Source organism: Aristolochia californica, unplaced genomic scaffold (genome assembly GCF_029961685.1).
Source record: "Aristolochia californica isolate CCGP_79_NKW_82.1479 unplaced genomic scaffold, dmAriCali1.0.hap1 SCAF_9, whole genome shotgun sequence".
NCBI lineage: Eukaryota > Viridiplantae > Streptophyta > Magnoliopsida > Piperales > Aristolochiaceae > Aristolochia > Aristolochia californica.
This window is the reverse complement of record NW_027182290.1, coordinates 1,660,710-1,777,020: the sequence shown is the minus strand read 5'-3', so window position 1 is coordinate 1,777,020 and position 116,311 is coordinate 1,660,710. Positions and strand designations below refer to the sequence as shown.

General features: G+C 40.5%; 19 protein-coding genes, 1 non-coding gene and 3 pseudogenes across 23 annotated transcripts in view; 15 read left to right on the top strand and 8 right to left on the bottom strand.

Annotated features, from left to right (window-relative positions):
* The first annotated feature begins 2,535 nt into the window (after positions 1-2,535).
* Positions 2,536-4,036, top strand: LOC137941788 (uncharacterized). Its single transcript, XM_068787368.1, has one exon. The coding sequence runs from the start codon at positions 2,595-2,597 to the stop codon at positions 3,843-3,845; it is 1,251 nt and encodes a 416-aa protein (XP_068643469.1). The 5' UTR covers positions 2,536-2,594; the 3' UTR covers positions 3,846-4,036.
* Positions 4,037-9,090: 5,054 nt separating this feature from the next.
* Positions 9,091-11,351, top strand: LOC137941221 (protein SOSEKI 2). Its single transcript, XM_068786536.1, has 5 exons — positions 9,091-9,580; positions 9,706-9,775; positions 9,963-10,075; positions 10,172-10,850; positions 10,959-11,351. Exons 1-5 carry the CDS (start codon positions 9,397-9,399, stop codon positions 11,068-11,070), a joined length of 1,158 nt encoding a protein of 385 aa, XP_068642637.1. The 5' UTR covers positions 9,091-9,396; the 3' UTR covers positions 11,071-11,351.
* Positions 11,352-12,094: 743 nt separating this feature from the next.
* LOC137941816 (protein DOWNSTREAM OF FLC-like) lies at positions 12,095-13,270 on the top strand. Its single transcript, XM_068787402.1, has 2 exons — positions 12,095-12,307; positions 12,797-13,270. Exons 1-2 carry the CDS (start codon positions 12,157-12,159, stop codon positions 13,120-13,122), a joined length of 477 nt encoding a protein of 158 aa, XP_068643503.1. The 5' UTR covers positions 12,095-12,156; the 3' UTR covers positions 13,123-13,270.
* Positions 13,271-17,948: 4,678 nt separating this feature from the next.
* LOC137941576 (2,3-bisphosphoglycerate-dependent phosphoglycerate mutase 1-like) lies at positions 17,949-21,948 on the top strand. The gene is made up of 9 exons (XM_068787044.1): positions 17,949-18,229; positions 18,940-19,208; positions 19,496-19,719; positions 19,805-19,923; positions 20,045-20,201; positions 20,583-20,684; positions 20,771-20,890; positions 21,441-21,521; positions 21,617-21,948. The coding sequence occupies exons 2-8, from the start codon at positions 18,941-18,943 to the stop codon at positions 21,483-21,485; spliced, it is 1,035 nt and encodes a 344-aa protein (XP_068643145.1). The 5' UTR covers positions 17,949-18,229; position 18,940; the 3' UTR covers positions 21,486-21,521; positions 21,617-21,948.
* A 1,464-nt stretch (positions 21,949-23,412) lies between these two features.
* Positions 23,413-26,828, top strand: LOC137940148 (type I inositol polyphosphate 5-phosphatase 5-like). Its single transcript, XM_068785086.1, has 10 exons — positions 23,413-23,472; positions 23,666-23,741; positions 23,895-24,038; positions 24,882-24,969; positions 25,060-25,164; positions 25,269-25,818; positions 25,898-26,091; positions 26,190-26,298; positions 26,401-26,549; positions 26,630-26,828. The coding sequence occupies exons 1-10, from the start codon at positions 23,413-23,415 to the stop codon at positions 26,826-26,828; spliced, it is 1,674 nt and encodes a 557-aa protein (XP_068641187.1).
* An 833-nt stretch (positions 26,829-27,661) lies between these two features.
* LOC137940146 (ETHYLENE INSENSITIVE 3-like 1 protein) lies at positions 27,662-28,544 on the bottom strand (annotated as a pseudogene).
* A 337-nt stretch (positions 28,545-28,881) lies between these two features.
* On the top strand, positions 28,882-28,955 carry TRNAI-AAU (transfer RNA isoleucine (anticodon AAU)). Its single transcript has one exon. It is a non-coding gene; the product is annotated as a tRNA-Ile (tRNA).
* Positions 28,956-29,224: 269 nt separating this feature from the next.
* On the bottom strand, positions 29,225-38,686 carry LOC137940145 (peroxidase N1-like). The gene is made up of 6 exons (XM_068785083.1): positions 38,663-38,686; positions 31,046-31,317; positions 30,874-30,998; positions 30,020-30,369; positions 29,734-29,896; positions 29,225-29,646 (listed from the first exon to the last, which is right to left on the bottom strand). Exons 1-6 carry the CDS (start codon positions 38,684-38,686, stop codon positions 29,225-29,227), a joined length of 1,356 nt encoding a protein of 451 aa, XP_068641184.1.
* Positions 35,905-38,618, top strand: LOC137941471 (uncharacterized). The gene is made up of 3 exons (XM_068786905.1): positions 35,905-36,026; positions 37,067-37,377; positions 37,828-38,618. Exons 1-3 carry the CDS (start codon positions 35,905-35,907, stop codon positions 38,616-38,618), a joined length of 1,224 nt encoding a protein of 407 aa, XP_068643006.1.
* A 4,922-nt stretch (positions 38,687-43,608) lies between the features above and the next one.
* Positions 43,609-47,925, bottom strand: LOC137941704 (uncharacterized). 2 transcript variants are annotated; one of them, XM_068787231.1, is made up of 6 exons: positions 47,711-47,925; positions 45,303-45,396; positions 44,964-45,140; positions 44,778-44,876; positions 44,443-44,685; positions 43,609-44,198 (listed from the first exon to the last, which is right to left on the bottom strand). In XM_068787231.1, exons 2-6 carry the CDS (start codon positions 45,375-45,377, stop codon positions 43,725-43,727), a joined length of 1,068 nt encoding a protein of 355 aa, XP_068643332.1. In that variant the 5' UTR covers positions 45,378-45,396; positions 47,711-47,925; the 3' UTR covers positions 43,609-43,724. The 2 variants fall into 2 exon arrangements, with proteins under 2 accessions (XP_068643332.1, XP_068643333.1); XM_068787232.1 differs by lacking the exon at positions 47,711-47,925 and adding an exon at positions 47,551-47,702.
* A 660-nt stretch (positions 47,926-48,585) lies between these two features.
* LOC137940104 (probable helicase MAGATAMA 3) lies at positions 48,586-59,845 on the bottom strand. Of its 3 annotated transcripts, XM_068785026.1 has the most exons (12): positions 59,764-59,845; positions 58,488-58,605; positions 56,870-58,392; positions 55,796-55,984; positions 54,106-54,201; positions 53,842-54,010; positions 53,599-53,731; positions 51,742-53,514; positions 50,573-51,624; positions 49,422-50,061; positions 49,108-49,240; positions 48,586-48,913 (listed from the first exon to the last, which is right to left on the bottom strand). In XM_068785026.1, the coding sequence occupies exons 3-9, from the start codon at positions 58,227-58,229 to the stop codon at positions 51,235-51,237; spliced, it is 4,110 nt and encodes a 1,369-aa protein (XP_068641127.1). In that variant the 5' UTR covers positions 58,230-58,392; positions 58,488-58,605; positions 59,764-59,845; the 3' UTR covers positions 48,586-48,913; positions 49,108-49,240; positions 49,422-50,061; positions 50,573-51,234. The 3 variants fall into 3 exon arrangements, with proteins under 3 accessions (XP_068641127.1, XP_068641125.1, XP_068641126.1); XM_068785024.1 differs by lacking the exon at positions 49,422-50,061; XM_068785025.1 differs by lacking the exon at positions 49,422-50,061 and having other exon boundaries at positions 56,870-58,301.
* A 2,326-nt stretch (positions 59,846-62,171) lies between these two features.
* LOC137941145 (glycerol-3-phosphate acyltransferase 9-like) lies at positions 62,172-67,367 on the top strand (annotated as a pseudogene).
* A 19-nt stretch (positions 67,368-67,386) lies between these two features.
* On the top strand, positions 67,387-68,197 carry LOC137941146 (pollen receptor-like kinase 5). Its single transcript, XM_068786435.1, has one exon. The coding sequence runs from the start codon at positions 67,391-67,393 to the stop codon at positions 68,081-68,083; it is 693 nt and encodes a 230-aa protein (XP_068642536.1). The 5' UTR covers positions 67,387-67,390; the 3' UTR covers positions 68,084-68,197.
* Positions 68,198-68,248: 51 nt separating this feature from the next.
* LOC137940144 (leucine-rich repeat receptor-like protein kinase PXC1) lies at positions 68,249-68,866 on the top strand. The gene has a single exon (XM_068785082.1). The coding sequence runs from the start codon at positions 68,249-68,251 to the stop codon at positions 68,864-68,866; it is 618 nt and encodes a 205-aa protein (XP_068641183.1).
* Positions 68,867-69,484: 618 nt separating this feature from the next.
* Positions 69,485-74,395, top strand: LOC137941144 (uncharacterized). The gene is made up of 4 exons (XM_068786434.1): positions 69,485-69,782; positions 72,078-72,673; positions 73,362-73,448; positions 73,793-74,395. Exons 1-4 carry the CDS (start codon positions 69,537-69,539, stop codon positions 74,058-74,060), a joined length of 1,197 nt encoding a protein of 398 aa, XP_068642535.1. The 5' UTR covers positions 69,485-69,536; the 3' UTR covers positions 74,061-74,395.
* A 173-nt stretch (positions 74,396-74,568) lies between these two features.
* LOC137941428 (annexin Gh1-like) lies at positions 74,569-76,086 on the top strand (annotated as a pseudogene).
* LOC137941427 (probable beta-D-xylosidase 7) lies at positions 75,826-79,346 on the bottom strand. Its single transcript, XM_068786833.1, has 7 exons — positions 78,874-79,346; positions 78,488-78,796; positions 78,178-78,347; positions 77,991-78,088; positions 76,995-77,762; positions 76,113-76,815; positions 75,826-76,029 (listed from the first exon to the last, which is right to left on the bottom strand). Exons 1-6 carry the CDS (start codon positions 79,324-79,326, stop codon positions 76,223-76,225), a joined length of 2,391 nt encoding a protein of 796 aa, XP_068642934.1. The 5' UTR covers positions 79,327-79,346; the 3' UTR covers positions 75,826-76,029; positions 76,113-76,222.
* A 424-nt stretch (positions 79,347-79,770) lies between these two features.
* On the bottom strand, positions 79,771-83,233 carry LOC137940375 (probable beta-D-xylosidase 7). Its single transcript, XM_068785407.1, has 6 exons — positions 82,773-83,233; positions 82,129-82,437; positions 81,804-81,973; positions 81,526-81,623; positions 80,568-81,335; positions 79,771-80,487 (listed from the first exon to the last, which is right to left on the bottom strand). The coding sequence occupies exons 1-6, from the start codon at positions 83,211-83,213 to the stop codon at positions 79,895-79,897; spliced, it is 2,379 nt and encodes a 792-aa protein (XP_068641508.1). The 5' UTR covers positions 83,214-83,233; the 3' UTR covers positions 79,771-79,894.
* A 4,050-nt stretch (positions 83,234-87,283) lies between these two features.
* Positions 87,284-93,134, top strand: LOC137940051 (protein ALTERED PHOSPHATE STARVATION RESPONSE 1). Its single transcript, XM_068784969.1, has 5 exons — positions 87,284-89,472; positions 89,605-89,682; positions 90,264-90,475; positions 91,358-91,581; positions 92,387-93,134. Exons 1-5 carry the CDS (start codon positions 88,398-88,400, stop codon positions 93,024-93,026), a joined length of 2,229 nt encoding a protein of 742 aa, XP_068641070.1. The 5' UTR covers positions 87,284-88,397; the 3' UTR covers positions 93,027-93,134.
* A 43-nt stretch (positions 93,135-93,177) lies between these two features.
* Positions 93,178-97,173, bottom strand: LOC137940052 (acyl-coenzyme A oxidase 2, peroxisomal). The gene is made up of 7 exons (XM_068784971.1): positions 96,380-97,173; positions 95,492-95,607; positions 94,400-95,280; positions 94,135-94,314; positions 93,874-94,040; positions 93,671-93,794; positions 93,178-93,591 (listed from the first exon to the last, which is right to left on the bottom strand). Exons 1-7 carry the CDS (start codon positions 96,820-96,822, stop codon positions 93,436-93,438), a joined length of 2,067 nt encoding a protein of 688 aa, XP_068641072.1. The 5' UTR covers positions 96,823-97,173; the 3' UTR covers positions 93,178-93,435.
* Positions 97,174-97,666: 493 nt separating this feature from the next.
* Positions 97,667-100,322, top strand: LOC137940053 (uncharacterized). Its single transcript, XM_068784972.1, has 5 exons — positions 97,667-97,824; positions 98,166-99,190; positions 99,363-99,416; positions 99,575-99,759; positions 99,973-100,322. The coding sequence occupies exons 2-5, from the start codon at positions 98,185-98,187 to the stop codon at positions 100,060-100,062; spliced, it is 1,335 nt and encodes a 444-aa protein (XP_068641073.1). The 5' UTR covers positions 97,667-97,824; positions 98,166-98,184; the 3' UTR covers positions 100,063-100,322.
* Positions 100,323-102,080: 1,758 nt separating this feature from the next.
* On the top strand, positions 102,081-105,599 carry LOC137940495 (elongation factor 1-alpha-like). The gene is made up of 3 exons (XM_068785596.1): positions 102,081-102,154; positions 103,535-104,006; positions 104,440-105,599. The coding sequence occupies exons 2-3, from the start codon at positions 103,545-103,547 to the stop codon at positions 105,319-105,321; spliced, it is 1,344 nt and encodes a 447-aa protein (XP_068641697.1). The 5' UTR covers positions 102,081-102,154; positions 103,535-103,544; the 3' UTR covers positions 105,322-105,599.
* Positions 105,600-114,413: 8,814 nt separating this feature from the next.
* Positions 114,414-116,311, bottom strand: part of LOC137942162 (chitinase-like protein PB1E7.04c) — a 2,490-nt gene continuing 592 nt past the window's right edge. The window contains exons 1-2 of the mRNA XM_068787853.1: positions 115,057-116,311; positions 114,414-114,821 (exon numbers count right to left, since the gene is read on the bottom strand). The exon at positions 115,057-116,311 is cut by the window's right edge and continues 592 nt beyond it. Coding sequence (XP_068643954.1) covers positions 114,622-114,821; positions 115,057-116,311 — 1,455 coding nt within the window. The 3' untranslated portion in view covers positions 114,414-114,621. The remainder of the gene's footprint in view (positions 114,822-115,056) is intronic.

Sequence of the window (116,311 nt, the reverse complement as noted above, 5' to 3'; positions counted from 1 at the left end):
AAGGGAGCGGGAGGTTCAGAGGGAGAACGAGTTCGAGATGGAGAAGGACGCTGAAAGGACGTTTGCAGCGAGAGACGGAGGCAGTAGAGAGGGAGACCAGAGAGGGACGACGGAGATGAGAGAGGGAGCAGAGAGCTCGGGCTTCAGGAAGATGACAGAGGGGATGCGGGAACAAGAGTGTCTGTGCGGGAACGAATGAAGAGAAATGAGCGAGACGGTCTGAGCCAGAGAAAGCCCGCGCGAGAGTCATGTAAATGATTCTCAAAATCGGGCGAAAAGCACTTTCCGCCCTTTACTCTTGAGTCATGTATGTTCATGTACATGACATGAATTTCGGCGCTCCCTAACGACATCAGGACATGAATTGCGTAATGCGCATGAAGATCATGTCCTGAGTCATGTGCACTAACCCCCCCTTATTCTAATTATGTTACCATGAGAAACATGGATTCCATCAACACACAAGTTCAATAACAAAATGTATCAAAATCACAAAGCGTTAAAAAATAATAATAACTCACAAAACTAGGTGGACTCACGAACTCTGTATGACAAAGCGTAAGTGCAGAGGGTAGATGGGTTTTTGTATATAACTCAAAAACTCCCCACAGTTTTTAACAATGTGGGACTAAAAGTAAAAATAAAGAAGGAGAAGAGGGAAAGGTGAGGAAGGAGAGGTACCCATGTGATACCAAAACAAAATTATATGAATGAAAAAATAAGATCAACAAAATAAATTAAATAAATTAAGAGAAAAATCATGTTAAATTCATAAAATAACAAATTAAACAGTTTAATTTGAAATATATCACTAAGATTAAAATAAACATTTGGTTATTTAAAATTATAAGAAATAGGTTAATTTCTGCTTATGGAAAATATATTTGTACATAAATACCTATTTAACCTTATCCCCACAACTTGGTAAGCCATGGTGTCATCTTCACCATTGGGGGAGTGCCTTCCCATTATGTAGGTACATAACCTTAGTTGTGGACCATGGGAAATAGAACCCACTAATGGGAGCTATTTTTATATTAATAATTAAATCTATTGAGAGAAATATCATTTTTTACACCTCAAAAATGACAAAAATTAGGCAAAATGTTGTATATGTGGTTAAGATGGAGCTTCTAAGATGGAGGTGTTAAGCCAAATAGTAAAATTATGTTGGTTTCTGACTTAAAAGTGTGCAAGTAACGGTGTTATTATAGTATTATAAACACATACATTCTAAAACACATATTACAATGTATGTGGCAAAAAACTCAAGACAAAGATCTAATTTGCTAAGTTAAGCCTCAAGTTTAGAGTCAATATTAAAATATAAAATCTCAAGAACTCTAACATGTAAGTAAATAACTGACGATAATTTTTATCATGCTTAGAAGCCATTTTAGAATACTGGCAATTGGCATGAAGGATCATGATTGATCATCTAAAGTGTAGTTTAATAAGTAATATAAAGCATGTTCGATCAACCTAATTACCTTGATCGATCATACAACATACTAGTAGAATGAACTATAAAACATGATCGATCAATGATACTAAGTCCAAGCATAATGAACTATAAAAGCATGATCAATCATACCAATTGGTTTGATGGATTGAATAGAAACATGCCAAAAAGGGACATATGGCATGTAAATTGTTCATACTAATTGATCATACCAACTAGTTTGATCAATCATGTAAAGTGATACGATTGATCATACTGACTTTTGCACTATTAGGCCTACATTTAGTGACCGATTAATGTATTTGTCTTCTTTTAGGAAACTATTGAATAATGACTAATTTGGTCGGGAATTTTATAAATAACTCTCAAAACATCACTTACACAACTGATTGAGCATTTACATGAAAACCAAACGCATTCAATATCTATCTACTTGAAATTCATATTTAAACCCACCTTAGAGAGAGAAAAAAAACTTGATTATGCATTTGATTCCAAATCTCTCAAAGTTTCTTATCATCCTTGGTATTCATGTTCCATCTTCTTATTTGTGTTCTTTTATAGTGTGTGCTTCTTTACTTTATTAATTGTATTAATTTTTTATTAAGCACCAAAATTTTATTTTATACGTTTCAATCCATTCTACTTTAGAGAAGCCATTTTGAGAAGCCACATGGACCAATAGGAGGAGCTTCCCACTCAAGTTTTGACAAGTCTTAGACCTTATTCAATTTCACTAACAACAAACTTTTACCATTACGACCGTCACGAAAGTTCCCACGGGGCTTAATCGGCCCCCTTCTTTGATTGTACATGTGATTATCAACGGTCATCTTTGTGGGCCCCGTCGAAAGAGGACCCAACGTCACGTGCACACTTAAGTGGGTCTTCAGAATTTTCTCGCGTATTAAATAGGAGTAAATCTAGTGTTTTCCTAAATCAGTATGCCGACGAGACTCCTGAGCAGACTACGATCGGAGTAAAATGACAATATTGCCCTCAAATCTGATTTCATGCAGCTGGCCGTGATTCGGGCAAAGGCTAGTTAAAGAAGTAAATTTGAGAGAGTTCGAGTTTCGGTCTGAGCCGACGTTATCCCGGAGCGGCGACGGTGAAGGTATCCACGCCCGGGATGGAGATCCAGCAGGTGGGCCACCAACCCTCATCGCCGTCTCCGTCGACCTCTACGTCCTCCTCCTCCAACCCTAACCACGCCCCTGCTACCCCTTCCTGGTGGGAATCCATCTCTATAGCCCGTGCCCGCATCCAGTCCTTGTCTGCTCTCTTTCCTTCTGAACTCTCTCTCTCCTCCCTCGCTGATTCCGACCGTCCCGCCATCTCCCTCCTCCAGTCTCCGGCGGTCTTCGCGGCTGTTTCCGCCGCGCTTTGTTCGCCCAACTCGGGTGCCGGTGATGACCCGCTCTGCCACTGGCTGTATGACACTTTCCAGTCCTCCGACCCGCACCTCCGCCTTGTTGTCCTTTCTTTCCTTCCGCTTCTTGCTGGACTTTACCTTTCCCGTGTCGTGCAATTGGGGCCCACCCCGTCGCTTGCCGGCTTCGAGGCCGTGCTGCTCGCGCTCTACGCAACTGAGGCCAAGTTGAGAAATGGTAAACCCGTCTTAATTTCGGTTCCCGATCCCTCGCAGCCGTCGCTCTACCACACTCCCAGGGTCCCGCCGGTGTCGCAATCGCAGCCGACCGTCGCGGTGCTGTCGGATCCGCTCGAGCCCCAACAAGCCGTCAAGTCAACCAAACGCGCTTGTATCGTCGCCGTTGGGCTTGACTGCTACTATAAGAAGATTTCCCACATGCCCAGTTGGTCGAAACTCGATTTGTGCGAATTTGCCTCAGCGTGGGCGGGGCAGAACTGTTCCTGCAGGGGTGAATTCGACCGGGAGAAGGAGTTTTTGTCGTGTTTTGAACACCCATCGAGGGCCTCAGTGGACGATGCCGAGAATCTAGAAGACATGGAAAAATTGGGAATTGGGGATAAACGTCTGTCGAATGGGGAGTCTATGGAGAATGGTAAGCATAAACGTCTGTCGAATGGGGAGTCTATGGAGAATGGTAAGCCTTTGAGAGGGGCGAGAGTACCACTTCCATGGGAGCTTTTACAGCCCCTTTTGAGAATTCTGGGGCACTGCCTTTTGGCGCCTATGAATGATCAGGATGTGAGGGATGCTGCAGGGGAAGCTGTGAGGAGTTTATATGCCCGAGCCATGCATGATTTGATGCCACAAGCTATACTGGCCACAAGGAGTCTAATACAGTTGGATAAGAGAGCTCGAGCAGTTGTCAAGGAGACAGTCGTTGGTGTCACTTCAAATCCGAGTACACCAAGCAAACCGAGGAAGCCAGAGATTCTGTTGGCTTCAAAGTGACTGATCTTTCTGTGTAAACAACTGGAAAAGGAATTTGATGTCAGCTCTTTCTCTCATTTCTATTCTTTGCTTTTTAGAATTTAAGATAATCGGTTGCTAAGTTGAGCTTTTCTTTAGCCTAGATGTACAATCTGTAGTATAAAAAAACCAGTCGTAGGTGAATTCGATTCTCTCATGGAAGTAGTGGTAAATCTAGAATCTTGGTATTCTAATGTTTAGCATTCGTTTTCAATGTGTTGTCAGATATGGTTTAATTTTTTTTTGTGGAATTTCTTGCTTGATTGCTGCCATAAAAAAAGCTCTATCTGTGAATCTCTTTGAGTAGGCTAACATTGTTACGATGCTTACCGCTTTATGCCCTGTTAGTGTTTCCATTGGTTTTATCTTGTCCTTCCAGTTTGGATTTATATCATCTTCTTCACGGGTTTAGTTCCCTGAAAGCAATTGATCCTGTAGCATCTGCCAAGGGACATTCTTCCATCTTTTTGAGGATCAAACTTGAGTATTCAGAGTCAGAGGACTTCAGGTATGTGTGATTGCTTCTTGGATCCTCCTTAAGAGGCTGTCACTGTTGCCAATGGTGCTTGTTTCTCATGTAAACTACGACGTTAATATTGAAAGCTCGAATGAAGTTTCGCTCTTTCGTTTCAAAATCTGAGTGTCTGCTGGAGAGAATGAATTTTTGTAGTGAAAGTAGGGTGCTGTTCCTAAGGTCGCACAATTACAAGACGATGAAGCTATTTTCGATCATCCATTTCATGTTCCAGTGGAAAGACTGAACAGCTTCAGCGTCCAATATGAGGAAACAAACGTTGCCCGTCCATATACCTGCAGTAGAGCTTTGGCAAATCTCTCGTAATCCTCTTCACTCACTGATTCTACATCCCACTCTGCCACCCATTCCCCTACAGAGTATGACTTGTTATCATGCTACATCATCAATTCATTGCATTAACAATGTAAAATTTAATATAATAAAAAATATAAAATTTGCTTATAAATTACTTTAAAAAATATTTTCTAGTATAATTAATACCTTACATTATCGATTTAAGATATTATCTAATTTAATTTAATATTTTATAAAAAATTAATTTAAACCTTATTTTGATAAAAACAAAATATAAAAAAATTATATTAATTAATTAAAAATTATTAATTCTTACCTATTTAATTCCTTTCATTACCAATTTAAGATATTTTTAATTTAAAAAATAATTTGAAAAAATATTATAGTTTTCAAAAATGTTATTTATTGGTACAAGTTTCAATACCTTTTTATTTATTGCAATAAAACATCAAAATTTTATATTAGTTAATTAAAAAATATATATTTTTGAGATAATTAACACCTTTCGTTATGGATTTAAGATATTTTTTTAATTTTAAAAAATATATTATAAAAACTTATTTTAGTTTTAAAAAAATCTTATTTGTTGGTGCACGTTTATTTACCTTTAAGATTTTAATTAATTAATATTTTAATTTTATATTTTATGATTATAAATAGAAGGTAATCAAATGTGTATCGACAAATAAGATTTTTGAAAACTAAAATATTTTTTAAAATATTTAAAATAATAAAAATATCTTAAATCCACAATAAAAGGTGTTAAATAGATAATAATATGATTTTTTAGTTAATTAATATACAAATTTTATATTTTAACAAAATAAATAGAAGGTAATAAAACAAGTACCAACAAATAAGATTTAAAAGTAGTAAAATGTGTTAAATAGATAGAATACATCTTTTTAAAAATATATATATATATATATATATATATATATATATAATAATTATTATTAAAAAAAGATGGTAGTAAAGTACGTACCAACAAATAAGATTTTTAAAAGTAAAATTATTTTTTATAAAATAAGCTATTAAATAAATAATATCTTAAATCATTAATTACATTAGAAATATATTTTTAAATATTAAAAATAAAATTTATTATATTAAATTGTAAGTAATGAAATGTGTAAGACTTTAAAACCAGGAATTAATATTTTAAAATAGTTTTAAAATTAAAAATAACATAAATAAATAATGAATGAAAAATAGGAGAAAAAAGTATGCTTTATGTGAAGTGCTGACGGGGACATTGATGACTTCGCATGAGGACATGTCACACATTATCTGATGACATGGTAATGTGATGACATGTCAGGTGACATGGCATTAATTCTTCCTGGTGTTAATGTGCACTGTTGGATATTTTTATATTAAATTTTAAATTTAGTTATTTTCTCTAATATTTCTTTAAAAATAGGTAATTTAATAAAATTCTAAAAAATAAAAGGTCAATCTTAAAAAATAGAAACAAATGTATTATTCTTAGCATAGGAATTACAAAAAATGGTTTTGAAATAATTATTTATTTGAAAGAAAACATACGAAATTCTTTGGTTTTATGTGAATTTCCGTAAAGTTCCCGGCAAGTACTGAAAAGTCTACAGTTGGAAGTGTACCAGGAGATCATTATTAGTGATTCCATCGAACAATGACGGCTTAATCCACCCTTCAGTAACTACCCATCCTCCAAGATTCACAGCTCTGTACCTTGCTTGTATCAACGTCCACCCTCCCACCCAAATAAGGAGAGAGACAAGTAGCAGTACTTTCTTCATAGAAGAGTTTCTCCATTTCTGCAATTCCGCTTTTGCCTCTCTCAATCCCCAGATTCTTAACCAGAAAACAAGTTAGGGCAATTAATCATACCGCTGTAGACAAATACGAGGCTGCGTGACTGGTGATATTTTCAGTGTATGCAGTGGGACTCTTGCGGCGATGAGATTGACGACGAAAGGCACCCTGTGGAGTTTTCCTGGCTTCCAGAACTGTTGGAGAAAAAAGAAAAGCTTGTAAAATGCATGTTTGCAACTTTCTCGTGGACCTTCATCATTATATTCGAACGACTCTTCTTTTAAGTCCAGAAATTGAAGCTTCTTGAATCGGCTTTAATGGAGTTTCACTATGTCAAGTATCAAGTTGGAAATAAGAATCTGCAATGGGAAAATTGTTTGGACCCGGTTTCCCTTCCTGTTGGTCTTATGTGTATTCTATGCTAGAGTTTCATCGTCGCCGTAAAACCGGCTTCTCTGATTATCGCTTTGGGTGATCTGGTCCTGACTCGCTTTCCGGTCATGGCAACCCAACGAAAGCGTTGATAGCTCCAGCCATTGAGTTGTGTTTGGACGTGGGTCTCTATCACCTTCTCGCGTCCTCTTGTTGCCGGATCATCTTTAGTTATTCCCTGTGTTGTTCTTTTCGATCAAAATCCAGAAAATGTCAATGTTGAGACGGGTCTACATCGTCCGGCCGTGTGTGCATGAAAGTAGCATTCTCTGAAGTCTGAACCTGTTCCACATAGCAAAAGGTTAAACTTCGTTTTGCACCACTGCTAGTCTGCAACATGAATAGTCGTCGCAGATGATGAATAGTGATCGCAGATGAGAGCCACAGATGGAGACCTTCGTTGACTTTGGTGGCATTTATTGAACACGATGTTGATCTAAAAATTCGACTGGGGCATTTCGTCGAACATGGATGATGATCTAAAAAACTGCAGCCATGGCCAGATTCTGCAGAGACTGGTTCAGGCGAGTATCTGCCAAATGTAACAATAACGAAATTATCATTAATTTATACCGAATTCTCGAGTTTCCCATTGGAGCAATATGGCAATAGTTACCTCCGATTTGACGTTGCTTTTGTACGTATTCCTGTCCATATTTACTGCCTTCGCTGCCATAGCGTAGATTTTGGGTCACATCGGAGCCGAAAGCTGCGATCAGGATTTCGACTTTTGAGCACCGGAAATTCTTTTTGGAGGCATCGTCGGCTGCCAGCGCCTTCTGCCCCTGATCCCCTCAGCTACCCAGACCGGCCATTGATATGATCACGGCCCAGTTCACTTTGTTTGGTTGAACAAGGAGCATCTACACTAAAGTCTCTACAGCTCACGACCCAGTCGACTCGCCGGAGTAGCGAGATTAGATTTAAATCTTACGGACGACATGTAGACGATAGTACGGCTCTGTGCTCGATGTCCCGTGAACTTGTCAGAACCCTATAATTTTCTATAGATGAATACGAGATTCTGACGGGGAAAACTTGCATTAATCGTTCCACAGCCGGAGTGCCACAGACAGATCGGTTCAGGTCTTCGTCTAGACGCGACTAGACGAGACATTCGTCAGTGAAGGCCAGTCCAGGCTCCTTACACGACATCTAACAGTATCTAATTTCTACTACGCATCCTCATGTTTATAATTATAAAACAATATTGAAGGAGAAACCGGTAAACAGAATTACGGAACAGGATGTTTCAGGCATAGGTTAGAGTTCAGTTGTCGGCTGGGCGTCTTGCCCGACGTCTCCGATACTGGTTGTGATTCTTTTAACTCTTAATCATCAAGGAACATGCATAAAACCATGTTAGGTTACAAGAATATAGAATTATCTCTATTCTATCATAAATAATTTAATTACATTTATTATAAACGTATATCGGCAAGATTTAGCAAGACATATGTTTTCCACAGCAAAAAAAAAAAAAAAAAGGATTTCTAAACAGGATCATCATATGAACTGAAATTGAGTTTTAACGGAAGTGTAGATGCTTTTACTCGAAGAGTGAAAAGGAACCGTGCTGTACTAATTTGGTACCGCACTGTTGTAGTTTCAAATTTCAATTCAACAACTGGCTTGTACTTGGAAATTAAGCCGGGATGGGTATTGGAACTCCAGAAAAGGTTTAAATTCCTCATTACACGACGTCCTTTGCCTGTGATTTTCACTTCATTTGTCTGTATGAATTCCTTGTTTCGATCAACCCAGAAGATAAAAATCACAGGCAAGAGAAGAGGAGCAATTACAAGGCGAAAGTAAAGGATTAGGTAAAGTAGCTGGCAAAGAATTCATTTCGGCCGTGATCTACTAAACATCGAAGAGTAAACGCTGTACTCTTCATCTACAAACACATCCAGAAAGGGGAAAAATGAAGAGGAAAATGATGGTAACAAGGTTAAAAATCTATGTGCAAAAGGCACAGGGAAAACATTGTAGAGCTTTTCTCCCTGTGAAACAATGAAAGATGGAATTTTCTATTTCTGCAACTTTTCGATGATAAACAGTGCGGCTTCAATGCGATGATGCACCGTTTAGTAGCGTACTGCCTACTGAAGAGGACTGAGGATGGTCCGATTCAAAAAACTTTTAATGTCTGACGTGCAGTTCTTCCCAAAAACGTCAGTCTCGAATCTCTCTCTCTGGTTCTTCTCCCCCCGCCTTTTATCCCTAGAAAAACAAACAAACAAACCCATAAAAAATAAAATAATTTCTCTCTGTTTTTATGTTTTCTGGAGAAGTCGCCTCTCACCATTGATATTTCTTTATTCCCTGTGAACTCTGTATTCCTCCCGAGACCACCCAAAAGATCTGCTGTGCTTCCTTCGAGGTCTCTCTGTTTCTATTACTCTGTTAGATAAAAACAAGAGAGGAGAAGTTGAAAGCTTCGTTTGGGAAGGAAGGATAGAAGGTTGGGAGATGGATATTCGAGCCAGAAGAAGTCGTGAGGCGAGCCCGGATAGAGCTCGAGTCTGCATGCAGCCGAAAATGAGGATGTTTAGAAAAGTGCAGGTTGTGTATTATCTCTGCAGAAATGGGCAGGTTGAACACCCACATTTCATGGAGGTTTCTCACTTGGCCAACCAACAGCTACGGTTGAAAGGTAAGACGAAGAGTGATTGATCGTGCTCCAAAAGATGTGTCTCAGTTGTTCTTACTTCGTCTTTAACACGAATGCTGAAATGTTTCCTCACCTTTAGCAACTTTCTTGTTTGATTCTTCGTTAAGATGTGATCGATCGGCTTACTGTTCTGAGGGGCAGAGGCATGGTGTCTCTTTTCTCCTGGTCCTGCAAAAGGTAATTGCTTCCTTCAAATTTACGATGTAATCGTCATCTATAACTGGGTTTTCTAATGTAGCAAAATCTCCTCTTCTACATAAAATCCACTTGCTGTACCTCCGATCACTTGCTTCAGTTTTCCTGAATCAACATTGGGATTATTTAGCGCAGACTGCTGATTTTGTCTTGTGGCTTTACGTAATAGGAGCTACAAGAACGGGTATGTATGGAACGACTTGTCTGAGACCGATGTCGTCTATCCAGCAGAAGGAGGTGAGTACGTTTTGAAAGGCTCTGAGATCATTGATGGCTGCGCAGGTCAGAACAAGAAAATTTCCTTGCTGCTTCTTTTACTCGGTCCATCATGCTTTCCTTCCTGTACTGGATGTCACCTCTTCGAAATTTTCATTGCAGAGAGGCCTCTAGTGAGCCCCAGGCACCAAAACCTAGAACCCAGTTTGCCCCCGAAGCGCAAGCCCCTCTCTCCCGTCCAATCCAGAGGAACCGAGGAGGAAGAAGTCGCAGTCGTTCTCGAGGAGGAAGAGAAACTTAGCAACAGCAGCTCCAACACCTCCTCCCGCTGCTCTCGAGGCGTTTCGACGGACGAGACGGAAGAAAACGAGAACACCAAGGCTCAAAACAACGCGACGGAGCTCCCCCTCGACGAAGCGTTCCCTCCGTCGTCGTCCTCGACGGTTTCCGAGAAAACCGAGACACACAACGCGTCCACGTCACAACTGCTCGATTACGACTCGGGTTCGGAGTCGGCCATGACCCGGAGCAACTCGGTACTTTTACAACTCATCGCCTGCGGGTCCGTCTCCGCTCGGAGAAACGGGAGCTCATCGGTGACGAGGGCGATCAAGTCTACGGAGTCGAGGAAGAGCAGCAGCTTACGTAAAGGGGTGCTGTGCAAGACGGCGAAATCGATGGATGAGGAAGAGATCGGTTACATTTCTGAGAATCCTCGGTTCGGAAACCCTCAATCGGAAGAAAAGGAGTATTTCAGCGGGAGCATAGTGGAGTCGATGACGGAGAACCGAGTTGACGCGGAACCCTCGCTGAAGAAATCGTCCTCCTATAACGAAGAAAGGTAAAACTCAACTCTCTCGCTCATCCGTGGTCCCACCTCCGGGAGACGTGTTTGATTGGATCAATTTGTCCACGTGCCAATTTCTTATTCGTCTTGTGTGTGGGACAGGAGCGGAAAATCAGGGCTGGGAGAGGAGTGCGAGGAGAAGAGCACCGGCGGAGTGGCGGGAAAGTGCATTCCGAGGAAGAAGACGTCAGCGAAAAATCATTCCTGGAAATGAAGAAAATGACAGATGTGCCTCTGCGTCTAAGTTGTGGGTGTGTTGGTAATTATAATGAGATATGGGGGTTGTGTGAGTTTGACATTTGCAGCTATTGCCTATTGACGGGAAACGGGCACTGGTCCGGGCTGTTCATGATATAAGACTTCTTGTAGCGCTTGGAGGTGTAGGAGAATTTGCTGGACCGGTTTCCGGTTGGGTTGATGGATTTAGCAAACCACATGGTCCACCCGATTCCTCTCCAATTTCACTTTTGAAATTACTCGTAAATTAAATTAATGATCGCGTTTTGCTCTAGAATCTTGAGGCTTGCTTGAGCGATTGGAAACACTTTGCGTCAACTTTCACTAAAGTCTAAAAGTGTTAATGTGAGGTCTGGTTAGGTAACCGGTCCGAAAAATGAATTATCAAACTAGCCATGATGAGCATATATACTTTTTATCTTTTTAGGGAATTAATGATGGCTGGCTAGAAACTCCTAAAAGTTCCTGTCAGGTTCCCAGTTAACCGGATCCGGTTCCACACAGATAATATTCCCAGAAACTCGAGGCACCGGGCACCGAGAAAAAAAATGGGCGGAGGCATCGGAAACCACGCGGCGCTCCTTTCTTTTCTTGGTAAGAGCTCTTAATTCCTATACTTATTTGATTTTAATTGTCGTTAAAGTGAAATTAAAGGGCTTTAATTTGATCTGATTCGGGTTCGACATATCCCGGCCTTTATCACTTGTTGAAATGACTAAACTATCCCAAATGACTAGTGAAGAGCTTAAATTATAAGTGCATACCCATTTGTAATTTCATACATGAGAGCGTGATCGGTGCCGTCGTGGAGTTGAAACTTAAATTTAATTAAACTCAAAAAAGCGGCCAAAAATGGCGCCGAATAATTTCCGCGTCGAGGAAATGGTGGGCCCACTGACAGCGATATTTATGAATGACAATCAAAAAACGCGTGGCACTCTCTGTCAGCCACCCATGTGACTTCTTATCACTGGAGCTCCTCCCTCTTCTCTTTATTACTTCTTCTCCCTTCTCTTCTCCTCTCTCATCCACGATTTTTCCCCTTCCACAAGGAATAGTTTCCATGGCGAAGTTGGTTATCTTCCTTGCCCTCTGCCTCCTTCCGGCGCTTGCTGCCGCTCGCCCTGTTCGCACCTTCTTTACCGTTCAGGGTCGTGTCTACTGTGACACTTGCCGTGCTGGGTTTGAAACCCCTTACACCAAGTATATGCAAGGTAATGTTATCCTTCTTCTTCTTCTATTGTTCTTTCTTGCCAAGTTCTATCTGGTCAGATCTGTGGACTATTGTCATGGCATTTGATTTATACTTGTGTGATGCCGATTTGCTGCTTTAGATCTGAAAAAAAATCGTTTTAGCTTTTTCTTTTTTTGTTTTTTGTTTTCACTTTTGAAAATAAGGTAAATGAGGGTTTAGATGTGAACTGTGCTCTGTGATGATCGTTATTATGTTAGGAGGAATGAGAGACTTGGATTTTGGATTAGTGGATAACCTATTAGTTAGGGGTCACTGGTTTAGTTTTTTGGTGTTGAGCTTGTTAGATCTGTTAACTGATCTGTCCGATTTAGTTGTTTCGTGGTGTTAATGCTAGTGGAAAGTCGCTTGTGATGGTATTCTTTTCCAAACCAAACAGGAATCGATGTTCTAGACAAAATCACTGGTCCGGTCCTGAATCTTGTATGAGTGATCATTTGCGTCTCTACAGGTGCAAAAGTCAGAATCGAATGCAAAGACAGGGACTCCATGAAGCTGCTCTACACTGCAGAGGGAATCACCAACAAGGAGGGTACCTACAAAGTCCTCGTCGGCGGTGATCACGAGGACCAGATTTGCGAGTCTGTGCTCGTCAGCAGCTCCCAGAGCGAGTGTAGCGCCATCGAGCCTGGTCGCGAGCGCGCCCGTGTCTTCCTGACCAACAACAACGGCATTGCTTCCCCCACCCGCTTCGCCAACAATTTGGGTTTCATCAAGGATGCTCCTATTGCCGGCTGCTCCGAGTTGCTCAAACAATACCAGGAATACGCTGATTGAGATGCATTCTACTAGTATTTTTTTCTTTTTCTGGAGGAGGTTCTTCGATCTGTAATGTCATTTGCATCGTTGGGTAGTGAACCTTTTCTTCTGTTGTTGTTTTAGGTACATGAAATTGATGAATTTATATGTGTTGGATTAATTCTGATATGGTGGTCGCATCTTGTGGCTGTTTGTTGTTGGGTTTTATTTGTAGCTAGCAGTCTAAATTGTGCTTTTAAACTAAATCTCTATCTTCTGAATAGCCCTCTTAACCCTTCAACAGCTACATGGGGGCTCAGGCAAGGGACCCTGGTTCCATCTCTTTTCATTCTCTGTGCGGAAGTTTTCATCTATCCCCTTTCTAGGCTTAAAATTTTAACCGAGTTTGAGAATGAATCAGTATAATAACTAGTTTAATTGACTTGAAAATTTCGAGTTTGGTTTGTTATATATAACTTTAAACCCGTGTGGCTGGGTGCGACTCCTAACCCCCTTGGTAAGAAAGTAGGGTATCAAGACATCATACCTTGGGCCTTCCCAAGGCGAGCATTAAATTTTTTGGACGGCCCGATTAAGATAGCCAAACGGCTTATGGAAGATCCAACCCGGTGCCTTTGAAGTTAATGGGCTCAGGTTCATTTGAAAAACTTTATGGGTTGGTTAATTTGAAGTCCGAGAAGAAGATCAACGGCATTCGTTCGCTCGGAATGAAACGGTCCTTATCTCGTTATAAAAAAATTCAAGTGGTTTTCGACCCTTTTTGTTATTCATCAAGATGAAGGACGTGCGGGTTCGAACCCGCCACATTTTTTTGTCCCCTCTCCTTGCACCCTCGTGTTCATTTTTTCCACCCTCTCCCACACCCCCTCTCTCGTCTCCCTGTGTCCCCGACGTCTTTGCTCCATTTCTTCTCTCAGACTCTCATCTCTGGCCTCCGTCTCTGCTCCTCTTCTCTGGCTTCCTTCTCTTGGTCTTCTCTGGGACTCGCCCTCTCTTGGTCTTCTGATTTCGTTCGATTTCCCCAGTCGGCAAAAAGTTTCTGACGCTATTAGCGTCGTTACCGAAGAAGACGATGGCCGCTTTTCTCCGTGATCTCCTGTCGAGTTGTCGTTTGGAGAAGACAACCTTGCGCTATTCGAAGACGATGACATCTTACGGAAAAAACCTTTTTGCTCGAGCCACCTCAACCTAGTCCGAGTTAGCTCGGAATACTGTTTAGGCGAGGGGGAGAAGAAGAAGTTGATCTCCCGAACTGTTCGGCCCGAGAAGAGGAAGACGAAGCACTGTTCATCAATTTTTCCTAAGTTAGAAAAAAATTAATTGAGCACCAAGTTTAATTAACTCATTTTTATAATTAATAAAGTCAATGGTTTTAAATTTAATGGAAAAATATTTTTAATTAATAATATGTAAAAATATATAATGTGTTAAAATTAGTATTTGATAGATTTTTCCTGTTTAATCATGACTTTTTTATGTTAAAGAACACCATATATTATCAATAAATTAATAACTTAAATGTATTATATTCGTTTATGTTATTTTTAACGTTTTTTTTTTTTATGATTAATCATGTACACAGATTAATTGACTCACGTAATTATTGTATTAATATATAATAAATAATAATCTTTAATTAATATAATATATAATTAAATTAATGAGTATATTAATATATTTTAATCATACATTAAATTAATTATGTGTGTAGTAATAATTTTTATTTTACCTAATTTAATATTTAAGTATTATATTTAAATTAAGTATATTTTACAAGTTACTAATTCTCTTATTTTCTGTATTTTCCTCGTTGGGGGTAGGGGTGGCTTCGAACCGAGCCGGCTCGCGAGCGGCTCGTATTCGGCTCGGTTCCGGTTCGGTTCGACTCGTTATATTTCGTGTTCGAGCCGAACTCGAACTCAGAAATGGGCTCGTTTAGGTTAACGAGCCGACTCGTTAATTTAACGAGCGGCGGGATCGGGGTCTCTTTTCTCTCCCGAAATTTTTTTTCGAGCCGCGCGGAACGAGAAATCTTTCACTGCGCAGGTCATCGTCCCCGCGAGCGCCGTCAGCAGTGGGAGACGTCTCTGACTCCGAGCTTAAGCCTGCTGATGACAGGTCATTTCGGACACACCCTTGTGGCGAAGAATGTTATTCCGGCAAGTTCCTCCGCCGCACAGTCGGCGCCGTAACGGTCTTTGTCCTCGAAGCGACTGTGGCCGTCTTGGATTCGTCGCCGGGACCGATGCCCACGGCGGAGGTCCACGGAGACTTCTCGTGGGCGAGACGCTACGGCATCTGATATTGATTAAACGGCGGGAGCTTCCGAAGATCGCGTCTGCAGGAAGCACGACGCAGGAGTTTCTTCTCCTGCAGTTGTGGCCGGACGGGTTATTCGTTTATACAAAAAACTACATTTAGATTTAATTCTGGTCTCTCTGACCATCTCCAAAGTTGCCAACATCCTGGTACTAATTAACTTCTTATTCTCATTCTTCTCTACTTTCCTTCGAAAAAAACTTTTTCATATGCGATTCCCATTTCACTCCGCTTTATCGAACACTGTAAAACGTGAAAAGGAGTAAATACGAAGGGGAAGCTCCTCCCACGTTTAACCTCTCCTCAATAAAAGGAAAATGAGGATCAAATAAACCGGAGGCCAGTACAATTAAAATTTTGCAAATATGGATAATAAAACAATGGTGTTCATTTTTAGTGCATGAAATAATTTTTTTCACTTACAGTTAATATAGTTTTTAATTTTTTGTATACATAAACTCTAAAATTTATATTTTTTTCTGATCTCTTTGCCTTATCTTTTTTTTTTTGCAAGAAAAATGGGAGAGTAAAAACTCAAGTTTGGACTTAAAAAAAAATTTAACATCCAAAATTAAAATGCACAAATGCTAAGAGAGATAATTCCAAAAAGCATCTATGATTTTTAAAGAATGTAAACTCTTTTAGTTTTTTAACGGTATAAAGAAAAATCAAAAGGTGAATTTCTTTGAGTAATTATTTATTATGATATTTTTTAGTTTTATTTATTAAAATTTTGTTTTATGATTATAGCCTGAGAAGAAGAGTGTAAAGATAATACTACCAACTACATGATTTTTCATGTTTTTCTCATCATGGTAATTTTAATATTTTTAATGACATTAAGTAACTACTAGTGGAAGAGTATTTTTTTATTTGACAATAACTAATTTTTTTTTTAGTCATAGGTGGAGATTTTGCTCAAGCAAGGACGTATATTATTTTCTAGCATAAAGAGAAATAACTATAGTTTGTAAATTTATAATGGATTTATAGTTTTTATTTTGGTGATTGTAAATTGATAGTGATATTTCATTTAATTTTGTTGTGTTTGATTATTATATAAAATTTATTTATAATATTATGCAGTGTATAGAGTGTTTAGACTATTTTATGGAATATATAAATAATTTATTGGAGTGTTTATGGAATGTATAAATAATTTTATGGTGTATTTATGCAGGTATTATGTATGTTGATTATGCCCAATTTTATATAGAGATCATGTCGAATTTTATACAGGTATTATATATATAGATTATGCTTAATTTTAAGTATACCCAATCTTATACATGTTTTATATATATAGGTTATGTCCAATTTTATGTAAAATGTAAGTATAATTTTATATATATTTTATTTGGTATATATTTTTTGAAAAGTTTTAAATATATGTTGAGGCTCGAGTTCGGCTTGAAGCTCAACTCGAACTTGGTGGGCTCGAGCTCAATAACAATTTTAGGCTCAAGATGAGGCTCGGCTCGAAGCTCGGGTCGAAATATTTAAATCAAGCTTGGCTCGAACATAAACAGGTTCAGGCTCCGCTCGGCTCGATGCCACCCCTATTTGGGGGTATTAATATTGGAAATTGTTTTCCAGTAGACATGAACTTATTCACGCTAAGACCCCTTTCGAAGATGAAGATCATGTAGATGCATGAGATGAAGATGAAGATCAAATTTTTGTTTTGTTGACTAACCCCCCCTTATATTTCAAATGGAAGAGGCCTATACAATTTAAAAAGCATTAATGAGGCCGTTACTTACAATGTGTAACCTTATTGTACACGTTCATTACCACCAAAGAGAATGGGTCCATTAAGCCTTTTGGTAGATAAAGTAGGTCCACCATTGTCCAATCACACTCGACCCCTTTTAGAGTAGTTAGCAAAATTTGCATCAAATTAATGGGAAAGTTTACTATGGTCCATTCAAGAATATGTCTCACCTGTGTGACAAAGTTATTTAATAGTAAAATCATACTCAATCAAGCTTCAATCTCATGATTGAAGTGGTTCTAATGAACCATTGTTGAAACTCGTTTCAGCTTGGAAAATCAAATCCAGAGATTAATTTGATTAGTGCCATAAACCATGCAGGGCAACTATAGTAATTGGTTCCTCAAAATCTAGTTAGGTTCATGATTGGACCATTCACTGCATTTGATTTGCAGCCAAGTTGGACTTGTTTTTTTTCAAGTGGGTAGATGAATTTTGAGGTATTGAATCGGTTGATCTGCAGAATACCTTCAGCAGAGTAGGACAAGAAAGCAATCGCATAGATTTTACACTTTATGATCCTTGTGAGCACATTATCCCATTGGAGATCCCGCGTGAGACTGTGCCAGTGGCGGCCTGTTGAAGAGGGGAAAACTGGGAACTGTCAGAGTTTGACCTGGGTTATATTTCTGAATTGTGAATTACTTTTGTCACGTTTGATTTCAGAGAGAAACAGCCGAGAACGTTACCAAAAGCCAACGACCCCTTCTGAGTTCTTCGACTTTTGTCACCTACCAACATTCACAACGCCTCTATATTTGGCGTCCGATGCGTCGACCTCTATAAATTTGCCACCCCTTCTCCTTTTCTTACTACAAGGAGAGACAGAGAGGGAGAGAGCTTCCCTTGTTTCTTACATCTCAAGACGATCTCTTCGATATACACCTGTCATTTTGAACCCACATGCTCTTCTGGAGTTCTCGTCTTCTTCTGCTCTTGGGTGTTGCTGTCTCCTAAGGTTCTGATAGTGGCCTCTTCGCCTTCGGTTTTGACGGATCCCTTTGTTGATTCGGCCTCTGTCTCTGTATAAAGGTCGGCTTCTATTTGAGGATTTTGTAAATCGAAAAGGGTTGTGGAGTTATTGTTTGTTCTTGGGAACTTCGGCTGCGTTGTAGTTTTTTCCGTTGGTTGAGCTTGTATGATGGATCTCTTTTGGTTTTGCTCTGTTTGGGAATGAGATTGAATGAATGTGGATGTTTAGTGTTTCGTTTTCTTTATGACTTAGTTTCTGTCGTTAGTCTGCTAAGTTTTTGGTACATTTATGGCTCGTTTTGTTTAGATTTATATCGTTTTTTCTTCCTTTTTCTTTTTAATTATCAGTTTCAGGTTGAGAGACACAAACGAAAAATATGTTTTCGATTAATTTCTGATAAATGGTACATGGACTTCTCAATTGGTTGTACCGCTCATGCGCATGTTCGGATGGTAATAGGATTTGATCTCTATCGTAAGAACTGGAAATCCGTCTGCGAAATGATTTTTTTGAAGCTTAGATGCGTGGCTGCTGGATTTGAAAAACTTTTGAGTTTTAAGGAGGAATTACTTCTTTGTACTAAAAAAAACTGCTTGCAATGTAAATGGAGTATTCATTGATTTATTCTCCCTAGTTATCATATTCCGCAATCTTAATTGAACTACCATAAGCTCTATTTGTGTGAACTTTTTATTAAGCTTCATTTGTATGTCCACTGCAAAAACCAGTCTGGCCTGATAATTTCTACAATTGTTTGGTGATATTCCAGAATGGCAGTAGCTACGTTTCACCAAGGAGGTAGACCACTTCATTCCCATGAATGTTTTGATGGTTTTGGTTCTCTAAAAGGGTTTGGGAATGTCTCTGTTAAACTTGCAAAGGGTAACTCTGGTGACACTTGCTTGGTGAGAGGAGGAGCTTGTCACTCATCTGGCTTAAGATTAAGTGTCATCCGTGCATCTGCATCTAATACATCAGTTGCAGATCAAGTCTTGTTGACCTCAGACAAAAGCATCAGTGATTCTCGCAAGAAATCAAGTAAAGCTCTCCCTCTCATCATTTATGAAGTCCTTTATTGAACTTTCCTTTGTTGTTCTTGCTTGAATAACACTGAAGTCTGTTTCATCATTTGCTGCGTCACCAGTTTACTCAAACTGAAATTGTATGTGTTGTGCTTTTATTTTTTCCTGTAATATCAGGTTGTTTGAAATTTGAATACAGAGCTTTCAATCCTCATCTTTTTACGGATTAGGGGAAAGCTCTATCCAGGGTTTTCCTCTTTTAACCTTATCTTATTATTTTTCATTTATTCTATGATTATTCAGATGAAACTGCATTGATTTTAATTCGACATGGTGAGTCTTTGTGGAATGAGAAAAATTTGTTCACGGGATGTGTGGATGTGCCTTTGACCAAAAAAGGAGTGGAAGAGGCTGTTGAAGCTGGTAAAAGAATTAGCAATATACCAGTTGACATGATTTACACATCTGCTTTAATCCGTGCACAGATGACTGCTATGCTTGCTATGACCCAACACCGCCGGAAGAAGGTAGAATTTAATTTGTAACAACTTGTATTTTTCGCTTTTCTTCTCCTCCCTGAGATAAAAAACTAATTGGTAATAATGTCTGTAGGTGCCAATTATAATGCACAATGAGACGGAACAGGCAAAAGTTTGGAGTCAGATTTACAGTGAAGAAACAATGAAACAGTCTATCCCAGTCATAACAGCGTGGCAGTTGAATGAAAGAATGTAAAGACATCTCATTCTTCTGCTTCATATAGTTTATTTTCTTGCTTTAATTCTGACCTTTTTCTTTATCTTTGTCTAATTTTTAAATGTATATGCCTTTCATGGCTGCTTGTTGTTGCAGGTATGGGGAGTTGCAGGGTCTGAACAAGCAGGAAACAGCTGACAGATTCGGGAAAGAGCAAGTGCATGAATGGCGCCGAAGTTATGATATCCCCCCTCCAAATGGCGAGAGCCTAGAAATGTGCGCTCAGAGAGCTGTTGCTTATTTTCGAGAACATGTAAGCATGGGGACATCCTTCTCTCTCTGGCACTCACACACTCTCTCTCTCTCTCTCATATTATTATCGTGTAGAAAAACTTGGAAAATGCATTTTGAAGAGAGACATGAACAAAGAAAACCAGTAGGCACATTTCTTTTTTCGAAGAGATGTCGAAGACAACACCTTGTTGTTCCTTCCCCAAGAAGTTAGACGTTTCTTTTTGTGCTGGGGCAATGTATTTAGATGTTTCCAGGTGTAGGGTTCTAGGATGTGTTTGATCATTTAAAGATTGAATCTGCTGGAGTTTAGTTTTCGTTTATCATTACGTGTCTAGGATTTGGGAACATCATTTGTTTTACCTGTATCAAAGTCTGAACACCGAAATGGATTGCATGGCAGATTGAGCCCCAGCTATTGTCCGGGAAGCATGTGATGATTGCAGCTCATGGGAATTCTTTGAGATCCATAATTATGTACCTTGATAAACTAACGTCTCAAGAGGTAATGCTGGAAGTGCTGCAGAAAATATATTAACTGTTTTATGTTGCACTATGTTGGTACTAATTATGAGTTGTTTCTTGTCACAGGTTATAAGCTTAGAGCTATCAACTGGCATCCCTATGCTTTACATATTTAAAGAAGGAAAATTCATTAGAAGAGGTAGTCCGGTTGGACCATCTGAAGCAAGCGTCTATGCCTACACTAGGGTATGCAAGTTCATTATTCCAAAATATATTCTGGTCTTTGTTAATAGAACAAGACGCAGGTTCCCCTGCTTCCAAATTTGAGCTTATTGCCTCTGTAGATGGACTTCTGATGATAGGCCTCTGTGAATATGACTGAATATTTTGCAGTTATTTGTAACTCTAGATGCCATTAACTATTCTGACAATGATGGCTAGGAGACCCTCCCACAATCAAGCAATCAAACTGAAAACAAGGGATCCCCAGGAATGAGCCTGAATATTCTGATAACTGGACCTTCCTGCTGTTGATCTGGACTTCCTATTTAGAAATAAAACTATAGCAGCTTGTTGGAGCTTCACGACCATTATTAGTCATTAAAATTCTAACTCAAGAGTCTCTACGATGAACAAAATGCTGTTCCTATCGCAAGACAACTTGTGATTAAAGTTGGTGGATTCAGATAGTGATTAAAGATGGGCTTATCCTCATTTCTATGCTTTCAATGATCATACATTTACATTTCATCGTGTGTTTCTTGTGATGTTAACTCCAGTTCTTCTTGGTATCCAGACTTTGGCTCTCTATAGGCAGAAGTTAGATGAAATGCGGCACTGATTTTTTCCATTGCTATTTCCCCCGTCTTACTAAGAGGTAACTTCTCAACCTCATAAGCAGTAACTTGCTTTCTGGTATATTTTTCTCTTGTAGACTCCTCTAATCTGCTGCTTTTATTTGTTCATTTGCAGGTGTTAGTCACGGATAATCACATGTTGAAAGTCGAGTCGGATGCTGTTTCATTTATCACCCTTCATCTCTTGTCAAGTCAGGAGTTGTACCGTTAGGAAGTTACTACTGTATACCTGATGAAAATAGTTGTTCTGTGCATGGAATTTCTGTTGGATTGTCTCCAAGAGTTAAAAGTCCCCTTTTTTTTTCTTCTCAGGAAAATTTTTCTTCTTAAACTCCACTTACACACCATTGTATGTGCTCTTCTGTCATTTATCAAACCGAGTCGTTTCTTGTTTAAAGTTTTTGTAACATTCATGATGATATTTGGTGGTGAATGGCATTTTGTTCATCAGAAGTTCCTGATCCTCATTTTGCGTATAATTCTTGCACTAACATGGGCGCCGACCAGCAACCCAGAACACGTTGGTTCAGTCGGATGTTTTATAACCAGTCTGAATTTATATCTGATGTTATTAAATGGAGGGTTCTCCAGTGGGAATAGCTTTCTGCGGGCTTTCTTGGATGAATCCGAGATGGAAACGAAAAAAAAAAAGTGCTCATTGACAGTCTCGAATTCATGTCAGATTATATTTGCAGTAGTGAAAACTAAAACTCTCTCCAATTTAAACCTAATCGAAAGTGTTTCTTTTTAACTCCAAACCAGACTAATCTATAATTACGGATGGCAACAGATGGGTTTTTGAAATCCCAATTTGTGGGTTTCATAATTAGATCAGCACACTGATTGAAAAAACCAATCAACCAGCAAAAACAATTATCTCCAAAATATAAAGATGTTGCAATAGGATCTTTGCAAACAATCTGTTTTTTCAGTGGTTACTTTCATTTAAGTAAAAAATACTTCTTTAAGTTGCGATGCTTCAGGCTAATTGAAAATTTTCTTTCTATGATAATTTTTCTGGTTTATATATTTGCCATAGCAATTATCAGAATTTTTGTTGAAATGAGTATTATAAGAAGTCTGCTAACATCATCATGAGAGATGAAATGGTTTAATATTAATAGTTTTCATGGCATTTACAAGAGTTCAACAAGATTTTACTATTAAATGGTGAAAATAATCTAACAGGGAAAATATAGGAATATTTTTAATCATGCAAATATAATTACTTAGAAATTGCATGTTCAGTAATGGATATAATTGTGCTTAATCTCTTTTCAAATTCTTAATACAAGCCCAAATTCTTTCTAAAAGTGCTGTTTTTCTTCAATCTGATGACGACAAATTCGGTTCCGGAACTGAAAATCTGACACAAAACCAAGTTCATTTAAAATGGGGTCATGAAATAATCTCTGTAAGAGATCAGAATAGAAATGGATCAACAAGAAGCCATTATAAGGAAGAAGAAATCAGAAAATCACGGAACTGGAGCAGGAAAACAGAGGCGGCCACCCACGTAAATGAACGTGGGTGTATCTGTCCCCATATCAACGTTGACGCGGTCATTCCATTTTGCAGAGCCTTCCCGAAGGAAACGGCGGGGTGGGAAGTTTGTTTTGTTTCGTGCGAAAAAAAAACTAACTCAGATCTCCCAAAGAAAAGCCAGTTACTGCAAAACAAGATCTTTCTTCGTTTCCCCTTTCTGCCTTTTCATCTCCTGATTAACAAAACTTCTGGGTTTCGTTGGTTTTTGTAATTTTTGCTTTGTTCTAGTTGTTGCTGGTGGTGTAATTGGCTTCGTGTTCGACTGGCTAAGTATGACAGTGGGGTGTTACCGGAATAAGACCCAGAAAACCATTCACCGTTGAATGAATGTCGCCAGCGCCTCCGCGGGGAAAGGCCGACCAAGACATGGCAAAATCTCCCTCCACCACCCCGGACAATTCTATCAAGAACGAGAAGAAGAAGAAGGTAATTATTGCTCTTTTCTCTCTCCCTCTCTCTCTCTCAAATCTATGTTAAGTTTGTTTAGAGAGAGGAGATTACAATTTTTTTACTTTTAATGATTCAGAATGCAATATCAAATACAATGCCCGATTCCTTATTCTCTTTATTGGTTAATTTCTTACTTGTTTCCGTTTTCAATTGCCATTATCTTCTGAAGTTTATCCTTCCGAAGATATTCGGGAAGAAGGATGGGAAAGGCGATGAGATTTTCGGGAGAAATGAAGCTGCTCGTGGTATACTGCTCTTTCATTTAAACTGAATCAATCTGCACTAGTGAACAAATTGTCGTTTTCGTTCTATTATTTGAGAGTCAGATATCTACAATGAAAGCACAACAATGGCTTCACATCAATACCCTCCAAATAATGTCTAAACCGAACTGAGAGAGCCAAAAATCTTTGAGTTCCACTCTCTCTCATTCGTGGTTTTTTTTTTTTTTTTTCATGGTACAGAACTGGAGAGGAGGTTCACTTCTGGTGCAAAGAGGGGTTTCTTAGACGCTCCTCCAGTGATGAGAAAGAGCTTCTCAGGTGATCATAACCTCTAACGTAAATTGTTTTAAACAGCTTCATTCTCTCGTGTGTTCAAACACATTATTTTAGATAGAAATCATGCTTCTGAGAATCAAGAAACAAATGAAAAGCATCGGAAACTGGCCGTGATGGAGATATATTTGTAGTAGGTTATCTACCTCAGTGGACTTTTTTAATTCTTCGTCTGCTGCACGTAAAACAAAACCTGGCTTGTGGACCCATCCAAGCCTATAAATTCAACAGAAAAGTAATGGAGTCATTGATCTGTAAGAGTAGAAATTGTAGCCATTTGCCAGGAGATTTCTTTCTTTCTTTCTGTCATACATCTGATGGACTTGTTTCAGTCTGTTTTTCTAACGTACATTGAATGTACTTGCTTGGGTCTTTGTCCCTTCCCTGAGGGGAAGTCTTTAAAAGCCAATCCACCCATTTAAAGGTTATGCATGAAAGAAATAAAAATAACCATTGAGACCTCCGCTAAATCTGCCACGAGGTTGCAGACTGGAGTGATCCTTGGAAGTTTTGTTTAATTTCAATGTAAATATGGGTCAGTTTGTTATTCTAATCCTTAAAAAGGAAAGAGATGGAAAGATTTTCTGTCAGTTTATGATGGGTTTCATGTGTTAAACCGTTGTGCTAGACAGTTTATAAAATAGGAGTTCATCGAATTAGCTTTGAGAGTTTCCAGAATTGATTCACAGTTAACAAAATCTTGTTGTAAAAGATAGAACATGTTGTTTCCAAGATTCAAGTTCTTTAAGCGTGAAAATTCCGAGGTAATAGCCATGTCTAAAGAAAAATTCATCTTGCGAATCAAGGTTTGACATCTTTTTGATCCAGAAAGGCACACAAGCTCGAGACTAGAAGGATTGAATCTCAGTAACTACGATCGCAATATGGACCGCGGTGGTGATGTTCAGGAATTCCGGTATATATTAACTGAAAATTTATCTTCTGTTCATGAAGGTTCATAAATTAATTCCTGCAGTTTCTTTTTCTCATTTCATTTAATTGGTAGGATATTTGTTGGAACATGGAATGTGGGCGGAAGATGCCCCTCCCCCGACCTCAACTTGGAAGATTTCTTGCAGGTCGAAGGCTCTTCAGACATTTATGTCATAGGGTATGGTGATTGATTAATCCTCTTGAGAGAAAACAAGGAAAACTGTTTAGAATTAGCTTGAGTTGATAAAATAATGGCGTGGTTGTTCTTTGTGTTTTCTTCAGGTTTCAGGAAATCGTTCCTTTAAATGCAGGAAATGTTTTGGTGATAGAAGACAATGAGCCTGCAGTGAGATGGCTGAGCCTCATCAGCCAAGCTCTCAACAGACCCAGTGACCCTTTCGGGGACAACGGCGTATGTTCTTCTTCGGATTCCAACAGCTCCAAGTTTAACAAGGAGTCCAAGTCGCAGACTGGGCTTCACTTCTTCCAGAAGTCTACTCTTAAAGTCCTGAAGAGGAACCTCAGGATCGACAATGGCTTGCTGAAGACATGTAACTGCAACTCGGAGTCTCTGTCAATGCGGCGGAGAACGACGGAGCTCAGTGACTTGATCAACCGGCATGATCTTAACTACGACGATGACACCTACAAACCCAGTTTCTCGATGTCGGACTTCAATCCGCCGAATCAGTTGAATTATTGTTTAATCACGAGTAAGCAGATGGTGGGCATCTTTCTGTCAGTGTGGGCGAGGACTGAGCTTGTGCCTCATATTGGCCATCTCCGTGCCTCCTGTGTTGGGAGGGGGATCATGGGTTGCCTTGGGAACAAGGTTTCTATTTCTTCCTTGTTCGTTTTCTTACAGTGAAAAATGATCTCGAGGCTGATGGGGTGATCAATTTGTCTCGTAGGGTTGCATTTCAGTGAGCATGACACTGCACAAGACCTCGTTTTGCTTCGTCTGTAGTCATTTGGCTTCGGGAGAGAAGGAAGGGGACGAGCTAAGAAGAAACTCAGATGTTGCAGAGATACTGAAGAGCACACAGTTCCCCAGAATCTGCAAGCACTCTCGTCGTCGAATTCCAGAGAAAATTCACGAGCATGAGTATAATCCCAATCTCACAACCTTAATCTCAATGCAGCTCAAGAGTTTTATTGAAAGATTATTAATCTTTCTTAACGATTGTGATTCAACTGCCGCAGTCGTATAATATGGCTCGGAGACCTGAACTACCGAATAGCTCTCAGCTATGCTGAAACACGGGTGCTCCTGGAGGACAACGATTGGGATGCACTTCTGGAGAAGGATCAGGTCCGTTTCTCTCATTGCAATTGATTAGTTTTCAATTTATAGACTAGTTCTGCAAATTATAAAAATCCCGTTTCTATGATCGAACAAACTAATGAACTGCAGCTGATAATCGAGAGAAAAGCTGGAAGAGTATTTTCAAGCTGGCACGAGGGAAAAATCTTCTTCGCACCAACCTACAAGTACTCTTACAACTCCGACTCTTACGCCGGAGAGACGGTGAAGTCTAAAAAGAAACGGCGGACGCCGGCCTGGTAACTAGTCAATCTTCCAAAACTCCATTCAATTTTCTCTACTTGAACCAAACCCAAAACTGAATTCATCTGTGTTACAGGTGCGATCGTATCCTTTGGCGCGGGAATGGCATTGAGCAGCTTTCGTACATCCGAGGTGAGTCTAGGTTCTCCGATCACAGACCTGTTTGTGCAGTTTTCGTGACCGAGGTGGAAATGAGCTGTAAGAGCTTGGGGAGGCACGGGGCACGGCTGGGCGATGAATTCATACAGCAGAGGCATAGTTTCTATGAATTCTGAAACAGAACCGCTTCATCTTCCTCCTCCTCCTCCTCTTCTTCTTCTTCCATGTATAGATCAAGCAAGCTCTTTCAGACCATTTAATTCCTTGTGTGACTCTTGCTTACCGGTGAATCGTGATGGGGGAGATGATAAATATAGAGGCAACACAGTGGTGTAACACGTAGCTTTACCATAATTGTGCAATATATTTAGTACCGATGCCCATTGATTTCTTTATCGTGTTCTTACTCGCTAGAGTTGGAACGGATGGTTTACAGGAAGGAAAAATGGAGAGTGGTGTTATCTGTTGTTCATGATCGCCATTTTATTTGGTCAATTAAATTTTTTTTACTATTGATAATTGATAACATGAAAATGAAACATATTTGTCCAAATATTTGTTGATTAAGGAATTTTTTTTTTTTTTTTTTTTGTGTACTGGCCTTTTTCTCAACTGAGGTAAGAGTAATTTATCTCGTCCTCCTGGCTGAAAACCCCGAAAGATCTGATTCTTCAAGCTGAGTACGGCCTCCACTTCCGGTGATTCCTTCACTTCCCTCCCAAATAGATTCTCATTCAGCTTCATTTCTTCTTTCTTCTTTTCAAATTCTATCCCCATTCTGTCATCTATGAAATCCCTCTGTACTAAAGCTGAAGCCACCATTAGTACCCTTGCTCAGCGTCTAATTAGTCTTCTCTCGCTCTATGTTCCGGCTCTGACTCGATCCACACTGTATTTCTCGCACTGTAAGATTGTTTCCGTGACCTCATCGACATACCTGAGACCCTCTTCTGCTGTGCCGATCTGAGACAGACCTGCGCTCCTTGGTCGCTTGTCTTCTCTATCATCATCAGAGGGACTGATGATGGCTTCGAGAGCTCCTACTAAACCCTGAACGGGGCTCCTTCCGTGAAAATTTCTCGTATTGGCACGTGTACACTGTCCGCTTCTGGGGTGGAGGTTTAAGAGATTTATCGATGAGGTCGAGGAGGGCTTCTTCTTGATCCACCACACAGCCCCAAGTTTTGGTCTCCCTGGTTGTCATCTTGTTCTGCAAGCACTTGGACTGCTTCACCATCTCCCTGACATGGTTCAAGTACGGGGACATGTGCTTCAGGACTGCAGTGAGAACAGTCACCTTCCAGGCCTTTTTCAGGTCATGAGGCTTCCGGTAGGTAGGCGGCCCTTGTTCCCCCGCCGTCCCCTGATTTACCCACCACGTTTCTTTCCCCGTCCGCCACCACAACAGCGGTAACCCCTTCTCCTGTGCAACTTCCTCTGTGGGAAAATACATATGCTGGATAAGCGCCGAAAGAAGCAACCCCGTGTCGCGTCTTGTAGTTCTTGATGGCTACTGACATAGCAAACTAGTTCTATCATGCTGCTGTCCCCTCCCCCAGGAACTCCTTCGCCGCCGTCGGGGCGTTCCGGTCAATTTTCACCACCTCTTTCCACCATTCCCGGAGATTATCAGAAGAAACCGTGATCGGCTTGCCGCTGTCCGGGATGATTCCGTAGACGAACCCTTTCGCCTTGCAGACCTCCATCATCTTGAGCATGTACGTGAGAATCGCATCTTAGGACCTTGCCATCTTCTTCCGATGAAATTGCTCCTCGGCTGCCGCCGTGAGTTGATCCGACCAGCCAGAACCGGACACGTTCCGTTTATCCTCGAGCCCTTGGAAGCGCATCTGATCCTTCCACATCCGCTTCTCCACCCCGTCCACGCCCATCCCGTAATCCTCTTTCTCTCCTTCAGAGGCGACCCGTTATCGTCGTCCATGAATTGAATACCTACCATGTCTGGAGTTCGGAAAACCTGTTAAAATCGAAGGAAGCAGGAGAAGCTCGGGCAAACGGTCTCACCAAGGAAAGCAGAGCAGCTAATTAGTAAGCTTCTTCTTCTCACCCCTGACATTTGGGTGATTTAGATCGTTCCAGTACACATCCACCTTCGATGCATTGGAAGATGGAGACTGCAATTTCCCCGTAAAAAAGGGTGTTCAGGTTAAATCGATACCGTGATATATTTATGATTATAATACTTACCTTACTTACTAATCACCAACCGGCCTATTAGCTCAGTTGGTTAGAGCGTCGTGCTAATAACGCGAAGGTCGCAGGTTCGAGACCTGCATGGGCCAAAGATAATTTTTTTTTCCTGATTTGGCTTATTAACAGTAAACTGCATGCCGAAGCTGCTTAAGAACAGTTCATTTGTCTAAGCTTTTTTTAATCATTGGCTAATAAGAAATATAAAGTCAGACGCCCGAATGTCCAAACAACAAAAGATTTCGATCAAATCATTCTTCTGTAACTACGAGATATGAATCATCTTAAATTGCTTTTCTGAATGAAAAAAATTACAGTTACAATTTATTCGTCCACAATCGATTGAAACACAAACTAGTAGCTAATTCACCGCAGAGCAGACTCTTCGAATCTCGCTTCCCGCACCCGTTTTCACTTCGATCTTGCTCATCTTCACCATCGACCTTCCAAACTCCACGTCGAAACGCAGTCCGAGCAAACCCCTTATGGGTCCTCCGTAACGCTGAACGTAAGTGCGGGTGGAAGCGTCTGTCCACAGCTTTTGATCTGATTCGAGAACTCCTCGTCCGTTCCTTATGTTATTGAAGAAGGAAACGTCGAATCTGTTGCCACTTCCGGTGTCCAGAGCTACTCTTTTGCTGCCGTCGCCGCCGGCTGGGCAGAGAGCTCGCAGCTGTGGAAGGAAGGCGGCATCGATGGTGGGATCCGCTCCACCATCTGCGGTGAAGTTGTAGAGTCTGTAGCTGAAGAACTGGCAGGCCGATGTTCCAATTGAGTGTCCACCTAATAATCAAGACGATATGTCAAAAATTAATCTCAAGGGTGATGAAACTTGAAATGGTTTTGTAAAATGAAGATGACAATGCTAACCAACGAGGGTGACGAGGTCCTGAGTGTTGAGCCCTTTAGCAGCGAATTTCTGCTTCTGGACGTCCACTGTGTCTCTAAAGAACGGCAGATTTGAGGTATCGGAGGCCAACGACACTCTTCCATCTCTTCGCCCGGTAGGCACAGCCCAGCTTACTCCCTTGCTCTGCACGGAATCGCCGCCTTAACCATTTCACTCATCATAGATGAAAATGAAGAAATGGAACAAAATACAGAACACAATAGCTGAAGAGTACTAGGTATATGAAGGTGATGATTTACTACTTACAAGAACAACAGAATCCCTTGCAGCCAGCGCGAGGATATCTGCACAAGAGACCACACCAGGGCAGGCAGTCTCCAGCTGGGTCTTGGCTTCGTCTATAACTTCGTAACCTCTCAGCAGAGAATTCGGTGGAGCAGTTCTCTCAGTGCCAGCTCCACTGATGAGAATTGAAGCATCACAGCCCTGCACGAAGCAGTCATGGAAATGCATACGAAGCAGACCAGGAGCGACTGTTGGGTCTGATTGAAAATGCCTCTGAACTGTAGAACGAACAATGGATTCGGCTCGTGGGCATGAAGTTGAGTAGAAACCCACTCGCGTGCCTTGCCCTTGAACTCGAAGGACTACTATTGCTAGGAAGCAAAGAATGTAAAAGTAAAACAAGATAGATAGAAACAATGTTTTCCTTCCTTGATTCTGGAGGACTACAAGCATTTGTATTTATAGGAGTTTTGTAGATAAGATACATCTGTTACAAATATTTGAAAAATATTTAAATTTGAACAGATTTGGTTATATCTTGGATTATCTTCCATAATCGTCATCCTCATCTATTTGTTTAGCTTTATCTGTTTGTTGAGATTCAGTTGTTCCAATACGCCCCCTCAATCGCAATGGGAGCTCGTGTACATTGTGATTGGCTCGAAGTTGGCAGAAACGTGCAGTGGGAAGCGCTTTTGTGAATGAGTCAGCTAGTTGATCTGCGCTGGAGATGAACCGAACCTGTAGTTGACGTTGGGCAACCTGATCGCGCACAAAGTGAATGTCTAGTTCGATGTGCTTTGTGCGTGAGTGATAGAGAGGGTTAGCCGTGAGATATGTGGCCCCTATATTATCGCACCAGAGTGTAGTTGTACGTTGACTTGAGATGCCGAGTTCAATGAGAAGAGAGCGGAGCCACATAACTTCTGCAGTGGTATTAGCAATGGCACGATATTCTGCTTCGGTACTGGATCGTGAAACCGTTGGTTGTTTGCGGGAGCTCCATGATATTAAATTAGAACCAAGATATACACAATAACCACTTACAGATCGTCTGTCGTCGGGACAACCGGCCCAATCGGCATCAGAGAAAGCATGTATTTCTGTGGATGAGTTACGGCGGATGAGAATGCCATGGTGAATAGTTTGCTTAAGATATCGAAGAATGCGTTTGACTGCGGTCCAGTGCTCTGTAGTTGGACGCTGCATGAACTGGCATACTTTGCTGACTGCAAAGGCGAGGTCGGGTCTTGTAAAAGAGAGATACTGGAGAGAGCCAACTGTGCTGCGATAAAGAGTAGGATCACTGAAAGGATCACCTTTGAATATTGATAAGTTGGCTGTTGTGGACATGGGGGAGTTAACTGGCTTAGCTTGTAGCATATTGGTTTTCTTGAGCAGGTCAAAAATATATTTCTGTTGTGAGAGAAAAAGTCCACGATCATCATGTAGTGCCTCAATACCCAAAAAATAGTGAAGCGGCCCAAGATCTTTTAGGGCGAAATCTTGCTGAAGATTGGTGATGATTGAGTGTAAAAAATATTGGTGAGGCTCAGTGATGATAATGTCATCAACGTATATGAGTAAGAAAATAACAGTATGTGTTGACCTGAAAATGAATAAGGAAGTATCGGCCTTGGAACCAGTAAAACCCATTTCTACTAGTTTATTGCTGAGTCGTGAGAACCAAGCACGGGGTGCTTGTTTGAGCCCATAAAGAGATTTTTGGAGATGACACACAAACTCAGGACATGATGGATCTGAGAAACCAGGAGGTTGGGTCATGTAAACCGTTTCTTGTAGATTTCCATGTAAAAAGGCATTTTTGACATCTAGTTGTCGTATAGGCCAACTGTGTGATACTGCAAAAGAGATAACAGTGCGAATGGTTGTGGCCTTGACCACTGGACTAAAGGTAGCATCATAGTCAATACCTGGCAATTGATGAAAGCCTTTTGCAACGAGGCGGGCTTTGTAGCGATCGATGGACCCATCAGCCCGTTTCTTGATTCGGTAAACCCACTTGCAGCCCACGAGGTTAATGTTGGGTTGTGGAGGAACTAGAGCCCATGTGCCATTATCGATGAGGGCCTGAAATTCTTCAATCATGGCCTGTCTCCAATGTGGATTTTTCGAGGCAGTAGAGAATGAAGTAGGTTCAATTTCCTGGGTTTCAGTGATTAAGGCCCGTGGAGGGGGAGTCATATCTGGGGGGAGACTTTTGGGTTTGTGTATATTATTTTTGGATCGTGTGATCATGGGATGGGAGTTTTGATTTTCAACATGGGGTTCGGGTTGAGATTTTGGGCGGGACGGTAGGTCTGGTTGCGACGGAGGGTTATGTGGCGACGGGTTCGGAATGTGCGTCGGGTTTGGATTTTGCAACGGAAATTCATTCTGCGACGGAAGGGTATTTTGCGATGAGAGGTTGTTGTGCGCCGGAAGAGGAGGTTGCGACGGAAGGGGATTTTCCGTTAACGGAAGGGGAGGTTGCGACGGAAGGGGATTTGCCGTCAATGGAAGGGGAGGTTGCGACGGAAGGGGATTTGTCGTTGACTGAAGAAGATTTTGCGACAGAAGGGGATTTTGCAATGGGGGGTGTGTTTGTGACGAGTTAGATTCTGAAAGAGAGAGAGATGAGGGTAGTGATGGGAGAGGGGTCTGGGATGCGGGAGAGGAAGAATCTGGTTGCTGAAACGGGAAACGGGATTCATCGAAGATTACGTGCCTGGAGATAAATATTCGGCCTGTTGATTGTTGCAGGCACCGATATCCTCGATGATTGGGGCTGTAACCAAGGAAGACACAGAGGTCGGAGCGGTAAGACATTTTGTGTGAGTTATATGGGCGAAGATAGGGCCAACAGGCACACCCGAAGGTACGGAGGAATGTATAATCGGGAGGTTGGTTGAAGAGGCGTTCAAGTGGAGTTTTGTGTTGAATGACGGGAGAGGGGAGGCGATTTATGAGGTAGGCGGCAGTGGTGAAAGCATCGTCCCAATATTGGTGGGGAACAGACGCAGAGGCCAGGAGAGTGAGACCCGTTTCAACGATGTGACGATGACGACGTTCAACAGTACCATTCTGTTCGTGAGTGTGGGGACATGATAGACGATGAATGATGCCAGAGGTGAGAAAATGTGATTTTAAAGCCTGAAATTCACCTCCAAAATCAGTTTGCACGCTTTTGATTTTACAGTCAAAGTAGCGTTCAATTTGAAGTTGGAAAGTGATGAAGGTATGTGCAACTTTTGATTTTGCAATGATAGGAAAAAGCCAAATGAATTTAGAAAAATCATCAATGATGCTTAAGTAATAGAAATTTCCATGAAAAGACTCGGTGGGTGAGGGCCCCCATACATCCATAAATAGTAACTCAAAAGGAGTAGAGGAACTAGATGGGGATAAATGAAATGGTAATTTATGACTTTTCCCTAATTGACAAGCATGACAAACTGAAAAACTTTTATTACTGGTGACTGCGAGATGATGCTTGGAAATGATTGCTTTCACTGTCCGTAAAGCAGGGTGACCGAGGCGTGCACGCCATTGTGAAACCGAGACTCTTTCGCCAATGTAAGAAGCTGGACTGGTGGAGGGAGATGAGAGAGGATGCAGCGGATAAAGACCATTCTTACTCGGTCCTTGAAAGAGGATAGCTCCCGAGGATGGATCCTTGACACAGAAAAAGGACGGGTGAAATTCAAAATAAACATTATTATCATTTGTGAATTGAGAAACTGATAATAAGTTCTTTTTGATTTCAGGAGCATGCAAGATTTTGTTGAGAACGAAAGATTTTGAAGCTGAATGAAGAAGAGAAGAGCCAGTGTGAAGAATTTTCAAACCTTGACCATTGCCCACTTGAATTTGATCCGATCCAGGGTAGGGATCTGCATTGAGGGAAAGGTTGTGGAGATTGGAGGTAATGTGATTTGTTGCACCAGTGTCAGGGTACCAGTTTGGATCATATTTTAGTGCAGGAGTTGGAGTAGGAGGTGGGTGTGATTGAGCTATGTTTGCTTGAGGATTTGGTGTGGAGGGAGGTTGGAATTGTTGGTCGAACCTATACCAACAAGTAGTAGCTGTATGGCCAATTTTGGAGCAGATTTGGCATTGAGGTCTGTTTGAAATTGACACATGGTGAGGTGAGGTATTTTGGAAACCACGCCCCCTACCTCTGAACCGATTTCCAGAGTGAGGAGCACCTCTATTTGAAGGTGAACCACGATGACCTCGACCATGGTAGGAGGTGGCAATATTGGCCGAGGGTAAGGTGAAGTCATTGGAGTGATTTTGGTGCTCAAGGCGATTTTCATAAGTGAGCAGGTAACCATATAGGTCATCAATAGAGATTGGATCTAATCTGGTGGTTATAGAGGTAACAAGGGGGTCATATGAGGAAGGAAGACCAGCAAGAAGATAGGAGGTGATTTCTGAGGGGCTGAGGGGATGACTAATAGCGGAGAGAGTATCTGAAAGTTGTTTTACTTTGGTGAAGTAATCGGTGATTGAGAGGGAGGCCTTTTTAAGAGTAGATAATTGGAATCGAATACTGAGGATTCTGGCAGAGGAAGTGGAAGAAAATGATTTTTCTAATGCAAGCCAGACTTCTCTAGAAGTTGTAAGACCAATAACTTGGGTGAGAAGAGATTCGGTGAGGGAAGAGAGGAGAGCACTTAGAATGGTTTGATCTTGTTGTGACCAGTGAATATATGCAGGATTGGGGATGTGTATGGAGCTATTGGAAGATGAAGGAATTGTGAGAGGTGGGCAAAGAATGGAACCATCGAGATAACCAAAGAGATTTTGACCACGGAGGTATGGAATGAATTGGGCTCGCCAAAGAAGATAGTTGTCTTTGGTGAGTTTGATTGTAATGATATGATGGAGTTGGGTGGGGAGAATGGAGCTGGCTGTAGACAAAGAAGAACTGTTGGAAGAAGGTTGGCTTGTAGAGGACACGTTGGAAGCCATGGATGAGCGACGTATGTCTTTGGAAGCTCTGATACCATGTAAAAGTAAAACAAGATAGATAGAAACAATGTTTTCCTTCCTTGATTCTGGAGGACTACAAGCATTTGTATTTATAGGAGTTTTGTAGATAAGATACATCTGTTACAAATATTTGAAAAATATTTAAATTTGAACAGATTTGGTTATATCTTGGATTATCTTCCATAATCGTCATCCTCATCTATTTGTTTAGCTTTATCTGTTTGTTGAGATTCAGTTGTTCCAATAAAGAAGACAGACAAGAAAGTTTGCTGAGGACGCCATCAACGAATACCAAAAGACAGAAAAGATAGCTAAGAGTTGCTCGATTGACCGTCGTTGCATGGAGAATATTGGAGACACCAAGTAGAATTTATAGGCTTTGTGATCAAGGACGGTGAATCAGAGCCGCCATGGTTAGGAAAAAAATTAACAGAAAAAGATTTGAATTTTTGAGAAGGTCAGAAGTCTCTAATATGAGCTGGACGGAACGAGAGTCACTATCAGTAGCAAAAGCTAACCTTTCATGGATCGGGATAAAAGACAAGTTGCAGAAACGCGTCGTGAACAATTTCAAACAGAGGAAAGACATCGAATCTACAAGCGGTGAAGAGGGTAGCAGACCCTGAAATGGATTGCTTTTTATAAGTAATCCATAATAAGAAACTAAGACTTAGAAGACCCAAACCCAGTTTTTTATATCTTCTGCGGATCCTACTGTCGTCTCTCAAACTAGTCTCTGTTCCAAGTTCTGAATTCTGATCGATAGTATTAGATGAAACTTGAAAATCTAGTGCTACGTTTGCTAAATCGAAGTTGAAAAAACTGAAGTTTAAGCGCGCTTTAAGTGATCATCAAAAATGTCAAACGAGAGAAGGGAAGGGATAGGGTCAAAAGACTCAAACGCGGGAATGGGTGCAACGCGTTTGAAGAAATGCTCCAAAAAGGAAAAGAACACAGAGATGCTCTCTCATGCTAAGACGGCTTACGAATTCTCAAGGCTTCATTGCAATGATTCAGATAGAAAGTCAAGGTTGGTGAGTTGGGAGGATTGGGTTGACAATTTCTAGTGATATCATTGAGGTTGATTACACTCAATAAGGCACCGTCCAATCTAAATTTTTTTTGGCTCTAAGTTTCAAATGTAATTCCCATCGTCTAATTTGGTTCTGACTAGAGCATTTTCTTCGTATGAAGCTCCTTCACCTACCAAATTCCACTGGCAGGAAGCTCACGAGGTGAGCTCTCAGATTACAGCCACATGCCCTACACGATCCACAGGGAGTCATCCTCTCCACCCCGACTCACCCTGCCTAGGGATAATTCTTTTGTTGTCGTTCTGTTCAGCAACTTCTTTTCTGGGTCTTTTCGTCGAACGCGTGGAGCCCAATTCGATGAAACTGGCGACAAAGCGAGTTGCAGCCATAAGCTTCTTTTGACTCCGACCCATTAGTGAAAGCTTGATTTTGACCTCCTCTTCCTTTCGGGAGGATCCAGAGCCCATTCCAAAGTGGCTTCAGTAATACTGATTAGCTGTGGGCAGCCTGTTTCGAGGAAGCAGCACTAAGTCGGTCAGTGGACCAGAGAAGAATGTTGAGACTGTCTCAATTCGGAATTGAAAATTGTTTTCTCAAGCACTTTAGATCTGTTTTCTGCAGTTTGTTAATGAACATTTAACATCAATTATGTAAGTTTAAGTTTGTAAATTTGATAGGATGATGCAACGAGAAGTCCAGACACTGTAGCAGACAAAATAGACCAAAGATTTATCTTCCCTCCAGCTCATCTTCCACCTCAAGCTTTTCAGATCTTCATCCATCCGTTTTTTCTTTTTTTTTAATTAACTATTAGAATGTTATTATTTTATTATTTTGTAATATTTGTGTTTTTACCATTTTACCCTTATTCATCGTATAAAACCCTAAGTTGTAATTTGTAAACATATGAATGAGAAATCAATTTATTTTTTTACTGTTCGTCTTCTCGACTTCGCCTCCTCGACGACAGAGCTCAACGGCTCTTTTCCGTTTGAGGTTTTAATATGTTATCAGAGCAGTTAATCCTCATTCTCAGATTATCTCCAAACAACGGACCTCTCCTTGTCTCTTTCCCCAAAATTTTCGGCGATTGGTTTCGGCCATCGGAGTTCGGCAACGGTGGTTCTCACTCCGTTGATTATTTTTCTGTCTGGTTCGGCCATCGGCGTCCCGGTAAAGAGGTTAGTCCTCGTCCCTCCTCTAATTTTATTTCGTCTGGTTCCGTTACCGAGAGGAAGGATTTTAGCGAAGCTTTCCGGCCTTCGACGACCTATTTTCGGCCATCGGCGTTCTGCAGCGGCTGGTTTCTCCCTCCGTTGGCTCCGTTGGTTATTTTCCGGCAAAGAGGTTAGCTTTCATACCTCTTCTAATTTTTTTTTTTTCTCTTCGTCTGGTTCCGCAGTTGATTAGATTTTCTGTCTGGGCGTTTCCGTTCTTGAGGAGATACGAAACTGTTGGCAGTGGTAAATTTTTTTTCTGGTTGGTCGCGAAGGTACTTTTTCGCGTAGCCTTCACTGTTGGCCTTGGGAAAAATATTTGTGCTGGATCTGTTTGGTTGGAAGATTTGTGTTAAGATTTGTGTTGGATTGGTTTGATTTGGCGCAACGTTCACTGTTGGCTTCAGGTGGAGATTTTTTATTGGATTCTGTGGTTGCGTACACGGCTATAATTTCTCGATGAATTTTTTTGGCGTTGCATTGGTGGTCTGCTTCGGTCAGTGCTCCATGGAAACTTACTCATCGACGACTGCTTCCGATTCTGGTCTTCGTACCAGTTCGTCTCGTTCCATTTTTTAAGAACCATCGAACTCATATTATATTCACTACTCGGACAGCCCTGGGCAAGTTCTTGTCTCGCAGCTGCTCACCGGTGAAAATTACATCAGTTGGAGTTGTGCGATGTTGATCGCCTTATCCGTGAAGAACAAAGTGGGTTTTGTCGATGGTTTCATACCTGAACCTCAAAGTGTTGATCCTATTTTGCTTAACTCTTGGACCTGGAATAATAACATGGTCCTCTCTTGGATCTTAAATTCGGTTTCCAAGGAAATATTTGCGAGTATTATTTTTACTGCTTCTGCCCGAGAAATTTGGCTAGACCTTTGGGATCGTTTTCAACAGCGCAACGACCAGCGTTTTTTTCAACTTAAACGAGAATTGATGAACTTGCATCAAGACAAGGATTCCGTTAGCACTTATTTCACCAAGCTGAAAACCATTTGGGAAGAACTAAGCAATTACCGCCCTAATTGCTCTTGTGGGACATGCTCGTGTGGTGGCGTTAAAAATCTTACTGATTTCCACCATATGGAGTATATCATGTCATTCTTAATGGGCCTTGATGACTCCTTCTCCCAAGTTCGTGGTCAACTGCTCTTCATGGATCCAATGCCCCTTATTAATCGTGTTTTTTCTCTGGTTGTCCAAGAAGAACAACAAAGGAAGACTACTCAAGCCTCTGGTTCGCATACTCCCACTGACACGATGGCTTTTACGGTTAAATTTGGGAAGACAGAAATTCATAAACCTAGCTCACAGTCCTCTCAGAGATTTCAATCCAATTGCAGTGCCCCTCAGAATCAGAATTAAATGCTCCTCGGAATCAGACTTACAGTGCTCCCTAGAATCAGAACAAGGATAAATATTATTGTACTCATTGCAAGATTATTGGTCATACTATCGCTCGTTGTTTCAAACTCCATGGCTATCCGCCTGACCCCGCACCCAAAACCAACCAAAATCCTCATGCTGCTGCTCATCAAGTTTCTATTGCTGATGATAGCCAAGGTTCTCCTTCTGTTGGAAGTTTTGTTTAGAATCTAGACCCCATTCGATATCAGCAACTCATGTCAATGCTTTCTACACACCTGCATAACTCAGCAACAATCACTACTGCTCCGACATCTTCTACATCCAACTGCTTGGCAGGTACTTATTTTTCTGTAACTTTAAATCCTCTAATTTTTTCACCTCAATCATGGATTGTATACTCAGGAGCCACTAGACATATCTGCTCTCACGCTCATGTTTTTATTTCCTTGCATGCTATCCCACACACTACTATTACTTTGCCCAATAATTCTCAGCTTTTGGTCCATTTTGCTGGTGATATTAAATTGCATTCTCACCTTATGCTTAAAGACGTACTGTTTGTTCCTCAATTCAAATTCAAATTGATCTCTGTTAATGCTTTAGTTACTAACTCTGGCCTCACAGTAAGTTTTCTTCCTGATTGTTTTGTTATCTAGGATCTCTCCACCCAGAAGACGATTGGCAAGGGTGACAAAATCTAAGATCTCTGTCTTCAATGTTCAAAATTTGAATTATGTTTCTCATGTTTTTGTTAACAATATTTCTGCCCATGTTTGGCATAATAGGTTAGGACACATTTCTTTTAAGAGACTTGATTTTTTGAAGGATCAGTTAAACTGTGATGTAACTAGATTACATAAATTCGATCCTTGTTATATTTGTCCTCTCGTTAAACAACGTAGATTATCTTTTGAATCTCATAATCATTTGTTAGCATGTCCTTTTGATCTTGTCCACTGTGATATTTGGGGACCATATCAAACTCTTTCCTATACTGGTCATCGTTTTTTCTTAACTCTTGTTGATGATTGTACTAGATTTACTTGGATTTATCTATTGAAGACTAAATATGATGTTGTCTCTGTGATACCACATTTTTTTAACATGGTTTCTACACAGTTTGATGCCACAATCAAGGTTTTTCGATCTGATAATACACCTGAGTTATCCTTTGTTGACTTTTTTCAAATTCAAGGAGTTTTGCACCAGTTCTCATGTGTTGAAAGGCCTCAGCAAAACTCGGTTGTTGAACATAAACATCAACCCCTTTTGAATGTGACTCGATCGTTATTTTTTCAATCCCGCATCTCCGCCCTTTTTGGACTGAGTCTATTCTTACTGTGGCTTTCTTAATTAATCAAACTCCTTCTCCTCTCTTACGCCATAACACCCCCTTCCATTTGCTCTATAACACTTCTCCTGATTATTCCATCTTCCGCGTTTTTGGCTATTTAACCTTTGTTTCCACCTTAACTGCTCATTGCACCAAGTTTCACCCTCGTGCTCGGGTTTGTGTGTTTCTTGGTTATCCAGCTGGTGTGAAAGGTTATAAATTCTATGATGTGAAAACCAAACAAGTTTTCCTTTCCAGAGATGTCGTGTTCCATGAAGAAGTTTTCCCTTTCCATACTATCACATGTTCAGATTAACTTACTGATCCCTTTCCTGATTTAGTTCTGCCTCACTCCTCCCTCCAAGCTCATCCTTTTCCCGACCTCAATTTTTCCCCTATTCCTGCTTCCCCCGTTATTTCTAATATTTCAGTTGATGGTCATCCACCTCATGATTTTCCCACACTTATTCCTTCCTCATCCGCTGGTACTCTTCTTCGCACATCTACTAGAAAGACTCATTCACCTCATTACTTACAGGATTATTATCACTGAAATTTACTTGTTGGTTCTCCTCCATCTGTTCCACTCTCGCAGCCTTATCCAATCTCTAACTCCATCTCTTACTATGCCCTTTCTGATTCCCACAAACACTTTGCACTTAGTTTCTCTTCTCAGGTTGAACCTCAATATTATCATTAAGCAGTGAAGTGTCCTGAATGGAGGTTGGCTATGCGTGACGAGTTGGCCGCTCTGGAAGCAAACAACACCTGGACCGTCACTCCTCTGCCCCCTGATATAAACATACTATTGGATGCAAATGGATTTATAAAATCAAACTTAACTCTGATGGTTCTCTTGAGCGACATAAGGCTCTTTTGGTAGCTAAAGGCTATACCCAACAAGAAAGTTTGGACTTTGTCGACACTTTTTCTCCAGTAGCCAAATTAGTAACTGTGAAAGTTCTTCTTGCTCTTGCTGCCTCCCATGGTTGGCATCTCGCTCAACTTGATGTCAATAACGCCTTTTTACATGGTGATCTTTTTGAAGAAATCTATATGGATCTCCCTCTTGGCTACCTTTGACAGGGGGAGTCCTCTTCCTCTCACAACAAACTAGTTTGCAAGCCTCACAAGTCTCTTTATGGTCTCAAACAAGCTTCGCGCCAATGGTACTCAAAATTTTCTCACGTTTTAATCACCTTTGGTTTTCTTATATCGAAATCCGATTACTCTCTTTTCACAAAAGGACATGGCTCCTCCTTTGTCGCCCTCCTGGTTTATGTGGATGATATCATCCTTACTGGCCCTTCATCTAATGCTATTGCTGAGCTCAAACAATTTCTACATATTCAGTTCAAGCTCAAGGATCTTGGTTGTCTTAAGCACTTCCTTGGTCTTGAAATTGCTAAGTCCAAGGCCGGTATTGTGCTTTCTCAACGCCATTACACCTTACAATTACTTGAAGACTCAGGTTACTTAGCTTGTAAACCCACTGTATTCCCATGGACCCCAAGTTTCCTTTAACTGCCACTTACGGTAACCTACTTCCTGATATAATACACTATCGGCGGCTTGTTGGGAAACTTCTTTACCTCACTTTATCTCGCCCCGACATTACTTTTGCCGTTTTCACAAGCTCACTCAATTTGTGGCCCAACCCCGCCTTCCTCATCTCCAGGCAGTACATCACCTGCTTCGTTATCTTAAGACCAGTCCTGGTCAAGGTTTGTTGTTTTCTTCTACTTCTTCCTTGCAGGTACGCGCTTACTCTGATGCTGATTGGGGATCATGCCTTGATTCTCGCCGATCTACTACAGGCTTTTGCATCTTCATTGGTGATTCTTTGGTCTCTTGGAAGGCCAAAAAGCAAACCACCATCTCCTGCTCCTCTGCTGAAGCTAAATATCGAACTCTTTCTTCCACTGCCAGTGAACTTATTTGGTTACAGTAACTTCTTTAAGATTTTCAAGTCAAAGTTGACTCTCCTGCGCTGCTATACTGCGACAATCAAGATACGATACACATTGCTTCTAACCCTAAATTTCATGAGCGCACCAAACATATTGAGATTGATTGTCATTTTGTTCGTGAACGTGTTACTTCGGGAGTCCTCAAGTTACTACCCATTCGTTCTTAGTACCAGCTAGCCGACATGTTTACTAAACCTCTCCCTTCTACCCATCTTTTTTCTTTGTTGTCCAAGATGGCTGTCAAGGACATTTACGAGCCACCTTTAGGGGGAGTATTAGAATGTTATTATTTTATTATTTTGTAATATTTATATTTTTACTATTTTACCCTTCTTCATTATATAAAACATTAAGTTGTAATTAGTAAACATACCAATGAGAAATCAATTTATTTTTTTACTGTTCGTCTTCTCGACTTCGCCTCTCCGACAGCGCTCAACGGCTCTTTTCCGTTTGAGGTTTTAATATTAACCTCCATGGCGGGTCGCGTTACCTCTTCTCCGACACCTTCACACTGCCTGTAAATACTACTGAGTTTCTTCATCGACAGTCAGTACTCGAACAACAAAAGTGAGCAACTTTGTCTTCTTTCATCTTAGTAATGCCCTCTTCAGCAAACAATCTTCCGTTTGATTACGTTTAATGGGCTCTTTATCAACACTACCCGGAAACCCTATTTGATTACTGCAAATTGAGTCTTCTGATCATCAGGAAGAAGATGCTAATGAGTGATTTCATGCAGACGAAGGTCAGTGCCAATCGGACGCAGAGATGGGCGAGTGTCTCTGGTTTCTGATACGGCCAGCCTCCCGTCTTTCAGAGACTCCGTAGAAGTTAAGAAGGAGAAATTTTCTGCTAGACTCAACACTAAAGATCTCGTCGCCCTTGTCGATAAGCATCATAATCTCTGCAAATTTGACGCTTGTTTACAAACCCAGAAGGCCATTTCTAAAAGTTTTTCTTCTGTGATGTTCTCTTAATGTGGGCATACAATCGGAACAGCAGCTTACCAGGTCTTCAGCTACAGACTGTACAACTTCACTGCGGCCGGCGGAGCAGATCCCACCATTGACGCCACCTTCCTTTCACCACTGAGAGCTCTCCGGCCGGCGGGGACGGAACAAGAAGGGTGGCTCTGGATACCGGCAGCAGTAACAGATTCGACGCTACTTTCTTCGCTAACCTAAGAAAGGGACATGGGGTGCTCGAGTTTGATAAAAACAGTGGACAGACGCCTCCACCCGCAGCTACGTGCAGCATTTTGACACGGTTTCGACGCAGAGTTCGGCAAATCAATGGTGAAGATGAGCAACATCGGAGTGAAAACAGGAACGCAGGGCGAGATTCGAAAAGTCTGCTCTGCTGTGAATTATTGAAGTTCGGCATTTTTCCGCTGATACAAGAAAAGCTAATTGTAATTTGTTCTTCATTTTTTGTTTATCGTTTCCACAATACAAAATATTTTTGTTTCCGAATAACAGAAATTGTTACACGATTTGATGCATCTCTTCTCGATTAAAATGCTTGTTCGCTGTAACTAACAGTATTCTTCAATATGATTATCAACGTTTAAATTTTTTTAAAAACACAATACTTAAAAATAATTATGCTATTGGACGCTTCTTCGATCCAGATCCATCGATGCCCCTAGTTCCACAATATCTAAAACTATGTCTGGGTCATAATTCAAAAGATCCATGCTACTAACAGTTAAGAAATGAGATTTTTCCTGACATTAATTGTAAGTTTATATCAAGTATCCACCTGACAAATTAGCATGCTCAGTTAGCACTTACAGACTCAAGGCTCCTTTCCATTAGAAGCAGAGTCCAGTTTTATTTTCTCTTTGCCAGAGTGCAGCATCTCTGGCAAACCATTACCATTCCCACTGGCCTCAAGTAGAGTCTCCTCTGAATTGTCAGAAGCAAGCTTGCCGGGGTATGAGTTCTCTGTAAGGTCTTTGGGGGAATAGTTTGAGTCTGAGTCTGAGTTCCCTGTATCAAGACCGAGACTCGGTCCCATGGGTGCAGTGGGCGGCGCAACCTGTACCTCGACATCCTTTCTTGTCCAGAACAAAGGTATTCTTTTGTCATTCTCTCTCATTCTTTCGGCATAATCGTTAATGTTGAAACCTTCCTGACTTTTCCCCCCAAATGCAGTCTCAAGCTTGTCCATGTCAAAGAGGTCCTCCATTATTTTCTTAGAGCTGGGGTCATCAGAGTAGACAAACTTCACTTTTCGATGGGTCTTTGGCTCTAAGAAGGGTTTCACCACCTGAAATTGAATGCATCAAAGCTCACAACAGTACTAAATAAGTGAAGACAATCTCAGCTAGAGAACTAGACAAATGTGTCTACTGACGTAAGAATATGAAGATGAAATTGAAGCTCAGTCTCTTTCTTGTCCATCCTCTGGATATTCCTATAACAAAGATCCAACATGGCACAATGCTGAGGCTCACCAGCAAGTTCCACGTGCCAATAAGAAAGAGAAGAGAGAAAGATAGAGATAGTGATACCATCCAGAAAGATTCGAAAATTTTCGGCGGATTGTACAGGATTGCCTCAGCAAGCCTTTCAGGGTAGTGATCTTGTAACACGTGGGCTGTTTCCCGAGTGACCTTCACAGAAATATTTCCCATGTTGAAGCCTTGAAAATCAATCAACCATACCATCTGTTCCTGGTCTGGAGGATGATTTAAAATTGCATTCTCCATACAATATACCAAATACCGAATTTGCCCCTTTGTTGATTTTGTGTTCTGCAATCACATGAATCCGGGATCAATTTCATTATAGTTAGAAGATTTGAAACAGAAACATGTAACTGAAGTTAATAAGATTGGATTAAAACCTGACAACTAGGTCTCATGACAAGAACAGACCTCCCATGCTTATCTATGTAATTTGATCTGTATATTTTGCCTGTCACGGCTTCAACAGCAATTTCATCCTTCAAAAGTTTTTGAAGGCAAGAAATCAGTAACAGAAAATTACAGTAAATACTTGAACACATTAATTAGTAAAACCTTATGCATACCCAGCGAATTTCTTCTGGTTTGTATTCATATCTCCATTTCAAGGTATCCTTCAGCATTTTAGTAGCTTTCTTCACATTCCAATTCCTTGCTCTCAAATACCTTGCTATTGATGTATCTGAACAGTAAATAGCTAGCTTCTCGGGCAAATTTCCTAATGTTTTCCTGACCTCATTAATCTGGAACCAGGATTGTAGGAAAGAAGATTAAGTAAATGAAGATACATGTCAAGCTTGAGGCCAAAGTGAAGGTAACAGTTGCATAGATTTTCCAATGGAAAAACAACAGGCATCTTAATTCCAGAATGGATCAAAGGGCTATTAGGAATTATCCATTAGTACCTTTGCCTGCTGCTCTTCAAGTTGAGATAGCTTTTCAACACCATTTGTTCCAGAGTTCTTTATGGCTGAAGTCATTTATGTAGCTCAAGTTTCCCTACAAATAGGACAAAAGTGAAACGTGTAAACATACAAATAAAAACCACCAAACAAATGAAAAGAAACAATGGAGGAAGTTTCATGGACTCAAAAAATATTTGGTTGTTATTGGATTACTACATTCAAGTGATCAAACAAACAATGTCAGTAAAATTTTTTGAAGATGATGATTTCAATGTATTCATAATTCTCGTGTATACTTACATGGATCCACTATTCAATGACTATTTACTCCTCCAATTATTTAAGAAGATGATACTTTTCTTTCTTTCTTTTTTAAACTTTGACTGTTGATTTCTCACACACATACACACAGTATACCCTTTCCCCAGTTAGACTTGAACCAAACACCTCATACTAGAAAAACCCATGTAGCCATTTGAGCCAAAGACATTATTCAAGACAAAAGACATAATACCCGGTGAATACAAATTGACATTCAAGTTTTGGGCAGATAAGAAGCAAAAGACATCAAATGCGCTTCACATACTTTTAAGTTGAAACTTCTGCTGCACGTTCTTTGATGCTCTCTGTTTATTAAATTGCATTGCCCCTTCCTATACCACTCAGCCAGATTAGACCTAGACAAATACAGACTGGATAATTTTCTCAGGCAAGAACAAAGAAAGAAGATGGGCTTGCTGATGAAAAAGCTCATTCTGCTCAGATCAACTACTACAATCAACTGTTTCTTTCTAAAATTGAACTAGAAGAAAGACCTCAAGCAAACTACAATCAGGTCATTCTTCTGAGATCTTTTAGCTACAATCATTCTTAAAACCTTATTTTTAATGTTGTGCAACTATATAAACATGTCTTCAAATTTTATCAAACCATATACAACTAGAAGTGTTTCACAAGAAAAAGGAAAGTCATTCAAAAACAATAAACTGGCTCAAGGAGAGCAACAAATAGAAAGATAAGATATCAAAGAGCAAAAAAACATAAAAAAAGAAAGAGATACGAAACCACAAATTGACTAAAAAGACCCAATGGATGAAAAAATGAAGTGAATCATGGTGGGTAAACATATCGTCCAAAAAAAGAACTGTAAACAAAAACTTGGTGAAAGAAACAACAAGTAACTTCCATAACTTTGATGCCCAAAATAGCATAGCTTCCAAAGGCTTGCTTATCTGTTACCGTGTGTGTGTCAAGCATCACCATGTGACATAAACCAGCAAATCAAAGAGCATACGAACATGCATTCCTCTGTCAGATTGACTCAAGGAAGACTCAAACATCTTAAACTGAGATTATACTGTTAAATCATTGATTTATGATTATCAGACTTGGGTGACCCAGCTTCAATCCAGACATTCACCGGTTAGCTAGTGCTCTGGACACATTTCAGTTCACATTGTTTTAGCACTTAAAATTCCTCTAATGTACATAAAGTATCATTATCCAATACAGATTGCACAGAAGAATTAAACTGCAATAACGTCAGATCCCAATCATGCCTGACAGCTTAATATGTGGGTTGACTTATTAACCACATGATCATTTATTTCCTTGTCATGATTTGAGCAGCTTCTACAATATAGCTACTGTTAAGTTCTGAAAGCCTTTTTAGCTGAGGCTCTTGCAAAGATAGAATAGGACCAAATTTAAGCCAGGAACTCGAAGCTCAATAACTATAAGGTATATCGGATCGGGGAACAGCATAAACATTTTACAAATAGTTTTTAAATCATCAAGAATAATTGAACTCCGGCTATGAATTTAATCTCCCACAGAGCACACAAGGTCTCTACACTCCTTACAGAGGACCACGAAATAATCGAAACGTCGCCTGATAAGTAACTATATTTTTTGTCCCAATCACGTTAAGACGTACCCAATACTTTCAACGGTAAAAACGAAATTTTCCGAGTCCCAACCAGTTCATATTTATGAAGAGAAAAACTACAAGTGCTGTCACAAAATAGACAACAAATCCGAACCACAGAGCCACCGTTCGTTAGCACCTACCATCATATTGAGGGTAAGCATAAAGCTAAAAATTACCCTACCAAAAGCACACAACATAGAAATCGAAAAGAGCTCTTTTTGAATACCCAGACAAAGGAAAACCCTTCATCCATTCCGAAAAATAGTAAATCATAACAACCAATTCCAAAACATGCAAGAGTGCTCATTACACACTCACCTCCTGAATAATCTCAACTGCCACCGGGGAAATACAAACCAGGTCAGACCCAGAAAAGGGGTGGTCTCAAAAGCGGAACTGTCCAGAAGGGTATTCGAATATAGAACGAATGTGATTGAGTAATCAATGGAATCACTGCAGACGTTCGTGAGTAGTTTACCTAACGCTGTAAATATTGGTCCATGACAGTCCGGCAAAGGAGGAGATTCCGAGAGGGAGGCGATGAGAGAAGCCGTTTGTAAAGGAGCGTTGTTTTCTCCAACTCTGCTTATTTTATTTACAAATCGGAAAGCGTGCTTGAATGAAAGAAATAATCAAATATATAACAGGCGACGATGAGTCGAGGTTGGAGAAGCTTTACGGTGTCAACTACAACTTTTCAGAGTCTGTTCAGTGTTCGGCATCCATGAGCAGATTGACTTGCAATTTAAGTATTTAACCCCAACCAAATCTAACACAATTCAGTCACCGTTGATATCAAGACTGACATGGGTCTGTAGATGGCAGGCAGCAAGTCCTTGATCCGCATGAATATTGCGAGATGATAACCGTGGATCTTCTACTCCAATTAGAGCATCTCAGCCGTTCGTATGTGAACCCATAAGATAATTGACCACAGAGTACTGACACCGATTCGGGTTTAAATATTTTAACATCTGGATCGGTCCAGCCAATTCTAATTTACTAAATGAATTTAATTATATAATATAGGAGGTAAGAGTAGACTCTTGCATCTAACTTGGGTTGGGCTTATGGCCTTTATAATCGTCAAAATCCCATAGTAAATTATAATTAATTTTAATAACTAATGTTAGATATTCCGGCTTGGTTCAACTAATGTTATCAAATTCAGACTCGTCAACCGTTCTTCTCCTTTGTTATCAGTTTGTGCGGATCTCTTAATTAATAGGAAGACATTCTTCTGATAAATTTCTTTCTCACTTCTCTTTGGTTCTTAATGTCCTTCCAGGATCAGGTTTCATTTACCTGGAGGCAAACTGTATATTAGTGAATCTATTATCTTACGTTCTTCAATTGGGTTATATTGAAGCTAAAATGAGAAGAGAATGATGGAGACATTCTTGAGTTGGGCTGGCAGGAAGTCCAGGACTCGGTGAAAACCAAGGCAGATGTTATTGCCACAGAATTTCGGCTCAGCTGCCAAGTCTTCTCGTGTATTTGTGAAAATGTCCACTTCTCTGTTCACTCCGCCTGCTGTTAAATTGGTTTCTGGCAGCTGCGTTACGATTGTCTCTTGATGATAATAGATTTAGCCCATCTTAGTTGCTCATAATATGAACCACTAAGACTCGTCACGTCATTGGTGGTGCCTCGTGGAGTCTTTGCTCTGAATTTCCCTACACTGAAAATACTTAGAATGCATTAGTGTATGTGTATGTGGTAACAAAGGTGAATTACTCTGTTGAAACTGTGGAATTTGTTATCCAGGGAAATGTATGTAGCGCCATTATTTTTCAGTATTTTAGACACACACATCTAAGCACAAAAAATAATTTTTTAAGGGAAAAAATACCATTAAATGGGGAAAAGTAAAACCTTAAAACTCTCAGTGAAGGCATGACCAATGGTCCAGGCGCCAGCGCAGCAACGCTCCCAACATTCACAATCTTACCCTTTTTTTTTCTAGTTGCCATGTGAGGAACTACAGCTTGTACCATCCTCATTGGACCTGTAAAAACAGTCAATAGGAACAATAAATCAAATGATACTGCCTGTTATAATCTTAACTATAGACGTAAGTAATAATAAACTGTCAGAATCAGTTACAGAGTGATGAGAAGGCCTGTGAGTAAGTCAAGGAGAAAACTTAATTTTCATGGAATTCAAAGGCCTGGAATTCATTGCTTTACCTAAAAACTGCTTTTCTGTGAGGACAAAAAACCAACAATATCTTGCAGAATCTACCACAGCACTGAATTTGGAACAGTCAATAAATGTCTTCCAGAGCCTAACACTAGTTAACTACACTGTTCATTGTGAATAAAAAGGGTATTCCAGAGCCGATCCAGAATGCATTCTCGAGGCAGAATGAAATTCTGACCTTGAGAGGTTGAATGAGCAAATAGTTTCTGGAGTTCCACTTTCTTGTTGAAAGCATCTACCATGAGTGATTTTACTGTGCCGCAAAATCATCTTAAGTGGTTGGTCGCTTGGAAACCTTTTTTGAGATTGTTACCCTCATCTTAACTTAAACACCAACCTTTTAACTATGAGAAGTACCAATGTCTGTTAACATGTCATAGTTTACAGCTCTGTCATGTTTCACCATAACCACAAATATGAAAGTTTTATGTGCAACAGGGCCAATTACTCATTGATCTCAGTAGGGTGAACTGCCTCTTCTCATTCTAAGGCTTATTTTCTTGTACCAATCTGGAGGATATGATTCTCAGCAGAAACAACATCATTAGAGGAATCCATTGACCTTATTCTTGTAGAGATCCTTTGAAGCTGTTAATCCTCTCAAACAGCGTACACATAGCATTGTTTCTGTTTATGAAATAGAAAATCAGCAGTTTTAAGGAATTAGATTTTATTTCAGTTTGATGTTAAAGATGTCCAAGCTGTAAACTTGCAAAAAAGAGATAGTGTATGTACGTGCAGATTACATATTCAACACACAGTAATCAAATCACAAGCAGGACAACAAACTTGCAGCAATAAACAACAGAACAAGAGGAGACTGATTACAAATATCAAACTAGCCAACAAAGTTTATAGAGACATGAGCAAAAAACAGTCCAACTGGTGGGAAAAGAAGAGAGGAAATTCGTCAGAATCCACCTTCACCAAACATAATAGAGTGCATTTCTGAATCCATAAAAAGAATTGTGAAAGAAAATCAATTAGTAAATCATTCAACTCAAAACTGCAAACAGGGGTCTGCTTAATGCAAAAAAATATCCAAATAAAATAGAAAACATATCGACTCAACATCTACAAATAAGCAGGAAATAAAGGATCTGGATGATAAAATAGTATAGAAGAGGAAAACAAATACCGTAAACATTTGTATCAGATGTGCTCTGGCAAGCTGACAGTGGAATTTCAGCAAGAGGTCCCGAACACTGAACTCCAGCATTATTAACCACAACATCAATTCTCCCAAATTTAAACCATATTCAAAACATTTGAGATACTTTATTCAGGTAAAACATCCAATTCCTGGAGAAGAAGCTTCAAGTCATTTTCTAGTAGCAGCCACTTCACATCTCTCTGCAGCAAAGGCTTGTGCCAAGGCATTCCCAATTCCCCCTTCACTGCAGCTGGTGATAAGAACCACAGGTTCTGGCAGACCTTGCTCCCAACCCAGAGGGGTCCCAAGTTCCTGAATTTTGGAAAATGTCCCATTAGTCCAAGCCATCTCTCCACCTTGGGGCCTTCGCTAAGTTCTAATTCAAGCTCATATTCTGCCCCTCATGGAAAATGTAAGATTACTTTGTAAGCTTTTGAGCTTAGAAAGGGCCGAACAAGGAATCCGACAAGTGCAGCTGCGGTTCGCACCCACAAGCTTCTAGTCCAACAGAACTGAATGCTTGTTTAATGGAATGAAATCACACATTCCAGAGCACTTGTCACTTCAGGTCAGGCCAACCATCTCAAGCACGCAGCCCTCAGAGTGCATCAAAGAAGTCGCAAGTGACATCACCAGAACCCCCACATCTACAAATCTCTTTTCAATGCCCCACCAGTGCTTTGCCTCTTTCTCGGCTGTTCCAAGTCATCCAAAGAATTTTCTACTGGTGGAAGCTTTAAATTCCTGTAACTGCCATTCCTTGAAATGAAAGAATTCAACTTCTCATCATCCTCCGAAGGTGTCCCAGACCTAGGCTCCAGATGCATGTCAAATTGTCTATTATACCTGAGTCCTCCCATCCTCATTCCCCTCATACTAGAGGGACCTTTCACTGGGGTATAGCTAGAAGAACCTTTTGGACCGAAGAACTCTTTAGGGATAGAATCCATATCCACAAGACATTTTCTAGCCTTGGCATCCGAAATCAAAGCTGCCCAGTCATCAGATTGCACCAAAGCACTAGCATTTCCCATAACCTGCAAGGAGAAGATACACATCAAGAGTTACCAGTTAGCATTCATTTTAAGGATATTGCCCATATTTATGTTAATACAACAAAGTTAAGGGGTAGACAATAGAATGGAGAATCTCACCCATAGAGCTCTCCTGGCACGAGTGAGAGCAACATTCATACGGCGAATATCTGCTACAAAACCAACACCGTGATTAGATGCACGGACACATGACATTATAATAACATCTCGTTCTTGTCCCTGGAATGCATCAACTGTGTTAATGTATAAATCTCGCCCTTCTTCAGAATTGAGAACTTCCTCAAACTCCCGTTGAAGACACTTTAGCTGCAATTTGTATGGTGTAATAATGCCAACAGAGACCTTATTGTTTACACCAAGAGATTTCAGGATCTTCTGAAGATGCTCATACAATCTCAAACAAAATTGTGCCTCATGAATATTCTGATATGAAACAGACCCGCCCCTGTGGGACTCTCTCCCATGGGTAATATCATAAAACACATAAGGTTTCAACAGTGGGTCCTTGTAGTAGATTTCATCAGGCAAGTTTGCAACACTCTCACTGTCTGTTAGACGACCTTGGTAAAAATACCTAGATGGGAAGTCCCGTATTTGTGGATGCATTCTATATTGGACAGACAACAACATGGTTGGGCAACCAGCTTGTTGGAACCTCTCAAAAAGGCTTCTACTATACAAAAGTGTCCCAGCAGCTTTGCTAATGACAGTTGCTGGAAGTTGCTGTGGGTCACCAACAAGAACGCACCGGGCTGCACCAAGAGCTAAGGGAGGAAGAACCGCCACCTCACTTGCCTGAGCTGCCTCATCAATGACCACCATATCAAAACCATGTGTGAGACGAGAGAAAAGTTTCCGCCCACTACTTGATACTGTTGTGAAAACAATCTCTGCTTCATTAGCAAAACTTGCTTCAAGATTAGACCTTGCTTCATCCAAGTTAAAATTGCTCCCAGGACGAAACCTTCCCTCTAATATGAAAAGACGTGACATTTCCACCAAAACTTTATCCCTTCCTTCAACAACTGCAGCAAGGTTTTGCAATAAGGTATCTCGATTGTGATCACGAGCAACAAGAACATCAGGATCCACACCAACTGACCCCTGAGACCTACCAGCTGCAGCAGCCACGTTGAGCTCTCTCTGGAGACATGCTATTTGCTGTGAAAACTGGGCCTCACGAGCTTTCAATTGGTGCATCCAACCAATAATTTCTTCTCGCCCCTTAACCAAAAGTTGTTCTGTTCTCCTTTCAACAGAAACTGCCTGTGCTGCACGGGTTTGTGAATCAACGCCAACACGAGCCACATCAGGCCGATAGAGTTTCATCTCACCATCTATGAAACCACGATCAAGAACACGTGCAAGTAGCTCATCTGTTGCAGCATTTGATGGAGCACAAACCAGCATTCGAGGTTTCGGACAAAGCTTTGGAAGCGTGCGGAAGAGATTTTGGTCCATTTTTTGCAGCACTTCATCAATGGAACCGGTACTAACACTGTCAGAGTTCGACTCATTGGCTTGTTTATAGCTTTCTGGAGCAAGCTTCTTGAGCAGAGCAGTGTAATAGTGCTGATACTGAACAAGATGGATAACATTTAGCATGCCCGAGACAGTATGGGTCTTCCCTGTTCCAGGGGGTCCTTGAACTAACGTAAAAGGCCAAGGCTCTTGCCTTTTTGAAGTCCCAGAACCACTAGTACCAGCGGCAGTGTGCATTGCAGCCCACTGAATAGCTGCCAACTGGGGTCCATTGAAAGTTCGATGCAGGTAATCAACAAAATTCTGTGTGAAACAATCTGGCATTGCTGGAGTTTGAACTTCATATTTTGGAAAATGTTCAGGACTTGGCTTGAGAATAGCTGTTTGCATCTGCATGTTAACAGTATTGCATTTCAACCTACCTGTACACCTTAACTTATATATGAATGATGCAGAAAAAGAATGGGTACTAACCTGTAAATTTAGACGGCGAAATGCATGAAGAGCAATGTATTCACGTTGCGTAGTTGCCAGAGATCCAAGGACAGTAAGATACCACATGTTTTTTAGTTGGAGTTTCCTCAGCACATGGTCATCATCAATTCTACTGAAAATGCAAAAAAGGAAGTCACCAAAAACCACTGCGTAAGTCACAGCATAACATACAATTCTATTCTATTCTAATTAAATTTCTCATGAGCACATCAGCCTATTTACCTATTGGAATCATATGTATCCCCAACATAAAAATGAAGAATAGCTCCAGGTGGATCCCGTGTATCAACAGGGATATGACGCCTAACAGTACCTGCAACCCTTCCGGTAACCTCAGAATCCACATCATCCTCACTCACACCAGCAATGTTATTCCTTTTGGAACGGCATGCTAAACAGAGCAACAACTGACATTGTTAACAAACAATTTGAATAATAATCATATCAATTGCACAATAAAAAAGTGAAACTGCACAATGCTCAAACCTGCACCAGGCCTGGGGGTAGAAAGAACCGCTACATCGCCCTCCTTAAATGTCCATTTGCAATCATGAAGTGGAAGAACAACTACATCGTACCATCCTGATTCAACAGAAAGAACTAATATCACAAAACTAACCCAGTCAATATGCACAGTCAGCAGGACAAACACAAGAAAGACAGATTGCACCAACGGTTGAATCAAGCACTAACTCATGCAAAACTACTTAACTTAGAAAATATATCAATGCTGCCAATAAAACTCCCATGGTTAAATAATGCCAACCAATATAAAACCTAAAGATAAAACCATTTCTCGCACCTTTCCCTCTCATTTGCATTTGATTTTGGATCAATGACAGATCAAAGTTTAAAAGTCATAAATCTAATTAGATTACAATGCCAATCTCAATATTAACAAAAGATAGGTATCACATTAAAGTCCAAAGACCGGTATCCAAAATCATCAGGAAGCCTCATTAACAGCAACAACTTCAATTTGTAGCTGAAGCTTCAAACTTAAATTTTCAAAAAGTACAAGGTCTTGAACAATAAATTCATTTATCATATACTGATTAAACATTGGCCGATACATTATTGATGAGAACCACCCACTTTCAGGAAAAAGAGTGTCGAATCTCATGAAGTTATTCTCCTGTGAAGTCAATCAGAGTTACAAAATTTAACTTCCCCTCTGTGTTCAAGGTCTTTCACTTTCGTGACTTCACTAAATCCACCAGAAGAAAACAACCTGAATAGCTGCTTAAAGAAGAAAATAAAGCACAAAACTAACTGACATCCAGACTGATGACGTAACTTCAAACCATTTTCTGCGCACAGAAAAGTACTTCGAATAAATAAACCAGGCCCAATCACTCACAAGTACAGGCCTGGAAACATGTGCTGCATCTGTGAGGCCGATATCAGGCTACCAGTATCCCAAGTAAAATGGCCTGTTGAAGGGCAGATTACTCTGCAAAACATAGCCAGCAAGAGAAATCAGGTAGGCATCCATGTAGCCAGAGAAGAATCGCTCGCAGAGATATCCTCCTGTTGAAGGAAACAAGATCTAAATTCCCTATTTGTCATTTCTCGCCCAGTAATCCACATTCGTTTAATGTGATATCATTTGCACGTGAGAAGTTTCACAACAAAGTCCATTGTAGCAGCTACCAGTGAACAAGATAAGTTTGACAAGAGACGCTCACACTTGGGAGTAAGGGTCTTTCCCTCATTCCACCCTCACCCCCTTCTGTGCGATTTATTTTCTTCTTGATTTATAAAAATTGCAATCATTCAAAAAAAGGGCCGACAAGAGTCAGCGCCACTAATTTACAGATACAGAAGCCTGAGACCTAACAGTTTCTCCAACATTAACAGAAACAACAAATACCAATATAAACTGGCTACAACCTTCTGCTTTTTTTCCTTCCAAGAGGTGGGAGGAGGTACACCAGAAACTTACATGTTAATATTTATTTATTTTTTTGCTCTTCAAGGTAAAAACTAGTGTACTGGAGGAAACACCACATGAACATAATGTCAACACAAACAACAAATATATCAAGTCCAATAAACCAACAAAAAAAAAATTCAAAAAAATGATACTTGCTGCATGAGAAAGGACAACCAAAATAAAGGCACCACCTGAACTAATTATCCATCACAGAAGATAAGTACAGAGAAATACATTTACCTCTTTCTCGCTTCTCAACATATTTTATGCGAACCATAATGTGTGCATCTTTGGAAACTGTTTCAGTGAATTCTTCCCAGGTGCTGTAGAGTTGTGCACGACACTCCTCAAAAAGCAAAGGTTCAAACACTCTAGCATACTCTTCTACAGATTCAAACTTTCCAGGAACACATTGAAGCTCTGTCTCTTCTGCATAATTAAGAGGCTCTTCATTACTATTATATAAAGATATAAAGTTCTCAATGTCTCAAGGGCTATATATATATATATATATATATAGATAGATAGATAGATATAGATATATATATAGAGAGAGAGAGAGAGAAAGAGTGTCTGTATTTGACATGGGTGCAAAATATATTTGCAGAGCGGTACTGACAAACCTCATTTGGCTCTTAAGGATTTTTAACTTAAATAAGTAGCTTCTATTAGCAGCTGATCTAAGCATTTCTATGCATTTTAGCCACTGCTATTCAAACTAAAACCATACTCTCTCTTCAAAAGTAAACAAACATGAGGCACCCTTTGTAGCACAAAAGTCAAAACTTCTAAGCGGAAACCACCAATGATATAAAATAATCATTACATTGCCCAGATGCATTTCACCATGATTATCATTGTAAAGATGGATTCCAACTATCTCAACTACATTAAATGCAACTGGACATTTTTCTCAATGCGGAGGGGTACCAACCACCAACTTTCACGTCCATAAGCAGAACTCACTGGAAGCAATTGCGGACACTTTCTACTTGTATGTACAAATGAATCATATGCATGCCAATAGAAAAAAATGGTATCAAGCTCCCTGTCTTTTATACTCATGAAAGTTAAAACAAGGACACAAGCCAGAAAGTCATCTGATGCACACAGACTTTTGCTGACAGCAGAAACCTTTCACTCTTGAAGTGGTTATTCCTAGCAGGATATAACAAATTAATGGGGAACATTACAAAATAAATGCAAGAGACAATGCATTTCAACATTCACTCGAAGAAGATCAACTGCAAATTTCTCGAAGCAATCACAAAGCTACATTTGCAAAGCAAATAATCAAATGAACTGGACCCATACCTGGATGATGCCAAAATTTCTCGTTAGTAACCTCTCGGAGAAGACGCTCCACTGATGTATCTTGATACTGCAAACTGTTTGAATTTAACTTCTTTGAGGGAAGATGTTTTTTATTTCCAGACTTCAAATCTGCAGATTCCTTGTTCTGGTTGACCAAAGATGGCTTTCTACTGGACCCCTGGTGATTTCTCATCTGCCGAGGGTCAGCAGGCTGCTTCCAAGAATTGTGCCTTGGAATAGGAGGACAATCTGTAGATGAGTCATTGGAACCGTTTAATTTCTTAAACCGAGGACCTTGATTTACATCCCCATTAGATTCAGATTTATGATCACTTAACTCCAAAGAACCACTTCCTTCAGTATTGAATCCATCCATTTGTTTCTGATCCTTGGTCATGGGTGGACCCTGCTTTTCCCCAACACGTTCAGATGGGGCAGAAACAGTACGCATTTCCTTCACAGTTCGAGTATTTAGAGATGATGAGAAACTTTGCCTCTTTGGAGTTGAAGTTTTTAAGGGCCCAGCCTGTTTAACATCCTCTAGATTAAGAAACATAGTTTGGCGATTCCGTTTCTTCCCTAGCATAGCCTCCTTGAGTTGGTCAATTTTGTTCCTCTTGCCAGGATTATTTGCACACTTCAAAGCATGGCTAGCTTCAATTCCTTTTACTTCCCTGAGCTTTGGGAAAAAAGAAGTTTCCTCTAAATTATCTGCCACACCATCTCCCTTAACATCAGCATCAGGACTTTTGCTGTTTCCATTAACCTGTTCAGGGACCAAAACAGAAGACGCTTGACTACCTTCATTCTTGTTAGTGTCAACAATTTCACCTATGACACTGACCAGGAGCCCTTCATCTTGAGAACTACTCTCAGAGGTTTTCCCTTTTTCAGCCACTTCTGTTTTATTTGTAGTGTCCACATTGTCACTAGCTATCCCTTCATTACTTGCCTCCATATATGACCATTCCCCTTCTTCTGTTTCTTTAGGCTGAGCATCTCTCCTACCAAATTTTTCTGATTTTGAGACTTTATTTTCTTCACTATTGCTTATTCTCATCGAAGACAAGTCAGGACGAGAATTTGATTCATCCTCTTTTACTATTACATTATCCATGGAGTTATTTGCCTCTTTAGGCCTAACAAAAGGCTGGAAGCCTGATACAGAAGATGCATGTGAAAAAGCATAATTGTTAACAATCCTATTACAACCTTGAGATGATATAAGCATATCTGCATTGGCCAGAGTTGCAGAAGACTGTAGCTTTGAGGGCTGGACATGGAGCAACTCATCACTCTCTTCTTCTTCCACAGTAGGGAGTTCGTTGAGATCAAAGATAAACCTCCCTCTAGAACCCATTTCAGAAGTATACACATAAAATCTACGGTTAGTTGCTGATCAAAACCTGATAGAGCTCTTCCTTGTTTCTTTCTGTTATATAGAAAAGCACATGACATGCCAACAACTGATTTAGCAACTTCTGGGGCACCAAAAAGATGAAACGACTACACAACAACAGATTCTGCCAGCAATATATAAATGACCAATTAAATGAGATCATAAATGTAAATAAATATAGAGAGTTATGTTCAGGACACAACTGTATTAAAATCATACCTGCGAGACAATTATTCAACAGCCCAACAACCATAAAAAATAGGCTGAACTAGAATGCATCCGAAACTCTCCCTAATCCACCCCAGTCCTAGTATAAGTCATCTTCTGAAGCTATAAACTGCAAAATATAAGAGATGACCACCCATCAAGTCCACTGCAAGTTACAAATAAACTATGCAAATAGATAGGCATCGAGGTCATCCTACAATGTTGCTCCAGATCATTTCAGAAAATTTATTTTGAGAAAATCATCAAATTGGGTAAAGAAAAACAAAAATGGAAAACAACATGAATGCCTGCAGGCACATTATCTACAGAAACCTACAGACTTGTCATATTAGGAAGTTCATATGTACACAGACTGCATCATTGTGAATATGGGTAGACTTTCTATCTGCCACAACCAATTAATGATTTCATTTTTACGAGAACCTCCAATTCGTTCAATAATTTGTTTCATATATAGGTGGCAGGCATATATATGCACATGACACTCCTGCACTCATTCAAGACCATATTATAGCACAAGGTGTTAACGAAGATGATACAGCCAATAATAGTTGGATTCATTGACAGCACTCATCAGGGAAGAAACCAATTTTAGCCAAAACTTAACATCAGCCTGAAGAGAAACACGACTCAAATATTTGGGTATGCAATGAAAGCAATGAGCTAGTCACGCAATTCTCTTGGCAAAGCGGATCTCATACTAGAGAAGCCTCAGATAAAACAGACCTGCATTACAGAAATCAGATCCCAAACCTTTGCTCTCTCATCCATCTAACAGGAAAAGAGGACAATAACTAATCCAGATGTCTAGTAACACATCCGAGCATAGAAATAGAGATAAAAGGGAAACCCTAACAAACAGACCCCTGATACAATGACACACAGGAACCAAATCAAACTCCTGATATTTCGTATAAGTAAGCCTAAATATTCAAACGCTGTCACGGGTTGGTAAAATCTACTGACAAATTCGATCCTAGAAACAGCATCCGATCCCGAACAAAACAACCTCACAACTAAGGGTACCGCCCGCGGAAGTCCACAAACAAACCCACATAATTGCATAAAAGGCGTCAGTGGATTACAATAAAGAGATCAAAGAAACAAAATCCCCACTTATTTCCATCCATCTCTCGGTCGACGATCTTAGCTTCAGCTTATGATCCTAGTTCACGCTTCATTCCACACGCAAAAAAGCAGAACCAGAGGACTGAGAACAGACATACCAAATATTCAATTAAAAGATTCCTACGAAACGGAATCTTACCTCTGACAAGCTCCGAATCTAGAAACCGTGATAAAAACGTAAAGAGGGAGCGAAGCAAGGAGCAGTGGCGCAAATACGAGAAGAGCAAACGAATATATGAGGGAGCAGAGCGGGTGGGGCGTAGGGTATTTATAGGAAATATCGAGGCCAAGGTTGCCGGCCGATAATTTCTCCGGTCACCGTGAAAGCTTCCTCGGTGACACGATAGAATTGTAATTCCGATTGCGTCATTACTTTATTAGGTAAAATCGATAAATTTCCCTCTTTTAAGGTTTTTCGATTTTTAAACCTGAATAAGAGACGGACACGGGTGACCATTTCAGTTCCTATAAAGACGAATTTACCTCTGAAAAATAAATTTTTTCCTGTTAGAAATCCTGTGATTCCCCACTTAAAAGGAGGCCATAATCGACTTTTAAAAAACCCGAGTGCTGCTTCGGTTGATTTGTCTGAGGAATTTAATTTGGCTCTTTAATTCTCACGGACTGTTAAGAAGATTACGCCCTCGTATCTATCCATTAAATAAAGCAATACCAAAAAAGACGAAACTACCCTCACTAAATAAAGCAAGCGTGGCGCGCCTTTGTCTCATCTCCACCGTTCCTTCCTTTAATCAATAAAGCGACAAGTGATGATCGATAATAACGCATTTGGAGACCTATAATTGGCGAAAATTAAAAAAAAAAAAAGTAAAAGACACGTCAGCCTGCCCTTTTGCCACCACCCTATCTCGACCTTAAACTTACCATAACAGCACATGAATCTCAACCGTCGATCAAACAGATCTGCTCCTTCAGTGAGGGTCCCATCTTGGCATTTCAGGTGTAGAACGAGGGTAGTATAATCAAATAACACCCTTCGAATTGGGTCAAAACTCGAAGTGCGTGAACAACACGAGGGCGGTATTCGTGTGGGCTTGCCCTAAATTTTCTCATGTACGTGTGAGGGGAAGAAAACACTTGACGGAGGTCCACGTGCCGTTTTAACCTTTTTATAAAAAATGTGAATTGGGTAGGCGGCTGTTGAGGTTGAGCGCCCGTTTAACCCCGGGCTGTGACCCTAAAGAGGAAAGCTTCGTTGTGGGGGTGTGTGTGGCTGAACTACCATGTTTGATGGGGTGGGGTGGGGTGGGGTGGGGTGGGTAGGCATTAATAACCTTGGTTAGCATTCTCGAATCCAGCTTGGAATTGGAAGCATCTTCGACCACAAGTTGTTTTTTTTTTTTTAATAAATTTAATACCATCAATATTTAAACCAAAGTTTCTATAATTATCTCTTCTAGAAGTTATTTTCACTATTAAATAGTTTTATTTATATTAATATTTTTAAACTTTCACATAGATAAATTTATATTATAAAAAAAAATTGCGTTAGTTTTCTTATGTTTGAAAAGTCATGCTCGTGAGACAAATTCCCGTGATCACCTAGTTATTTTTATAACGAGGCGAATCATCGACATGAATTTAGGTGATTTTTAGATAAATAGAGTTTCTCGCAATCTGAATTTTAATTGATTTTAAATAATAATTTTAAAAATAAAATAAAATTTTAATTTCAAATTAAATGATAAATTCAATCAAAAAAATTAAAATATTAAAGAATAAATTGAGTTGAAATTTGATAAACTAAGCATATATGAATTATTACAAGTCACATACTTTTATGTTAGATGATGCAACAAATAATAATTTAGCAACATAATTAAGTCTTAATTAACCAATAGATGGACCACTATCCTTTGCTAATAAAACTAAAAACCACCCAAATCTTTTAAGGGAACAATTTTTCATGTGATCAAGTAGTCATGCACTCAAGATAAAACCTTATATTCGTAATCCACAACATCATGTCATTAATGTTCCTTCTCGAAATGTTCCTAGGACAAAACATGGGACACTTTTTAACCTTACAATCAAGTAAATTACGGCCACAATGAGCTCAAATCGTGTTTGCTTTTGGACCCATTTGTATTCGGTAGACGTGATGTTTACACAAGAATGATAGAGCACTCGAGGGCCAAAATGGGGACAATGCTACACAATATAATGATATGGGCTAGTGCGCTAGTTGACATTTGACAGCAATCGATTACTATATAAGATATTGTGCATGTGACCATGGGACCACCCCTCCTCCATTAGGTTGTTCATAGTACATGAATCTAATTTTGCAACAATAGCCTTCAAACAATTCCTCAAGACTTCTAATTATGTTTGAATAAAAAGACTAACGCTCGAATTATATTGATTTGAAATTGAATTTCCGGTTTGAGATGAATTATAGACATCCTCCCATCCAGCCGTCCGTTCCTCACTGGTCCGATCTCGCTATACCGGTATGATTTCGGACTCTTTAATTCATCTTTAATTCCGGTGCAATTACAAATTGCTGCTTCGGGTCAGGAATGTCTCGAAATGCGGGAATTCGCGTAATAGAGCGCAACGAAGCAGGCAGTGATCTGTCTCCGTTCTCTCGCTCAATCTGTTGGAGGAAAGAGCCATGGCGGCAGTTGATTTGGATCGGCCGATCATCGAAGAGTACCTCTCCGAGTTCATTCATGAGTCGCCGCGGAAGCTCTTGCTGTAATAGTTTCTCGCTCTATATATCTCTAGATTTGTATTTTAATGTTTTCTTATTGTTGGGGTTTGACGGTCAGATTTTTAATCAGGCACGACTTGCTCGACATTTCCCCGATGTTAACTGAGGCCGCCGGCGCTGTCGTTGATGTAATTCTTCCCTGTCCCAACTAGGCTGCATTTTCGTTTTCGTTCTCCTTTTCCGCACATCTTTATTTGTGAAACATCCTCCAAACAATAGTTCCTGGACGGTTGGACCATGTAACTTAACGAGTTCTCTTTTCGAAGTTGGTCATTTAGATTAAGTTACTAGTTCAGTTGCTACCGGAAAATATGTAGGAAAGACTGATGACGAGGGGCGTTATCACCTTAAGGGTTATCGTCGCTTGGCCACTTGTTACTATTATTTAGTCAGGAGAAAAATGATTTTGTATTTGTATCTTACATCAGTGAGAATATAATTATGGAACTTTTGTTTACAGGCTTCCCTTTATAATTGAGATTAACGTGCAAGTAACGAGAAATCTTAAGAAACAGTGACTTGATCTTTAAAAACTTGGATATGGAGAAGAGCCGAGTCCTTTTTATATAAGAGAACGAAGCTTCCATTTTAATACTGCTTTCCACACGGCTGATGAAGAATGTACTATCTATAGATTTCATTCTTTTTAACATTTCTTTTTTCCTCATGCTGTCTATTTGTTAAGATTACACGTTAGTTGCACAGGATTCATTCTCCCGTTGTTTCAAATCAAATCCTCCAGAGCCTTGGAATTGGAACATATATTTGTTTCCTCTCTGGTGCTTAGGGGTGGTGGTTAGATATGGTATTCTTTTCCCTGTAAGGTGAGAATGTTTTCGTCCTTGATTTGAACTCTCTATGTTGACAATCTTAGATGCAAGCACTAGGTTTTTTGAATCTCAACCCCGTCTGATTATATTTTCGGTGTGTTTGAAGTAATTTGCCACATGTTCTTGTTTTATCTGTCTATTGTCAATCTTAAACGCAAGCAGTAAATATTTTGAGTTTACTTGGGTTCTTTTTAGATTTTAATATTTTTTAATCAATGCCTATGTGTTCTAGATTTATATATTTATTTATTTACAAGAATAACTAGAAACATGTTATGTATTTTTTCTTGCTAGAGAAAGGAACTTGCTTGGTTGTCTTTTTCGTGTCTATTCTCTTCGGTTCTTTCATTTGTTTAGATAATTTTTCCTTCACTTCAATGGTGATTATTGCAACTGGTCCCTGTCTTGTCTAATTCACAAGCTTCTCACGTCTGTCTGCAGGATTCTTACCATGGCCGTAGGATGGATAGTGTTCCTTTCATCGTTCATTCCTGTTCACTTTATGTTAAAGAAGCATGATAAGTGGAGACGGCCAATTAAGGTTGGTCTTGACAACTTTATTTAATGTGTTGAAATTTGGTTCCTAAACTCGTTTTTTCTGTTTGTGTGAATCATTGATCCTAGTCCCCCAGAAAAAAACTGCCCAATGAACTGTAAAACAGCTTTCGTTTATTATTCTCGTTTATTTATTTTTGTTCCTCAATGATTTCACTAGACTACGCTCTTTATGGATTTATTCAGTTAGAGTGGACAAAAAATTGACTGTAATGAATGAACATTTTTTTTACCCGAAGACATGAAAATCAATAAACTCAAATACATGAACTCACAATCATTTCCATTTATGACATAGAAAACCATAAAACCAAACACTTTTTCTTTACTAATTTGGAGGTTGCATTGGTTTGATTAAGTAGTTGATTATGAGACAAACATATGACGATGCATTAAACCATGGTCTCTCTTCAGAGGAAACTGGTTGAGCTGACGTGTAGCGTATTTGTTGCTCATGGACCGGAGTTATCAAGTATCATGGTCCAAGACCCAGCATGCGAGCAAGACAGGTAGTATGACCAACATATTTCCCCTTCAGGTTTTTATGTGGTTCCCTGTAGCCAGCAATTTAAGTGGTCTTTTACTCTTTCAAAATTTTATCAGCAAAAACAGCTAATGGAGCCTGCTGGTAGCTGTCCAAATATCTTATAGTCATAAAATCCCCCGCCTTCTGTTAGAAGTCTGATATCATGATCCTATTTATACCTTCCATCATATTTTAAATAAAATTGTAACCTTTATAGAAAGGAAGGATCATCATATTATATTAGTATTTATGAATTCTTTTCCTTTCTTATATTGGATAGGTGTTTCTGGCGAATCATACTTCCATGATCGATTTCATTATTTTGGAGCAAATGACTGCGTTTGCTGTAATTATGCAGAAGCATCCTGGATGGGTTGGTGGGCGCTTATGACTGACTTTTTTTTACTCAAAATTATAGTCAAGGCTCCATAAATAGCCTAATTTTTTCTCTCAAATGATGACATAGGGCTTCTTCAGAGCACTGTTTTGGAGAGTTTAGGCTGCATATGGTTCAATAGGTCAGAGACCAAAGATCGGGAAGTCGTTTCAATAAAGTAAGCTTCTCGCATCTTGGTGTGCCATGCAATGGTGATTTGGTTACACATGTTATCTAAGAAAATCTTAAACAATTATGTGTTCTGAACCTGCATTTTTCAGATTAAGGGAACATGTTCAAGGGGCTGACAACAACCCTCTGCTAATATTTCCTGAGGGAACCTGCGTAAACAATCAATACTCTGTAATGTTTAAGGTGTGTCCCATTTCATGAACTCAGAGAGTTAAGAGTCTGATATCTTTGTCCAAAATCGATTGTCCTTAGATGATTTACACACTTTCATTGCATATTTGTTAATACGTATGTTTATCTTGATGGTACTCCTTCAGGGGGCTTTTGAACTGGGTTGCACTGTTTGTCCAATAGCAATCAAGTACAACAAGATTTTTGTGGATGCCTTCTGGAACAGCAGGCAGTAAGATTCTTCATGAGATAGCTTCCTTCCAGTTTTACGTTAGTTTCTTCATTTATTGCTCTCAATGCTCTCTCCTTCCTTAGTCCATTACTGTTGTGAAGTAAATTGTATTTTTGTCTGGTCCTCTGTTTGGCAGGCAATCTTTTACTAGGCACCTTCTCCAACTTATGACATCCTGGGCTGTTTTTTGTGATGTCTGGTACTTGGAGACGCAACATCTAAAACCTGGAGAGACATCAATAGAATTTGCAGAAAGGCAAGTCATGAGCTCTGTAATTACGGTGATTGTTTCCATCCTGAACCAAACAAAACAAGGAAATTTATGCTACTGTATTGTCCAAGAGTTATTTTAACCCGCCATCTGTTTTGCAACTGCTTTTTCATGCAGGGTCAGGGATATTATTTCCACTCGAGCTGGTCTGAAGAAGGTCCCCTGGGATGGGTATCTGAAGTACTCTCGTCCTAGTCCGAAGCATAAAGAGCGAAAGTATGTCCAGAGTTCTCTGTTGTATTTCATATTTTGCACCCATTAGGCTAACTAAAAAGCTTTAAATAAAATAAGCTGCTCTTGAAAAGAGTTTGGAAGAAAATATTTTTGAAGAACGAGTTGGTACACTGGTGAGCTTAACCGCTGTTGTTTTATGCCTAATCAAGTGCCTAAAAACTTCTGCCTTTGCCTGATGAATGTGTTTCTATTTGAGATTTTGTGACAATTGTGAGCTTCATGATACATCTCAATATTTTTCTGTAACCTGGTCTCACAATTATTGCCTGGCTGATAAGCTTGCTATGGGACTGATCTGCAATAACTCATTGTGCTAGATCATTCCTCTCTTAGATTGTATTATGTAGCTTTTTTTTTGCGTACTGCGTTTATTGGAAATTTCATCATTCAGCAAAATATAAAAAAGAGAGGTTTTTTTTATCTGGAACTAAACATGTCATAGCGGTTCTTCCATTGAAACGCATAAATAAGGCTAAATATTTTATACTTTTTTCTTTCTCACTTTCTTCTTTCTTTCTTCTTCATCCTTTTTTTGTTGTTGTTTTTTTTACACGCTGTGCATCCAAAACATGCTCTTTGTTTGTGTTGTTTTTTAACTTACAGTGGAAGTTAAAAAGAGGAACTCAAACTCTTGATTCTACTGCTTTCATACTGTTTGACGTGTAAAAGCTCAATTTGGCTGCATTAATGAGAATAATGCTAAACACTACTTGTTTGTCATGTTTTCAGGCAACAGCTCTTTGTGGAGTCGATAATGAAGGGTCTGGAGGAAAATTGATTACTGCATCATAACAACACAGAATTGGACAATGAAATGTTTCTAAGAATTGAGGGAGTAGTCATCAATTAAAGATACGTCTACTCTCTGAATTATCTTCAGTTAATATTCTCTTAACATGCATATCATTTGTCATAAGTCGTGAAAACAGAGAGCAAGTTTCTGTAACTCCATGGTGTTAACACTGGTTGTGGAAAAACTAAAATATACCAGTAGACAGTTATCGAGCAGTCAAAGTAGATCATTTATGAATAATGCTATTGTAGTGGATCAATTGTATCTGTAAGAGCTTAGTGAGGATAGTGCCCCTTGCAAAATACATTCAGTTACAAGGACAATGCATATTATATTTGTTCACTCGAATATTTTTAACTTTTTAGTGTCGACCTTCAATATTCTGAAGTCATTAAGAGACAATTTGTGCAGATAATCGAACTAAAGGGTGTTAATGAAGTTCCACATGGATTAGTGACTAGAAAGGTATTGAGTTTATTAGTTGGAAAAAAAGTTTCTTAAATTAGTTAATCATTTTTCGATGAGCCTTAGACCTAACTTCATATGGTATCAGAACAGGTACTTATATATGGTTTCTACCTGAATTATCTACATGTAAATCCAGGAAACTTCCTCAATTGGTCAGTCGGATGGACCGAAGGGTTTCAAGACAATTAAACGATCATTACTAGGAAATGGATATACGACTATCCCTACTCTCTACTTTGGTTTCTCAAATAACAAATACAAATAAAACGGCCTAACTACAACGCTCTCGTTTTCTTCTAAGAAATGGCAGCTGTTACGAGAAGACCACCTCGTTTCACCATTGATAAACTTCCCCACTTTGCTTTCACTGCACCTTGAGAAATGGAGAGATCAAAAGGCTTAATTCTTGCTACCCGTTTGTTGGTCGTTCTTCTTGTATTCTCCGGCAGTGGTGCTGCCATCGGCGTGTCACCGGCGGGAGAAGTGCAGAACCAGTCTGCAGAAAAGGAGAAATCCAACCCATTTGCTGCGACTTCTTTGATCCTTATTTTCATAATACTAGATGTCATTGCTTTCGTTCTTGTACTATTACTCTTACGGGCATACTTCCAGAGGAGAAAATCAGATAAATGGGATGCGAGAGATCTCGACATGGAAAACAAGAAGAACAACAGACCTTTAGAGCATCGAGAGAACACGGTTGGTGGAAACGAAGAGAGAGGGAAGCTTGAGTTCTTGACTGAAGAAGGAGGATTTGAACTCCGTGATCTTCTTAAAGCTTCCGCAGAAGCGTTGGGGAAAGGGAACTTCGGGGCTTGCTACAAAGCCAGGCTGGAAAGTGGCGCTTCCATTGTAGTCAAGCGTTTGAAGGATTTAACCCCGTTTACCAGAGACGAATTTGCTAAGCATATGAGAGCTCTCTCTAATCTGAAACACCCCAACTTGTTATCTCTCCTAGCTTACTACAACTCCAGAGACGAGAAGCTTCTGGTTTACAGATTCGCCGCGAATGGAAACCTGTTCGATCGAATTCATGGTGGGTTGCTCCAACTCTTTTCAAACTTTTCTCAATAAGATCATAACCGCAACACTTACGTTCATTTCATGCTTTTATGAATTCCACCATTTTAAGTTTCATTACTCTCTCATCAATGGTTGACTGAAGCTGGAAGAGGAGACAACCGAGTCCCTTTCAAATGGCACTCTAGATTGCAGGTGGCCCGAGGTGTAGCTCGAGCCATGACGTTTCTCCATTTCAACGCCAAATCCCCCACTGCCGTACCCCATGGAAACCTGAAGTCTTCCAATGTTCTCCTCGACGAGAACGACACGCCATTGGTCTCTGATTATGGGCTCTCTTCGATTATTTCAAGCTCCGCCGCCATCCAACGCATGGTAGTTTATAGATCTCCGGAGTATCAACACCACCGGAAAGTATCAAAGAAATCCGATGTCTGGAGCTATGGTGCCCTTCTCCTCGAATTTTTAACAGGAAAACCATCGTGTCTCAGCTATCCAGGCAGAGACAGTGGTATTGATCTCTGTAATTGGGTTCACAGAGCAGTTAGAGAAGAATGGACTGCGGAGATTTTTGATACGGAGATCACAGAACACGGAAGAGCCTGCCAGGAGATGTTGGCGCTGTTACAGGTAGCTCTAAATTGTTGCGAGAAGTCGGCGGAGAAGCGACCGGAAATGGCGGACGTGATGAGGAGTGTGGAAGCCATTGCTGATAGGGAAAAGGGGGAAGGGGACGATGAGTCCTCTGAGGACGATCTCTCGAGTTCGTCGAGAATTTTTCAATTCATAAACCTGGCTCATCAAAGTAAACGGAACCAACCCATTCACCTCAGCTGAAAATAGGTGATTATCGCATAAAAAAATATATATATGTACGTGAATTACATAAAAATGTTTGCATCCTTAAAATTCATTTTGATTTGAACTCGTTACGTTGCAAAAAGTATGAGATTTATTGCTTAGACCACAATAACTTATTTATTTATTAACTATTTATTTTTGAAGAATGCTCGTTAGGACCATCACAAATTGTGGTTATAATCAATGACTACATGCTTAGTTGAAATTAAATTACACATATTACTTAAATTAATCTATTTTAAAAATAAATATCATATTTTAAATAAAAATAAAACAAACTTGCCTTCTACTTGCTGTCGAGGGCTCCCATTCCCTCGTTCCGAATAAAAGGGAGAGAGAATACATTAGCATCTAAGCTTGCTTTTGCCCTATCTTGACACCTCAAAGACATTATCAATTTAAAAATGAAAAATGAAAAATTAAAAATTAAAAAGTAGTCAGACTAATAGGGGACCACAATCAAAAGACAGAAATACCCTCATCATTTTAAAAATTTCCCGCAATTCATTAAAATAGGCAGGCAGAAAATACTAACACGCAAGTGCTCGGTAGATCTCAGCAATGGCGAGAAACATTTGCTGCTTCCAAGTCGAAACCCTACATTCTGGCTCACCGTCCGCTTCGTATGCTGCAATAAATAGTTCAGATGATGTCATTGAGGTCGACATTACCTGTTCTCTTGGTTGTAGCTCTGCTGGTTTTCGAAGAGAGAGTTTCCAGCCCGTCTTGCCAAGTCGTCGAGGACCGTGGCAGCAGTCCTGAGGAGGGCCGGAAGGGTGGGAGCTCTGACGATTTTAAGGTCATGATGGTGGCGAATTTGCTCTTGATGGGATCCGAATCGGGCTATATGAATATTTATTTTAGAGATTCGTATATGACCAAATTCTTTCGGGTAAATGTTCCTAAACCTTTGCTCTTCTTCATTTGCTAGGCAGTTCCAAGCGTAAAGCTTTTGCTAGTTGTGGCCGTCTAGGCTTAGGATTTTTGTTTAACTGGGAGTTTTTCGAGTTGGAATTAGCGGGATTAGACTCTAGAACTAGGTTCCAGTTAAGAAGAGTGGGGACGAAAGGAATTTCTGAAATTTTCGAACATGGCTAAGATGGGAAGATCACCGGAGAACATCAAAATGGAACCAAGAAATGTTAACTGTTGTGGTAGGAAATTAGTGTATCTGCTGTTAGGGAAAAACCGACGATGATAAACAAAGCAAGTAAATGGTAATCATGCACAACATAATATTTTACGTGGTTCGGCAAATTGCCTACGTGAACGGGAGCTGTAGAGGATTTCATTTTAAATCAGTTGAGGATTACAATGTAATAAAGAGGTTTGTCTGTTACAGTAGCAGCGTCATCCCACTGTCTCTCACAACAACAACTCCCTACTGCCTCTATTAGTAACACCTGGAAAACCTCACTGCAGCCTCTGCTTGCAACCATTGCTGCCTCTACCTTTGCCTCTGCCTGCAACAATTGCTGCCTGTGCCTGTGCCTGTGCCTGCAGCCACTGGAAGGCCTCCCTGTTGCATCTGCCTTCAGCCACCGGAAGGACTCCCTACTGCAATGACTCCCTCTGGAATCAATGACTCTTTGTCCTCTGGCAACGGCAAGCCTCCACGGCTCTAGCCTCTGGCAATGGCAAGTCCACGACTCCAGCCTTTGGCAACGGGCGAGCCTCCACGGCTCTGCCCTGATCTGAGCCTATCCTCTCTTTCAGCACCGGCGAGTCCCGGTGAGACCAAAGCTCACTGCTTTGTCTTCCTGGCAAGACCGAAGCTCACTGCTTCGTCTTCCTGCCGAGACCGAAGTTCCTGCTTCGTCTTCCTGACGAAACTCTCTCTTCCGGCGACGGCAATGGCGTCGCACGGCAGTGCTCACGGCTCCTCTGCTGTATCTCACAGCAGCGTCTGGAGCGGTTCCTCTGCTGTATCTCACAGTAGAGTCTAGAGCGGCTCCTCTGTGCTGCCACTGCAACACTAAGAGTCCCCGTCTCTCGGTTTTCGGCAACGGCGTCGGAGTTCCGAGCTCCGGTGACGGCAATAGCACCGAGCCCGAGCTCCTCCTCTGTTTCGCTACGTCACTCTGAACGACGCTGGAGGTCTCTCAATCCCGAGAGACTCTCTGCTTCTTCTCACCAGAACAGCATCGCCCAGCAGCTCCGGCAACGGCGTCGACGGTGAGCCTCTACGGCTCTCTCCTCTTCGACGACAACGAGCCTCTGCGGCTCTCTTCTCTGGGGCAACGGCACCGACGATGGTACCGGTGTCGTCTGTGGGAATTCAAACCCCCTCTCTGCTCCAACAGCACCGTCGAAGCTTCACGGGTCCACACGTCGTCTCTAGGCCCTCTGCCTTCCTGTGACAGTGCCAAGATCCGAGCTTACATGGCTCTCTCTTCTCCGGCAATGGCAACGACTTCAATTGAGCCTTCTCGAGCCTCCTTGCTGCTTCTCACTGAAGCGTCTTTGGCAGACCGAAGGTTCTCCCCCGCTTCGTCTTCTTGGCGCACACACATGCACCAATACAAAGCGGGGGAGAGAGTTCCGAACTTCTCTCTCCTTCTCTTCCCCGGCGCCGAGCATCCCATTGACGCTCTTTTCGGCAACTCCCACTGACGCCGATACCCTGTTTTGCCGCTACGTCGGTCAGTCCCAAAAGTATCCCCGAAATATCAACGGGAGGGAAACTTAATTTCCCTTGCATGTAGCACACGCGAAACAGTGAGAGAAAGTATCAGGGGCCCACCTCTTTGGCGTTGGCCCCGATACTGCCTGACATCTGCTTGGGACGAAGTCTCATCTTTTAACATTTGTACTTTGATAGCTTTATTTCTGTTGTTTGCACTTTTGCTTTTAAGTCTTAAAGTTCGGTTAGTGAACTGACTGTTTTTAAATGTAATTATTAACTTTTTTATAAAAAATTCATGTTAATAGTCTTTTTCCTCCCCTCAGCATGATATGCATAGTCAGTGTTTAGTATTAAAAAAAAAAGAGCCAAACTTTGGAAGAGTTCATTGTTCCTGTTGGTTTTGTTTTAACGACTTCATTTTTGTAAAATAATCGACAGTGTTTCGTGACAGCAAACTACTTTGAAAACCTGTTCCATTAGAGTATGTACTTAGTCCTTTTTACTAAAGATGTATTGATTTCCTTCGAGCTTTCTAATGTCATCTAGTGTTTCTTGAACCAGAAATCATTTGAGAGGTTGAAGCCAGATATGCTGGTCGTCCTGGGAGATATATCTGCAAAGGGATCAGAATTGACAAGTAATAAATGGTTATCAGTTCTGCAGCAATTTCAGAGAATTTTGGGCCCCTTTCTTGATCTTCCTCTTCATGTGGTTTTGGGGGATAGAGATGTTGGAGAATGCAATAGATTGAAAGTAAAGTCAGTTAACCAGATAGCCAGCAGCTTACCAGGATTAGACCCTGCTGGTTGTGGATCATTTGTGGTTAGCAATATCAGCTTTGTGTCCCTTAATGCTGTTGCACTGCTTTGTGGCAATAATGATCTACGGTTCAGCATCGAAAGGGTCATTGAGGGAGAAAGTCTAGATCTCAGTAGACACGCCAAGGGTACTACAGTGCTATCAAATTCACCTACCGAGTGGAAGAATGATATTGGTGACTTTCATCAGAGGGAAAATGCAGTTGAGTCTGAGTCTGGTCCCGTCCTTCTACTACACTTCCCTTTGCATTGGAATATTGACCACTGTGGAGGACATAAATCTCTTGCTGAAAACATTGGAAGCAGTCTCCATCAGAGTTCAAGCACATATTTGAATTGGTAACTTTATGTAGTTATATTGTATGCAAGGTATATTTGTCTTTTTTCTTTTTCTACAACTTTGTGCAATATCATGCAGAGGTCCACTGCTGCATGAAACCTTTGTTTCTTTTGAGGAACCAGGTACCTCGTTATTTGATGTTGGGATCTTTTACAAGTACACTGTGGGCCCTGTAATCTTTGACAGGGCTCATCATGGTAATGGAAAGACATTTGCCTTTTAATAGTGGCAATTGCTCCATGTGCGTCAGCGTGTGCTTTTCTTAACATTTCCCGTGTCATGAGTTTATGTATTAACTAAATTTTATCTTAGAAAAATTGTTTTTTAAGACTTTAATTTTTTACTGTGCAGTAAGTGTAGGAGAAGTATTAAGCCTTCTTCTTAAGTGTGTTTCTACTGGTCTCTCAACCAGTGTCAAACACTTCAAGTTCCTTTGGTGCCATGAGAAGGCTTTTAAATAGGCAGCTTTAGTTTCACTTAAGCTAGTTTGATTTTAGCAGCATTTTCATGTTGGTGTTGTATGACATTGGAGTTCAAAAAAAGAATGGTAGATTGTTTCTTTACTTGTGTATTAGACCCTTAATATATATATATGTATATGTACACACACACACACACACACACATATATGTATGTATGTATGTATGTATTTGAGTTCTATTTTAATGTTGTCAAAATTTGTGTCAGGGGATATGTAGGTGATGGGCCACATGAGGTGCTGCTCAGCATGCCACCAAATGCGACAGAGTATATCTTTCAGGCTCTAAGACCAAGGTCTTTCAATGATCTTGACTTTGTTTTTTTTTTTTTTTTCTTTTAATGCATTCCTTTCTCTTTCTAAATCCTGAGAATTTGATTTATATATTTTCTGTTGATTTTGAAAGAAAATTTATCTAATTTATATTGAAAGCTATTGTGCTATTCCTTTTCAAGGCATGATACTCATTTTTTAACTCTTGAACGTGGTGCTTTTTGAAATGCATTTTAGATCTCATGGTTTGGACGACCATTAATAATATAAATTGACCATGTAAGTTTACTGGGAGTAGTGACTTGATTTCTTCACAGATTTACCAAATAACTTAGAAATTTTTTTCCATTTTCATGATGTTTTGCAGGATAGTGTTCAGTGCTCACACCCATCAATTTTGTTATCACACCCACAGGGATGGGACCCGTGAGGTTACTGTTCCGGCCATGACATGGAACGCAAAGGATGATCCAGGTTTTGTCATTGCCACCTTCAGGCAGAACGATGCAGTCATTGTGACCCAATGCTCTCTGGCCCGAGAATCACATGTTTTGATGGCTTATGCATCTGTTTTGGCTCTATTATTATCCACCATGCTGATGGCAGCCAAGTCACATTTTTGGAATTTGGCCTGAAAGATCTTTCCATTTGTAATTCTTTGTACGCGCCATGGAAGCTTCAAGTGTACTTATTTGTTTCCTACCAAAAAGTTCACTGATTCTTTATAGTTTGTAAAATAAGTTAATGCTTGTATTTTATAGGAGCTGTTTTTCAGAATATCTTTATTTTACTTGATGAAACCATCTAAAAAGGAGTCTTTTCGGTTCTCCTTTGTATAACTGAGATTCTTCCCAGTGTGAACCCTGGGGAAGAAAGTGAAAGTTCAGGAAATAGGAATAACGGACTAAAGGCTTGTTTGCGGTGACCTCTGCTAATTGGTTGGCCCATGAAGTGATCCTCGTCGTTCTGACATGCTTTTTCTAGGTACATGAAATCTCCAAAGTCGGCCCTCATTTTTAGGTCTCGGAATTACTTGAAAGTGAAATGTGGGATGCAGATTATGGTTGAAATTGGAATGTGGGACAAGTTCTTTCTTTGATGCCCTCTTTTCCTGCTGCTCTACTGGAAAGTAAAATTCTTCTGATGTGCGATAGCTAAGCCATTCTGCCTCCCTTTAAAGCTTCCACTCAGGTACCCGAGTTCCATTTCACTTGTGCAAGAACATGGCTACCTTACATATCAGTAAGAAATATGCCTCGGACTGCCAACATCTCCATCATTGTTTTTCAGGTAAGCCAAACATCTTCTCAATTTACTGTTTAATGTGATAAGATGTTCTTCGCATTAGTAGTATTTAGCCTATTTGTTGGATTTTGTATTGTTGACTGTACTAAACTGCAAATATTATGTAGAGTTTCTTGGTTAGTGACATCTGAGTGAAATAATAATCACTAAACTGTCTTAGCAACAGGTAATGAAGCGATTGTGGAGATTCTCACTAGCAGAAATCTGGAAGAGTACATGCTTATCTGCCAAACTTACACTGCTCTATACAACAACGATCTTCTTTCTGTGCTCTCTGGCACAAAGAAGGCTAAGAAGTTGGCTGTAAGATACTTAATTGCACTACTCAAGACCCAGAATACTCAGTAATTGAATCATGTATTGACCTTTCATGGATTCGCAGATGGTTGCATATCTTCGCATTTGTGAACCTCATGAACGTGATGCTCAGAAACTCAGAGGAGCGCTTGTTGGCTCACGCGTGGACTTGGATGCCATAATTGAAATCGTATGCACACGCTCTTCATTGGACCTTCAGAATGTCACAGTCTTACTTGACTAAATATAATGCAGATATTGGGCAAGATATAGCCCTCAAGACAAATCGAAACTCCAAAGAGGTATCGTTGCCAGTGAGGAAATGAAAACCATGATTTTTTTAATCATGTTTGGTTAGTAGAACGATCAAGCTGCCATCTCAAATTGGTGGTATCTGAGTACTTCCTAATTGTTATAAAATGTTCAATATCTCCAGGTTTTTCAGGCTATTTTGAATTCAACTCGGTTCTCAGGGGCCAGAGTGGATACGAGCATGGCCATGTGTGATGCTAAAATGATTTATGAGGCAATGGAGAGTGGAAAATCCATTGATCGGAGGACTATTTTCTCTATTATCAACCAGAGAAACAGTGGACAGCTTAAAGCTGTTCTGCTAGCCTATAAACAGCTCTATGGCCATGACTTCTCCAAGTCACTAAAGCAAGCCAAATGTGGGGAATTTGGAAAAGAACTTCACGTCATAATTAAATGCATACAGTACCCTGTGAAGCACTTTGTCAAGCAACTTCGAAGAGCAGTGCAGAAAGGTAGTGCCCAAGAGGCTCTAATCCGAATAGTCAGCACCAGGGCAGGGATCGACATTAAAGGCATCAAGAGTGCATTTTCTGCTAAGACGGGTTGGCCTCTGGAGAGCCTTGTGAGGAGTGAATTCAGTAATACAGAGAAGGGAGATGACTTGGTATCCAATGTACTCATTGCGCTGATGAAGTAGACTGTCCTTTGCCTGGTCTGTAAATTGCTTGTGCTTTTTACAGTGATTTTCTGAAATAAGTTAAAACCCTTTGTTGTTCACCTATCTATGCAGAAATTGAAAATATAAGAAAGAGATCACATTCCTTATTCACCTGAGTATAAGATGCCAAATACTTCTCAGTTATGATAGGGCCTTCAAAAAGACGGTATTTGCCAGAAGATTATCTGAACGGACTGAAGTTGAAAATTTTGTTCCTTAATCTCAACTAAATATATTAACATTGCACTCAGCATCACCCACAAGAAGGGAATGAGAGCCCTCTTCAATCATCTTAGAACCATTTTCATCAGTTTTACTGAGATGGTCACAAGGTCTCACAATAAAGTCCACTTCAACTCTTTCACCAGCATCCAAATGCACGCTTTCAAACGCAACCAGCTGTTTGATTGGTGCCCCAGGTTTCATCGAGGACCATCGAACAAAGAGCAGCACGGGATGTCTTCCGGCCATCTCACCATGATTCTTAACTTGAACAACAGCAGAAAATTTCAGGCTCTCACAGAACTCAACTCCAAGCACATCAGTGTAGTGAATTGTCGAATTCGAAGTTGAATCCTTGGTTGCTGGAACAATGTTGGATGGGTTCAAAGAGAGTGTTTTTTGAGTACCAGAAACAAACTTATATGAGTAGGTGGAGTAGCTCAAGCCAAAACCGAATTCATAGACTTGTCTGCCTTGGTAAAATCGATAAGTGCGTCCAGGATATGTGGACGCAGGGTCCGGTCTCATCCTCATATCTGTCATGGGAATTTTGGTATACTGTTGCGGATACCAAGTGATAGGTAATCTTCCCCCTGCTCATAAAGAAAATGTTGCAACTGGGTCAGTTAAGAGGTGTCGAAAACAGGGTTTTGTTTCCTATTGCCAGAGTACAAATTCGATTTTCTGGATAGGTTATTCATAAGAGGACTAACTATGATCGACCATAAAAGCACAAGAACCAGCATTTCTTCAAAACATTCAGAAATTTTACCTGGGTTGTAGTTGCCAAATATAACATCAGCAATTGCTACTCCACCTGCTTCTCCAGGATAACCTGCCCACAATATGCTTCCAATATTTGGATCCCGTTTTGCAAATGAAATGTCCAAAGGGCCACCACTTAGAAGCACCAAAATAACAGGTTTCTTTGCAGCTTTAGCAACATGGGTGATTAGAGTTCGTTGCTTCCTGGGAAGACCCAACTCGACTCTGTCAAACTCCTCTCTCTCTAGTGTTTGATCCAAACCCATAATCAGAACAACATAATCTGCTGCTTTAGCAACTTTCACTGCCTTTGTGATTGAAACAGAAGAATTGCAGGCAACTGTATCACACCCAGAGTAGTACGTGCTGTTCTTTACTTGACTCTCCAGTGCTTGAAGTGGTGAAACTCGCTTACATGGAGGACCTGCATAGTTTCCTAGCAGCGTTTCTGTGACATTTGCATTCGGACCAATAATAGCAAGGGTCCCAGTTCTTGTTCTTGAAAGTGGAAGAAGCTTTGCTGAATTCTTTAACAGCACAATTCCTTCTCGAGCAGCCTTAAGAGCTAGATTTTGGTGCTTTTTGGAGCACACCTGGTTTGGTCCAATGTTTCCAAAAAGTTGATTCTTAGGATTGCCATTGAACAATCCCAGCCGCATTCTGAGGGAGAAAAGATTGTAAAGGGCTCTGTCTACATCAAACTCCGATAGTTTTTTCTGTTGGAGAGCAGATTTTGTGTGTTGCAACAAGAAGGTGCCACAGTCTACATCCATGCCTGAAATCAAACATTTTTAGATGTTATTATGGTCAACAAAGAATATCTTAATCAATTTTTGAAACAAGGTAAATGGTGCCAAGCCAAGAAGACAGCCAGTTCTCAACTTTGAGCTTCTGGATTCATGTCCATATATGAATCACCAGTTTCAAATTTTCGCAGCTTCTCTAGAGAATATGCAAAGGAAATGTAAAGGCTTTCGAAGGATTACAAATGATTTCCACTTACCAGCTCGAAGAGAAGCTGCAGCCCCATCTTCAGGGGTCTTGGAGTAGTGATGAGGAGTGTAGATCATGGCAACGGCATCACAATCAGAGACAATATATCTGAGGATATCCAAGGAAAAGGGATATGGTAACCAAATGTAAAGGAATAACAAAAGCAAAAAGCAGTTCTATTTTTTATATTTTCTTACCCATTAAAGCCCCAATCGTGCCTTGCAGTTTTTGACAGTAGATTAGAGTCTGCACAAGGAGGGACGCCATTGACGCTGTTGTAAGAGCACATTATCCCACTTGCTCGGCCTTCTTGAACACAGCTTTTGAATGGGGGATTATAAGTATCGGCTAAATCTTGCAAAGATACCTGAAAATAAAATAAGTACAGATCAAATACTGTTCAAACTTATAAGACACCTGAACTAGTTCACCGTCGAAAACAAGCAAATGAAAGAAAAACGATATCTTGTATGGGGAACTAAGAAGAAAGGAAGTAAAAAATTAGACCTTGGCATCAAACATGTAACGCGTAATGTTTTTCCAGCTATCCAAATCATAGGCAGTGAAATGTTTGCAACAAGCAGAAGCTCGAAGATGCTCAGGACCACCAGATGATTCCAGTCCTTCAAATGGATCACCTTGAAGTCCTCTCACATAAGACACTGAGTATCTGCTGGCCACCACGGGATCTTCCCCTGGCGTCTCCTGTCCTCTACCCCATCTGGGATCTCTGAAAATGTTGATATTAGGAGCCCAGAACGTGAGTCCCGTCGCTTGCCCACTGTTGTAAATAGCCCGAGCTTCAGTTCCGATCGCCTGCGTTTAGTTCTCAGCAACTTAAACGCTCGAATAACTTGCGAACCTAGAATTCATTATGATCAAAAGCAGCTTACCTCTCCGATTTGATACCACAGACGCGGATTGAAGGAAGCAGCAGTAAGGATAACTTGTGGGAAGCTCGTTGCAGTATGAATAGTCCCATTGAGAAATTGGATAGCGTATACGCCAAACTGGATCTCAGCCCCAGGAAATTGAATCCCACGTTTCCTTTCCCTCCATGCAACGCCGTGAAGCGACTCGGACCACCAGTTGTAGGCCGGGATACCCAGTCGAGGAATGGCGGCGGATTTAGCCACGAGCTGAGAGATTTTCTCATCTACTGTAAGCCGAGAGACGAGGTCCCTCACTCTTTCGCTGATGGGCAGAGAAGTCTTACAAAATCCGTAAGAGCGATTCAATGGGTTAGACGCATCGCATGCATGCGGTGGCAGAGCTGAGAAAGCAGAGCCTAAGAAGACCGCACAGTGGAGAATTAACAGAGGAAGGAGATGTTTGTTGAACTTCATCTCTTCCGGTTTTGCTTCAATCTTCGAAGAGGACAGATGAAGCCACTGACGGGGAGATTTGAGGAAACTTATAGATAGAATTGACCAGATGGGCACGTGAATTTAAAATTTCCGGATTTCTTATCCTTGCCTTCTTGGTAACAACACGTTTAGGATCGTTCGACGAATTTTCTTTGGCATATCTGAATTTGAATGAGACTTTCGTCATATAAGGGTATGGAGTTAACATTTTAAAATTCAAAAAATATACAAACGGTAAAAAAGCTCTCGTCTCTCCGGTCTGCCTGGTAACTACAAATGGGAATTTCACAAATAAGGGAACAAACAATTAATGGATAGAGTGAAAGCCGAAGGACACTGGTTTTCGAATTACTTTAGATTCTCATGTCCATTTTATTCTGAATTGGTTTGCTATGACGGGAAGCCTCTGTTAGTCATCTAGACTGACTACAATATTGCTTTCATTCACACCCATGAGTTTTAAGACCAGAATATTGTCTTCGAAAGATTACATTTGCTTATTCAATATCCCAAAAGGGATTTCTAGTTGGGTTCATGACCCTTTATTTCATCCATTTAGATTGATTTTATACTCAGAATCACCCACAAGAAGAAAATGCGAGCCCCTTTCCATCACCTTGGATCCATTTTCATCAGTTCTGCTAAGATGGTCACATGGCTTCACGGTAAATTCGATTTCAGCCTTTTCTCCGGCAGTCAAATGCACGCTCTCAAATCCAACCAACTCTTTGGCAGCTGCCCCGGGTTTCACATCGGAACCGCGAGCAAAAAGCAGTACAGGATGTCTACCAGCCATTTCACCATGATTTTGAACTGCTACAACAGCCGAGAATTTCAGGCTCTCACAGAACTCGACTCCCATCAATTCAGTTTGGTAAAGTGCCGAGCTTCCATTTGAATGGCTGCTTGCTTTAGTGATGTCTGACGGTTTCAGGAAGAGACTGTTTCGAGTAACAGAGATGAACTCATACGAGTAGGTACAATAGCTCAAACCATAACCGAACTTGAAGACTGTTTGACCACGATAGAATCTATAAGTGCGTCCAGGATAGCCAGATGCTGAATCTGACCTCATCCTCATGTCGGTCATGGGAATTCTTGTATACTTCTGGGGATACCAAGTGACGGGCAATCTTCCCCCTGGACATCAGCAGGAGTAAGTTTCAGTCATCAATGACTACCTCAGAAAGTTTAGCCTAAGTCTGAAGCATATAATTCACCTGGATTATGGCTGCCGAAGATAACATCAGCAATTGCAAGTCCACCAGCTTCACCGGGATAACCAGCCCACAAGATACTCCCGATATTCGGATTGCGTTTTGCAAAAGAAATATCGAGAGGACCACCACTTAGCAGTATTAAAATCACAGGCTTCTTTGCAGCTTTGGCTGCGCGGGTGATCAAAGTTCGTTGCTGCCCAGGAAGAACCAAGTCCAACCTGTCGTGGCCTTCTGCTTCTTCTGTCTGATCCAATCCCATGATGAGAACCACATAATCTGCAGCTTTAGCAATCTCCACAGCTTTGTCAATTGAACCCAATGACTTGCAAGCGACCTTATCACATCCAGAGCTGTACTTGGTGACCTTGACATAACTCTGCAATGCTTGAAGAGGCGAAATACGCTTGCATGGAGGACCTTGGTAGTTTCCCAGTAGCGTTTCCGTTGTGTTTGCATTTGGGCCGATTACTGCTAGAGACCCAGTTTTGATTGGTGACAGAGGAAGTAACTTTGCCGAGTTCTTCAACAGGACTATTCCGTCTCGAGCTGCCTCAAGAGCTAAATCCTGGTGCTTCTTAGAGCAGACTTGGCTTGATCCAATTTTCCCAAAAAGCAGTTTTTTGGTGTTGCCATTAAACAGTCCAAGCCTCATTCTAACAGAGAATAGGTTGCGGAGTGCTCTGTCGATATCAGACTCCGAAAGTTTTTTCTGCTGAAGTGCTGATTTCGTGTGCTTCAGCAGGAAGGAGGCGCAGTCAATGTCCATGCCTGAGAACGGTTTCAGTTTTTTTCCAATCAAAAGACAACAGCAATTCATCTAACTATCAGTGAAAGCAGAAATCTGAAATCTTTGAATGAATCAAGCAAATAATCTATGATGCCCTCCATTATCAGTTAAGGACTCGGGCCATTTCATCTGTTTCAAACCTTTGAAGAGTTCATTAGGGTCCCAACTCACCAGCTTCAACGGCAGCTCCGACAGCATCTTCTGGGGTCTTGGAATAGTGATGACTAGTGTACATGATAGCAACGGCGTCGCAATCAGAGACAATGTATCTTATTTTGATCATCCATATCCGACAGAGAAAGAAATACAACCAATCAGTTTAGAAAACAAAAGAGAATAAAATTATCAGCAAATTACATCAATCAATGACCAAAAAAGTCATATTGAAGATATCCGATCTCCCCAAAATTGAAAATTTGAATCCAACTGTCCTTAAGTTGTTTTCTTACCCATTGAAATGCCATTTTTGTCTTGCAGTTCTTGAAAGCAGATTAAAATCTGCACAAGTAGGGACGCCGTTGACCATGTTGTAAGAGCACATTATTCCACTGGCTCGGCCTTCTTGCACACAGCTTTTGAATGGAGGCTGATATGTGTCAGCCAAATCTTGCAAGGATACCTGGGGAATAACAGTAAACAAGTAAAAACGAAAGTTCAAAACCAGACACTCGAGAAAAATCCAGCTTTTTTTTTTCTCTTTTCTTGAACTACTACAATAAACCCATGATTGAACATTGAAAAATAAACCCTTAGAAGAAGGCTCAGAATTTTCACCTTGGCGTCGAAGGTAAAACGTGTAACATTCTTCCAGTCATCCAAATCATAAGCAGTGAAATGCTTGCAGCAAGCAGAAGCTTTGAGATGGTCAGGACCGTCGGGTGATTTCTGTCCATAAAACGAGTCTCCCTGGACTCCTCTCACGTAAGAGACTGCATACTTGCTAGCCACAAAAGGATCTTCGCCTGGAGTCTCCTGTCCTCTTCCCCATCTGGGGTCCCGGAAAATATTGATATTCGGAGCCCAGAAGGTTAAACCAGTACTCTGTCCAGTGTTGTAAATTCCCCGAGCTTCAGTTCCAATTGCCTGCATCCAAAAGCCAGAGCAAGCCACAGTGACCAAGCCCGGACAACCCACTGACACGGAATCTGGTGTTTTATAAATAGACCCAAATACTTTAATAGAAGGTTGAAGATGACAGCTTTGGCACAAGTTTTCCACAAGTGAAAACAAGCTTCAGAGTGCACCTCCAGGATCATAATCTCTTCGGCATATGAATTACAAAAGTTTAGATGTAATAATGGATAAATGACAAAACGTGCATGATTTCTTCTTTATCTGAAGAATCGTCCTATCATCGAACGAGCTCTTTCTACAATGAAGGCTTTGATTCTACACGGTTTCACTCAGAAACAGCTTACCTCTCCGATGCGATACCATAAGAGGGGATTGAAGGAAGCAGCAGTGAGGATAACTTGTGGGAAGCTCGTCGCTGAACGAACAGTTCCATTGAACTGGACACCGTAGATTCCATATTCGATCTCATCTCCAGGGAACTGAACCCCACCGACAGCAATACCGATCCCATGGAGTGCCTCAGACCACCAGTTGTAACTCGGTATACCTAACCGTGGAATGCCAGGGGCTTTCACAACGAGCTGGGAGATTTTCTCATCTATGGTGAGTCGAGAAATGAGGTCCTCAACTCTGTGACTGACGGGTTGAGACGTTTTACAGAAACCGACAGAATGAGTCAACGGGAGAGAAGCGTCGCAGGCGAACGGAGGCAACGTCGAAGAAGCTGAGCTGAAAAAGAGCATGAAGCAGAAGAGGAGAAGAGGTGGATGCCTGGCGACTCCCATCTCCTCTCTGATGAGTTTGGTCAGAGATGGGAAGCATTCGAAATAATTCAATCGAATAAATTGGATTTTTTTTGGAAATTTATTAAATTAACCATTTTTAATAAAATATTTATCAAAATAACCAACTAAAAAAAATTTAAAAATACCCAAACGATTGACCGACCAGCTGTAAAGTCCGACAAGACATGTTACGCCTCGCACATGCTCCAACACCTGGTTGTATTCATGACACGAATCAGTCTCTGAGACAAAAATAGTATCTCAAACTCCTCCTCGTCATTGAGATACGGTATTTCCCACCCGAGGCCTCTCTGATTTCTATGACAAATATCTACCTAATAGATTCATTGAGTATCTAAAAGCACACAGTATTGTAAGGGCTATACTTAGGTACTTAGTTTTGACTACACTAATACATTTAGTCCTCTTGTAAAGATTACTATTGTTCGAATTGTGCTTTCTATTATTATGACCAACAAACGGCCTCATCACTAACTTGACGTCAAGAATGCGTTCTTCAATGATACTCTCACTGAAAATGTTTATATGAAATAACCTCTTAGGTACATTGACCCTTGTTTTCCTCATCAAGTTTGTCAATTACAAAAAGCTCTCTATGGTCTCAAACAAACTCCTCGTGCTTGGTTACGGTGCTTCAGCTCTTTTATCACTTAACTTAGTTTCTCTTACAGTCGTGCTGATACTTCTCTGTTTGTTTTTCATAAGCATTCTGATATTATCTATTTACTCCTTTATGTTGATGACATAATTGTTATCTGTAACAACTCAACTCTTATTTCACTCATAAGCTCAATTATGAGTTTGCCACTAAGGATTCAGGTCATCTCAATTATTTTATTGGCCTTGAGGTTTCGCCGATGGACTATTTATCAGTCAAATCAAATATGCACGGGATATCCTTCATCGAGCTCAATTACTTAAGAGTAAACTTGTCCATACACCTATAATTATTTCCCAACATTTGTCCGTTAATGGTTCTTTATTTTTGGATCTCACTCTTTACAAGTCTCTCATTGGCGTATTTCAATACCTGACCATCACGTGCCCTGACATTGCCCATGCAATCAACTCTTTTAGCCAATTCTTGCATGATCCCACTGAATATCATTTTCTTGTTGTTAAGCGTATTCTTAGTTATGTTAAAGACACCATTCACTTTGGTTTTACCTTTCTCTGATATTAACTGGGTCGACTGTCTTGACAATTGTTGCTCTACCTTTAGTTATTCCATTTATCTTGGAGACAATTTGATTATCTTATAATGCTAAAAAGCAACTTACGATATCACGTTCGAGTTGTGCACAATGCTCTTACGAACACTACAGTTAAATTTATTTGACTTACACATCTCCATTGTGACCTACATGTTCATATTTCATAATGACCTTTTCTCTTATGTGATAACAAAAGTGTCATCGTAATGAGCTCTAGTCCAATTTCTCACAATTGAGTCAAACATGTTGAATTAAATTATCATTTCCTTCAAGAACTTGTTATTGCTGACAAATTTTACACATAGTATATGCCACCAAGTTACCAATATTTTCACCAAAAATATTCCAAGTCCTCTTTTTTAATTTTTTCGTTTTGGCTTAATGTTATTGGATATCCCGGCCCGAAATAAGGCTTCCGTTACTGGAATCAGAGTATTAAAATTTTTTTAATTAAATATTACCGAGGATACCCAAAAATTCAAACACCTGTAGGTATCTTTGTTTTCCAACGCGACGAGCGAGTTTTTGGAGCTGCTAGCAACTCGGAGACTACAGTAATGGAATGCTCGCTTTCCCAAAGAGAAGATCCCACAACAAATATGGAAGAAAACGAAGATGATGATTCTAAATTTATGTCCAAGAATGTGGTTTAAAATGTCTCAACTCGGAACCAGAGGACGCTTCATGAACGCCGCCTGTTAAAGCTCCTTGAATAGCATTTGTTCGTTACGACGCCGCCAAAAACACCGAAACCCACCAGTGACTGCGTCGTCTTGGCCTGAGACTCGGCAGAGTCAAAGCATTTCAATTGAAGTCTCAACGAAAAAGACAGGTTACCTGTCCAATCCGATACATAGATTCGGGTTGAAGTACGCAGCACCAGTGAATGACTTGTCGGAAACAGGTTTAACTCCGCCTCCCGCGCCAGAAATTTCGTGCAAGGACTCAGACCACCAGCTGTAACTCAGGATACCGAGCCGGTGTCTACTTGCTGGGCAATTTTCACCTCGACGGAAAGATGAGATCCTTCACTCTGCTTTGTCAGCTTACAGAAGCTATACCAAGATGTAGAAGGCTTGGACGCATCACAGGCAAAATGAGACTCAAGCGAGCAAGCGCTGTTGAAGAGAAAGGCAACGCAGAAAGCAGAGAGGAGGAGAAGAACACGAAGGGATAAGAACGTCATCTTTCTCCGTCGGTTCTCCCCCCTCTGCAACTGTTTGAGACGAAGAGGCGCGAGGAGGGAGGAGATAAATGAAGAAGATTAAAAATCAAAGTGATTTAGCCCGTTATGCAATAAATGTCAGTGAAACCAAGTTAAAAGCGGGCAATGAGTAATAAATATATGGCTAGGAATTTGGATACTTTTGAAAAATGGCTGTGTGTGTGCTGTGTTTCAGAAAATAACCCAGAAATATTTTCAAAGATAATTAAATTTTAAATGCGGCCTTCTCAAATTAGGAGAAAAATCGTTACTTAGAAACTAATCTGTTTCTTTCGCTGTTGCTCGCTCTGCTTCCGATTCCCAACTTTTCCTGTGTTTCAGTATGCGAAGAAAATGATAAGGCTGAAGGTGATTGATAAGTGGAGCGATGGAGAAGAAACGATACCGGGTTGCACTTAAAAGAATAGTAGTAAGAACAGGCAGCAGGGAATCGATCATAACAGGATCAGAATCGTGAAAAGTGTAATCAGGATGAGAATGAACTTGAAGGCAACGGAAAAGGTAAAAGGCTGGAGAAAACAAATTGATATGGGTAATGGTGTCCCCCACGAGCTTGGAGAAGAGGACAAATAATGGATCACGGACACTGCAGAATTCCAAATTCCGAAATCCCCAGATGGGCATTCTGATTATTTAATCTGGTATCTTTCACTTCTTGATTTTTACTATGATTATGAGAGGGACATGAGCCCTTTGCTACTCTCCCCTGAGGGACGAGGGTTTCATAGATAAAGCTGAAGGCCAATGTACCATCAAGCTCTCTTTAAATTTCCCATATAAGAAAATACAGAGGTCTTAACAGGTTGAATTGATTCATACTTTTGTATAGATTTAAGAGTGGTATTTATACATAATTTATAACTGTGAAGGGATAAATACAATAAATATCTCCTAATTTCATGAGATAAATACTATTTGCAACGCAGATAAATCTTTATCTCTTCAATCGAATGGAAGTCCCTTATCATATACTTCAATATGCTTATACTAAAAGAGTTTTTAACCACCACACAAATGGCTGATAAAATGAGACATTTTGGGCCAAAAAATCTAAGACCTTATCATGGAACTATACTTTTTTTCTCCTATGAAATGGATTATGAAATGTTTTATGCAGAGTAATCGATCCCTCAATTGGATCCATGAAATTATTTCATGCACAAGTAGAAGGGTCCCCTTCCCATTACCTCAGTTTTCCAAGTTTCAGTGGGACATTCATAAGAAATCTGTCATCTTCTTCACAAAGTACACAATTTATGATAGAATGATTCGCTTTTGCCTTTCTTTATACCCATAACCAGTACCCTAAAACCCATGACCAGGAGGATAAAAGAATAATCTACCTAAAACGAAACATGGGTGTGCATGTCATTGTGAATGTGAGTCCATCCACTTCAGGAGAAAACTGGACTGAGACTTAAAAACATTTTTTTTTAGTATTTTACCCTGTTTATCTCACAATCTCCCACTACTGGATAAAACTGGAGTAGATTTATTTTATATAAAATTACTGATATATTTCTGGAGCCGTTGGAGGTGGAAGAACGGGAGGAAAACCTAGGGGTATATTTGTGATGATGGGAATTTCAATGTCATGGGTGGATGCTTCTCTCTCTGTCAGACACTAATGGGGTGGATTTTGCTTGTTTCGATGCGCTGTTATCAGAAAGAGAAAGTGGCAGAGAACGGAGAAAAAAATAAAGAAGAAATGAGGGAAGACAGGGACAAATGGCGCTCTCTTTAAAGTTTCATTTGTTCTTGATCTTTCTCTTCATCGAACACACTTTACGAGGTTCAACTGTTGCATATTCCCTCTTTTTCCCGTTCCGTTCTTGGGTTTTCTTTCTTCTCTTTCTTCGTCTCTTTTGTCATCATATCATTCCGGAAATTTTGTTTTCGTTTGGTTTTGCAACCCGAAAAGAGCGGTCTTGCGGATTCCCGTGATCATTTCCTCGTTGCGTTTGGAGAGGAAAAGGAAAGGATTTTATCTCGGGTTTCAACTGCTCCTCCTCCTGTTCTGTATCCATCTTTCTCTTTCGTGCCTTTTCGTGAGTGCTACTCTTGTCTATTCTGAGGATGAGGGGAAAAGAAGGGTTGAAAAGGAATGCATTATCAGTCTGCTGGAAGCGGGTGTAGCTAGATTGCGAAATCTTTAGATCTCTGAAGTTGGTATGTCGATTTCGTGCAGAAAGAGATGCTACAAGCGCGCACTACTGGAGTTGCTGAGCTTTTGAGTGAGAGCAATATTACTTTTTATGTTCACTAAGTTGTTCTTCAATCCGAAATCGTTCGTGTGTTGGTTTTCTGAGTGGAAGTTATTTTCGGTCATGGTAGAGAACAAAGGAGCTTTCCAGGCCGAATGTGTTGCAGTATTACTTGTTCGTATCCTGTTATCTGATGAAAATATAGGATTATTTTATTTGAAGACAGTTCAAATACACGACTTGGAGGACTTCTGAAGCGTGCATGTTTATTTTCGTCATCCCTTGTGAAACTTTGGGGTAGAAAAGATCATTTCTTGGGAAATATTTGATATTTTTCATTTCATCTGGAACTAGTTCTACTTTCTTTGCACGAAATCAGGTAGTTTGTCGGTTACATGTTGAGATGCATTGCTCTGTTAATGAGGATGATTTCATCAAAAATCGTTTTGTCCCAAATGGGTCAGTGTGAAATCTCGAAATTTAGCTTCTCTTGAGACGGGCTTTCCATTTCATCCGCCTAATGGGTACTGTTAACTCAAAATCTGAAAAGGATAAAGCTCTGCTTCTGTGTAAAAGACGGAAGAAATTCACCCAACAGGCAATAGAATCGAGGTATGCTCTATCGGCTGCTCATCTATCTTATATCCAGTCGCTCCGTGACGTTGGAGTTGCTCTCCGACGATTTGCTGAAGCCGAAATTTTTATTGAATCATCTTTGTCTACGTCTGCAACTGAGCTTGATAGAACCCCCTCACATTCGACATACCCGTCTCCGTCTCCTTCCCACAATGCTGAAATTGTAGATTCACCATTACACAATGAAAGTCCAGCTTCAACGCCTTTATCCACTGTTAGTTATATGAGGTCAAGTGGACCAGCGACTGTGACTGTTAGGATGGATTCGTCATTGAACCGCTTTGCCGAAGATGAGTCTTTGACGTTCCCGGTTCCTCCACCCCCTCCACCACCGGAGACCGGTTCCTCTTGGGACTTCTTCTATCCCACTAGTTCAATTGAAAATGGGTATAAGCAAAATTTTGATAATTTGATGAATTTGAGACAGTTCAGAGAAGAGGACATACATCACATCACAGAAGAGGAAGCAGACCAGTGGGAGAAAGTTGATGTAAAATGTAAAGATGGCACTCCCAAGGGAACAAGGAGGTGGGATTCAGAATTGAAGCTGGACAAATCTCCAGAGCAGCTAGCTGTTCACAGTAGAAGTAATGGGGAAATTCTGGTTAGCAGTTCCAGTAGCGAATTTTCTCTGAACAGATTTTTGGATTCGGACCAAAATCGAGTTCAAGAAGCCAAAAGACCTGTGTTTGATAACTCTACTGGGGAATCAGAGGAACTGTTGGTTGCACCTTCTTCTTCTAAGCAATGGGGTTCAATAAGGGAGGAGACGGGGACAGAACAAGCATTTCCTCCAGAAAGGGAAGACCCGTCAGAGTTCATCACACATAGGGCTAAGGATTTCTTAGCAAGTGTCAAGGACATTGAGCATCGGTTCTTTCGGGCCTCTGAATCAGGCAGAGAGGTGTCGAGAATGCTTGAGGCCAGCAAAATCCAGCTCAGCTTTTCTGAATCCAGGGGTAATCATATTCTGTTATGTCAAGAGTGCGGGCATTTACTACAGAAAATTTGAAGTTTGTAAGCTTCAGTGTTTGAAATTTAGTTGTGCTTTAGTATTCTGTTAGCTCCTTATATGTTTGCTGGATTTGCAGGAAAGTCTTCTGCAACTATGTTTCAGACTGCTTGCCATCTTATTTGCTGCTCTTCTGAGACTGCCCCTCTTCCTCATGGTAACTTTTGCTCTTTTTTTTCTGTTTTTTTTTTGTGGTTTGTTCTCTTATTTTATTAAAAGAAACAATTGGATTTAGTTTTACATCTTTGCAAATGATCCCTTCTTCTGGCCAAAAACTAGAGAATCCTTATGACCGTGGAGAAATCAACACCTGAGGGCATGTGCAGTGCTTCCTCCCCTCTGCTTTTTGTCTCCTCTGGTGTGGGTTTCTCTGCACCTAGCCCAAATCTGAAACCTGTGGCAAAGATGTAAAAAAATCATATCCTGACAACCATTCACATTTCAACCTCTGGTCAACGGCTTTGATCTCTGTTTGGAAGCTTGTAAGATATATTCATTACAAGCCTTCAACCAATCAATAGGTTTTAGTAGCTAGGTAAGCCGATTTAATTGGATTTTGGTTCATGAGGGATTCAAAGTGTGCGATTTTGTGTAAATGGTTGGAGGTCTGATGTTGTGATTCCTTGAGATAAAATCGCCAGGAATGTTGCAACAGCACTACCTGAGTAAATATTTTCAGAAGATAGGAGTTAGGTTTGATGTTCCACCTGAAAATACCTTCTGTGAATGTTTATGCAGAGCAAACTCAATCTGTCACAAAGGTTATTACTTGGAAACGGTCAACATCGTACCAATCCTCATCGTCTAGAAATCCTCTTGTATTGGCATCAAGAGATGATGATGACAGTGGGAGTGATTTTATTGAAGAGTTCTGCATGATTGCTGGAAGCCACTCGTCCACATTGGATAGACTTTATGCATGGGAAAGAAAACTACATGATGAAGTGAAGGTATTTAGCTGTGCCAATTTGTTTTTCTGTATAACACCATTCTTCAGTAATTTTAATTTTCCATAATTTTCTGTTGCAGTTATCTCTGATTTGAAATCCAACTTTTATGTTAAAAATTAGAGGATAAGGATCATTGCTTTCCAGTTCCATCAGCATGTTTTGCTTTGTGGGTTTCCACACTTGTGAGCATCACTTGGAAGGCTCCATCTTCATGCTCAACATTTTTTTCTGCTAACTACTTTGTCAACTTTGGTCTTTCCTCGACCTAAAGCTTATTATCAGACTCCCCATGGCCCTTATGAAAGCAACCTCGTATGTGAGTGCTCTTTGCTTAAGTGAGTAGAAAACAAGAGCTGGTCAGCCTGAAGCTGAAGAGAAAATAATGTGAACACTTAACAGAATCAAGCTCAATTGGTCTGTTTTTTACGTCTAGTAACCAAAGCCTTGTTTCTACAAATTTTATGATTCCCCAAATATGTTTATACAAGTGCTCCTCCTACCTAAAAAATCGACATTGTATGAACAAGAATTTCATAGAGTTGTTAATAAACCTGATTACCAGCTTATGCAATCTGAAGTTTGCCCAATTATAGCTTGAATATGCTTCCATCAGTTATTGAATCAGGTGACAGTCTTCAGAGATCAAAATTTCTGGACTCATAATAAGTATATGACTATCACTTTTTGTATTTTTTGTTAGTTAAAAGCGTAAAACTAACTGTCATAAGAAACTGCAGAACAATTTTTTGACTCCAGTTGATTGACTACTGGTGCTTGCACACGCTACTGTCTCCCCTTCAAACATGTTGTATTTTCAATATGATTTCTTTGTTTTTCTTTTGATTCTGCGAGTTTTATTGGTTTCATGTTCAACTTGTGCAGGCCAGTGAAAGCATCAGGAAGGAGTATGATAGGAAGTGTGAACTGCTTAGGCATCAGTTTGCTAAAGACCTGAAGCCCCAAACAATTGACAAAACTAGATCAATTGTGAAAGATCTCTATTCCCAGATTAAGGTAACCATTCAAGCAATTGAGTCCATATCAAAGAGAATCGAAAAGCTCAGGGATGAAGAATTGTTGCCGCAACTTCTAGAGTTAATACAAGGGTATGTAACTATACTCTTTATGTATGATCTTCCTTTGCTTTATTTAGTTCAGTTGATCCTTGATGTGTTTTGTCATGTGCTTCTCTCTTACTCTGGTTTCAATGACCACCTTATGATCTAGCATGTATGGGTTAATAGTAAGTTTACTAGCTGTTCATTTTGTTCTTATTTCCAAAACATTAAGAGATTGAGGAAACAGGCAGAGAGTGCTTGGTTATTTGAAATTACATTGAGGTCTAATGAAATGCCATGAGAAAACACTGAGAACTACTATACTTGAAGTAGAGAACACGGTGACCACAAAAATACGATTTTCTTTTCCTCTCCAAAACTAGCTTCTTCTCATACAGCTGGTAGACTAAAAATGTATTTGAGGATATGAGGGAGTTCTTTCCTGGAATCTGATCTGTGCTAATTAAAATTGCTGACCCAAGCTTGTACTGGATACGCCTTGATCCACTCAAAGGGACTTTGTTGTTATCGGGTTTGAGACGGCTAAAATCTTCATGTGAACATCCAAGAAATTGTTGTCAAAAGAGATGAAAGAAAGCTTCAAATTAGATAACTTATCAAACATATGGGCTCTGCAAGATGTTTAAATAATTTCAGCAATCTGACCTTGGGTTCAAATCCTGCTACCTGTATCTGACCTAGAGTTGAATTTAGTATAAAATACAAAACCAGAACAAATTTTTTTGACTACTCGAGTACCTTCTTGTATATCTGTTTACAGTTTGCTAATCTTGCCAAGGAATTAGTTGATTATGATAATGGATTTTGCTAAATGAGTGTCCTTTAACAACAGATTCATCCGGATGTGGAAAGCAATGATAGAATGCCATCATGCACAATACATCACCATCTCATTAGCATATCATGGTAGAAGCTCTTCATCGGCTTCTCAAAGTGAAATCCAGCGAGAGGCCTTGTGTCAACTACAACATGAGATGGAGTGCTTTCACTCCAACCTTGGTAATTGTTATCGGTCTCATAAATCCTATGTTCAAGCCCTCAACAGCTGGCTTCAAAATTGTATATCAAAAACCCAAGAGCGTTCTAGGCGTTGGATGCCTTTCTCCCCCCCTCGAACCCTTCAGCCACCAATATTTGTTCTCTTTCACGAGTGGTTGTCTGGAATCGATGGCCTGCCATATAGTGAACTTTGTGAAGCTATTAATGGATTGTTATCAGTTTTGCGTGGGTCATTTGAGCTACAAGTTGAAGAAGAGAAAAAACTGGTTCCAAATGAACAGAAGGAGGAGACGGAGGAGATCGAAACTGGGGATGAGAAGGTTTCAAACCTGAATAGATTACAGTCGAGCTTGACTGGGGCTTTGGATCGGCTGACAAAATTTGCTGAGGCATCACTGAAGATGTATGAAGATATTCGACAAAGGACTGAGGCAGCCAGAGTAGCATATACAAATTGTAGAACAAGGTTATGAGAGTGTTCTAACTAGGATGGGGCCTAATACCAAAGAATCAAACAGGCTGTGTAAAGAATGGACGTTGATGACTACCATTTTTACTAGAGTATTCTATCTTTCATTTCAGGCTGATTCTATTGCCCATCCGGAGTGTTTTATTGAGAAAATCAATCTGAAACTAATACTTTTTTCTTCACTTGTCAGTTCAATCAAACAGAGAACACGTGAAAAAGAGCTTTGGAACTGCATATTTGCAAATGCCATGAAGGAATAGAACTGAAACTTGCTAATCAATAAATACAAATACATTTATTGGCGTATACCCTAACAAATAGAAGTGAGGTTTTATTGATCAAATTCAGAGGCAGAATTATCAAATCTAGCTCCAGTGCGGCCGAAACAGCTCGAAAGTTTAAAAGATCACACACTAGAAACCAACAATTTGTGTATAGTGAGCATATGGGTCTGACTGCATTGCAATCGGGGCTCTTGTTACTTCGTCTGGAAGGTCGAAGCCGTCTATGAGCTCTCTGGCGACATTCTTCACCTGGAAGCTCAGATATTCTGTAAGCTTGTGGATGGCCTGCACACGAACCCGTATATAATCAGAAATGGGCGTCTTAAAGAACAGCCGGATGGAACAGAAACACAACTTGAAATACCTTAGCTTTGTTAGGGGCTACATAATCTGCATTCCGGTATGTACCAATGTCATTCCATATCCGGTCCAAGGCATAGAGATCACAAACAACCTTCAGAACTCCACGAGTGTTCTTATCCTGACAGCTGTGGTTGAGTCCAAAGGATATTAGAACTCTGTCATGGGTTTGACTCCACTAATTACTCAATTGCAAATGCAACTAACCTTTGCACAGAGTCGATGAACCTAGCTAGGATCACCGATTCTATGTGAGACTCTGCAAGAGTGAGTAAATGATTTAAGCATCTATTCCATGCACCAAATACTCCAAGATTCTTGGTGTGTTTCCGGAGCCGCACCGCCACACTATGGAGCAATCGAGACGTTCTGTACTGTATATAAAGAAAAACAAAGAGAGAGAAATTCATTTTGCTTTGCAGTACTAATAACCATATTTAAACCTGTAACAGTCAGATATTATCTCACCCTGAAGGCGTCTAGCTGAAACTTAGGATCTCGTAAGTGGCTCTCCCCCTCCCAACGAGCAGTCACAGGGTTTGGCTGAGAGAGGTAAGTCCCCATTGATTCTCTCAAGTAGTTCCATGTCACAGTGAGTGTTCCACCTTGAAATTTTTCCTTGTACTGCTTCAAAAGGTCAGCTGCAACCTACAAGATAAGTCAAGCGATTCAATTGCTACTGTCGATGTTCAGCAAAAAAATTGCAGTAAGGGTTTCATTAGTTGGTTCTAACCTGCTGCAAGAGCACAGTGTTATCGCCCTCAAATGTTTGAAATATATCATGGTCATTCCTCAGAATTCCAAACCTGTTGACAGCAGCATATCCATGTCCCCCACAGGCCTCTCGACAAATGCTTAAAGACTTGGCAGTGTAGGATGTCACATAAGCCTTGAGACCAGCAGAGAGAGAATGCACATCTCCAACTAGCTGCTCATTGTGATATCTCTTCATTTCAGAATACCTTTCCACTAAATACTTTGTGCCAAAGTGAAACGCATAAGTGGAGGCAAGCATTGGCATAAGTTTGTGCTGGTGAGATTGGTAATCCAAAATACTGATCTCCGGTTGCTTGGATGGGCCAAATTGCTGCCGAATAAGGGAATACCGAACTGCAATGGTGACTGCAATTTTGAGGACTCCAACGGAAGAGTAAGCAAGTCCCACTCTTCCTCCTACAAGCTCTCCTAATGTGGCAGCAAATCTCTTATTAATAGTAGGTAGATTACTTGTATATTTTCCATCCCGTGAGACATCTCCAAACCGGTTGAGGAGGTTATCTCGAGGAATTCTAACATAGCTGAACCTGAGAGCCCCATTGTCAACACCATTGAGCCCTATCTTGTGCCCACAATCTTGTATTTCAACGCCAGGGAGAGTCTGATGTGTCTCCAAGTCCCTGATCGGAACAATGAAGGCATGGACACCCATGTCAGAACCTTCTTTCGATTCACCATTAGGTAATATTAGTCTGGCAAAGACTGTTGCGAGTTTTCCATGAACAGCAGCATTTCCTATCCACCATTTGATGGCTCCATCATTTGGGGTATTGATTATGAACTCGTCAGTAACTGGATCAAAGGTGGCAACTGTTTGAAGGGCTTGAACATTTGAACCTTTTTTAACAAAAAAGACCAACAGGTGTAAGCTTAAGTTCATGGGAATAGAGCTAAATAGCAGATACAGAATTTTTCAAGTTTGAAATTGAATCTGAAATTTCAGTAGTGCAATTTATGTTTGATGGGATCTACACCCAAGTGCCGCATCCCAATTTAATTCTATTAAGAACAAGGTATCAAGATTCGGGATGGTAGACAAAGACTTTACCATGGTGGAGTTCTGTCATTGCAAAACAACCCGTATACTCCAGATTGTCAATTTTCTCAAAGTATTTCTCTCTATGCTTTTTGGTTCCTAGGTTGATCACTGAACCTCCCCAAAGGCTGCATAAGAAACACTTTTTTGTCATTATCCTTTTTAGGTATAAAACAAACTCCTTCGCTTCAATCGCTATCACAAAATGCCGTATATTCTGCAGTGAATTACCTGAATCCAGAAATAGCAGGGTCCAAAAAGAAGCACGAGAAGAAAGAAAAAAAACAATAATAGTGACCGAATATACGAAGCAACAGATTTGAGCAGAGAGTCTTAAAGAGACTGTGGTCCTTGTCAGCCAAACACGAATCCGACGTCCACTATAGCGATTTATCAAGATGATTAATGAAAGTGGATTACAGAATATTGCTAGCATCTTTGTGAATTTCATTTTTCGTTTGGTTAGACTATGTATATGCTAAAGAAGAGCAGTAACATCATGCGGGGTTCTCAATTCTCATTTGTTGCAGCACAGAAGTAGTAAGAGTTAGTAAGCGCCGCAGCAGTTAGATTTGAACCATCTGCGGATTCCAGCCTGAGGTGGATTGAAGAACAGCTCAATATCCAATTACGAAGACGCGTGACCCGATCGGATAGTGGATACTAAAAACTAACAGAAATTTTCCATAATACAGCACTGACTAAAAGTAACAGAACCCAACTAGAAATTCAATAATCCGAATCAACCCAAAGCAAGGTAAATAAACCAAATCATTTCGGTAAGAATTCAACACATGACAGAAACAAACAGAATCCAATGTCAATATTTCGAATATAGTTCAGAAATCTCTACAAGAGGACAACAAATAAAACAAGCAATTTCGCAAACAGCAAACTCACCTGTACTGCACTCCCATCTTTATCCCCAGCGACATATCCACACTCCCCACAGCCTCCGCTATCGCAAAATACTTGGCAGGGTCCTCCGTCACATACTTCAACGGCCTAATCCCGAGTTCTCTGACTAACCCGGTCAACTGCTTCATGCAGAGCTCCCTATAAGCATCCTTAGATATCTCGATCGGCGTCTGTAGATCAGGCCTAGAATTGAAAAACTCGAAAATCCGTTCCTGAATCAGCCTGTGCTTTCCCCTCAGGTAATCAGAGAGCACGGACGGGCTCACCTTCATCTTCCTCGAACCGGCGCATGCTAGCATCAGCAACTGATCCTCCTCCCACGGGGGAGGCTGAAGCGCGAGATGCGACGCCAGCCGTCGGATTCTTCGGAGCGACGCCTGGCGGTCCTCATCTCCAACAGGTTTGCCATTCGGATCTCTATCCATCTTTCCGTAATCGGACAGTTTGGAAGGAAAATGTCGGTATAATTAGAAAGAGGGCGCACGCCGCCGGGAAGGCAGTTTATACGCCACGAAAGTGACGTGGCAATTAACTAGTACTTCACGTGGCGACAAGTTATAGGGTCCGACTTATTTGTCAGTTGGTTTTTTGGCGCGCTTTTCAACGTAATCGAGGGTCCGGGTGAGGATGGCTCGAGTCCACGTCGACTTTTCTGGTCTCTCTCTTACGCAGACATGTAGACGACCCATGCAGCCTCCATCCTTCTGAGTTTGGACTTTGGACCGTCCTTATCGCCTTATCATTACCCAACGTAATCGTAAGCGATTAAACGACAACAATGAAAATTCAAGCTTGTAAGAAAGAAAGGAATATGAGAGGCGAGATTTGGTAGAAGATTAGCGAGAGAGGAATGAAGAAGGAGAGTCGACGAGAGAGGAGAGAGGAGAGAGGAGAGAGGGACGGACACGGAGAACGGAGACTTGTGAGAGGAAGAGACGTTCGCCGCCGGTAAAGAAGAGAAGAACGCAGAGAAAGGGGATGTGGAGGGTGGTCTCTGGAGGGAAAGACTCGAATCAAATAAACGAAAAAAATGGATATTTATTATTTTTTTATTAAGAAAGGTCAGATGGACGATTCGAACGGAAGGGGCGCGCGACCCAAAATGCGAAAAAGGCGCCAAAGGAACATGGCACGTGGTCATCAGATTCAATTTTCACAGGGTGCGTACCTGCGCACCTCCTACTGGATTACTCCCGCCCCTTTTGGAGGTCACTTCAGCAGTGATCGGTGAAACCTCTTTTTCTTATTACGCACCATGCGCATGTTTAGTTGCGTCCGTGGGAGGAAGAACCCCTTTTCCCTCGCAAACTCCATCTGAAAATTTCGATCTTCCTTCAAATCTCGCAACCTTCCCGTCCTGATCAGTTCTCAGCACTTTTTGTATCGACAAACTCTTTTCCGAAGAAAACAGCACTTGCCAAAGAAAGGTCAGTAGAATCACCACTTACAATGCCCTAACTTCCGGATCCCCATTTTTTCTTTCCCCAAGGGTAGAGGGGTTCGAGGATTCCTCTCCTATTCTTCGTGACTACAGTACATTTGCTTTTTTTACTTCGTTCACTGAGTTTTTTTATGCAAATCTGATCTAGTTGCGAAATGTCAATCTTGTTTTGTTGTATACGCATATTTAATTTCGTGCCAATTTGATTTGTCTCCTCTTTTTATTTTACACGGGTTGTTAGCTGGTGAGTACCTGCAAGTCTGAAGTGAGTAATAACAAGCATATGTCTAGGTTGCATTAACAGCTCTTTTTTTTTTTTTTTAGTAGGTGTTTGAGCATCTGTTATATGGAAACTGAAGCAGGGCACTCCTTGAGAGTTAGGACTGCTAACATGAGACAGACTCATGGAAGTGGAAGTCAATTCGTGAATCCTGTTATAGATTCTCTAAGTTCCGGTAAAACCCATGTTTTGGAAAATGAGGTTGAGTCTCGGAAAGTATTTACCAAGGAACGAGTTGTATTGGGTGATGTTACAAATCGTCAGAAAAGAGATCTTTTATCATTTCCGGTAGATCCCTATCAGAGGATCTTGAAACCTAAACTCAAGGACAACAACTTTTTCTGTAAAGTAGGAGAAGAAGTGCGGAAGTTGGACGATAGAAGTCAGGAAGCTAATGCAGCATCACCGAATATCGAGAATGTGAGCGGTGTTAGCCCAAGCAGTTCATATTTGCGATATGAACGACTTTTTCCGCCTACAAACAGTGGAAATGTCGATGGGCCTGTGCAAAGCAGTGCGCATTTGGATGTCTCACAGGTCAAAGGTAAAGTTAGAGATCTTACAGCTTCTCTGGACGATAGATTACATCTCATAAGACGCCATGCTGAGGATCGTGGCATCGCAGGGGGTGGTGGCTTGAGAGATAGCTGTGCTTCGAGTGTTTCACTTTCCGGGCAATGTGAAGTTTCCTTGGGCTCGTCCCCTTTGACACACAGGGTTTCCTGTTATTGCCATGGTAGTACCACGGGGCATAAAGCTGAAACGGATCCTTTAAATCAAATAGCAGGGGCAAACACTTGTGGCAAAGCTTATGGGGTTAAATCTGCACCAGGGCATTTGTCTATTGCCGACAATAATTTGCAGTTTGTGGGTTCACAGGAAAGTGTCGTTAGTGGTATTTCATGCTTAGTTCAAGAAACCTTAGACTGCTCGAGGAATTCTGGGCTATCAGGTTCTGGACTATTGAGCCTTGGAATTCAAAAACATACTGGTCTTGTTGGTGATAGTGGTGACTGTGCTGGTGAAGTTCGGGACTTTAATAAAGCTTGCTCATGCTCTTTATGTCTGAAAGGTATTTCCTCATTTTCTGTCCGAGAAATTGATTAGATTTTGTACTTTTACTTTTTCGGCATTTATTGAAGGCTCAGGCCATCCAGAAAAGAGGCCTAATCAACTGTGGTTGTTTTGAAAAGCTGTAACACTAAAGCTATTAAGTTGAACAATTTTTCTTTTGGTGCTACTAGCTGCTTATGTTTGGTCGGAGCTTCATTATCAGGACACCAGAAATCGTTTATCTGGTAAGCAAGTTAAAATAATGTTATCAATGCTTCTTTGGTTTCTTTTACTTCAGTAAACTGTAATTGGTTAATATAGATTTGTAGGAAACCTTTGTTTGTTTTATTCGAGTATTCAAAGTTCATTTGTTAATCTTCAAGTTTTACACTGGTCTTTGCAGAAGTAAAAAGGAGCATGAAGCAGGTTAGAGTTTTAATAGGAAGAAGTTATACTCATGGAAATACTGAAAAACCAACGGAGGAAAGCTCCAAGATGTCAAAAAAGCTGGAGTCTGATCTGATGCATCAGTGGAGATCACTTTTTCTGCGTACTGAGGATGCATTTGTGCAAGAAAGCAAACAACTTGTGAGTTATTTTCTGGTTGCCCCTTTTTGTGACTTAAATACTATTTTTGTGTATATTATTTCCATTTGATTGTGTTCAGTTCACAATTTCCTTGCAATCAATATCCCTTCTGCTAAGAGGAAACATTGCTGATTGTTTTCTTGCTCTATTTACTTCAACCTCTGCACATGCCCCTTTTGTAGACTAACCATCTCATTTCTGTTTTGCATGTAGAAATCTGATCTCATCAAGTTAAAAGAATTAAGAGAAAACTGCATGAAAGATCTGGAGACCATTGAGAATGTGGCAAAAGGAAAAGTGTGAAATTCTTGTAATGATACTTGGTTACATAGGTAATTTTAGTTTGTTCAGTTCCTATCTTTAAGTGTGGTGTTTATGAGACCCTGATGAATTAGCAAGTCAGCATTTAGAAGATTGAGTAGGAATTTTATTCCTGTAATATTTATTTTATATGAGTGATCAATGGTTACACGGTTTGTACTGATATGAGAACTTAGTGTTCTTTCTGTTTTCCTTTTTTCTGCCCACTTCTCTTCCCAAGGCAATAAATGCTTCAATAAATTCATCTAATGCATTTTGTTTAGCAACAACTTTATTTTAATTTTATGTTTTAGTTGGCAAACTAGGTGGGTTTCTTTCATACAATTACCTCTTGGCTCTTCTTTTTAGGGTAGCTTGTTATTACCCTTCTTTATTCTCAACGCTTGAGAGGACCATATTATTTTAACAGTTTTCTGTTTGCTGATATTTTTAAAGTTGTTTGTTTTAGTTGCTCAAGTTCATTCTCCCTGTGGTTCTTCTTCTCATGTATCATTCAGAAAACCAAAAGAAAGGGAAAAAATGAAGTGTTCTTTTTACTAATAGATGAACGATTATTTGGTGCTGCCTGCTTCTTATATAGTTCCCTCTAGATGAGACTATGTAATGATGAGGATTGCAGATATATTACTTAGGCCTTTAGCTCAATGGTCATGTGTGGGGTTTTTAGTGTGAGGTATTGGGTTTAAATCTCACCGGGGTTAAGGGGTGTATGTATGTGTGTGTAATCAACATTAAAAAAAAACTGTAAGCTTTCGTGCAGATTTCCAAAGCCTGGCAGCCCAGGGGTCATTGAGTAAACCTTTTATAGAATGTCATTGGCTGCTCTGTTTCAAACTTTAAGTGATCCTATAATTCAATTTCCATTGAAAACATGGTACTGATGCAATGACAATGTGATGAAAATTGCCATTATTTTGATGCACTTTGAATTTGACTAACCTTATCCAAATGAATATGGGGATTCAGCCTAGTATCTGACTAAAGAGAATGAATTCTCTAGATTTATATCTTAGTGGAAATGTTAGTTGTACTTGTTTCCGGTTATTTAACATTACTTCCTGTATGCAAATGAAAACTTATTTGCACTTTCTTCCTCTCTGCCGAGGTGGGGATACAGAGGAATCGTTTTCTTGTTTCCATTGTGATTAATGAAAGCGCACCCTATTTATGCAGATTCAGTATGCTCCATGTATAAATGTGTTTATCATATAATGATTTCCATTGAGGTCCGACCTGACCTTCCTCCCAAATTCAAGTTAACTCAACTGTGTCATGGGTTGACTCGTGATGTCTTGGACAATGTTGTGATCCTGTTAACTCCGGCTGATGTCCATGTCTTCTTAATTATATCTGGTTTTCACATGTCATAATATACATTAATCAGCCAGAAAAATTTGTAAGGTAGTGAGGTTAAGGGAGAGCAGGGACGGCCAGAAGAATAAAAAATCATCAGCAGTAGCGTATATATCAAGCAAACTCATATGAAAACAAAAATCTTTTGTATTTTCATTCACAAATATGCTCACGACCGATTCTTAATATGGAAAAGAGAATGGAAAGCGATTAAGGAGGTTCCCATAGCTCTATGTGCCGGAAGACTCATACTAATCCATTTCTTTTAGTCCTTTGGTAAAGCCGTAGCTTTGGAATGAAAGCTGATGTGGGTCCAATTGGTGTCAACGGACGGTCCAGATGCTTCCTTTCCACGTGTTCTTTGGCATGCGTCGTACGTAATGGAGCGCCCACTATCGACTGGAAGAGACCGAGTGCCACACTTTCGACGTGTGGAGTACCCACTCGGTAGACGCCATGAAAGAAACTAGGAAAGATTGAGGCGTAATGATATAATCTGATTGGAAAGAAAGATTCCGTTGTTCGGTATGTTTCGGTTCGCCAAACCTGCATTTGTTTTAATTGACGACAATGCCCTCTTTTAAAGGAATAAAAACGGGGTGTTTGGGTAATTTGGTTGCTATATATTGAACTCCCATGCTAGGTTTTCGGTCCCGTTCACTGCCAATTGTCTGTTCCGTTTGCGTTTGCAGCTGCTGCTTGGCTAAGGACCGCGTTTCCGGTGAGAGACTTCTCTTTGTTAATCCTTTGGATCTCTTGCGAGCGTTATTATTTCTCATGCCACGCAAGATTATGTGGTGGCATTTTTTTCTCTTTGGAAAGTTTGCTCTCATGTTTGTTGTTCGTGTTTAGGCTTGAATTTCGGTTTTCTCTTTTTTTCTTGATCTATCTTGCTCATTGATGTCGCTATGTGAACTTTCTATATTTATTCTTTGAGGGACCCTAGATCTATCTTTGTTTCGTATATGTTGATTATTCTTTTCATTAACATAATAAATGTTTACTTATGTCTTGCATTGAGTGACGAAACATGAACTGAATAGATTTTGGTTGGCTTGTATTTCATTTTCCAGATCTGATGGATTAGATTTTTTGTGGTGAAACTGTTTTTCTTATGGTATTTTGATTGATGGACTGTCTGAATTACTGTAGAGAATATCAATTGTAAACGATATGCCTCGTTGTATATGCAAATCTTTCTATTGAAAGATCTAATATAGGCGACTATTGCGGTCTTAATTTCAAAATTGTATTTTAGTTATTGTGGTGGATTAGTCCTAAGTTTGCCCAAGAATTGCATGACTGTACGTTGTGAAAGGATGTGACTGCATATCTTTTGTTTACTTTAACAAGTTACCGCTTAGTTCAGTAGACTTTTGAGTTCTCGTTTTGGATTTGGGACGACTGATATTATCTACTTTGGTGTAACTGGAGTTTTCTTACCATTCTTTTTTTGTGAATTATGTTGTCAAACTCAACCACTCTCTCAAGTGTGAATCCCTGGTGCTATAAATGGAAATTATATTGGTTTATTTTCTACATAAAATTATGTTGGGTTGGTCTGCAGTAATTCTATGTTTTTTTTCTATTTGAATGACTATACTGTATTATACATTATATTCTCATGTCACTTCTTGTTATTCCGCTGGTAACTCTGTTGTCATGCATAAGATGAGTTACTTATTTTTTCTTTGTGCTTTTTTGGATGATAGTGTTTTGTTATATTTTCTCTGCTGTTCATTTTTTCTGATATTGTTTCTTTGCTGTTAAGGAGAGGTACCATTGCTTCAATATGATTGTTTTTTTTTAGCACAATTGTTTCAATGTTGCTTGCTATGGAATGCTACTAGCCATCTCTGGCCATTCTTTCTCTAGTTTTGTTACCATTTTGTCTGGTCTATTTATCTTTGTTGATCTGGTAGTTAAAATCACTGGGTGAGTGTGTGATTTAGGACCACACTTCCATGCAGCTTTTGATATCTCTATTGTCTTGACAATGTAATTTATTTTGTACCGCTGACATTTTTCTGTTGTGCTGTTTGGTAGAGCATTTATTATGACATTTTTCTCTTGAGTACTGATTCTCCTTTTATGATTATAGTAATCTAGTGATGGGTAAGGAGAAGGTTCACATCAACATTGTGGTCATTGGTCATGTCGACTCTGGTAAGTCAACAACCACTGGCCACCTCATCTACAAGCTTGGTGGTATTGATAAGCGTGTGATCGAGAGGTTTGAGAAGGAAGCTGCCGAGATGAACAAGAGGTCATTCAAGTATGCCTGGGTCCTTGACAAGCTGAAGGCCGAGCGTGAGCGTGGAATCACCATTGACATTGCCCTCTGGAAGTTTGAAACAACTAGGTATTACTGCACTGTCATTGATGCTCCAGGCCATCGTGATTTCATCAAGAACATGATTACAGGTACATCTCAGGCAGATTGTGCTGTCCTTATTATTGACTCCACCACTGGTGGTTTTGAGGCTGGAATTTCCAAGGATGGTCAAACTCGTGAGCATGCATTGCTTGCCTTCACTTTGGGTGTGAAACAGATGATCTGCTGCTGCAACAAGGTAATTTCTACCTCCCTTTGCCAATAGTACTGTTTTAATTATTGATTGACACTGATACCTGAATCGAAGTTATTTTATCAATTTGAGAAAATAGTTATTTATTCTCCCTTGTGAAGGAGACTAAATTTCATTTAGACTCTGCTTTTTTAAAAAGGCTGACATGAGTCAGATTCAAGAGTTCTCTGGATGTTAAATGCTTGATCTTGTATTAGTTTCCAAAAAAAAGATCCTGCATTGGTATATGTCATTGTTTCTTGACTCGTGGATCTAGGCGGCTTGACTGGGTGGCCTGCTCAGGGTCCGAGTTGCTCATGATGCTATTCACTGCTACTGTTACCTTTTATTTTCTGTTTGTTTTATAGTGGGTTTTAGTCATTACTTCATTCATTTTAAGTCTAATTGCCATTTCTTTTTATGGACATGATGTATATAGATGGACGCCACAACTCCCAAGTATTCCAAGGCAAGGTATGAAGAGATCGTGAAGGAAGTCTCATCTTACTTGAAAAAGGTTGGATACAACCCCGACAAGATCCCATTTGTTCCCATCTCTGGTTTTGAGGGGGACAACATGATTGAGCGCTCGACCAACCTTGATTGGTACAAGGGTCCCACACTTCTTGATGCCCTCGACCAGATCAGTGAGCCAAAGAGGCCCACAGACAAGCCCCTTCGTCTTCCTCTTCAGGATGTTTACAAGATTGGTGGCATTGGCACTGTTCCTGTTGGACGTGTTGAAACTGGTATCTTGAAGCCTGGAATGGTTGTTACATTTGGTCCCACTGGTTTGACTACTGAAGTTAAGTCTGTGGAGATGCATCACGAAGCGCTCCAAGAAGCACTACCGGGTGACAATGTTGGATTTAATGTGAAGAATGTTGCTGTGAAAGATCTGAAACGTGGGTTTGTTGCCTCAAATTCCAAGGATGATCCAACTAAGGAGGCTGGTAACTTTACATCCCAGGTTATTATCATGAACCACCCTGGACAAATTGGAAATGGTTATGCTCCTGTCCTTGATTGCCACACTTCTCACATTGCTGTCAAGTTTGCTGAAATTTTAACCAAGATTGACCGAAGGTCTGGTAAGGAGCTCGAGAAGGAACCTAAGTTTCTTAAGAACGGTGATGCTGGTTTTGTGAAGATGATTCCCACCAAGCCCATGGTTGTTGAAACCTTCTCTGAGTACCCCCCTCTTGGTCGGTTTGCTGTTCGGGACATGAGACAAACAGTTGCAGTTGGAGTCATCAAGAGCGTGGAGAAGAAGGATCCCTCCGGTGCTAAGGTCACGAAGTCTGCGATCAAGAAGAAATGAATAGGGATGATCTATTGGACATCAAACGACTTCATGTCTTTTAGTAGTGACATGTGTTTTTGTCATTGTGTCATTCTGTCAGCTGCTGCCGTTTCGAGCATTTGGATGCAGAACTGGGTGCTCGACCGACGGTGGCGAGGTAAGTCGTGTGTCACTTAAATTGTTTTTGCTACTCTACAGTAGTTATATGTGCTACTTTTGGATTTGACGTCTCATCAGTTAGTCACACTGTACAATAAGAATGATGTGAGGTAGTAATATCTGATTTTTGTGTCGGATGTTGTATGTCTCATCACCTAGTTTCTGCTTTTATGCCCGTACCAAATCTGGGTGTCGACTCGCAGTGGTGAAATTTTTAAAGAAGCATTACTCCACATCTCTGTAGGATTATTTACCCGGAGAACGAAAAAAAGGAAGCGGATTGCATATTATCCTGCGGACGATTTTATTCAAGTAAACGACGGTACTTATTTATTAGAGATGAATGTTATGTTCTTGAAACGTGCTTTCGTAATTTCAGAACTTTTCTAAGTTTACCTTCCAACAGGTGGCTTTTGTTTGTCGCATTATTTTTTGCAAAATTGGATAATCAGCAAATGCAAGCTTGTATGCAGAATTGCAGATGTAGTCATCTAGCGGTTACTATGAAGATGGGTGCATGTAGACGTGCCTAACATTGTTTTTCCTCTCTGCTGGTTTTTATAATTTTTACCTACTACAAAATCCTAGTGGGCCCGAGGGGGGGAGAAAAGTCTGGATAGAGGTTTTTCACGTAATAGGAATTTCCATCACGTCCAAGAAAAGAAACCCAAGTGAAGTAAGCTGAAATTGGACTTGAGGCGCTTCGTATAAAAATCCGAATGAAATTCGGGGAGGCCCACTATTTTCTCTAGTGATACTGTGTTTTGAAAGTTGAAGCTGTATTTTTTGAACCTCAAAGAGTGAAACTAAAATTATGAACCGTAAAATTATACATGAAATATGTTGTTATCACAGAGGATACTACTCTCCCAAGAACAGGCAATGAAGGAAATGGGTCTTGTCCACGCAACCCTCCATTTATGAATTACCAACAACCCCCAAGTTTCCAACGATCGACGCCAACTGAATTAAAACTGGTGACCTGCTAAAAGCAACCCCAGTGACAGCAACTGGGGAAAGCTGGATCATGTCCTCACGAGCACCGCCTCCAGGGCCGTATCAAGTTATCGACTGTACTGAAACTACCGTACATTGCCTTGGCGTCCGCAACGCATCCATTAATGGATTTTCATGATTCCGGTGGGATTCCCAGTCCCTCGCTCGACAATCGGCGACGCTCGACTTGAGCTTGAATTTCCCAAAGATTCCAACCTCAGTCCTCTGTCACTTCGTACGCTAATCACCATCCTTGACCGGCTCCCTTCTCCAAAATATTCTCTCATGAACGCTCGCCTGTCCTGCTCTGCACGCGGGCTCAGCCCCAGAACTGGACTGGTTCACCACGCCGGAACAACATTACCGACTCTTTCCCGGACCCGACGCGAGCCGGTTCCCCCCTTCCCAATACCTCCATCTCTCATCATGAAAGCCTGCCCCATCTCTGAGTTCCCTATTACTCAAAATCGTACGGCCGAAGAGTCTGGATGATAAAGACAAAACGTCGCTCTCGTAAGCGCCATCGCAATTTCGCTACCCTCCCCCTCCATGATAGCCCCACGTGGTAACTCCCGCCGTAAATATCGCCCCATCTGGGCCCACCCAATCCGACGTGTCCACCCTCGTCACTCTGACCACCCACTGACGTACTCTTTATTCAGCCTTTTTTAAAGTTTTAATCCCTCTTTTTTATAAATTTCACACCATTAACCGCCAAAAATTTAACCACAATTTCAGTGTGGTCAGTGACATTTTTCCCGCCTTAAGAAAGTCAACGCGTTCATTTTTTCCAAGGATAGGGCCCACGGTGGATACGCTTTTACCTGCAATAAGAATCCGGATAAGGTAAAAAAATCTCAGCACCGGCCAAATCGACGTGCGACACGACATGGGCCATCCTCAATCCACCTAGTCCGCCAAAAGCTCGGCGGGGCCCATGAGTAAGATATTTGATTAGATAGCTGTTGGCCCACGCTCGTAGGTCTCCGTGACAAAGACCGGATCGAACGGCTTGGCCGAGTCACCGAAAGCTTTCGCCCGTGGTCTTGTCAGGTTCTCGAACTCGAGCCGGTTTTATTCCTCTGATGTGAAATGTCCAGACTTGAGATTCCTTGTATCCTAACCATGTATTTTCAAATTTATACACGATAATTTGGAAGTTGGTTTTCACCTGTGAATTTTAATTAAAATTGTTATTAATGGTTAGATCAACCTCCACAATGTACATACAAGGTACATAAATAATTGATTCCTAATTAAAGTATTAAGGTAAAATTTGACTTAGAATTAAAACCCAATAAGAGTAGCATTAAAAGTATGTTCTATATATATATGTGTGTGTGAACGGGGTTGAGTGAAAATGACATTACATTAAGTTGGTGTGACAAAGTGACATAAGGGTGAGTCACATAGTCACAAATGTTGCACACACTAGGCTTGATGACTCCTATGTTATCATCATTACATTAATATGGCATCATCCATGGGGGGCATTTTTTTCTATCATGATATTCATGACATTTGCCATTACTCCTCCCTCTCCCCTCTCTCCACACTTCTAGACTTTTGCCTCTACTTCCTTCCTGTCTCCTACTCTTCTCTATTATTGGTCTCGTACCGCGTAGAACATCATAAGGATGTATTTTATAGTCTTAAATGGTATTTTCGATCCAATTCTATCGTATAAATTGTACCCTAGTTTGTTTTACCCAGTTGGTGGGTGAAAACATGCATTCGTCTTCCCATACACAATATGTAATCGTTTAGCCAAGGTTTACATCACATAGTCTTATGGTGAAACCCTAGAGAGTTTTTATTGACAATTGAAAGCATTCTTAAACCCTAATTAGTTTATTCTTATTAAAAATTAATCACAAATGATACCGGATTAGAAAGATTTTAGGCTAATTACTTAGAAGGTATAACTTAAACTCGATTAGCTATTTAAAATCGGATATGGATCGAACATTGACATATCCCACCTTAAAACTCATGAGGGTGGTTTATGAGAAACTCTAAACTTATTTACCTTGAAATATTTGAAATATATAGGAGAGAGTTTTGATTGATGTTTCGAGTTAAGACTACATTCATATCAATAAGGGATTAGAAAGAACTTGTGTTAATTACTTGGGAATGTATTTATTAAATTTGGTTCGCCATTTAGACCTAACTCACTAATATATCCTACTCTTAAAATATCAAGGGTTTGTAAGAAACTCAAAATCTAGAAATTGGAGAGAGAGAAAGAGAAAAGAGATTGAAATTCCGCAAGAAGATGTAACCAATTATGATGTGTATGATGGAAGAGGATCCCCTTTCCACATCTATCTTCAAAATCGTAAACTTTACCCTGTTCCTTTAATGACTTCACTGAAAAAAATGAGTGAGACATCTAAAGAACTCATCTTCTCATTATCCTATTGAAGGACCACAAACAAGAGGCTAATATGATGAAAAAACTATAGTCCATTCATTACATAACCTTTACTTTTTTTTCACTAACCCTCTAATTACATCATCTCTCTCTCTCTCTCTCTCTCTCATCCATATGTGTGACATTTACATACTTATTATGTCTTCAAGTTCCAAAATCCCCAATCAAAAAGCTCTACCAAGCAATGATAATGGAACAATGTGAATTATTTGATGAATTACTCATCATTAAATATAAAAAAAACTGCTTAATGAAAGTCCTCAATTATATGTTCAAACTTTCCAGTTATGCCTCATTTATATGCTTATCATGTCTTCACCCCCAATCCCCAAACAAAGGCCCAATGAAGCAATCATAATAAGGGAGACATCTTCATAATTCTACTACCCCTTATGTTTAAATTAAGGTCCTCAATTACTCATTTACTAGGGTAACTTGTATGCTTCATGTATCTTTTCAAGTTTAGGATTCCCAAGCAGAGACCCTTTGAAGATCATCATGATGGGAATATATCAAATAATATTGATAGAATCATTAATCATATCAATTCCTTCCTTTCTTTCACTCTGTGATTTACTTATAATTACTTAACCTCCAACCTCTAAAGACACTTGCCTTCATCGGAAGTACTCATCATAATGGGGACATGTGGGCTTCATGAAAGTCACTTCTGACCTGCCATTTTGGCTTAGAAAGAGAGAGAGACTTAGGGCTGCAAAGAGCAATGTAAACTAGTTTTTTTTTTTTTTCTTTCTGGAAGCTGGTGCATGTTCTAAAATAGTTAATGGTAGGTCTGGTCTTAATAATTTAAGAGTTCAGGGATTAAGCAGAAGGGTCAGTTCAGTTAGAGACTATCCAAGCAAAGTCAGAAGAATGTTAATGCAATTACAGCTTATAAATACTCTTTAAAACCATCAGGAAAAGATGGTCTTCAGTCATCACATGACTGGAATAATTCTGGGTGTTACAGTTTATGATCTTTAGGGTGAACCGATCTGGTTTAAACAGCTTCAACCTATTTACTGGAAACATTTCTTTCTCCAGTTAATGAGCTTGAACTTCGAAATCTACCAGAAAAGAAACATTCGCTTTACTCATCTAATGATCCGTTCCCATGTAGTTATTACATTAGAGAAAGGGAACCCATTACACGGTTTACAGTCTACTCAACTGGGTTTTCTGGGTTTCTCTTTTTCGATTCCATTACAAGAAGAAAAGAAGTCGGAGATTACAGGCTATCAGTCAATTCTAAATCATTGTTACACGACTAAAAAAATATTCACACGCAAGCATTTGATATTCCTGACTTGTATAATCTTCAATCACAGGCGTCATTCGAGTTAAACGTCGTCGGCATCATTGAGTAAATGGGAAATCCTCGACCAGTGGCCAAATGCTACTGAAAGACAATGAAGCTTCCCTTTTGTTCTATAGTGAAGAGCAAATGGGGTGAATCGGAGCAATTAAGTTTCATTATTAGAAGCGTGGGCAAAGATCAAAAGCCAGCATGAGTTATTACACTCTTGAGTTTCACGTATATGGAAAGAAAGAGATGAAACAGAGGCTACTGCTGTTTTTCATAAAAAAGAACAAAAGATGCATCTTCCTAAGCTTTTACTGGTTCACCGATACTTCCCAGTAAACGAGCATTGATGATGATAAAAAAAATAACAGAAAAGAAAATTTGAATTCTGGGTTTTCTGCTGCAGATTCTTGAGGAGACTAATGTGATCACAGAGGTGGAAAAGTCTACTCATGTTGGTAGCAGACTATTCATTGTTCAATGGAACTGAAGGAGACCTTTCCCAACTCTTCCCTTGAGCACTGTACAGCTCCACCAAATGTCAATAACTCTGCAACAGAAAAAGCAACTCATCACAGGGGTGATTTCATGAAGAGTTTCTTTCATCTTCAGAGGTGATTTTTTTTTTTTTTTTTTCCTCTTCTGCTTCTGAGACAGACTGAACCATACATTCATCCTTTCTACTTTATGGAAAAGCATAACTAGAGGAGGATTTGTCATCAGAGGAGAAAGAAAAAGGCCATTGTCTGTTAATGGTGATTTCCTGTTAAAAGCAAGATTAACGCCAAGGCTGAGAGAGCTTTTTCAGGTTTGAAGGGCTGTTCGGATATTGAGAGTGGGTTTGTACTTGCCTGTATTTGGCAAATCCAAACCTAGACTGGCAACTGACCAGTGGTCTATGATACAAATAGCTTTGTTAAAGAAGGAAAGTGGACCACCCATTGAGGAGTTGAGCCACTATGTTCAAATTCACCTAACCTACTTTGGCATGAAAAAAAAAAAAAAAAATTATTGGGGGAGAAAAAAGGATAAAGAAAAATAAAATTATTTATATGAGTTTTAATTGTAAATCACTTATAATTTGCAAATAATAGGCTCCATCCAACTATTTAACCGATTTTTATGTAGTTTTAAAGATTTTTTGAATATTTAGAGTTTTTTAAAAAAATAAACTCCCAGAGTTTTTATTTAAACAATATAACAAAAGAAGAATAGAGTAAAAAACATAGTTAGACACCAATACCACCCAAGGTATTGGAGCGAAACTCGTATATCTTAATCTCAAAGGGGTTGAAAAAATATTCGTAATTAGTTGATATATGACTATAATCGAATCTCCTTCAATGATGAGCCGATCTAAGAATTGCTAAGTATGTAAGTATTATTATTACATTTTATTGTTTATCAAAATTAAGTCGTTACTGACAGCGGCTACCCAATATTACCCAACAGACCGATCTGTTAGGTGCGGAAAGCTTCCGCCTACAAGAGTGGACGGAACCACTCTGACACCCACCCACACCACCCATTCTTGACCGCCTCTCACGGGATTCGAATGCGGGACGTGGTGTGCCCAGCTCTGATACCATGACAACGCTTAGCTAATACACCCAAAAAACCGATCTGTTAGTTGCAAAAAACTATCTACAAGAATGGACGGAACCACTCTGACAGTTACTGTATGGGTCAGTAAGGTGGACTTGAGTCCATACTCATTTCTTTCCAAATAAATAACGCATTTAATTATATATAAAATGACATACCAATAAGGATTTTTTTTATAAAATTAAAAAAAACTGAATAATTATACTAAAATATATTTATATTTGATTTTATATGTAACCATGGAAAAAGCTTTAAAAACCAGTAGTAGGCAGCATATATAGACTTTTACCATTTCTACAAATTATTCTTCTTATTTAACTTTTTCCACTTTTTTCCCATCCTGCAATTTGCATCAAAGGATTCTTAATCAAGCAAATAGCCATCACAGTCAGTATCAGGGTGTTGTGTTGAGACACGTAAAATCTAACACAAATATCGGCTGATACGGATCGGCTGATACAGGATTATATTCCTGTCACAATTATGTAACACATTTTGCTTATTAGCCTCCGAATAGCCCAAAAGAGAAAGCTAAACCATAGATATTTCACCAATGTCTTCCTCAATGAAAAGACAAACAGGGAAAAAGAGAGTGGTCCAGTGTCTAAGAGCAGGGAAGGTCTGGAAAGTTATCTTTCACAGATGAAGATATGTGGCGCGAGTCCTTCCCTGTAATGGCTTCTTGTTTTCTTTTTCCTCTCCTCCTGTGGGTTACCTAAACTACTCTCTTGGAAAGAGACATCTTTCGAGGAGGCGGCTTTCTATTTAATCCGCCTTACGCTCTTGTTCTTTATCTGCTGCAAGCAACTCCCCACAGCGATGGCGTATCTGTGCGTTTTACCGGGAGGCCCACCGACACTGCTTACTCTGTCTCGCAAAAACGATGCAGAAAAGAATTTGATGTTGGGTACGTGGCTGGTGAACAGCTCGGGTTGCCCACCACGCGTTTGTGAATTTTCCACAGCGACGCGGTCTTCGGCCTTCCTTCCCCTGCTGCAAATTTTCTACTGGTTTCTTCGGTTTCCAGAGGCAGCACACCTGGACCATTCTCTGGCGGAGACAGTTACTGCACGGAAGTGATTCTGGGTCGTCGTTGACAGTCTTTTTGGTATAAAATGGGTCGATCGGTGGGAGAAAATAAACACCATTGAAGAGCAGCCCAAGAGTCCCTCACTCTTTCTGCTTGAAAACCAGCCAGGAGTGATTAAGCTGGAATCTTCTCAGACTGAAGTTGAGTTTCCGTCATGGTTCACACAGGAACAGATAAAAAAAGACAAGTTCATCAAGAAATACAAAAACAAAAAAAAAAAAAGTTATGGGGTTCAACTGCATAAGTTGACAAGCAGTACCCATCCATAAAATATTGCAGAACTGCGTTGGGTCTAACAGATTTGTTACAAAGATATGATATAAAAAACAGCCCTGGGGAAGCTCACGGGAAATAACCCAAGGTTTGAAACTGGAGATTACTGAAATAAAGAAAGGTTTCTCAAGCTCCTGTATTAAAACAATGGTGTGCTTGAAGGATAAGATATCTTATATTCATTTGATTAAGAAGATTATGTAGATTTCATGTCTGATGAGGTGGGTGACCAAAGTGATCGAGCTGAAACCTGTGAAAGAGTGTAGAGGGGGAAATGGAGGGCTTCTTTTTGATTGTTTACAGTAGGCATATATGCTTGGCAGCTTTTTGTTTGAGATGTGAAAAGCTATATGTCTTTTGGGTTTGGGGCTTTTGGGATGGGAGAGTCCCTCCTTCCTCTCTCTCCCCTCTCTCTCTCTCTTGCTTTGTTTCACTGTCCCCCTCCTTGAGTGACCCTTGTGAGAGACAAGAAATGCCATCATTGCTAAAAACCAGATTATTCACTGGCATGGGCCACCATGATTTCAAAAAAAGTGTCACATGTCACACCTCAAAGGCCCCAATCTCTCAAAATCCCATGGCTAATCATCTCCCCTTTTGCAATATCTTTCCAGGAAATTTAAAAAAAAAAACTGAAAAGAGAAAACCAGAAAAGCCTTCTCATTGCATCCCCCCCTTCCCCATTTCACAAAATCCCATGGCTAATCATCTCCACCCTTTTTCATTCTCTGCTCTTCTCCTCCCTCTTCTCTGCTCTCTTCTATAGACCTTCATTTTTATGCTAACCGGTCTTCTGTTTTCGAGTTCAAAAGATACGGCAATCAGGGACTTGGGAAAGCCTCTAATCCATCCCTGAAGTTCATGAATGACGACGATGATCAAACTAGGCTAAAATCCAGATGCATGAGTGCAGGTTTTCTCAAGTTTGGCGCGTGCTGGTCACAGACCACCCGCTTTTTCAAATCTCTTCCTGCTAATTAAATGGTGGAACTGGATGGCCAAGAATTAACAATTTAACCTGAATCAAATTTTCTGCTTTTCTGTTTCCTTGTCTGTTTGATTCATTGATTGTCAGATAATTGTTACTGTTTGTTAAATTATTATTTTGATACGGAAACAGCATTCGATGCGGGGCCTTTGAAGACCTTCAGACCTTGTTTGTATGATGATTCCTTCAATGGCTTTTTTTAATATTTTACCAGTATTGTTTTCATTTTGCTAATGAAAAACAGAAAGAAAAAAATATATATAGGAACTGCGAATTTTTTTACGAAATTTTAATTCGAGGATTCGGCGGCTGAGGATTCCCCAAATCTCGCCCGCAATCACTGCACTACATCGGCCAAAAGAAAAAGAAAGAAAACATTCAATTCTCAAGGAGGAGGAGAATGAGAGGTTGAGAAGAAAACAAAGACAAAGTCCTGAAAAGTCGCTCAACGCATCCGGCTACTTTGTTTAAGGTCGAAAGAGTCCAACGGAGGAAACCAGGAAAGCCTCCTTTGGTTCAGTTCTGGTTTTCTGTTCTAAGTTCAAACTCTCTTCCTGCTCAGTGAAGATCATGCAAGAGAGGATCATGCAAGACAGGAAAGAGCAAAATGCATTTGCTGGACAGCTTGAAAAGACCAAATTTTTTGTAATCATGATGCCTCTTGGTCCTGTATAATCAGAAGAAAATGAACATAATAGACTGTATGTACATTAAGGAGAATAATTACTGTTCTATACTGTTGCTAATCGTAATGGTGGTGGTGGTGGTTGTGGTGGCGGCGGTGATGTGGGAGGAGAATCTCCCTCCTTCTTCCTACTCCTTTCTTTATCTCTCTTTTCTTTCTTTCTATTTTTATCAGCATATCCTTTAATCAGAAGAACAAATCCATGAATCTACCATACCTTCGCCCCTCGATGTTACATTATCCGGGCCCTTCTCTGCATGGAAATCCGTCGAAGAACTCGCGTAGTTGAGTTTACAGTTACCAACCCGCTGAGAGGCATCGTAGTTGCTATTGAAGTTCCTCAACTGAGCTTGATCCCCATCTCCGTGACCGGCCCCGTCGGCCCAGTTGGGAGGATGCTCCGTCCTAGTCGGCAACCCGTCGGACGCCATGAGACCCGAGAGCGAGCTGAGATGCGTGCTCGCATTCCCGTGGTTAACGGCAAAGTCCTCCAACATCCCCATTTTCAGACTCGGGTCGGCCGACGGGATCGTCGATGGACCTTGCTGCTTCGAGTTAAAGACTGGTAAATTGGACAATGGCGGGTACTTCGGGGGAGCCGGAGTCTGTAAGAGGGACTGAAACGTGAAGAGTGGGTTGTTCACGTTGAGTAGGTTCTGGTGTTGGAAGTTATTCGTAGAACTGGAATTAGTAGTAGCAGCGGCGGTGTTACTATTAGCTGATGTACTAACGAGTGTACTGGTCGTGTTTGAAGAAAGCACATCGAGCATGGCGGCAGCCGGAGAAGAGGAAGCCAGCGAAGAAGTGGAAGCAGAAGTAAGTTGCAGAGAAGGGAAAGAGGAAGATTGGATTTTCTGGGCGAAAGGGCGTAGGAGGTATGGTGGCGGGGACGCATCGGTGAGACCTGACCGCATGGCGGAGGCGGAGCCGAAGAGATCGAAACGGGTTCGAGGGAAGGGCGATGCAGAGAACGGCGGTGCCGGGATGCCAGTGAACTCCTGCACCATCGCCCGGAAATTGGACGTGTCGGTGGTGAGCACTGTGGTGGGAGCACGCCTGGACGCCCGGGATCGCTTCTTCGAGTTTCGTGCCACCTGCGGTTGATCGGCGGACGGCGGCGGCCTGTCCGAGACTGGCAATTGTATGGAGGGGCTAATCCCGCCGCCATGATACGTGCCGCGCGCGGTGGACGGGACGTCCCGGGTGGCGGCCGTTGGTGCCGACGCTGAAGAGGAACCGATCAGTCCGCCGATATCGGTGCAATTGGGATCGGATCTCAGGCCTCTAGCCCACACCATGTCGAGATTCAGAAGGGAATTAACTGTAGACGGTTGGGGAGATCGAGGGAAGGCGTCCATATAGTTAGACAGAGGGTCAAAAGCATGAGAGGACTGAGGGTGGCTCACCGGAGGCGGAGGGGGCCGTGAGTTGGACATGGAACATAGCTGGCCGGAAGAATTCAAGAACGCCGA

Excerpts from the sequence above, each read along its gene's own strand:
- LOC137940051 (XM_068784969.1), top strand. The coding sequence starts at position 88,398 with ATGGGTACTGTTAACTCAAAATCTGAAAAGGATAAAGCTCTGCTTCTG. Across the intron at positions 89,683-90,263 it reads GACTGCCCCTCTTCCTCATG|AGCAAACTCAATCTGTCACA; the intron begins GTAACTTTTGCT and ends ATGTTTATGCAG. Across the intron at positions 91,582-92,386 it reads CTTCTAGAGTTAATACAAGG|ATTCATCCGGATGTGGAAAG; the intron begins GTATGTAACTAT and ends CTTTAACAACAG.
- LOC137941427 (XM_068786833.1), bottom strand. The coding sequence starts at position 79,326 with ATGAAGTTCAACAAACATCTCCTTCCTCTGTTAATTCTCCACTGTGCG. Across the intron at positions 78,348-78,487 it reads GTTACATGTTTGATGCCAAG|GTATCTTTGCAAGATTTAGC; the intron begins GTCTAATTTTTT and ends TTTTATTTTCAG. Across the intron at positions 76,816-76,994 it reads ATTTGGCAACTACAACCCAG|GGGGAAGATTACCTATCACT; the intron begins GTAAAATTTCTG and ends CTTTATGAGCAG.
- LOC137940104 (XM_068785026.1), bottom strand. The coding sequence starts at position 58,229 with ATGGGTTCTAGAGGGAGGTTTATCTTTGATCTCAACGAACTCCCTACT. Across the intron at positions 55,985-56,869 it reads GAAATTTTGGCATCATCCAG|AAGAGACAGAGCTTCAATGT; the intron begins GTATGGGTCCAG and ends TTAATTATGCAG. Across the intron at positions 53,515-53,598 it reads TTCGCCGTCTAAATTTACAG|ATGCAAACAGCTATTCTCAA; the intron begins GTTAGTACCCAT and ends GTTAACATGCAG.
- LOC137940148 (XM_068785086.1), top strand. The coding sequence starts at position 23,413 with ATGGCAAAATCTCCCTCCACCACCCCGGACAATTCTATCAAGAACGAG. Across the intron at positions 25,819-25,897 it reads TGGGTTGCCTTGGGAACAAG|GGTTGCATTTCAGTGAGCAT; the intron begins GTTTCTATTTCT and ends TTTGTCTCGTAG. Across the intron at positions 26,092-26,189 it reads GAGAAAATTCACGAGCATGA|TCGTATAATATGGCTCGGAG; the intron begins GTATAATCCCAA and ends CAACTGCCGCAG.
- LOC137940052 (XM_068784971.1), bottom strand. The coding sequence starts at position 96,822 with ATGGATAGAGATCCGAATGGCAAACCTGTTGGAGATGAGGACCGCCAG. Across the intron at positions 94,315-94,399 it reads ACACTGTGCTCTTGCAGCAG|GTTGCAGCTGACCTTTTGAA; the intron begins GTTAGAACCAAC and ends CTTATCTTGTAG. Across the intron at positions 93,795-93,873 it reads TTCATCGACTCTGTGCAAAG|CTGTCAGGATAAGAACACTC; the intron begins GTTAGTTGCATT and ends ACTCAACCACAG.
- LOC137941576 (XM_068787044.1), top strand. The coding sequence starts at position 18,941 with ATGGCAGTAGCTACGTTTCACCAAGGAGGTAGACCACTTCATTCCCAT. Across the intron at positions 20,202-20,582 it reads TTGCTTATTTTCGAGAACAT|ATTGAGCCCCAGCTATTGTC; the intron begins GTAAGCATGGGG and ends ATTGCATGGCAG. Across the intron at positions 20,685-20,770 it reads ATAAACTAACGTCTCAAGAG|GTTATAAGCTTAGAGCTATC; the intron begins GTAATGCTGGAA and ends TTCTTGTCACAG.
- LOC137941144 (XM_068786434.1), top strand. The coding sequence starts at position 69,537 with ATGATGTCATTGAGGTCGACATTACCTGTTCTCTTGGTTGTAGCTCTG. Across the intron at positions 69,783-72,077 it reads ATATGACCAAATTCTTTCGG|AAATCATTTGAGAGGTTGAA; the intron begins GTAAATGTTCCT and ends TTCTTGAACCAG. Across the intron at positions 73,449-73,792 it reads TTTCAGGCTCTAAGACCAAG|GATAGTGTTCAGTGCTCACA; the intron begins GTCTTTCAATGA and ends GATGTTTTGCAG.
- LOC137941221 (XM_068786536.1), top strand. The coding sequence starts at position 9,397 with ATGGATATTCGAGCCAGAAGAAGTCGTGAGGCGAGCCCGGATAGAGCT. Across the intron at positions 9,581-9,705 it reads CCAACAGCTACGGTTGAAAG|ATGTGATCGATCGGCTTACT; the intron begins GTAAGACGAAGA and ends TTCTTCGTTAAG. Across the intron at positions 10,851-10,958 it reads TCCTCCTATAACGAAGAAAG|GAGCGGAAAATCAGGGCTGG; the intron begins GTAAAACTCAAC and ends TGTGTGGGACAG.
- LOC137941788 (XM_068787368.1), top strand. The coding sequence starts at position 2,595 with ATGGAGATCCAGCAGGTGGGCCACCAACCCTCATCGCCGTCTCCGTCG.
- LOC137941704 (XM_068787231.1), bottom strand. The coding sequence starts at position 45,377 with ATGACTTCAGCCATAAAGAACTCTGGAACAAATGGTGTTGAAAAGCTA. Across the intron at positions 45,141-45,302 it reads TTGAAGAGCAGCAGGCAAAG|ATTAATGAGGTCAGGAAAAC; the intron begins GTACTAATGGAT and ends TCCTGGTTCCAG. Across the intron at positions 44,686-44,777 it reads TCATGAGACCTAGTTGTCAG|AACACAAAATCAACAAAGGG; the intron begins GTTTTAATCCAA and ends ATGTGATTGCAG.
- LOC137940053 (XM_068784972.1), top strand. The coding sequence starts at position 98,185 with ATGGAAACTGAAGCAGGGCACTCCTTGAGAGTTAGGACTGCTAACATG. Across the intron at positions 99,191-99,362 it reads ATGCTCTTTATGTCTGAAAG|CTGCTTATGTTTGGTCGGAG; the intron begins GTATTTCCTCAT and ends TGGTGCTACTAG. Across the intron at positions 99,760-99,972 it reads TGCAAGAAAGCAAACAACTT|AAATCTGATCTCATCAAGTT; the intron begins GTGAGTTATTTT and ends TTTTGCATGTAG.
- LOC137941471 (XM_068786905.1), top strand. The coding sequence starts at position 35,905 with ATGGGTGCAACGCGTTTGAAGAAATGCTCCAAAAAGGAAAAGAACACA. Across the intron at positions 36,027-37,066 it reads GATTCAGATAGAAAGTCAAG|ATTATCTCCAAACAACGGAC; the intron begins GTTGGTGAGTTG and ends CCTCATTCTCAG. Across the intron at positions 37,378-37,827 it reads GGTTATTTTCCGGCAAAGAG|AACCATCGAACTCATATTAT; the intron begins GTTAGCTTTCAT and ends CCATTTTTTAAG.
- LOC137940495 (XM_068785596.1), top strand. The coding sequence starts at position 103,545 with ATGGGTAAGGAGAAGGTTCACATCAACATTGTGGTCATTGGTCATGTC. Across the intron at positions 104,007-104,439 it reads TGATCTGCTGCTGCAACAAG|ATGGACGCCACAACTCCCAA; the intron begins GTAATTTCTACC and ends TGATGTATATAG.
- LOC137940144 (XM_068785082.1), top strand. The coding sequence starts at position 68,249 with ATGACGTTTCTCCATTTCAACGCCAAATCCCCCACTGCCGTACCCCAT.
- LOC137941146 (XM_068786435.1), top strand. The coding sequence starts at position 67,391 with ATGGAGAGATCAAAAGGCTTAATTCTTGCTACCCGTTTGTTGGTCGTT.
- LOC137940145 (XM_068785083.1), bottom strand. The coding sequence starts at position 38,686 with ATGAGTACAATAATATTTATCCTT. Across the intron at positions 31,318-38,662 it reads GTACAATAATATTTATCCTT|GTGATCCTTTCAGTGATCCT; the intron begins GTTCTGATTCTA and ends CAATATTCAAAG. Across the intron at positions 29,647-29,733 it reads GGACCTCGTCACCCTCGTTG|GTGGACACTCAATTGGAACA; the intron begins GTTAGCATTGTC and ends CTTGATTATTAG.
- LOC137940375 (XM_068785407.1), bottom strand. The coding sequence starts at position 83,213 with ATGGGAGTCGCCAGGCATCCACCTCTTCTCCTCTTCTGCTTCATGCTC. Across the intron at positions 82,438-82,772 it reads TATGGTATCGCATCGGAGAG|GCAATTGGAACTGAAGCTCG; the intron begins GTAAGCTGTTTC and ends TTTTGGATGCAG. Across the intron at positions 81,624-81,803 it reads CAAAAATGGCATTTCAATGG|ATACATTGTCTCTGATTGCG; the intron begins GTAAGAAAACAA and ends GATCAAAATAAG.
- LOC137941816 (XM_068787402.1), top strand. The coding sequence starts at position 12,157 with ATGGCGAAGTTGGTTATCTTCCTTGCCCTCTGCCTCCTTCCGGCGCTT. Across the intron at positions 12,308-12,796 it reads TTACACCAAGTATATGCAAG|GTGCAAAAGTCAGAATCGAA; the intron begins GTAATGTTATCC and ends GCGTCTCTACAG.